Source organism: Bufo gargarizans, unplaced genomic scaffold (assembly GCF_014858855.1).
Source record: "Bufo gargarizans isolate SCDJY-AF-19 unplaced genomic scaffold, ASM1485885v1 fragScaff_scaffold_293_pilon:::fragment_2:::debris, whole genome shotgun sequence".
NCBI classification, from domain to species: domain Eukaryota; kingdom Metazoa; phylum Chordata; class Amphibia; order Anura; family Bufonidae; genus Bufo; species Bufo gargarizans.
In genome coordinates this window covers 31,814-175,992 of record NW_025334084.1, presented here as the reverse complement: position 1 = coordinate 175,992, position 144,179 = coordinate 31,814, and the positions used below count along the sequence as shown (strand labels likewise).

General features: G+C 43.3%; 1 protein-coding gene across 3 annotated transcripts; it reads right to left on the bottom strand.

Moving 5' to 3' along the window:
* Nucleotides 1–106,131: 106,131 nt before the first annotated feature.
* Nucleotides 106,132–142,980, bottom strand: LOC122922376. Of its 3 annotated transcripts, none has more exons than XM_044272968.1 (10): nt 142,866–142,980; nt 137,039–137,143; nt 136,168–136,233; nt 132,797–132,892; nt 127,014–127,046; nt 125,836–125,931; nt 124,562–124,594; nt 114,768–114,853; nt 109,903–109,962; nt 106,132–107,222 (listed from the first exon to the last, which is right to left on the bottom strand). In XM_044272968.1, the coding sequence occupies exons 1-9, from the start codon at nt 142,918–142,920 to the stop codon at nt 109,906–109,908; spliced, it is 627 nt and encodes a 208-aa protein (XP_044128903.1). In that variant the 5' UTR covers nt 142,921–142,980; the 3' UTR covers nt 106,132–107,222; nt 109,903–109,905. The 3 variants fall into 3 exon arrangements, with proteins under 3 accessions (XP_044128903.1, XP_044128905.1, XP_044128904.1); XM_044272970.1 differs by having other exon boundaries at nt 125,836–125,928; XM_044272969.1 differs by having other exon boundaries at nt 132,797–132,889.
* Nucleotides 142,981–144,179: the final 1,199 nt, after the last annotated feature.

Here is a 144,179-nt window from a genome sequence, read left to right as displayed (position 1 = left end):
GTATACCTTAGGGTGTCTACTTTCCGAAATGGGGTCATTTGTGGGGTGTTTCTTCTGTCTGGGCATTGTAGAACCTCAGGAAACATGACAGGTGCTCAGAAAGTCAAAGTGCGTAAATTAATTTTTTTGCACCATAGTTTGTAAACGCTATAACTTTTACCCAAACCAATAAATATACACTTAATGCATTTTTTTTAAATCAAAGACACGTAGAACAATACATTTTGAGAAAATTTTATATACAAATGTAGTTTTATTTGAAAAATTTGACAACAGAAAGTGAAAAATGTCTTTTTTTTTTTGCAAAAATGTTGGTCATTTTCGATTAATATAAAAAAAAGTTAAAATATCAGCAGCAATGAAATACCACCAAATGAAAGCTCTATTAGTGAGAAGAAAAGGAGGTAAAATTCATTTGGGTGGTAAGTTGTATGACCGAGCAATAAACCGTGAGAGTAGTGTAAAGCAGAATTGTAAAATAGGGTCTGGTCATTAAGGGTGTTTAAGCGAGGGGGGGCTGAGGTGGTTAAAGCTGCATCAGCAGCAGCATGGTGATAAAAATGAGTGGCAAGGTGACATGGTGTGGAGATGGCAGCATGAGGAGGCCACATAGTGGCACAATGACTGAGTCTGGATAAAAGACCACAGATTGTTTAGAAAGATGCAGATGGAAACAATCTATTGAGCTGTATCACGGTCAGCTGCAGATTAATGCAGACCAGGGCCATAGCTATACGGGAAGCAGAGGAAGCTGCAGCTTTGGGGCCCTAAACCAGAAGGAGCCCACCCAGGAGGAGGAGGACTAAAGGATTTGGTCAGGGACCCCTCAACAGTATTACACAATGAAATTATATACAGTGACAGTATAGACAGTGTATAAAACGGATGAAACAGCTGCCGGCCCTGGTCTGAGAGAGCTATATTTACTAGCCACAGGAATGGGGGTGGCATGAAAGGAAGGGGTCGCAAAAAAATTACTGTGGGATTGAGCCTCATTCAAAAAATTGCTGTGGGGCCCAGTCAATTCTAACTGATGCAGCCCACAAAAGCAAGTTGGGTTTATCAATTACAAAACCTTAATTAAATTGTGGGCCTGGTGATTAGTTTAAGGCCTTTTAAGCAGCATCAGCAGCAGAATATTGATAAAAATGAGTGGCAAGGTGTCATGGTGTGGAGATGGCAGCATGAGGAGGCCACATAGTGGCACAATGACTGAGTCTGGATAATAGACTAAGGCCACAGATTGCTTAGAAAGATGCAGATTGAAACAATCTGTGGAGCTGTATCACGGTCAACTGCAGATTAATGCAGCCATCAAATTCAAGTTGGGTTTGTCGGTTCCACTCAACGGAAATAAGCAAATAACGCCATATCAGCATGGCTTTGTAAGGGATCGGTCATGTCAAACTAATTTAATCAGTTTCTATGAGGAGGTAAGTTCTAGACTTGACAGCGGCGAATCAATGGATGTCGTATATCTGGACTTCTCCAAAGCATTTGACACTGTACCACATAAAAGGTTAGTATATAAAATGAGAATGCTAGGACTGGGAGAAAACGTCTGTATGTGGGTAAGTAACTGGCTCAGTGATAGAAAACAGAGGGTGGTTATTAACGGTACACACTCAGATTGGGTCACTGTCACTAGTGGGGTACCTCAGGGGTCAGTATTGGGCCCTATTCATTTCAATATATTTATTAATGATCTTGTAGAAAGCTTGCATAGTAAAGTATCCATTTTCACAGATGACACTAAACTGTGTAAAGTAATTTACACTGATGAGGACAGTATACTACTACAGAGGGATCTGGATAGATTGGAGGCTTGGGCAGATAAGTGGCAGATGAGCTTTAACACTGATAAATGTAAAGTTATGCACATGGGAAGGAAAAATGCAAGTCACCCGTACATACTAAATGGTAAAACACTCGGTAACACTGACATGAAAAGGGATCTAGGAATTTTAATAAACAGCAAACTAAGCTGCAAAAACCAGTGTCAGGCAGCTGCTGCCAAGGCCAATAAGATAATGGGTTGCATCAGAAGGGGCATAGATTCCCGTGATAAGAACATAGTCCTACCACTTTATAAATCGCTAGTCAGACCACACATGGAGTCCTGTGTACAGTTCTGGGCTCCTGTAAACAAGGCAGACATAGCAGAGCTGGAGAAGGTCCAGAGGAGGGCATCTAAAGTAATAACTGGAATGGGGCAACTACAGTACCCTGAAAGATTATTAAAATTAGGGCTATTCACTTTAGAAAAAAGACGACTGAGGGGAGATCTAATTAATATGTATAAATATATCAGGGGTCAGTACAGAGATCTATCCCATCATCTATTTATCCCCAGGACTGTGACTGTGACGAGGGGACATCCTCTGCGTCTGGAGGAAAGAAGGTGTTAAGGAAGGGTTGAGACGTATGCATATATATCCATGCATGCCTGCAAACACGTGCAGGCATGTATGGTGTATATGAGAATGTATAAAAAACAGTGGCTCACCCTCTTCCTATATGGGTAAGGTGCACACCCCCTGGTCCCACCCTTAGGACCAAATATCAAAATTCGTCTAGAAAAACAGGTGTGGGGGGGCACACTTCAAAAGACAACACTCAATGGGATAGTGGTAATACACTTTAATATAACATTTAAATTAAGAACATACCCCTAAAACATACATAAAATGTGGTACATCAGTAAGTTTGAACCAATCCAATTCAATGCACACTCAGTTTCAGGATGTAATATAATATACCCGCCGAATGGCTATATATAGCAATGTAAACTATTGTTCACAATCAGCGATGCTGTCCTAATGGATTCCAGCAAAAGTCCAGCAACTACAAACTTAAAAAATAATGTCCCGCAAGTAGGTAAAGCAGATAAGGTCCCGCAAGTAGGTAAAGCAGATGTATGTGTTTGCGTCCACTAACTGCCGAGCTAATAATCGGCCTATTCACTCCAGTGCACTTCCAGTATACTGCCCGCAGTCAAGAGCTTGAAAATGCTTTAATACAACAAAATTTGTGCTCCAAACCGAGCCCGGTCTTACCCGTCACCGCTGCTGTAGCGTTGGTCCAGGAGGCCGCACACCCGCAGCGTCCCACATGGTGTGCTACTGCCTGTACGCGGCGTCCCACGTGACCTGGTATCCAAGGGGACCGGATGCAAGCTCGTATGACGTCTATCTTGTGCGTCAGCTTCCACTCAATGCTCTTAATTCCGTGTCTCTTTCTTTTCCTTGCCGGCTTTCTTGCTTTTCTTTACTACTGTGTAGATCAACGCTCACTCTAGACACCGCCAGACGCGTTTCGGAGTCTCAAGCCCCTTCCTCAGTGGCCTACTGAGTGAACGGATCCTCACTCTTTATAGGTGGTCAGCTCCACCCTCCTTACTCCATATTGCTTATGCTCTTTCTACTTTATGGGGTGGATTCGCTTTCAATGAACCGGATTCACATCCTTATATGTGCCCTTTTAATCATACATTTCATTTAAAATACTTTAAAACAATAAATACATATACCCCATACATCTACAATTTGGTACCGGAGAAGGCTACAAGGTCTCACACCAAAACGCATAGAAAAATCATCAGAACCGCAATGGTATATCCCGCGTTTTCCATGCGTTTTTTCTTAACATGCGTTTTATTCTCTTATAGTTTACTTCAATTTTGTCATCATATATTGGGGTTACCAGCGGATACGTAACTGGGAAGATTCATCAACCTTTCCTTCAAAGGTTGAAAAATTCCTTAACTTTATATAGTAGGGCGGAAATTGCTTAACTCTCTGTGGTTAAGAGAGGCCGTCCTGCGAGGAGGGGAGATCACAGTGTCGGTAAACGGCCAGACTACGATCTCCCATCCCTACAGGACAACCCTCACAAGAACCCAAAGACCTCCATCTCAGCATTGAGGCCTCTAGGGATGATGGTGTCATATTCGAAGATCCTTCTGGATTCTTGACGTGACATGTGTGCAATATGGTTTCCCCCTCTCCAGGCTTTTTTAACTTTTTCAATCGCCACAAATTTTAAACTTGTGGGATCACAGTTATGTGTTATTTTAAATGTTTGGATAGAGAGTGCGTATCTAGGCCTTTTTTCATATTCGCCACATGCTCTGCTACTCTCTTTTTCTATGTTCTTTTGGTTCTGCCTATATACTGCTTCCTGCATCCACATTGTAGCAGATATATAACATCTGTGGAATCGCAGGTTAGGCATTCCTGTATCTCCAAACTGAACGCATTAACTGTGGACACCACTTTCGTGGTCTTTTTTGGGAAACTGGTAATTTTACAATTGGAACACCTGCCACATTTAAAGAATCCATTTACTGCTAACCAATTATCTTTTACTTTTTTATGGCTTTCTTTCCTCAATTTCACTGTCGGGGCTATCTTCCCGGCCAGGTTATTTGCCCTAGTGTACGTAATTTTGGGAACTTCACTTAAAAGGGGACCAACCCACTTGTCATTTAATAGGTGTCCCCAATGTTTGCGGATGCTCCTCTCAATTATTTTGTATTGAGAATTAAAAGGTAAAATAATTCTCAATACCTCATCACAAAGTTGGGGATCCCTTGCCCGAAAGAAATCTTTTCTTTCCATTTTCTTCACCTTTTCAAGTGACCTCTCGATCACCTGCACCGGATAATCTCTCTCTAACAGTTGTTCTTTCAAAACAGTCGCTTCCTCCTCAAATCTGCTATCCTCAGTACAGTTCCGCCGCAGCCTGCGGAACTGACTGGTTGGCACATTGATCAGCCAGCGGGGTAGGTGGCAGCTCGCGTATCTAATAAAACTGTTTTTAGCGACTGGTTTGAAAAAAGTGTTGCATTGTAGCTGGTCCCCCTTCACCCATATCTCAAGATCTAAAAATTCTACTTTCGATTTACTAACACTAGGGGTGAACACCAAATTCTTATCATTCTTATTGATATCCTGAAGGAATAAATCCAAAGATTCTGCTGTATCCTGCCATATGAACAGGACGTCATCTATGTAGCGCCGCCATAGCACCAGATCCGTCCCCAGCCTCGGCATGATGACCTCTTTCTCCCATTGAGCCAAAAACAAGTTGGCATAGCTGGGGGCGAATCTGGTGCCCATGGCGGTGCCAGTCCGCTGTACATAGAACTCCTTATCAAAGGAAAAATAGTTGTGGGCCAATATGTATCTAACCCCACCCAATAGGAACTCCAACTGCTCACTAGGGATACCAACATCTCCCGACATTTGTTCCTGTAACGCTTGTATACCCTGGGTATGGTCAATAATGGTATACAAGGATCCCACATCCAAGGTCCCTAAGATCCAGCCATCCAACCACCTGATCGTCTCCAGGGTTCCGACTATGTCAGTGGTATCGCGTATGTATGACGGTACTCGTTTAACGTAGGGTTGAAGCCATTGATCAATGTATTTAGATAAATTACATGATATGGATTCAATCCCTGACACTATCGGACGCCCTGGAGGTGATTGCAGATTTTTATGGATCTTGGGGATACAGTAGAACATTAGTATCCTTTTCTCAGTGTTCAATATAAACCTGGCCTCCTGCTCAGAAAGAAAGTCCATCTCCACTCCCTTTTCACAGTATATTTTTAACGTTTTATAATACTCCTCTGTGGGATCTCCTTTTAATTTTTGATAAGTATTTCCTGAACTTAGTTGTCTATGGCACTCTTTCATATAATCTTCCATATTTTGTACCACTACCACCCCACCTTTGTCAGCTGGCCTAATTATAATGTCATTCATCTCCTGTAATGATTTAATCGCCTTCATCTCTTCTCTATTTAAATTAGCATTCATCCTACGGCTTTTTATTCCTCTCAAGTCTCGTTCAACATTGTTTTTAAAAGTCGCCATTTCACTGCTGATCTCTTGCCTGGGAAATTTCTTTGATTTAACTTTTAGATCAGTGTGTGAATATCTACTAGTGCTTCCTTCAGTATCCATTTCTCTGTTGATCGGATTTTTCAAAAAATACTTTTTGAGGCATAGCCGTCTGATGAATTTTTCAACCCCAATATATGTGGCAAATTTATCCAGAGGATTTGACGGGGCAAATTTGAGGCCTTTATTTAGTAGCTGTACCTGAGTGTCTGTAAGTACAGTGTCACTTATGTTAATTATGTTGGTCGTCGGTTGTGTGGATTTCTGTGTGCCCTTCTTCCGTGCATGTCGTCCTCTCCTAATTGTCCTTTGTGTTCTTGCCACTTTGATCTGGTCAATATTGGCGTGTGATAATGTTCTGTGTTCTGGTGATACCTGTGTTCTTGTCGTGGTAACGGATAATTGTCCGGACGCTCCCTCAAATTGTAATCGTGTGCATACCCCTGTCTGTAATTGTGTTTCCTCACATTCTGCCGTGGTGGCGTGGGAGTACGTGTGGTCCTTATTTGTGCTTTGTGGTGTGGTGGAGTGTAATCTAAAAAATGAGGTGTAGCAAGTGCTTCAAATCTATTTGAAATTTTTACATTTCCATAATCTGTGTTATGTTCCTGAGTGTCAGTGTCCTCGATCTCCCTCTGTAAATTAACTTCAGTGACTTCCTTCCTTTCTAGATAGTGTAACTTTCTAGATTTCTTCCCTATTATTTCCTCGCAGGACGGCCTCTATTAACCACAGAGAGTTAAGCAATTTCCGCCCTACTATATAAAGTTAAGGAATTTTTCAACCTTTGAAGGAAAGGTTGATGAATCTTCCCAGTTACGTATCCGCTGGTAACCCCAATATATGATGACAAAATTGAAGTAAACTATAAGAGAATAAAAAGCATGTTAAGAAAAAACGCATGGAAAACGCGGGATATACCATTGCGGTTCTGATGCTTTTTCTATGCGTTTTGGTGTGAGACCTTGTAGCCTTCTCCGGTACCAAATTGTAGATGTATGGGGTATATGTATTTATTGTTTTAAAGTATTTTAAATGAAATGTATGATTAAAAGGGCACATATAAGGATGTGAATCCGGTTCATTGAAAGCGAATCCACCCCATAAAGTAGAAAGAGCATAAGCAATATGGAGTAAGGAGGGTGGAGCTGACCACCTATAAAGAGTGAGGATCCGTTCACTCAGTAGGCCACTGAGGAAGGGGCTTGAGACCCAGAAACGCGTCTGGCGGTGTCTAGAGTGAGCGTTGATCTACACAGTAGTAAAGAAAAGCAAGAAAGCCGGCAAGGAAAAGAAAGAGACACGGAATTAAGAGCATTGAGTGGAAGCTGACGCACAAGATAGACGTCATACAAGCTTGCATCCGGTCCCCTTGGATACCAGGTCACGTGGGACGCCGCGTACAGGCAGTAGCACACCACGTGGGACGCTGCGGGTGTGCGGCCTCCTGGACCAACGCTACAGCAGCGGTGACGGGTAAGACCGGGCTCGGTTTGGAGCACAAATTTCGTTGTATTAAAGCATGTATGGTGTATATGCATACATTAACCACCGCATCATGGGATGATGTGTGCAGATGTGCCCAGCATCTGCGCACGTCTGCCCATGGTGATCCCCAGGGGCTCCTGGTGGGCCCTGTGGGATATATGTGATATGTAGGGGCTTGTGCCCCCTTATAATGTAGGGGCTGGTGCCCCCTTATATGGTCATCTGTGCCCCCTTGTCATCTGTGGCCCCTTATATATCTATAGGCCCCCTTAGTATATGAATATATGCCCCCTGAACGTATATGTTGCCCCCTGAACATACATCCCCCTTATCATATAAATCCCCCCCCTCCTCCTGTTCTATGGACCCAGATGCATCAATGTGAATGTGCCCCAAGCATTCACATTGTTCAAATTATCTGCAGCCTTGCTGGAGATAATTAAGCATAATAGAGAGAGAGGAGATACCTCCCCTCCCTCTATTATGCGCATTCTGGCAGCGCCATTACCATTGCGCTGTCCGGAATGCAGAAAGCTACAGGCGGGAGATCAAAGGATCTCCCGCCTGTCAGCAAGCACGCACGGCCCTGCGGCGCGCGTGCAGGGATGCGCGGGCTGGCGCGGTGATGTCATCTCGGCGCGCCGGCCCACGTGTCCTTCACAGTGGTGCGCGCTCGCGCGCCACTGTGTGGGCGGGACGGGAGTGCGGGCAGCCGGACATATAAGTCCGGCAGGCCCTGCACTTAGGAGTTGAGGTCAGGGCCCCCACCTTGGGAGAAGGTTCGGGACCCCCCACCTAAAGGGAAAGAGCGCATCCTGCGCTCAAGAAGAACCGAGCCACGCCCCCCCCCTCAGAAAAGATAGAGACCCCCGACCGGACCCCCCTCCTGCAGGAGAGCGCAACCGGCGCTCAGGAGGGAATAGCCGAGCTGCCCCCTATCTGAAGGGGAGCAGAGCGCATCCTGCGCTCAGGAGGAGACCCCCTGGACGAACGAGCAGACCCCTGGACGCGAGCATGAGTATCACCCCCTTATTCCCTGACCCCCCGCTACAATATCCCCTATCCCACCAATGATCCCTACCACTATCCCACCATTAACCCTACCCTATCTCCCTATCCCACCACCTTACATGCCTTAACCCCTTCCCTGCCAGAACCCCCAGCTCCCCTGCTGGTATTCTGGTTACCATACCCCTGAGTCAACCCCTATCCCACCAACGCACCACCTCCAGGCCTTACCATACCCCTTAACCCCTACCAGGCCTGGCATATAACCCTGGTTCCCTGCCTTGGTTGCGTCTGATTACCCTTAACCCTTCCTGATTCCCCTGAGTTCCCCCTGCATCCCCTGGTTAACCCCTGATCCCCTGGATAACCCCTGGTTGCTACATTTGCAGGGTATTAACCCTTGCATTACTGGGTAGCCCTGCAATACTGTATTTGTGTCGGTGGCCTGCATACACCCCTGCAGTGCCACCGTTAACCCCCGTCGTACCTTAGGGATAGAATTAGTCAGGTGGGGTGGGTTGTTAATATACTTGTATGTGTGAATTGTATAGTTAGTTTATGTGTGGAATTTGGGAACGTGTAGTGTAGTTGAGTACTGTATATTTAGTGCTGTATTGTTAGTGTATTGCATGCTTAGTGTATTAGGTTTTAATAAATACTGTTATATTTGTACCCTTTGTGTAGCGTGTACTAGCGCAGTGATTAGTGTAAAGTATAGCGAAAGTATTGTGTTATTAAAATATAACGGCATAAATAGGCGGAGTCATCACTAGACAGCTCCTCCTATTTATGAATATTAATTATCGATATTCGCAAAATATTGGTGATTAATATTCCCCCTTTACATTGGCGAGCCAGGCCCACTGCATGGATTTTGTGTTTATTTTTGGTCTTGAGGCTGAGGGTCGCTGGGACTGTGAATTAGCGGGCAGGAGAGACGCGGTCAGCGGAGTGTCTGAGCGTCTAGGACCCGATAATTCGGAGAGGAGAAGCGATACTTCCCTTAGAGTACCAGAAATAAAACAAAATCTTTTGCAGAGAATCTATAATCTATCTGTGTATTAATATTTTTGCATTTGCTTTACACGGTCACCGTCGCTGGGGTAAGAGAAGAAGGCACGGAAAGAGATCCATCTTCGTTGGAGGTACATACAAGTCCGGCTGGTCGGGAAGAAGCGATCCGGAAGAAAAGGACTTCTTTCAAGCAGCTGCAAGGGACGGAAAAGTACAGCACCAACAAGAAGATGGAGGCTCAGAAAAATGTCACTGCATCGCTCAAGTGATTGCAAGGGAGAAGAGGACACGTCACTGAAGGAGATCCATCTTCGTGGGAGCAGCGTACAAGTCCGGCTGGAAACGGGAAGAAGCGATCCGGGAAAATGGACTTCTTCCAAGCAGCTGCTAGGACGAAGAGGTACGGCCCCAAGGACAAGATGGACGCTCATCAAACGGTGAGTATGGACTTCCCCACACTGCAACGCTTGAGCAGACACAGCACATTTAACCCCATCCTCCCCACCACATACAAGTCAGCAGAAATGCTGTGGTCCGATTTGTTAGCACAGGCTTGTAGTTATGACAAGCTTTGTGTTAACAAACGGATGGTGTTGAACAAAGCCACTAAATGGCTTCAGATGCTAGCCAAACTCGTTCATACGTTTGAGGCTAGCATCTGTAAGCCAAAGGAAGTGGCGCTGGTGTCTCAGTCAACGGAGACAATTCCTCCGGCCGTTCACTGCCAGTGCTGTGCTAGTAATTCGGACCAGGTTTTGGCATTACGGGCACAGCTGGCGGAGAATGTGCAGTCTACTGTTGACCGAGATGCACAGGTGGCTAGGATACAGTCACAGTTAGTAGAGCTGCAGAGGCAGAAGGAGGAAATTGAGGCTAAGTTGACTCAGTCTTATACTGAGGTCAAGGCCTTCAAGGAGCAGACTGCCTCTACTAATGTGACGGTAGCCAAATTGAAGGCTCAGGTTGCTGTATGCTCCCAGATAATGACTGGCATGCAACAGGTCATCACCAAGTTGGTGCCGGCCCTTTCTTTTCCCGTAAAGTCAGGGTCGGAATGTCCCAAAACTTTGCCCTATGCAGGGCAAAAAAGGGGGAGAGTAGTCTGTGACAGGCCAAATCACCAGACCAAGCCTGTCCAGACTAACAGAGATTTTTCCCTGACTTTGGGGAAAAGAAACATCGTGAAAAGTGCCTCCCTGAGGATGGAACAATTCAGGGAGCGCGGTTGCAGTGTGGACGGACCTAAGCCATGCCGGGCAAACTTCAAATGTTTTGTGTGTGGTGGCTTGGGTCATATAGCAAAGCACTGCAAAACACACAAGACAGAAAGCCCATTCAGGTGCTTCAGGTGTGGGAACAAAGGACACATTGCAAGGAATTGCCCTTGTGCAAGTAATTGCAATGTGTCCAGTGATAGGATTCGGGTAACAAATCGTGCAGCGGGGTCTAGTCAGCTTGGCCATAAAGGTGTTACCTCTCAGCGACACATGCCTCATCAGGCGCTGAGGGGTCAGAATGGCCAAGCTAGGCCAGGCAACATTTGACACCCCTGTACTATTTGTTACACAGTGTGTTCCCTGTGTATGTCCATGTTGTGTGTTTTTGTTATGTTTGTACGTTCTTCTTGATGTTGATGGTGGTAGTCCTTGTCTATGAATGTTTTCCACCATGCTGATTTATGTAGTGTTCCCGTCTGCTGTTTTTGTTTCATTCTGTGTCCCCTTGGAGTGGAGCAGTGTTATACTGTGGATCGAGAACGTATAGGTTCGCAAGCAGATAATATCACACGGGAAATCCTGCTGGTCGGGAGAAGGCATAAGGACCTTCTCCATGCAGCACACAAAGGATGATGTGATATTATTCTGGGCAACCAGGGTCTCAGATCGATACAGATAACACTGTTGTGCTCAAGGTTTTCGGTAGGGCTGTGTTGCGCTGGGGACTGGGGCGGACAGACAACATTGGTGTGATGTTGTGCTGCGCACTTAATTCTAGTCCGAGCAGGTAGCACAGCTCTGATAGGGATTGGACGCAGAGTGTTTGGCAGCAGAGTGTGGACTGTGTTCTTGTGTTGTGGGGTCCTGGGGAGCCAGGGCATGCCTATGCCATTGGTTCTGCGGGCCTCCGCAAGATGGGATCACAGGGGGAAATCAGCCTGGGTACACATGAGTGGACAGGGATGCGGTGCCATCAATAACAAGATGGTGCTTTGTCCACAGAACTCCAGTTATCCTAACCTAGTAGGGTGGCCATCCTTATCTGTTGGTGCAGAGGGATGTGTAGCAGAGGACGCGATCCTCTGAAGGTAGGGTGTTCAGACACCAGTGTTGGGATAACGAGGGGTCCTGTGAGATAAAGGGCAGCCCAATGCCTTTCTCTACCCATGGGTCAAAGGTATTGGTGCTGGGAATTTTGTACATTTAAATGCACTGATAGGGGAGAAATTCCCCCAGGAGCGCCTGGTATTTTCTTCTGCCATAGGTGTGATTTTATATGGAGCGGAAGAAAAACCCAGGATATGCCACAGAAGAGGCCAGCTATTCCCCCTGACACTCTTGTGAAGCTCCAGAGGATCCCACTGGATTTTGGCAACCAAGTGACCTCTGTCTAGAGGTGTTCTAGGGAAGACTGTGCCACAATCCAGCGGGAGCGTTATCTCAGACTCTGGAGGAAGACTTGGAGACGTTCGGGTGGAAGAGCATATTATCACTTGTTGCGATCACAGTGAAACTTCTTCTGGTTCTGGTCATCGTCATCTACATTCGGAGGGTCAAGGGACTTATTGACCAAATTCACCAGAACCAGACAGAACTTTACAGAACTATCCGGAGGAGGAGGCTCAGGACATAACTAAACATTGTTCCTGTAGCCAAATATTGTATGGACACACTTTGTTTTCTATGAGGGTTCGGGACGTATAACTTGTACTACCCTGAAACCCCATAGCACATTGTATTTATTGATTTTGTTTGTCGGTCGATTGTGTACCCATGGACACTCTAGGTGCAAATGTGTGACAGCCTATATTTGACTGTACACATTTGCATCCTATGGTCGTTTCCCATTAACACTGGGGTCTACGACCTACCTGTGTCTTTGGAGGTAGAGAGGAATGCCAGGTTGCGTGAGTCTCTATGGGTACACACATAATAAAATTTGGTGGTGTTGGGAGGGATGTGACATGTATTTTGTGTGAATGGGGATAAGGTTAGGTCACGATAGGGACAGGCATCCTTTGTTTGCCATTTGCCACCTTGAACCCTGGAACGGTGAAGTTCTTAAGGGAAGGGCTGGATGTGTAGTGTGGCGTAAGTGTTCTCCGCAGTAGAATTTAGGTACTATGACATCACTACTTAAGTCTGGCCTGCCTTGTAAAGACCTATTAATCTGTTCACGGGAGAACCACACCCATCAAGATGGAAACAGACGTTGGATAGAAGAAAGTTGGGACTGAGGTTGTGAGGGTGAACCTGCTCCAGATTCCTTGGAGGCGGGCCATACCAGAAGATCGGCAGAACTACCGAGAGACTGTGGGGGTGTGGTCACTCCAAAGTGGGGGTGGCCGACACCAAAAGACTGTTGAAGGGCTTCTGTCAGCTTTTTTGTTTACTAATAATCCCTATACTGCGAGCTCCCTATACATAAGTTAAATAATCATTTTGGTTCAGTAGAATTTTATAAAAAGCTATTTTTAAAATATGTAAATTACCTTGCTACCAGCAAGTAGGGCGGCTACTTGCTGGTAGCAGCCGCATCCTCCGATCCCCTAATGACGCCCCCTCCGTATTGTGATTGACAGGGCCAGGGAACGGAATCGTTCTCTGCTGGCCCTGCCTGTTTTCAATCAAAATCCGGCTCCTGCGCCGCGGCCGTACCTATCTTCAATGTGCGCAGGCGCACTGAGAGGCGGCCGCTCGCTCGGCCGCTCCATCCTCAATGCGCCTGCGCCGGGTGTAGATGTGACGTCATCGGCGCAGGCGCATTGAGGATGGAGGGGCCGAGCGAGCGGCCGCCTCTCAGTGCGCCTGCGCACATTGAAGATAGGTACGGCCGCAGCGTAGGCGCCGGATTTTGAATGCAAACAGGCAGGGCCAGCAGAGAACGATTCCGTTCCCTGGCCCTGTCAATCACAATGCGGAATAGCCGAGCCGCCCCTATCTGAAGAGGAGCAGAGCGCATCCTGCGCTCAGGAGGGGACCCCATGGACGAACGAGCAGACCCCTGGACGCGAGCATGAGTATCACCCCCTTATTCCCTGACCCCCCGCTACAATATCCCCTATCCCACCAACGATCCCTCCCCTTTCAGAAAAGTGGCAATGGTGGTGTAAAAAATGCCACTTGCGACTTTTTAACCTCTTGATTACACAGGGCGTACCTGTACGCCTTGATGTCCCGGTACTTAAGGACACAGGACATACAGGTACGCCCTGTGTATTTCCAATTGGAACAGAGTGCCTGCTGAAATCATTCAGCAGGCACTCTGCAACAATGCCGAGGGGGGTCCTGTGACCCCCCATATCGGTGATCGCTGCAAAGATGAACACCGTAAAAAAATCTAAATAAAAGTACAATAGCAAGCGATCAAAAAGGCCCACCAAAATAGTACCAATTTAACCATCACCTCATAACGCAAAAAATGAGCCCCTACTTAAGACAATCGCCCAAAAAATTAAGAAACTATGGCTCAGAATATGGAGACACTAAAACATGATACATTTTTTTTTTGTTCTAAAAAAGCTGTTATTGTGTAAAACTTAAGTAAATTACAAAAAAGTATGCATATTAGGTATCTCTACGTCCGTAAGAACCTGCTTTATAAAAATATCACATGACCTAACCCCTCAAGTGAACACCGTAAAAAAATAAATATACAAACGGTGTAAAAAAAAACTATTTTTTGTCACCTTACATCACAAAAAGTGTAATAGCAAGCGATCAAAAAGTCATACGCACCCCAAAATAGTGCAAATCAAACCATCATCTCATCCTGAAAAAAATTAGCCCCTACACAAGTTGCCAAAAAAATAAATAAAACTATCGCTTTCAGAATGTGGAGACACTAAAGAATCTTTTTTTTTTTTAAATGCTTTGTTATGTAAAACTGAAACAAACAACAAAAATTTTTCATATTTGGTATTGTCGCGTCCGTGACAACCTGCTCTATAAAAATACCACATGATCTAACCTGTCAGATGAATGTTGTAAATAACAAACAAAAAAAAACTTTGCCAAAACAATTTCTTGTTACCTTGCATCACAAAAAGTGTAATATAGAGCAATCAAAAATCATATGTACCCTAAAATAGTACCAACAAAACTGCCACCTTATCCCATAGTTTCTAAAATGGGGTCACTTTTACTCCAGGGGTGCATCAGGGGGGCTTCAAATGGGACATGGTGTCAAAAAAACAGTTCAGCAAAATCTACCTTCCAAAAACCATATGGCATTCCTTTCCTTCTGAGCCCTGCCATGTGCCTGTACAGCAGTTTACGACCACATATGGGGTGTTTCTGTCAACTACAGAATCAGGACCATAAATATTTTTTTGTTTGTCTGTTAATCCTTTGTAACTGAAAAAAAAAATGGAAAATCTGCCCAAAAAGTTAAATTTTGAAATGTTATCTCTATTTTCCATTAATTCTTGTGAAACACCTAAAGGGTTAACAAAGTTTGTAAAATCAGTTTTGAATACCTTGAGGGGTCTAGATTGAAATTGGGTCATTTTTGGGTGGTTTCTATTATGTAAGCCTCACAAAGTGACTTCAGACCTGAACTGGTCCTGAAAAAGTAGGTTTTAGAAATCTTCAGAAAAATTGCAAGATTTGCTTCTAAACTTCTAGGCCTTCTAACGTCCCCAAAAAAGAAAATGGCATTCTCAAAATACTTGGAGGTATTACTATGTAGTATTAAAGTAGAGAAATAGAAATTTGGAAATTAGCAAATTTTTCAAATTTTTAGTAAATTTTGAATTTTTTTATAAATAAAAATTTATTTTACCACTGTCATGAAGTACAATATGTGACGAGTAAACAATCTCAGAATGGCCTGGATAAGTAAAAGAGTTTTAAAGTGCAAAAATGGCCTGGTCCTTAAGGTGAAAATGAGCCTCAAGGGGTTAAAAAAGTTGCATTTAAAAAGTCACAAACACACCTTTCTGGTGTGAGCTACATGATAAATCTCCCCCATAACGCATGCTCTGTGATAACATGAAATTTTGTGCACACATACAATACTAACAGTCAGAGAAGTTTAGTTTCCTTTCTCAAAACTGTATAATAGGTAAATCTAGCAAAATTAATCATTATCTATATAAAGATTATCATGAATATCAGTGACCATTACCATGAGCGAAACATCCAAAGTCGATTTGCATAAAACTTTGTTTCAATACTGTACGGAGCAAGCGTAAAAAAAAAAAACATTTCCCGAACTCGGGTTTGTTTCCAAGGTACAACTTGGAAAGGAACCCAAGTTCGGGAAATGTTTTTTTACAGTATAAATCAATTTCTGAAGTTACGATGAGAAGTCTCGCAAAACTTCGCGAAGGAATAACTGTGGCTCATTGGAGCCGATACATTCTAATACAGTACTGAGCGCTCACTCTGTACAGTATAGAAACAAAGTTTTATGCGAATCGACTTCGGATGTTTCATCCGAAGTCGATTCGCTCATCCCTAATTACCACCATGGGGACCAACAAACATCTCACACCTGGTGAGGAATCCCACTGCAGCACACACTGCTTGATACTATTTAAAGGGAGACAGTAACCAGAAAATTCACTTTCAAACCAGGCACAATGACTTGTAGGGCTAGCTCAGCTGAATGTGATGATAGCTTTCACAGTGATCTATTGGGAAAAAAAGGACTTTTAATTCATATGCAAATGTGCAGTTAAGTGCACTGAAGGCAAATACAAGCCATTCTGTGCACTCTTGCTCTTCCTGCAGGCTCAGGTGAGGTGACTATGCAGGAACCAAGAAGGAATCAAGAAGAAGGAAGTCGAATTATAAATAAAAAAAATTGATGTATTAATGTCACTATAAAATGAATAAAATATAACAAAGTGTAATTAAGTCCTTTTATGATTTCTAACATTATAATAGCTTGTTTTTACATATTAGCTTGTAGCTTCAAGTAATAGGACAAGCTGTTAGGCTACTTTCACACTAGCGTTTTTGCTGGATCCATTACTGATAATACAACCATCTATATCCGTTATGAATGGATCTGGTTGTATTATCTTTAACATATCTTTAACATTGCCAAGACGTTATTAACTCCATTGAAAGTCAATGGGGGACGGCTCAGTTTTCTATTCTGGCAGATAGTGGCAGAGAAAACGCATCCGTCCCCGTTGACTTGCATTGAGGCAGGGGTGTGGAATTCCTATCGCCCGACGCCCGGGACATGCAGTTCCGGGCGCCGGGCAGGTAGTTTGTGCAGGCAGCTTAGCCCTGCGGGCAAGTAGCAGGGCTGGGGTTGCGCCGTGTTTTCCTCTAATACACAGCCCCGTGCAGCAGGTCCGGGCTGCTTACCGCAGTGTTCACAGACAATGCAGACAGAGACGCTCACCTCACGCTGGCAGCAGGGAGCCTGAGGGAGGGACGGGGAGGAGCGTAATATGATCTTAGAGTGGAAGCTGGCTTCTGCCAGCCCCACCCCTCCCCGCCCACCAACCAATCACCGACCAGAGCTGAGGGGGCGGGGCAAGCACACTGGCAGCTCTCTGAATCGAGTCGTCTGAGTCACACAAGTGCAGGGAGTCTAAGAATAGAAAGGAATCGAATGAGTCACAAGTTAAAAGAATCTAAAGATCCGACTTGGTTTGTGACTCATTCGATTCATTGAGTTAAAAGAGCCGTGAGTCACAGTGTAGAACAATTTACACTGAGGCTGCTTTTGTTGCAGCAGTGATAAGATTAAGGGACAGGAGCAGAGAGATAAGAGAAGGGACAGATGACACAGAGTTTAGATTACAGGTTGAATTAAATTAACCCTTTAGCATCAAATTGGTTTCTCAGGAGATATATGTTAAAGGCATCTCATTCAGTAGCTATATAACCAAGGGTGGGTTCACATCACCTTTATGGATTCCGTTATAAAGGGGTTATAACTTATAACAGAAAATAACGTAATCCATAAAATGGAATGCAGAACAAAACCTTTAAGAGGCATTCCGTTTTGCTTTCCGTCATCGTAAAAGTCTATGAAAATCATAACAGATTCGTCTGGGTCCTGTCGTGTCGACAGGACTTAGTTTTCCGTCTTGCATAACTGGACCCAGACGGATCCATTTTGATTTGCATAGACTTCTATTAGGACGGAAAGTAAATGGAATGCCTTTTGAAGCCTTCCATTTTGCTTTACGCCTTAAGTCTATTGTCCTCCTGTCCGGCGTCAGCCTCAGCTTCCCTTTACTATAATAAATCACTCTTCCTGACTCACTCAATACTAATCAGAGTTCAGAGAGCTGAAGAGCCGACTGCACTGAGTCAGCAGCAGCAAGTGAATCGAATGTGTATAGCATCTGCGCATGCGCACCGGCACCTAGAGTCTTCGGTTCACTTGCGAGTCAGCTCAGCAGTCTGACTCACCAAGTGAACCGAAGATCCGATTCATGAATCGGTTCATTTGAATGAGCTGACTCAAATGAACCGATTCACCTAAAAGATCCGAACTTCCCATCACTAGTTATCAGCGCTCCTGTGCAGGCCGGAAGTCGGGCGCCACGGGCTGGAAGTCAGCTCCCAGCGGAGGCACACGTTAGTCAGCGGCTGTAGTAGGAGCTCCTGACATGGTGGCAGCCCGTGCCGTGATAGATAGCCCAGCAGGTAGTGTGTGTGGTGACTGCTCTGGGTCAGCTATGCTCTGCTGTCAGGCTGCCGCTCTGCTTCTTCTCCCTGGCATTGAGGTGTCAATAGGAGTGCTGTCAGGTTCCAACTTCCAGCCACTCACCCTCCATGAATAGGGGGGGGGGGGACTTCCCCATACTGGCATGTACATCAAGGGGATTCACTGCCCCAGTATGGCATGAACATTAAAGGGATTCACTTAAATATGGTTTTGATTTAAAATTACTTTTTGTATCAGGACAAGTAGATTGTCATGAGGGACAAGCAGATTGAGACCCCGCTTTAGTCCTTCGACAAGTAGTTTTTTAAAAAATGTCCACACCCCTGATTGAGGGTAATGCCGGATCTCTCTTGCTCCGCATCCTAGGACGGAAAGTAAAATACAACATTTTGCGGTTTGCTCTCCAGTCTGGGAATGCAACTAAACGGAACAGAATTCATTTTGGAGCGTTCCGTTCTGTTCAGTTCAGTTTTGTTCCCATTGACAATCAATGTGGACAAATTGGAAGCGTTTTTTTCCAGTATTGAGCCATATGACAGAACTCAATAACGGAAAACTTAAACGCTAGTATGAAAGTACCCTTAGTAACATATTCCCTTTATAATTAGTGCTGTGTACCTTGTAGACATTTTGTACTGTGCACTACAATTGTATGTAGTTTGAAATAAAGATGCACTTTAGGTGGTTGCATTTTTAAATACTCAATCACAATTCTAAATACTGTTATAAAAATGAAAAAATCCTATTTGCAAAACTAAGATCTTAAATATTATAAATATGTACTGTAAACCATATCTTTTACACCACTGACCTCTAGTGGTAGATTTTTAAATTAATGTTGGAACATGGTATAAACACCTGGTCTCCTTGGACTTTTGGTAAAGGCTTGTTAACTTCCTTTTGCTACTTCTATTTATTTAAGCATAGACAAAGGTTATATAGTGGTTTGTGATGGGAATTATTATTTGACTGCACGTCAATTTTTTTATAGAAAAGATATAAAAAATATTTAATGATTTAAAAAATTACTCCTGCCTGGAGCTGGGTGTCATTAGGAACTGTCTTCATGTAACCTATAGATGATAACCTTATCATAAGGGCTCATGCACGTGACTGTATGTACTTTGCGTCCGTAAAACACGTATCCGCAAAAAATACAGATGATGTCCGCGTGCATTCCGTATTTTGCCGAACGGAACAGCTGGCCCCTAATAGAACAGTCCTATCCTTGTCCGTAATGCGAACAATAATAGTACATGTGCTATTTTTTGGTGGAATGGACATATGGTAACGAAATGCACATGGAGTAACTTCCTTTTGTTTTGCGGACCTATTGAAATCAATGGTTCCGCACATGGTCAGCAAAAAAAACAAAAACGGAACAGACATGGAAAGAAAATACGTTTGTGTGCATGAGCCCTTACTGGAGATGTCAGCCCCATAGCTCTGATGCTAAGTATTTACAGAATTACGTCACAGATGACTGAATTGACCTTGAGATTCCAGGAGTCAACCATGGCCAGTGCAAGTCCACCCGAGATGCAGCAGAGATGCAGGTGAAAAGTCCAGAAGAACCGAAGCTGAGTGTAAGTCAAAGTAAATAAGGCAAGTTTCCTAAAACATTGCAGTGTGTTGAAAAAGGGACTGGTTAGAGCAATTTCTTCCCAATTCAGTTCTCATTACGTTAAAGAGACTGATCGTTAAAGAGACTGCCAAGAAGTGGTTCCAGCCCAGTTCGGTCATATGCCTCTATAAAGAGAGGAAGTGGCCATTACTAGTGCTGTATATTAGTTTTTTAACCACCTGCTGAAACTTAAAGAACCACTATCCCTTTTTTTCCGTCTAATCCTATTTAGACAGGTTACAGCAATTATATAACATTCTTACGATTACAATTAGTTCTTACAATTTAGTCCTTTTTACCATTTTTATCATTCTTCCATTTCCACACTCCACTCCAGGCAGGAGACAAACAGAAGGTATTAGAAAAATTGGCAGAATCAACACATCCAGACCACAACATTTTGTAGATTGATAAAAAGAAAAAAATCTAAAAAATAAATAAATTGGTAGTTCTTCTTTAATGGATCTAACTTGCTGATGGAAGACTATTAAGAGAAAATAAAAGGGGAAGGCTGAATTTGAGATGTGGCCCAACACTAGCAGAAGAGCTCAATCTTCTTCTACAGCCAGACACAGACCAGCAGACATTTGAGTAGATTACATGTACAGAAGCACAAGAATAATGCAAAATTGTTTTTTTTTGCCCGACATCAGAAGGAAGGCAAAACGCTTCCCCATTTTTCTAATGAACTCCAAGAGCTAATGATGATGCTGAGACATAAAGAAGATCTGGGCCCAGGGCTTCCATGAACATGATTTGGTGCTTTGTGATGAGCTTTTACTAGGCCTGAGGAGTCACTCTGGAGACCAAAACAAACAAGCTAAAGCGGTAACTAATCTGACAGACAACAGGTGCTGAAGGAAGCAGTTATAAAGACATGCAGTAATAAGAAAAACAATCTGGGATGGTCCAAGCAACACAGTAGGTAGTGTTGGTGTCTAAAAAAGATAAGATGCTTGAAGCTGAAACATAGGGGTATGGCCACAACTATCCACATCAGCCAATGGCAGCACAATTTTACAGCAAAATGGCTTGTGGTTCGCGACACTTATCTGTCATACCCTAATCCCTGGATGTGATGGTGAGAAATCTGACACAGGTACTGGTTGTTTAAAGAAAAAGTACAAAAAAAACTGATCCTGGAAGGTGACAGTTTAGTGGGAAGTGTGCCAGCAGAATGAAGGAAGGTACTTCTGGCCAAAGGAATTCAAATTGAGCAGCTTGCAGTTTTGGGGCTGAACTGTCCTTTGTAGTGAACACTGGGTTCAAGGTGATGACCATGACCAAGACAGTCTTGTCCTCCCTGTTGTGTGAGGGTAGTGCAGCATGAGAGTGCCTCAGAGTCTTCAAAAAGCCTACCATCCATATTGCTGGGATGATGCAAGTGGAAGTTTTTAGCTGGGGCCAAGAACTAAGTCCGATCGACTCTAATGTTCTTGGGATTCAGGATAAACATTCTATGAGAACTAGATGGAATAATAGCAAGCGAGTTGGAGGTCAAAGTGCTGTAAATATGTTCCAAGTCAGCAACCACCCCATTTGGGCTTACAGAGAACACCTAGGCAGTGCTGGTTCTAGAAGGTACTCTTGGATTTATCCAAGAAAGTAGATTGTGTAAATGTACCCTCCTCAAAGCTGCTAGAGGTACCTATGGGCTACAAAAGTGCTGCTGTTCTTGCTAGTTGGTGCTAGTCAAGAATTGGAAAGAGTTACTGTGTTGATAAAGGCAGTGCTACAAATAAGAAATATCTGTGGCTTGAAACCTTTGTACAGTCCAGATAAGAGAAGTGCAACTGAGGATGATCAATATAACTAAGCAAAACATAATCCTGATACGGCATGAAGTAATAGCGTAATCACATAAGAAAAGAACAGTAAAAAAACATGCTGGTGGATCAAGTATTCAGATGTGGGCGTTGCTTGCTTCACAGTATGCCACATCAGCACCCATCTGTCAGAGTCTACAGGGCAGAGGTCCTACTAGAAAAAGTTAAGTTGCTTTAAGGGGAGTTAGGTGAAGGGGCCAAGGTGCCCCCCTCACCATAAATATGTATTGACATGTTTAATCTAATCCTTCATTGAGCTGGTCAGTCTTACTTGGCATCAAAAGAATTTTCAAAGAGAAAAGCATTTAGCAGTGGTGGTGGTGGGGGACATAAACAGCTAATAACAGAAGAACTACACATTTCTATCTGATAAGATATATTACTTTTCTTAGGGTCTCTTGTACTCTTGATTTATGCAAAGTTGTGTGAAAAGGTAATGCCTATTTAAGGGATTCTATTGCCAGCATCAGCTGCAGAAAGTGAAGTATGAGGTCTGCAGAAGCTGCAGGAAATTCAATCTGAAGTTAGAAGTAAAGCAACAGGCTCCTCTGGACCTTCTATTCCTTAGTTGGGGCAAATGGGCTATCTTACCATAGACAAATCTCTGCATAGCTACAAGAACCTGCTAGACATTGTGATTCTCTTCATCCAATTTGCAGTAGTGGTCCCCAACTGAGACAAGACAGATTGAATATTGGTGTACAAAAGATTCTCGAGAGGGTCCAGTAAGATGCAATATATATGGTGAAGAAATACAATGCTGCAATGGCGCAAATCCCCTGATGGAAACGGACATGAAGTTTGAACCTGACCTGAAACTATTAGTCCCCGAAAAACGTTGTTTACATGGCTGTGCATTTATTTTGAATAATAATAAAAAAAAGAAATACCCAGATCGAAGCTTCATGTCCGTTTCCATCAGTGGATTTGCGCCATTGCAGCATTCTTCTTCTTGACAAGCAGTCTCTGGAGGATTGGACTTCCTTTCCAGGACAGATATTACCTGCGGCTGCAGCCCTGTGGAATTGCATTTACTCCATTCATATGTACAATAGAGTTGGGCCTATCATTAGCACAACTCAAAAAGGTGAGCCTCGCTCTTTCTTTTTATTAGCTGAAATTACTCGAACGTACTATCCAATTGTGCGCCGCTTTTTTTTTCTCTCCCATCACGCCGCTTGCGGTTTGAGTGGAGGTTAGAGACGTCCCCCTCTATAGCAATATATATGGTGGGCCACATCATATGAGATTGTTTGACAGCCCAATCCTCATATGCCAGTTTTTGAAATAAAACCTAAAGGGATCCCAGTAGTGGTGAGCGAGCATGCTTGGCCAAATACCAGTTCGGTTAGAGCATCACTGTGCTCGGCACATTGCGGTACTTGGCTGAGTGCCGCATGTGCTCAAACGCAATTTTCAAGTCTCCTCCCCGCACTTTTCGCGGCTGCTAAGCGGCCAATAAACATGCAGGTAAGTACTGGCCTCACTGTAATGCCAGTAGCCATGTTGGCTCCTGGAATTACAGTGATTGGATGGCCGGAACGAGTCATCGGGTGCTATATAGCACACGATGATGCATGTTCGGCTCATTCGTAGTCAGGGAGAGATAAGCATAGGAAGGGACAAATAGTGTAGGGAGTGTAGTTGAATATTTTTTTGTACAAAAACCTTGACCTTGTAAGGACTATTGTGTGTCACAGCAGCAATATATGTTTGTAGCGCAACCTGCACTAAATTGCTCAGTGTTAGGCTGGGTTCACACGGGCGTGTCCGGATTAGGTCCGGATGCGTCCCGGTGTATTGCGGCAAACCCGCGCGATTGGGTACGCAATTGCAGTCAGTTTTGACTGCGATTGCGTTCCGATGTTCAGTGTTTATCACGCGGGTGCAATGTGTTTTGCACTCGCGTGATAAAAAACCGACTGTGGTACCCAGACCCGAACTTCTTCACAGAAGTTCAGGTTTGGGTTAGTTGTAGTGTAGATTGTATTATTTTCCCTTATAACATGGTTATAAGGGAAAATAATAGCATTCTGAATACAGAATGCTTAGTACAAGGGCAATTGAGGGTTAAAAAAATAAAAAATAAATTAACTCACCTTGTCCTCTTCATCGCGCAGTTCCCGGTCTCTTCTGATGAGCTGTCGGCTAAAGGACCTTTGGTGACGTCAGATCACATGCTCCAATCACATGGTACATCACCGTGGTGATGTACCATGTGATTGGAGCATGTGATCTGACGTCACCAAAGGTCCTTTAGCCGACAGCTCATCAGAAGAGACCGGGAACTGCGCGATGAAGAGGACAAGGTGAGTTAATTTATTTTTTATTTTTTTAACCCTCAATTGCCCTTGTACTAAGCATTCTGTATTCAGAATGCTATTATTTTCCCTTATAACCATGTTATAAGAGAAAATAATACAGTGAATAGACTGTCACCTAGCAACCATGAGTGAAAATCGCACCGCATCCGCACTTGCTTGCGGATGCTTGCGATTTTCACTCAGCCCCATTCATTTCTATGGGGCCTGTCCTGCGTTACAAACGCAGAATATAGAGCATGCTGCGATTTTAAAGCATTGCAGAAGTGATGCGTGAAAAAAATCGCTCATGTGCACAGCCCCATAGAAATGAATGGTGCCGGATTCAGTGCGGGTGCAATACGTTCACCTACCGCATTGCACCCGCGCGGAAATCTCGCCCGTGTGAACTCAGCCTTACAGACAGCAGTGCATAGGAAGGGACAGACAATGTAGGGAAAGTAATAGGAAGATTTTCATACAAAAAACTTTTCAAAGACCCAAAAGTCCTTTTTAGGACTATTGTGTGTGCCAACGGCAATATATCTTTTTAGCGCATCCTGCGCTAAATACCGTGTAATAGGCCTCTGCGGACAGTTAAATTATTCGCACCACATCTCCTGTTTAAAGTGTGCGCATCCCTAAAATATCAGTGACATCCAGTGTACTTTTTCCGTAGACGGTGTCCCCTGCGGACAGTAAATTTATCCGCGCTACATCTCCTTTTTAAAGTGAAAGCATCCCTAAAATATCAGTGACATCTAGGGCACTTTTTCCGTAGACGGGTCCCCTGCAGACAGTTAAATTATCCGCATCACATCTCCTGTTTAAAGTGTGCGCATCCCTAAAATATAAGTGAAATCCAGTGCAGTTTTTCTGTAGACGGCGTCCCCTGCAGACAGTTAAATTATCCACGCCACATCTCCTATTTAAAGTGTGCGCATCCCTAAGGCCCCTTTCACACGGGCGAGTATTCCGCGCGGATGTGATGTGTGAATTGAACGCATTGCATCCGCACTGAATCCCGACCCATTCATTTCTATGGGGCTGTTCACATGAGCGGTGATTTTCACGCATCACTTATGCGTTGCGTGAAAATCGCAGCATGCTCTATTTTGTGCGTTTTTCACGTAACGCAGGCCCCATAGAAATTATGCGGATGCGGTGCAATTTGGATGCAATGCAATTTTCACGCACGGTTGCTAGGAGACGATTGACATGGAGACCCGATCATTATTATTTTCCCTTATAACATGGTTATAAGGGAAAATAATAGCATTCCGAATACAGAAGGCATAGTACAATAGGGCTGGAGGGGTTAAAAAATATTTTAAAAAATCATTTAACTCACCTTAATCCACTTGATCACGCAGCCCGGCATCTCTTCTGTCTGTCTTCTGTGCTGTGTGGAGGAACAGGACCTGTGGTGACGTCACTCCAGTCATCACATGATCCATCACCATGGTAAAAGATCATGTGATGACCGGAGTGATGTCACCACAGGTCCTGTTACTGCACACAGCTAAGATGAAGCTTCGCGATCAAGTAGACTAAGGTGAGTTAAATTATTTTATTTTATTTTTTAACCCCTCCAGCGCTATTTTACTATGCATTCTGTATTCAGAATGCTATTATTTTCCCTTATAACCATGTTATAAGGGAAAATAATACAATCTACAGGACACCGATCCCAAGCCCGAACTTCTGTGAAGAAGTTCGGGTTTGGGTACCAAAATGCGCGATTTTTCTCACGCGCGTGCAAAACGCATTACAATGTTTTGCACTAGCGCTAAAAAATCGTGCGTGTTTCTGCAACGCACCCGCACATTTTCCCGCAACGCCCGTATGAAAGAGGCCTAAAATATCAGTGACATCCAGTACACTTTTTCAATAGACGGTGTCCGCTGCTGACAGTTAAATTATCCGCGCCACATCTCCTGTTTAAGATGTCTGCATCCCTAAAATATCAGTGACATGCAGTGCACTTTTTCCGTAGACAGTGTCCGCTGCAGACAGTTAAATTATCCGCGCCACATCTCCTGTTTAAAGTGTGTGCATCCATAAAATATCAGTGACATCCAGTGTACTTTTTCCGTAGACGGAGTCCGCTGCGGACAGTTAAATTGTCCGCGCCACATCTCCAGTTTAAAGTGTGTGCATCCTTAAAATATCAGTGACATCCAGTGTGCTTTTTCCGTAGACGGAGTCCACTGCAGACAGTAAATTTATCCGAGCTACATCTCCTTTTTGAAGTGTGTGCAACCCTAAAATATCAGTGACATCTAGGGCACTTTTTCCGTAGAAGTGTCCCCTGCAGACAGTTAAATTATCTGCATCACATCTCCTGTTTATAGTGTGTGCATCCCTAAAATATCAGGGACATCCTGTGTACTTTTTCCGTAGATGGTGTCCCCTGCGGACAGTTAAATTATCTGCGCCACATCTCCTGTTTAAAGTGTGCGCATCCCTAAAATATCAGTGACATCCAGTGCAATTTTTCTGTAGACGGAGTCCACTGCGGACAGTAAAATTAACCACGCCACATCTCCTGTTTAAAGTGTGCGCATCCCTAAAATATCAGTGACATTCAGTGCACTTTTTTCATAGACGGTGTCCGCTGCGGACAGTTAAATTATCTGCACCACATCTCCTGTTTAAGATGTGTGCATCCCTAAAATATCATTGACATCCAGTGCACTCTTTCTGTAGACGGTGTCCCCTATGGACAATAAAATTATCCGCGCCACATCTCCTGTTTAAAGTGTGCGCATCCCTAAAATATCAGTGACATACAGTGCACTTTTTCCGTAGACCGTGTCCCCTGCGGACTGTAAAGTTATCCACTCCACATCTCCTTTTTAAAGTGTGCGCATCCCTTAAATATCAGTGACATACAGTGCACTTTTTCTGTAGACAGTTTTCGCTGCGGACAGTTAAATTATCTGCGCCACATCTCCTGTTTAAAGTGTGCACATCCCTAAAATATTAGTAACATCCAGTGCACTTTTTCCGTAGACGGTGTCCCCTATGTACAGTAAAATTATCCATGCCGCATCTCCTGTTTAAAGTGTCTGCAACCCTAAAATATCAGTGACATCTAGGGCACTTTTTCTGTAGACGGTGTCACCTGCAGACAGTTAAATTATCCGCACCACATCTCCTGTTGGAAGTGTGCGCATTCATAAAACATCAGTGACATCCAGTTCTCTTTTTCCGTAGATGTTGTCCGCTGCGGACAGTTAAATTATCTGGGCCAAATCTCCTGTTTAAACTGTGCGCATCTCTAAAATATCAGTGACATCCAGTGCACTTTTTCCGTAGATGGTGTCGCCTGCGGACAATAAAGTTATCTGCGCCACATCTCCTTTTTAAAGTGTGCGCCTCCCTAAAATATCAGTGACATCCAGTGCACTTTTTCCGTAGACGGTGTCCCCTGCGGACAGTTAAATTATCCGCTCCACATCTCCCGTTTAAAGTTTGCGCATCCCTAAAATATCAGTGACATCCAGTGTGCTTTTTCTGTAGACGGTGTCCCTTATGGACAGTAAAATTTTCTGCGCCACATCTCCTGTTTAAAGTGTGCGCATCCCTAAAATATCAGTGACATCCAGTAAACTTTTTCCGTAGACGGTGTCCACTGCAGACAGTTAAATTATCCGCACCACATCTCCTGTTTAAAGTGTACACAACTCTAAAATATCAGTGACATCCAGTGTACTTTTTCCATAGACATTGTCCCCTGCTGACAGTAAAGTTATCCGCGCCACATCTCCTTTTTAAAGTGTGGGCATCCCTAAAATATCAGTGACATCCAGTGCACTTTTTCCGTAGACGGTGTCCCCTGCAGAGTTATCTTATCCGCGCCTCATCTCCTGTTTAAAGTGTGCGCAACACTAAAATATCAGTGACATCAATTGCACTTTTTTCGTAGACGGTGTCCCCTGCGAACAGTTAAATTATCTGCGCCACATTTCCTGTTTAAAGTGTGCGATTCCCTAAAATATCCGTGACATCCAGTACACTTTTTCCATAGACACTGCGAACTTTAACATTACCTGTGGTACCTGTCCTGTATATCGTTTCCTCATAACAAATACAGTACCTTTTGTAAAAAATTTTGCACATACACTTCAAAATCCTACACTACTGTACGTGTGACATACTTTCAATCATATATCACATTTAAAATGAACAAGGCGAGCAGTAAGGGACAGGGAAGTGGCCGTGATGCTGATGTTGCACGCAGAGGCCGTGGACCTGTGTGCAGAGAAACTGTGCCTGCTGCCAGAGCACAAAAAAAAAAACTATCATCAAAGATACTGAGCTTCATGTCCCAGTTTGCAGGGTGGCACAGGACAACGCTCTTGAAGCCAGACCAGTACGACCAGGTGGTCGATTGGATTGCAGCAGATAATGCTTCCAGTCAGTTAAGCACCACCCTGTCTTCTACCAAGTCCAGTCTCAGTAGCCAAGAGTCTCGTCAACACAATCCTCACCCTGATCCTCCTTCCTCCCACCATGTACAGTCTGGCCAAACAAGTGATTCCACACTTGGATATTCAGAGGACCTCTTTTCATTGCCATTACTTGATTTACCCTCTCGCCAAGCACGCTTGAAGAGGGACATGAGATCTTGTGCCCTGATTCCAAACCTCTTAAATATCCACAGTCACAAGAACATGACACTGGGGAACGGCAATTAGTGTTTAATGAGGTGAATGATGAGGATGAGACAGTCAATCACTGAGGTTGTGGTTAGGTCAACAAATCAGGAGGATGATTGTAGTGTACGGGAGAGTAATACCCCGTCACTACAGAAGAGTCACTTGGGTATTGTCGTTCCCCCTGTATTTAAGGGGAGGTTGGTATAAAACATCTTATAATGTCATGCTATGTATTTTCCTGTTACTGTGAAACGTGCATTTGCAGGCCGGCTAGGGTGTCATTCCAGCTCTGAGTCACTAGAGGGAGCTAGGGAGCCCTAGTTTATATAAGGCCCAGTCAGGAAGGAATAGCAGGAGTCAGACAGTGGGAGCAGAGGTCAGAAATGATCCTGTGTCTGAGAGAAGGCCAGGCTATGGGCCTGTGAGAGCATAGCAGGCCTGAAGCCTGTCGGCTAGGAGAGGGTAGTAAAGGCCCTGTAACCGGGTTCCGGATCCAAGGAAAAGGTTCCCCTCCTGAGTCATCATCCGTTTAGCTGAAGCAGCATAAGCAAGCCACCAGCCAAGACACAGATTACCACAGAGGCCGATCAGATAAAGCAAGAGGTACTCAAGATAACAGAGGAGGTACTAGATAAGGACAGCTTCAAGGGTACGCCAGATAAAGGGCATTAGACCTTGGAGAGAAAGTCACATGTGTCAGGACCAGTCAGGAATAGTGTGCAAGCCGCCTGTACTGCATCTCCTGCAATCAACACTCTGTATTATACATTGCTAAGACCGGCCATTCTGTAATTCCCAAGAACCACCTGTATCTGTATGGAAAACCAACCGTCTTTCATGGAACTGTGCTCTACCTGTGTCCATGTATTATCCTGACTGATATTCAGTAAAAGTTCCAGTTTTTGTTGGCTATCCTGTGCTTGCTTCATTCTTTTACCATACCCTACACGGCGTGTCACCGTTTAATTGACACTGGCGTCACGAACTGTTAAATACCTGCCTGTTCCCGTATTTGCCCCAATTGAAGACGACAGTGGATCCCAGGTTAGTGGTCAATCTGCACTACAAAGCCCAGCATACACTACTGACCCCCTGGGACACTGCATCGCTCTTTTTGGCGTCACGAACAGGATCCGCATACTTCTACAGTGCAGAGAAGTGTGAACTGAGTGCTTTAACTATTCCACCACCGTTTTACAAAGACTGTAACCTTTATTTCTAAACCTGTGGATTACAATTGTGCCTGGGAGGAATCAGAGACGCTGTACTGTGTTGCGCTACCCCCAGAGAGAAAATCGCATTTGTGGACTGTGTTTTATTGGACTTTCATCCTGCTTGCTGTCAGTGAATTGCGGCATCAGGACACTTAAAATGGCCGCCGACGCCATGAGGCTTTTTACTGCGCCATCAGGATGTGCAGAGGCGCGAATATTTGGCGCCGAAACCTTCCAAGAAGAAGGAGGAGACGATTGCCCTGGAGCGCCACCCACCTTGAGGAGTGACGACATGGCTGATTGCTTTGAAGAGTTACGCCTGGGAGGCGGGGCTCAGAGGGAGATAGACTGGCCCAGTGCGTGGGAGGAGTCAGTGTCGACGCTGCAACCAGGAAGAGGAGAGATGGCGTGTGCTGCAGAGCTAGAAGTGGAGACCACGTGCGAGTGGGGCGCCACTCCACCGGACTTTCCTGAGTTGGGGCCGTGGGACCCTCTAGCCTGGACGGCCACCCCCTGGGCCCAGGCCATGGACTTAAGTATCACCCGACCTGAGTCCCCACCGATCCGTCGCCGGCACGCCGAATGGCCGGCTATTATGGAGGAGTTGAGAGCCGCGGTGGCGAAAAAGAACACCAGCCGGAAAAAGCGGTTTGAAGAGATGGCTAAGTCCATACAAGGAGACTCCTTTCCGGGTAAGCCCCAGCTAGAAAGGCGCCGCGGGATCGTGGTGTCCTTTGATAAGGAAAAAGGCTACGGGTTTATCCAGGAGTTGGGGACTGGCCGGGACTTCTATGTAAACCGGCGATCGGTAAAGCGGCACTACCTCCCGGAGCACCTCCATAATCTGACTATGGGAGAGATCGTGGAGTACACCCCCGCCGAAAGTCTAAGGGGCCCCTACGCCACCGCAGTGACTCGCCCGAAGGCGCCGGCTGAGAACTGGGACTCTGGGAAAGAGAGGTCAGAACCAGTTGAGACAGAGAGAGCGCACGTGGAACAGGCCCGAACCACCCATCTGCATAGCCAGGCGTACCTCAGTCCCGACGTTTTCTGGGAGCCCATCGTGCTGGAGGGGCTGGAGGAGCGATATCCCCCTCCGGATGCGGTGAGACGTGAGGAAGAGAAGGAGCGGCAGGACAGCTGCCGGCGAGCAGAGGAATGTGCTGAGGCCTGGCGCCAAGGAGCAGCTGCCATCGTTACCCCAGCGGTCACAGCCCCTGAACCTCCGGTAGCCCCGCTCACCTGCACGAAAGCTGAACTAGAGGCCCTGCGCAAGAGGGTGTATTGGGTGGCGGACCTCGGCTGCGCAGGAGGCGTGCGGTGGTTTCCGTTTCCGAGGACGGAGGCCGAAATGGAGGCCGTGAAAGACAAGCCTCCCCCTCTAAAAATTGTCAGGGGAGACGGGTTCCAAATGTGGCCGGCCTTGCCAGAAGAATTGCTGCAGGTTCCCTACATTGACTCGTCATCCGAGGAAGAACATGATACTCGTCTGTGAGTACTCCTGCCCTCATGTCCATCTCCTTAATGGCCGTTTTTGTCCCTCCAGTTGGCAGAGCTGGTGAAGCTCGCTGCCAGTTACACACGGCCGGTGGCATCCTAGTTGAATAATGTGCCACTGTATACCACTGCTTCCAGCTGCCTTTGTTTTGTTTGGGACATCCGGTCTGCTGCTATTATCCCAGTTGTGCCTTAAAGTGTTGCACCATTTTACCCCTTTTTACCCCCATTTCAGGTTAATAAGACATTTTTATGTCAGCACTATTTTAAAGGGTAAGCAGGACTTGCCAGGATAACAAGGCCCTGGTATTGTCAGAGTCCTGTATTGTCATTTTATATATGTGCTGCTGACAGTATTTAATAACCGGTTTTCTTATTCAAGTATATGTGCCCAGAGATGGACTTCCTATGTGCAAGCCTCTGAGAGGTTAATTTTATTATGGACTTATTTATTGTCATGGACTATCCTGGTTCTTTCAACATCCGCTGTGCCAGGTCAGCGCCCCCGTTCCACTCACTATCCTGTGAAAAAGAGAACGACGCCCCTTGTCACCAGACTTCACCTTTGCCAATTGGGTCTGATAAGAGTGTAAATGACATATATGTATGCATGCATGTGTCTTCCTCTATTTCAGGTCATGATTCCAGTTGGGCGGGCCCTGATGGAGTACGAGGTCGTACTCAGCTTAAAGCAGCGGGGTATGTAGTGTACGGGAGAGTAATACCCCGTCACTACAGAAGGGTCACTTGGGTATTGTCGTTCCCCCTGTATTTAAGGGGAGGTTGGTATAAAACATCTTATAATGTCATGCTATGTATCAGATAAAGCAAGAGGTACTCAAGATAACAGAGGAGGTACTAGATAAGGACAGCTTCAAGGGTACGCCAGATAAAGGGCATTAGACCTTGGAGAGAAAGTCACATGTGTCAGGACCAGTCAGGAATAGTGTGCAAGCCGCCTGTACTGCATCTCCTGCAATCAACACTCTGTATTATACATTGCTAAGACCGGCCATTCTGTAATTCCCAAGAACCACCTGTATCTGTATGGAAAACCAACCGTCTTTCATGGAACTGTGCTCTACCTGTGTCCATGTATTATCCTGACTGATATTCAGTAAAAGTTCCAGTTTTTGTTGGCTATCCTGTGCTTGCTTCATTCTTTTACCATACCCTACACGGCGTGTCACCGTTTAATTGACACTGGCGTCACGAACTGTTAAATACCAGCCTGTTCCCGTATTTGCCCCAATTGAAGACGACAGTGGATCCCAGGTTAGTGGTCAATCTGCACTACAAAGCCCAGCATACACTACTGACCCCCTGGGACACTGCATGATTATTACAAATTGGTTACACAAAACATACATACACATAAATGGTAAATAGATGTACTATGTTAACTAGACCCAGAAAGAGTAAGTAAAAACCCACTCAGTGTACATAGATACACCAAACACCGAAAATAAACGAGTATGTCGTCAAAAAATAAATCCTTTATTGAATAAATAAATATATGAACGAGAACGCGATACAACAGATAAAAAATGACTACATCTGAGGAGGCATATCAGCACAGGTGAAACACTAAAAGGGAAGGAATGGAGTACAGAAAGAGGCAAAAAAGGAGAGTACAATGCCTGGCTGAATATTGCATGTAAGTCCTTGACCACAGTTACTATGTATATATAGGGGCATAAAACTACCAAAAGATACTAAAGTGCATCTGCATATAATGACATACCACATCAATAAATTGTCACAGACTACACAGCAATATACGGATGTGTAATGGTTCCAGTAAATATGTATATATGGGAACATACAACAACCAAAAGAAGTTAAAGTCCTAATGCATAAGAGGTCACCACATCAATGGTCAAATACCACAGAGAAATATAGATATATAGTGACAGCTTAAAACTCCATATACATAATAATATGGCTAAGGTACACAAGCAACATTCGCTTATGGATAACCCAAGTGGGTATAGCTAAGTACCAAAGCCAGTAAACACATCCCCAAAGATTCACCAGAGCATAAAATGTTTACATACCCATGATATGGGGATATACACCTCAGGACAGCCACGTAACCCCGACGCGCGTTTCGGCAGATCCCTTCCTCTGGGGGTGCGGCTCTCCTTGTGAGTGCTCTTCTTATAAGGTACGCCTCACACCTGTATCTAATGTCTTAATTAATCTAAAAAGCCCACAATTGAAAACAGAGGGAAGGGAGGAGGGGGAGGTTGGGGGTGGGTGAAGTAATGCAGCCGCCCAATGGCCAGTTAGTCGACCGCACACTTCGCCACACCCACATGACGCGTCAGAGCCGCGACGGCCAATCACGCATCCGGCAGCGCCCAATAAGAGGCAGGGAAGTGATTACAGCGGGGTTACATAATAAAGTAGAAACGAAAAATAACTAAAAATTATAAATAATTATAAAACATAAAAAATCTAATCAAAAATAAAATGTGACAGTAAAAAACGTGATAAAAAATGTGTTGAGCGTATAAAATTATATCCAATTTTTCTAATGTCAAGTTGCCAGCCGGCCACGTCCAGTCGCGGACAGTGCCCCCCACCACACACACACATAGTGAGGTGGCGCTGGCCGCAGTCAGGCACAGCAAAAACTGACAAAAAAATATATAAATATATATTTCTACTAATAAAGTGCAATATAAGACAAAAATGAGTTATGTGTATTAGGAATAATGTGACAATTATTAGGTGAAAAACTACTATGCATAAATCCGTGATGGCATATATAGTGTAAAGAATAGGTCATGAATCCTTGAAGGGGTCTTATCCCCCCGATATCGCCTAAGATCTCCATATAAGAAGGGGCGAATAAATGTAGAGGAAACCAGGTGGGCAAACTTTTTTGTCAACTGAGCCAAATATCGCCAAAACCACGACTGAAATTTTCTTTCGAGAGACATATTTTTAAAACCTAAAATATTGCGTCAACAGTACCAGTAAGGACTATTAGGGCTCATGCACACGACCGTGTGCCCGCCGTTGCCATATTGCAGGCCGCATACGGCGGGTCCGCAATACACGGGCACTGGCCGTGTGCAGCCCGCATCAAGGACCCATTCACTTCAATGGGTCCAGGATCCGGAATATGAGTGCTACAGAGTGCTTCCGTGGTGCTTCTGGCTGTGCCTCCGCACCGCAAAAAAGTAGCGCATGCACTACTTTTTTGCGGTGCGGAGGCACAGCCAGAAGCACCACGGAAGCACTCTGTAGCACTCATATTCCGGATCCTGGACCCATTGAAGTGAATGGGTCCATGATGCGGGCTGCACACGGCCGTGTGCAGCCCGCATCATGGACCCATTCACTTCAGCATGCGCTACTTTTTTGCGGTGCGAGCAGTCGGATGCGGATCGCAAACCCCATTCAAGTAAATGTTATCCGCAATCCTCATGCAGCTGCCCCATGGTCTGTGTCCGTGCATTGCGGACTGCTATTTGCGGTCCGCAGCACAGGCACGGTGCCCTTACATCCGTGGGCATGAGCCCACAGTGTGTTTTTACATACCGTATTTATCGGCGTATAACACGCACAGGCGTATAACACGCACCTTCATTTTAAGAGGGAAATTTCAGGAAAAAAAGGGTAGCTCAGGACTTTTTTTTATTAATATTATTACCACTTATAAGGTAAATAATGTAAAAGGATGACACTTATGGGGCTCTGTGGATGACACTTATGTCATCCACAGATCCCCATAAGTGTCATCTACAGATCCCCCATCAGATGGATCAGTGTGGAGAGAGGAGGCGGGGACACTCATGGCGGGGCCTGGTGCAGTGACTCTACTCTAATACACCGGGCCCCGCAACTGTTAAACATTCAATCTGATCTCTATATCTAATTGTAGACGCGCTGTACGGTACTTACTGTAGTACCGGAGGTATAACATTAAGATGGCGCAGACCGGCATCTCCCTCGGTCAGGCGCCGCCTGTCTCAGCTCCCTCCTGATGCGCTGCCTGCCCCAGCTCCCTCCTCATGCGCCGCCTGCCCCAGCTCCCTCCTCATGCGCCGCCTGCCTGCTTATCTCACTTTTTATGAATGAACAGGCAGGCGGCGCATGACAGAGTGAGCTGGGGCAGGCGCCGCATGACAGAGGGAGCTGGGACAGGCGGCGCATGAGGAGGGAGCTGCGGCAGGCGCTGCGCCGTCTTAATGTTATACATCCGGTATGTAAAAACATGGCTTCTTAACATTATATCGGCGTATAACACGCATACATCATTTGCCCCCTATTTTCAGGGGGAAAAAGTGCGTGTTATACGCCGATAAATACGGTACTTTTATATGTACTTTAAATTATTTGAATCTTGATTATTATTTCATTTTATCTTTATCATTTTTTACTTTTATTAAACTTGTCTGCAGATGTGGATGTAATGTGGATGACGCACTTATGGGGGATGTAATGTAGATGACGCACTTATGGGGGATATCTGTGGATGACGCACTTATGGGGGATAGCAAAAAGAGACCGGCACTCACTGTTTCTTGAAGAAAGAAAATCTTTATTGTCACATATGATCGTGACGCGTTTCGACTCTCGTCTGGAGCCTTTCTCAAACGTGAAGGATATAATACAAACATCAGTGAATACACGGCATTTAAATAGCCCACCTAGGCGGAAGTGACATCACGTTACCATAGTTACAACAATCAACAAAGGACAGCTGTTCAATTAGAATGCAAAATAATGGAGTTGAGATGAAAAAAGGAAGGAAAGAAAGAAAAGATAGAAAAGATCCCAGCCGCAATCAATTAACAATTCCTCTAATAGAGGTTACATAGCAATAGTAGGGTTAATTGTAGAGAAGAATTAATGACGTAATGATGCTGCTGGGATGTCTTCAAGTTTTCTAAAAGACAAAAGAAAGCGGAATAAATAATATGTTGGTTTGCAATTATGGTAGAAACAACTTATTATATATATTAACGAATAACTCACTAACAACAAAGTAGAGAATTTGGAGATTTACAGGAAACTGTGGAGATCATACTCGCGGTTCAGGCCTTTGGGCTCTAATGTCTGCAAAGTGTGAATCCAATAGGACTCACGCTTCTTCAACATCTTAACCCTATCACCACCTCTACGCGGTTGTGGCACATGTTCTATGATCTGAAACCGCAATTGCGAAATGTTATGGTTATGATGCTCAAAATGATGCGGTATTGGTAAAAGTAAATTATTTTTGCGTATAGTAGACTTATGTTTAGAAAAGCGATCTTTCATTCGCATAGAAGTTTCGCCTATGTAAAGTAAGCCACAGGGACACTTAAGTAAATAAACAATAAAATTACTATTGCAAGTGTAGAAACCCCGAATGGGGAATTGTTTCCCTGTATGTGGGTGTGAGAAAAACTCACCTTTAATCACGCTAGAGCAGTGTATGCAGCCTAGGCAGGGAAAAGTGCCCTTTTTAGGTGTAGATAAAGTAGTTTGACGTTGTGCCATATGGGCACTACCAATATCAGCCCGCACCACCATATCACGTATATTTTTGTTACGTTTATAACAAATAAGTGGACGGTTTTGGAATTCTTCAACAGAGGGATAAGCCCTAGATAATATATTCCAATGGCGGTTAATGATAAGTCTGCATTTTTGGATCCAGGGATGAAATTTTGAAATAAAGGGGATACGGGATCTTTTTATATTTTTAACTGGAGGAGTGGCTTTGTCTCTCTCCTGATTCAGTAAAGAGGTAGGATAACCGCGACGTCTGAACCTATCACTCATTTCTTCAAGGCGAGTTTCCTTGATAGCAGTTTCAGAGACGATTCGACGAACCCTCTGAAACTGAGAATGAGGTAGTGCTTTTTTGAGAGCAGGGGGATGGTTGCTTGAATAATGTAGAAGTGAATTTCTATCAGTATGTTTGATATGTAAATCTGTAATCAACGATCCATCCAATCCTTTCATAATCACAGTATCAAGGAAACTGATCCTATGATCATCATGATGTAACGTGAACTGTAGTTCACTCCATACTGAGTTAAGATGGTCAGCAAACTCAAGAAGGGTTCCAACGCCGCCACGCCACACGCAAAACACATCATCAACGAATCTTCGCCAGAAAATACAGTGTAAATTAAATAGACTATTAGAATAAATGTACTGATCTTCAAACCACGCCATATATGTGTTTGCGTACGGCGGTGCGGCGTTGGAACCCATCGCGGTCCCACAGCATTGTTTGTAAAATGTGTCTTGAAAAAGAAAATAATTCTCATGTAGAATAATATCCAGTAGATCCAAAAAGAACTTTTTTTCACGTAAAGTATAGGAAAAGAGAGACAATAACCAATCAACCGCTCGTATGCCTTTAGAGTGAACAATGGAAGTATATAATGAACATACGTCAAAGGTTACCAGTAGATCATCATCCTGTAATGCCAATGTCATAATCTGTTGTAGAAAATCATTAGTGTCAAGGATAAAGGAGGGCATGGTTTTAGTCAATGGTGTCAACACTTTATCTAATAAGATAGCTGGGGGGGACAAAATGGAATCCGTTAAAGCAACAATAGGTCGACCAGGGGGCTGATTCAAAGATTTATGTATCTTTGGAAGTGTGTAAAACACCGGCGTGACAGGATGATGATTAATCAGAAAACGGCTCAATTTTGGGTCTATCGTTTTATCTTGTAAATACATATCAACCATGGCACAAAGCTTATTTTTAATGGAAAAAACAGGATCCCCTAGTAATGGTTGGTAAACTGCAGTATTAGCTAACTGGCCCAGAATCTCAGAAGTATAGTAATTTTTGTCCATAAGGACAAGAGCCCCTCCTTTATCAGCAGGTTTAAGAATCAAAGTGTTGTCATGAATAAGGTCATCAATAGCTTGTTTCTCAACCAGTTAGAGATTATGGGTTAAATGGCAACCACTTTGTCTTAAATCCTGCAAGGCACATGCGATATCACGCTGGACAAGAGAGACAAAAGTCTCAACTGGATGATAAGACTTAGGCGGTTGAAAAGTACTTTTCAATCTTAAACCAAAATCATGTAAATTAAGTGAATATTCATCGACATTAACATCTACATTAGCAGTTTTTTCAGGATCCGCAAAATGTGCCTTCAGCCTGATATTTCGAAAGAAGCGTTGGCAGTCCATGTCTAATGTGAAACTATCAAGTGAGGCTGTAGGACAAAAAGACAGACCCTTTTCAAGTACATTAAGTTGCACTACACTCAGGTTTTTAGATGAAATGTTAAAAACTAAAGTTTGATGTGAGTCTGTACCTGAGAGCACGTTATCCTGGGAGCATCGAGACAGCCGATAATGACGTCCTGCTCGTCTGGTATTCTTCTTGGTGGGGGTCGCTGTCGGCGCCTTCCTAAAAAAGAAGGTCGTTGGGTTCCAGTAATGGAGTCGCTGCTTTTTGGATCTACTGGATATTATTCTACATGAGAATTATTTTCTTTTTCAAGACACATTTTACAAACAATGCTGTGGGACCGCGATGGGTTCCAACGCCGCACCGCCGTACGCAAACACATATATGGCGTGGTTTGAAGATCAGTACATTTATTCTAATAGTCTATTTAATTTACACTGTATTTTCTGGCGAAGATTCGTTGATGATGTGTTTTGCGTGTGGCGTGGCGGCGTTGGAACCCTTCTTGAGTTTGCTGACCATCTTAACTCAGTATGGAGTGAACTACAGTTCACGTTACATCATGATGATCATAGGATCAGTTTCCTTGATACTGTGATTATGAAAGGATTGGATGGATCGTTGATTACAGATTTACATATCAAACATACTGATAGAAATTCACTTCTACATTATTCAAGCAACCATCCCCCTGCTCTCAAAAAAAGCACTACCTCATTCTCAGTTTCAGAGGGTTCGTCGAATCGTCTCTGAAACTGCTATCAAGGAAACTCGCCTTGAAGAAATGAGTGATAGGTTCAGACGTCGCGGTTATCCTACCTCTTTACTGAATCAGGAGAGAGACAAAGCCACTCCTCCAGTTAAAAATATAAAAAGATCCCGTATCCCCTTTATTTCAAAATTTCATCCCTGGATCCAAAAATGCAGACTTATCATTAACCGCCATTGGAATATATTATCTAGGGCTTATCCCTCTGTTGAAGAATTCCAAAACCGTCCACTTATTTGTTATAAACGTAACAAAAATATACGTGATATGGTGGTGCGGGCTGATATTGGTAGTGCCCATATGGCACAACGTCAAACTACTTTATCTACACCTAAAAAGGGCACTTTTCCCTGCCTAGGCTGCATACACTGCTCTAGCGTGATTAAAGGTGAGTTTTTCTCACACCCACATACAGGGAAACAATTCCCCATTCGGGGTTTCTACACTTGCAATAGTAATTTTATTGTTTATTTACTTAAGTGTCCCTGTGGCTTACTTTACATAGGCGAAACTTCTATGCGAATGAAAGATCGCTTTTCTAAACATAAGTCTACTATACGCAAAAATAATTTACTTTTACCAATACCGCATCATTTTGAGCATCATAACCATAACATTTCGCAATTGCGGTTTCAGATCATAGAACATGTGCCACAACCGCGTAGAGGTGGTGATAGGGTTAAGATGTTGAAGAAGCGTGAGTCCTATTGGATTCACACTTTGCAGACATTAGAGCCCAAAGGCCTGAACCGCGAGTATGATCTCCACAGTTTCCTGTAAATCTCCAAATTCTCTACTTTGTTGTTAGTGAGTTATTCGTTAATATATATAATAAGTTGTTTCTACCATAATTGCAAACCAACATATTATTTATTCCGCTTTCTTTTGTCTTTTAGAAAACTTGAAGACATCCCAGCAGCATCATTACGTCATTAATTCTTCTCTACAATTAACCCTACTATTGCTATGTAACCTCTATTAGAGGAATTGTTAATTGATTGCGGCTGGGATCTTTTCTATCTTTTCTTTCTTTCCTTCCTTTTTTCATCTCAACTCCATTATTTTGCATTCTAATTGGACAGCTGTCCTTTGTTGATTGTTGTAACTATGGTAACGTGATGTCACTTCCGCCTAGGTGGGCTATTTAAATGCCGTGTATTCACTGATGTTTGTATTATATCCTTCACGTTTGAGAAAGGCTCCAGACGAGAGTCGAAATGCGTCACGATCATATGTGACAATAAAGATTTTCTTTCTTCAAGAAACAGTGAGTGCCGGTCTCTTTTTGCTATTATCCTGGGATCGTTATCTCAGACGCGAGCACCACGCCATTCATTACGGAGTGCCGGCTGATCATTACCTGTTTGCACTTATGGGGGATATCTGTGGATGACGCACTTATGGGGGATTTCTGTGGAGGGCATTTATGGGGGATATCTGTGGATGACGCACTTATGGGGGATATCTGTAGATGACGCACTTATGGGGGATATCTGTGGATGACGCACTTATGGGGGATATCTGTGGATGACGCACTTATGGGGGATATCTGTGGATGACGCACTTATGGGGGATATCTGTGGATGACGCACTTATGGGGGATATCTGTGGATGACGCACTTATGGGGGATATCTATGGATGGCGCACTTATGGGGGATATCTGTGGAGGGCACCTATGGGGGATATCTGTGGAGATGCTATATAAGTGCCCTCCACAGATATCCCCCATAAGTGCCCTCCACAGATATCCCCCATAAGTGCCCTCCACAGATATCCCTTATAAGTGCCCTCCACAGATATCCCCCATAAGTGCCCTCCACAGATATCCCCCATAAATGCCCTCCACAGATATTCCCCATAAGTGCCCTCCTCAGATATCCCCCATAAGTGCCCTCCACAGATATCCCCCATAAGTGCCCTCCACAGATATCCCCCATAAGTGCCCTCCACAGATATCCCCCATAAGTGCCCTCCACAGATATCCCCCATAAGTGCCCTCCACAGATATCCCCCATAACCGCCCTCCAGTAAATAAAGTAATGTATTAGTGGGGGGAAGGGAGGAGGCAGGGACACTTGCGGCGGGGCCGATGCAGTGCCTGGCGCTGTGCAGACACCGGGGGCAGCTCCTACCTTTCTGCTGCAGGACATTTCGCTCCTCCTGGACCTGAGCGGCGGCCTCTTCACCACTCCTCACATGGCCGGTGTTCTGCTGAAAGTCCGCGGCTGCCCGCCCTTCTGCTGCTGTGCGCAGCGTGACATCTCACCCTCCGTCATACGCCTCCTGCCCCGCCTGCCTGCTTCATTCATAAAGTGGAAGGAGCAGACAGACAGAGCAGGAGGCGCATGACGGACATTTTGCAAGCTTGAGCGGCGCGATATGGCTGCGCGGCCACCCACCCGCCAGCCCGCACCAAAGAGCCGCATTCAAGGATAAAAAGAGCCGCTTGTGGCTCGCGAGCCGCACTTTGCCGACCACTGAACTAGGAAATATAAAAACACATATAAAACAACATTAAACGCAAAAGACAAGGATGCCAACGCTTAAAAAATATATTAAAAACAAGACTATGTGGCACACCTCATTGAGGCCTTTGGGTTGCATGGTATCAAGGGTCCAGATCCACCTGGTCTCACGTTGAGCCAGGATTTTCGCTGTATTTCCACCCCGCATCTACAAATCAACGCGATCGATGCCACGTACCCTCAATAGGGATGGATTGCCTTCATGGTGGTTCGTAAAATGTTTGGGGATCGGTTTTAAATTGACCAGATCTTACTTCTTTTGGTTGTTGTATGTTCCCATATATACATATTTACTGGAACCATTACACATCCGTATATTGCTGTGTAGTCTGTGACCATTTATTGATGTGGTATCTCATTATATGCACTTGCACTTTAGTATCTTTTGGTGGTTTTATGCCCCTATATATACATAGTAACTGTGGTCACGGACTTACACGCAATATATTTAGCCAGGCATTGTACTCTCCTGTTTTTCCTCTATTCCTTTACTCCATTCCTTCCCTTTTAGTTTTTCACCTGTGCTGATATGCCTCCTCAGATGTAGTAATTTTTGTATCTGTTGTATCACGTTCTCGTTCATATATGTTATTTATTCAATAAAGGATTTATTTTTTTAATGACATACCTGTTTAATGGTGGTGGTGGACGATGAGGTCACTGACCCAAACTGGGAAGGTGGAAAGCCGAGCGAGGACAGCAGTATAGAGGGGGAGGGATCTGCAGCACCACAACAGGCTGGAAGAGGCAGAAGGGTGGCAAAAGGGAGAAGGCGGGCCACCCCCCACAGGCCCGCAACAGTTTTTTACGGAGCAATTCCTTGCAGAAATCTCCCTTGTCAAGGGATAGATGTTCCGCAGTATGGCACTTTTTTGAGGAAAGTGTGGACGACACAAGAATAATAGTTTGCAACCTGTGCCATACGAAAATTAGCCGGGGCGTTAACACTAGCACCCTCGCTACCAACAGCATGATCTGCCACATGGCATCCAAGCACAGTAATTTGTGTGACGAACGCCTGGGTCAACAATCTGTGTCTGCGGGTCACACCACTGCCTCTTCTTCCCATCTGTTACGTGCTGGTCAATCCCCTATCGAAGGCGCAGGGCCTGCACCTGGACCTTCGCAAGCATCATCAGCGACCACATCCACTTCCGTGTTCCAGCGCAGCATACAAATGTCCTGACCCCACGCATTTGAACTCAAGCGCAAATACCCAGCCACCCACCTACAGGCCATAGCACTAAATGCGCAACTTTCCAAATTACTGGCCCTGGAAATGTTGCCATTTAGGCTTGTGGACACTGAGGCCTTCCGCAGCCTGATGTCGGCGGCCGTCCCTAATTTCGCAGTACCCAGCCTCTACTATTTTTCACGGTGTGCCGTGCCCGCCTTACACCAACATGTGTCCCTTAACATCACACATGCCCTGACCCACGCAGTTACTGGGAAGGTCCACTTAACCACGGACACATGGACAAGTACATTTGGCCAGGGACGCAACATTCCCCTGACAGCACCCTGGGTGAACGTTGTGGAGGCCGGTATCAAGTCGAACACTGGAATGGCACAGGTGCTACCGACGACAGGGATTGCGGGCCCTACATCAATCAGGGTTTTCACCAGCACCTATGTTAGTGGCTCCAACCCCCACTTCTCCTTCTTCACCTCCTCCTCCTCCACTTCCACCTCTGAATTATCCACGTTCAGCACCAGTCAGTTATCAGATGGTAGCTGGAAGCAGTGTAGCACTGCAGTGGGGAAGCGGCAACAGGCCGTGCTGAAGCTGATATGCTTACGGGACAAACAGGACACCGCCGCAGAGCTGTGGCAGAAGAAAAGAGACCAGAATGAGCTGTGGCTCTTGCCACTCAACCTAGAACCAGGCATGGTTGTTTTTGATAATGGCCGTAACTTGGTGGCGGCTTTGGAGTTCGACAAGCTCAGACACATCCTATGCCTAGCCCACATGTTCAACCTTGTGGTTCAGTGGTTTCTCATAACCTACCCCAATTTTCCTGAGCTACTGGTGAATGTGCGCCGCGTGTGTGCACATTTCCACAAGTCACAACAGCTTCAGCCGGTCTGTCAATGCTGCAGAAGCGCTTGAAATTGCCAGCTCACCAGCTGTTGCGCGACGTAAGCACACGCTGGAACTCCACATTACACATGTTGGCCAGGCTTTGTGAGCAGCAGAGAGCAGTAGTTCCTCTGGTGGAGAAGACAAGCAAAACAGTGCAATACCAGAAGATCCATGTTGAAAAATTGCTAGAAAAATTTCCATCTGACAACGCTGGTGGCAGAGTCCATAGTTCCTTGGCCAACCAAGGAGGGGAGACAAGGGGAAAACACAGCAGTTCCAACAGAGGCAGGGCAACACTCTCCAAAGCCCCGCCAGCACTCTCACCCTGATGCACGGCCTAGTGTCAAAGAAACATTTTGGAAGATTTTGAAGGAGTACATAGCAAATCGTGTCAGCGTCCTCAATGATCCCTCAGTGCCTTACAACTACTGGGTGTCCATGCTGGACACGTGGCACGAACTGGCGCTCTACGCCTTGGAAGTGCTGGCCTGCCCTGCCGCCAGTGTTTTATCTGAGCGGTTATTTAGTGTCAACTGAAAATGCTGACAGGTTGACTCTTATAAAAATTAACAAGGCCTGGATTGCCCCAGACTTCTCGACTCCACCAGAGGAAAGCGGCTGAACATAAAGGCACTTTAAATGTGTTGTTTATAATGTACTGAATATGATGTATTCCCATGCACCCCTTCCACCACAAGCAAGGGTACAGTTGCAAGAAAAAGTATGTGAACCCTTTGGAATGATATGGATTTCTGCACAAATTGGTCATAAAATATGATCTGATCTTCATCTAAGTCACAACAATAGACAATCACAGTCTGCTTAAACTAATAACACACAAAGAATTAAATGTTACCATGTTTTTATTGAACACACCATGTAAACATTCACAGTGCAGGTGGAAAAAGTATGTGAACCCTTGGATTTAATAACTGGTTTAACCTCCTTTGGCAGCAATAACTTCAACCAAACGTTTCCTTTAGTTGCAGATCAGACGTGCACAACGGTCAGGGGTAATTCTTGACCATTCCTCTTTACAGAACTGCTTTGATGTTGGTGTGCTGTGCCTCTTTTTCTCCACACATAGTGTTGTGTATTTCTTCCAAACAACGCAACTTTGCTTTCATCTGTCCATAGAATATTTTGACAGTACTGCTGTGGAACATCCAGGTGCTCTTGTGCAAACTGTAAACATGCAGCAATGTTTTTTTTGGACAGCAGTGGCTTCCTCTGTGGTATCCTCCCATGAAATACATTCTTGTTTATTGTTTTACGTATCGTAAATTTGCTAATAGAGATGTTAGCATATGCCAGAGACTTTTATAAGTCTTTAGCTGACACTCTAGGATTCTTCTTCACCTCATTGAGCAGTCTGCGCTGTGCTCTTGCAGTCATCTTTACAGGACGACCACTCCTAGGGAGAGTAGCAGCAGTGCTGAACTTTCTCCATTTATAGACAATTTGTCTTACCGTAGACTGATGAACAGCAAGGCTTTTGGAGATACTTTTATAACCCTTTCCAGCTTTATGCAAGTCAACAATTTTTAATCGTAGATCTTCTGAGAGCTCTTTTGTGTGAGGCATCATTCACATCAGGCAATGCTTCTTGTGAAAAGCAAACCCAGAACTGGTGTGTGTTTTTTATGGGGCAGGGCAGCTGTAACCAACGCCTCCAATCTCATCTCATTGCTTGGACTCCAGTTGGCTGACAGATCACTCCAATTAGCTCTTGGAGATGTCATTAATCTAGGGGTTCACATACCTTTTCCACCTGCACTGTGAATGTTTACATGGTGTGTTCAATAAAAACATGGTAACATTTAATTATTTGTGTGTTATTAGTTTAAGCAGACTGTGATTGTCTATTGTTCTGACTTAGATGAAAATCAGATCACATTTTAAGACCAATTTGTGCAGAAATCCATATCATTCCAAAGGGTTCACATACTTTTTCTTGCAACTTGTAATTGGAGGGTCAGCTCAGCTGCAGGCCCTCGCATATAATTTATTAGAGGGTCAGCTCACCAGCAGGCCCTCACCTACAATCTATTACAGGGTCAGCTCACCCTTAGGCCCTCGCATATACTTTTTTAGAGGGTCAGCTCACCAGCAGGCCCGCACATAAAATCTTTTACAGTGTCAGTTCACCAGCAGGCCTGCACTTCAAATCTTTTACAGGGTCAGCTCACCTAAAGGTCCTTAATTAAATTTTTTAGGTCAGCTCACCTGCAGACCCGCACATAAAATCTTTTACAGGGTCAGCTCACCAGCAGGCCCGCAACTCAAATCTTTTACAGGGTCAGCTCACCAGCAGACCCCCCCCCCTCAAATCTTTTACAGGGTCAGCTCACCTGAAGGCCCTTGCATGTAATTTTTCAGAGGGTCAGCTCACCAGCAGGCCTTCATCTACAATCTTTTACTGGATGAGCTCACCAGCAGGCCCGCACATAAAATCTTTTACAGGGTCAGTACACCAGCAGGCCTGCACCTCAAATGTTTTACAGGGTCAGCTCACCTAAAAGCCCCTACATTACATTTTTTAGAGGGTCAGCTCACCTGCAGGCCTGCACATAAAATCTTTTACAGGGTCAGATCACCTGAAGGCACTTGCATTGAATTTTTTAGAGAATCAGCTCACCTGCATGCCCTTGCATATAATGTTTTACAGGGTCAGCTCACCTGAAGGCCCTCGCATATAATGTTTTAGAGGGTCAGCTTACCAACAGGCCCGCACCTAAAATCTTTTACAGGGTCAGCTCACCAGCAAGCCCTTACATATAATTTTTTACAGGGTCAGCTCACCAGCAGGCCTTCACCTACAATCTTTTACATGGTCAGCTCACGAGCAGGCCCGCACCTTCAATCTTCACCGCGTCTCAGGGAGAGAACCAAGCCTCGATTTAGGATGGCACTCCTTTTAAAAGACCAGTGGCCTCAATGGGTAAGTCAGGCTTTTCATCACCTGCAGTTACTAGGCCCCTAGTCAGGGTGGATTGTGGCTAGTACCATATATCACCTGCAGTTACTAGGCCCCTAGTCAGGGTGGATTGTGGCTAGTACCATATGCCACAATACTGCCCCCATCTTGTTTTTTTGAGCTTACCCTATATCCAGTTTCAGCTCTAATATTACTTGGAAACCGACGGTTTGAGGGCCAGCTTATCACGGCCCATTCCACGGATTCCAACTACACTTGTGCGCAGCTCCCCATGTTTCCCCTGATGAGTCCTTCTTCTCAAGGTGAAACATGCATGTAGTGATAGATAGGAGCAGGGCGTACTAGGGCTGTTTATTTCAGGGCAAGGTTCCTGACAGGGTCGTCCTTATCAGGGTGGGTGCTCTGCTGTTAGGCTGCTACATACATTTAGTTATCAGGGCCAGAGCAATACCCCCCAATTAGGGCGCAATTATGGATATCTCCTTCTTCTTGTCATTTCCACATCATTGTACCCAGGGATAGCTTTTATTTTCTATTCAGCTTCCTTCCTGGGATTGTGGAGCCTTGGAACCTTCCAGGTTGTGGTAGGACAATTGGTTATCCATAGGTGCCGCCATGCACCAACTTTTTCCTACTACATTTTTCTATGTAATGTGTCATATCATATATTCTTAGGGATATCTTATATTAGTAATATGTATTAAAAGTTACCTTTAGGCTTTACATACTCCATATGATCGCCTCCTTAGGTTGTTTTGTTAAATAATAGGTGATCCAACACGATTTCTATTAATATTCCTTAATTTTTTTCTAACAGGGTCAGATCACCTGAAGGCCCTTGCATTGAATTTTTGAGAGAATCAGCTCACCTACATGCCCTTGCATATAATGTTTTACAGGGTCAGCTCACCTGAAGGCCCTCACATATAATGTTTTAGAGGGTCAGCTTACCAACAGGCCCGCACCTAAAATCTTTTACAGGGTCAACTAACCAGCAAGCCCGCACCTAAAATCTTTTACAGGGTCAGCTCACCTGCAGGCCCGCACCTAAAATAATTTACAGGGTCAGCTCACCTGCAGGCCCTCACCTAATTATACCTAATAAGTAATTTGCTTGCATGCTGCCTTGCTTGGATGTAGCAGCCGTAGCTGTTTCTCAGGCTCCCTCTCCGGAATCGTACCATAATTCCCCTGTTACCCATGGTCTACATGGTTTGGGCTAAAAATAACATCGAAAGTTGATAGGGCAGACATCCAAATGGACCGTCGCCGTCATGGGGACGCGCAATCGACCCCAGGTTATCTAGAGTCACCAAAGTGGCAGCAGGCCCTCGCCCATAATGTTTTAGATGATCAGATGAGCAGGCCCTTGCTCCAAATGTTTTTGAGGGTCACCAGCAGGCAATCAATCATAATTTTTCAAGGCTGTGTATGATGCCCTCCTTTATGTGTAACAAAGGGTTTATTGGAGTGCCAGTTCCTTGTAATTTTTGGCAGCCCTTTCACTTAGTGTATAGGCTTTATAAGTGTAGAAGTCCCACTACATGAACAATTGTACCACAATGTGAATGATGCCCTCCTTTATTTGATATACTGGTTGGATTGCAGTGCCTCTTCCTTGTAATTTATGGCAGCACTTGCACTTTATATAAAAGTAAATACAAAGGAAAGAATGTTTCCTATCACTTTTTCCTCTAAAATCGTTTTTTTTTCTCCTTCGGTTTTGTGCATATTATTGTCAGCCTGTAAAAGTGGCATACTATTAGGACAACATCGTTCCCAGCAGCGACCTGCAAGTACAAGATGCATCCAGACATCCTCCCCATGCAGAACCATCCTCCCCATGCAGAACCATTTCGGTGGTGTTTCCATCCATTTCTGCCATTTTCCTATGAACCAGGCACCCTCTTCAGAGCAGGGGGAACGTGGTTTAATGCTCGGGTTCTCCCATTGACTTCTATTATACTCGGGTGTTCGGTTGAGCACTCGAACATCCCAATGTGTTTGGCCCGAGCACCCGAGCACTACGGAGCTCGATCAACACTAGATCCCAGGGCTTAGGAAGAATTTTATACTTTTATATAAAGGGAATGAAAAATGGTGATTTGTATTTAAAACGTAACTTTTATTTGATTATTATATAGAATATGGTCCCTAGATGTTCTCTTGAGAAAAAGAAAGTGTGTGATGACACCAGGGATACAAAAAAGTACACAGCGGCACTTTTGATACAATAAAGTATGTGCGCGGTGGTACTTTATAAAAACCGATGGTCCTACCGTACAGGCCAGGATCCTCCGGTCACCTTGAATGTTCAGTGAATCCGATATAACTGAAAAGAAGAGCAGTTATGGCTGGACGGGGGATATTATTTGATTGGTGGCCCCTAGACAGCCCTAATGTATCGGTACTGACTCGGCCCTAGCATCCTAACACGGAGCACCCGTTCTGATAAGAACGACCCCGTCCGGAACCTTGCCCTTTTTGCTACTTGGCCCTATTGTGCCCTAGTGTAGCTAATCCCTACACGCATGTTTCGTTTATAACACTCATCAGGGGAATTTAGGCACATACAATCGGGCAATACAATAAAAACTGTAGTGTTGACTTTTTTACTGTTTGTCAACACATATAGTTATACATGTACTTTTACACAGTTACATTGAACAGTGTATGACACAAATGATACCTTCCCAGTGGTAGCCTTTTGTCCAAGCTCCACTGACGTACCAGGGCGCAAAACTTGCCTGACGATGTTCGGGCAGTGTATAGAGATAGACCTGGATAGCGGTCCGATTCAACTCTTGGAGCACAGCATTGTGTCCGGAGGCCGTGATGTAGCCTCTAAAATAGTTTTTTTTTCCTTCGGTTTTGTGCATATTATTGTCAGCCTGTAAAAGTGGCATACTATTCGGACAACATCGTTCCCAGCAGTGACCTGCAAGTACAAGATGCATCCAGACATCATCCCCATGCAGAACCATCCTCCCCATGCAGAACCATTTCGGTGGTGTTTCCATCAATTTCTGCCATTTTCCTATGAACCAGGCACCCTCTTCTCTTCAGAGCAGGGGGAATGTGGTTTAATGCTCGGGTTCTCCCATTGACTTCTATTATACTCGGGTGTTCGGTCGAGCACTCGAACATCCCAATGTGTTCGGCCCGAGCACCCGAGCACTACGGTGCTCGATAAACACTAGATCCCAGGGCTTAGGAAGAATTTTATACAAAAAACTTTTCAGAGACCCAAAAGTCCTTTTAAGGACTATTGTGTGTGACAGCAGCAATATATATTTTAAGAGCATCCTGCTCTAAATACCATGTAATAGGCCGCTGCGGACAGTTAAATTATTCGCGCCACATCTCCTGTTTAAAGTGTGTGCATCCCTAAAATATCAGTGACATCCGGTGCACTTTTCTCGTAGACGGTGTCCGCTGTGGACAGTTAAATTATCCGCGTCACATCTTCTGTTTAAAGTGTGTGCATCCCTAAAATATCAGTGACATCCAGTACACTTTTTCCGTAGACGGTGTCCCCTGCGAACAGTTAAATTATCTGCGTCAAATCTCCTTTTTAAAGTGTGCGCATCCCTAAAATATCAGTGACATCCAGTGCACTTTTTCTGTAGACTGTGTCCGCTGCGGACAGTTAAATTATCCGCACCACATCTCCTGTTTAAAGTGTGTGCATCCCTAAAATATCAGTGATATCCAGTACACTTTTTCCGTAGACGGTGTCCACTGCGGCCAGTTAAATTATCCGCGCCACATCTCCTGTTTAATGTATACACATCCCTAAAATATCAGTGATATCCAATGCACTTTTTCCGTAGATGGTATCCCCTGCGGACAGTTAAATGATTCTTTACTGGGAAGGTCCACTTAACCATGGACACATAGACAAGTACATTCGGCCAGGTACGCAACATTTCCCTGACATCACACTGGGTGAACGTTGTGGAGGCCGGGAGTAAGTCACACTGGGATGGCACAGGTGCTACCGACGACAAGGATTGCGGGCCCTACATTGATTTGGGTTTCCGCCAGCACCTACGTTAGTGGCTCCAACCCCCTACTTCTCATCCTTCGCCTCCTCCTCCACTTCCACCTCTGAATTATCCGCGTGCAGCACCAGTCAGTCATCAGTCAGTAGCTGGAAGCAGTTTAGCACTGCAGTGGGGAAGCGGCAACAGGCTGTGCTGAAGCTGATATGCTTAGGGGACAAACAGGACACCGCCGCAGTGCTGTGGCAGGGGAAAAGAGACCAGACTGAGCTGTGGCTCTCGCCATTTAAAGGGGTTGTCCGAGTTATTTTTTTTTGTTCTTTTTATGTTCCTAACTAAGTAAATGTAACAGCTTTTCAATTGATTCACTTTATTTCCAGTGTCCAGTTTCTCATATTTCACTGAGGGTCACATGACCTGTGATGTAAGCTTCTCTCCCTGCTCTGATAAAGGTCTTTTACGAGCCTGTAAACAAGATGTCACTTTGCTGGCCACGCCCCCCCTTCCTTCACTGCCATCTGCTCTCTCTCCTAAGATTCTTAACTCATTCAGCTGCACAAACTGGCTAGCTGCAGCAGTGACAATTCTGGGCACAGGATCTGACAGACTAGAGAGAGCATTGCACAAGAAGGTAGGGGGAAGATCCTGTGTGTATTAGCAGTGTCATTATACAAGTGGGACTTGTAGTTCTAAACTTACAAGTTGCTGTTGATTCCCCCAGCACTCAGGGCAGCTCTTGTATCCACTCGCGGATCCGCAAAACACGGACACAGCAATGTGCGTTCTGCATTTTGTGGTCCGCACATCGCCGGCACTAATAGAATATGCCTATTAGGACATGTTCTATTTTTTTCGGGAACGGAAATGCGGACCCGTAAGTGCGGGTCCGCATTTCCAGAGACGGGCCACACATCGTGCTGCCCCATAGAAATTAATGGGTCCGCAATTCTGTTCCGTAAAATGCGGAACGAAATTGCGGATGTGTGAATGGGGCTTTAAAGAGATCTTGAGGCATAACTTTGATAACTAAGGCTACTTTCACACTTGCATTCGGTCCAGATCCGTCTGGTATCTGCACAGACAGATCCGCACCTATAATGCAAACGCTTGCATCCGTTCAGAATGGATCCATCTGCATAACAGCTTTTTCAGATCTTGAAAACTCTGATCCGACAGTATATTCTAACATAGAGGCGTTCCCATGGTGATGGGGACGCTTCAAGTTAGAATATACTAAGAACTGTGTACATGACTGCCCCCTGCTGCCTGGCAGCACCCGATCTCTTAAAAGGGGCTGTGATCCGCACAATTAACCCCTCAGGTGCCGCACCTGAGGGGTTAATTGTGCGTATCATTACCCCCCTGTAAGAGGTCAGGTGCTGCCAGGCAGCAGGGGCCAGACCCCCCCTCCCTCCCCAGTATTAAATTCATTGGTGGCCAGTGCGGCCCCTCCCTCCCCAGTATTAAATTCATTGGTGGCCAGTGCGCCCCCCCCTCCCTCCCTCCCCTGTATTAAATTCATTGGTGGCCAGTGCAGCCTCCCCTCTCCCTCCCCCTAATTAAAATCACCCCCCTCCCCCATCATTGGTGGCAGCGGAGAGTTCCGATCGGAGTCCCAGTTTAATCGCTGGGGCTCCGATCAGTTACCATGGCAGTCAGGACGCTACTGCAGTTCTGGCTACCATGGTTACTTACCAATTTTAGAAGCATTATATTTACCTGCGCTGTCTGTGGCCGGCCGGTCGCTCCTCTTACTGGTAAGTGAAAGGTCTGTGCAGCGCATTGCTTATAGCACAGACATGTCACTTACCAGTAGGAGGAGCGCCCGGCCGGCCGCTCTGGCCACCAATGAATTTAATACAGGGGAGGGAGGGGGGCCGCACTGGCCACCAATGAATTTAATACTGGGGAGGGAGGAGGGGGGGCTGCACTGGCCACCAATGAATTTAATACAGGGGAGGGAGGGAGGGAGGGAGGGGGGCCGCACTGGTCACCAATGAATTTAATACTGGGGAGGGAGGGGGGTCTGGCCCCTGCTGCCTGGCAGCACCTGATCTCTTACAGGGGGATATTATACACACAATTAACCCCTCAGGTGCAGCACCTGAGGGGTTATTTGTGCTGATCACAGCCCCCTGTAAGAGATCGGGTGCTGCCAGGCAGCAGGGGGCAGTCATGTACACAGTTCTTAGTATAATCTAACTTAAAGCGTCTCCGTCACCATGGGAACGCCTCTGTGTTAGAATATACTGTCGGATTTGAGTTTTCACGATCTAACTCAAATCCGATGGTATATTCTAACATAGAGGCGTTCCCATGGTGATTGGGAACTCCGATCCGATGGTATATTAATTGGGACTCCTGACTTTACATTGAAAGTCAATGGGGGACGGATCCGTTTGCAATTGCACCATATTGTGTCAACGTTAAACGGATCCGTCCCCATTGACTTCCATTGTAAGTCAGGGTGGATCCGTTTGGCTCCGCACGGCCAGGTGGACACCAAAACGCTGCAAGCTGCGTTCGGGTGTCCGCCTGCTGAGCGGAACGGAGGCAAAACTGAGCCATACTGATGCATTCTGAGCAGATCCGCATCCACTCAGAATGCATTGGGGCTGTACGGATCTGTTCAGGGCCGCTTGTAAGAGCCTTCAAACGGAACTCACAAGCGGAACCCCGAACGCAAGTGTGAAAGTAGCCTAAGCCAGCGAGAACTGGCTTAACTGGGTGAGGGATCTTTGTCAAGATTCATGGGATCCTTTTTCTCTTTTAAAGGCCAAACATTAGCTTACAGGATAGCTAACTTACATCTGGTGACATCAGAGGATCAGCTTTCATTTCTTTTTGGAAAGAGAGCTAATTTGAATATCTTTTTCTCCAGAAACCCAGAGGAGCATTGTCTGGCCAAAAGACTGTACACTTACAAGGCACTCTCCATGAGGAGAAATAGTACCTTTCCTGAATATTAACAACGGATTGTCACTAGAGTTGAGCAGACACCTGGATGTTCGGGTTCGACGGGTTCGGCCAAACTTCGGAAAAAAGTTCGAGTTCAGGACCCGAACTTGACCCGAACTTGACCTCGAACCCGAACCCTATTGAAGTCAATAGGGACCCGAACTTTTGAGAACTAAAATGGCTGTAAAAATGTCATGGAAAGGTTCTAGAGGGCTGCAAATGGCGTCAAAATGTGTTTAAGAGCATGGCAAGTGCTCTACAAACAAATGTGGATAGGAAAATGACTTTAAATAACATAAAATACGTAAAAGTAAAAAATTATAATCTTGATCTAGGAGGACCAGGTCCATATGAAGTAGGAGGTTGAGGAGGCAGTGGATGTGGCGGTGTAAGTAGAAGCGGCGGAGGAGGAGGTAGCCTACACTGGTTTTTGGTTTTAAATTTTATTTTTAAAATTAGGGTACACCCCAAAACATTGGGAAATATAACCTGTGATAACCCCCTCCAGTCATGCTAAACACACGTTCAGACAATACATGTCACGGATGGTGTACAGGAAACAAGACAATACAACATGAATATATGACTCACTGGATCCAAAGCTAAGGAACCAAAAGGGAGACCCCTGCATAAGACCTGGCACTTTCCCTGGCTGCTCAGCCTATGCAAAAATCCCAAAGGTGGATGGTTGCATATCCACGTACCTCGACTATAAAACACCTGAACACCCTACAATAGTGAGGGGACACGACCACCGGCTCCCTACACCAGACACGGAGGGAGTCAGGGTCACCTGGGATCCAACAAACAGAAAATAACAGATAAATGTACAGCACTTAACTTAGTAGCAGACTGGGAAATAGGATCAGCATGCACACACACTCCAGGAAGAAGAATAAGCCGCCCAGTAATGCATTATTATTTAAAGGGATACAATCAGTCCAACTACATGACAGCTGAGAGAGGCTAACGAGATGAGGAACTGAACACCACAACAAAGAAAACTCAAGGAGGAGGTTCTGAAAGGCTTCTGTCAGAGCTTCTCAGCTGTCTTGTTGTGACAGTACCCCTCCCTCTACGAGTGGACTCCGGACCTATGAAAAGCCCTGATGAGACGAGAGGCCTTAATGTCCGTCACTGGGACCCACATCCTCTCCTCAGGACCATAACCCTCCCAATGAACAAGGTACTGGAGAGAACCACGGACAAGACGAGAATCCACAATCCTAGAGACCTGAAATTCAAGATTCCCATCAACCATAATCGGAGGAGGAGGCAAAGGCGAGGGTACAATGGGTTGAACATAAGGTTTCAATAAGGACTTATGAAAAACATTATGGATCTTACAAGTCTGAGAAAGATCAAGACGGTAGGCAACAGGATTGATGACAGACAGGATTTTGTAAGGCCCAATAAACCTAGGACCCAACTTCCAGGAGGGAACCTTCAATTTGATATTCTTGGTAGACAACCACACCAGATCACCAACATTCAGGTCCGGACCAAGCACACGTCTCTTATCTGCCACACGCTTATATCTCTCACTCATGCTCTTTAGATTATCCTGAATCTTTTGCCAAATAGATGACAAAGACGAGGAGAATCTGTCCTCATCAGGTAAACCAGAAGACCCCTCTCCCGAGAAAGTCCCAAACTGCGGATGAAACCCATATGCACCAAAAAATGGTGACTTATCAGAGGACTCCTGACGACGGTTATTTAAAGCAAACTCAGCAAGGGACAAAAAAGAACACCAATCCTCCTGATTCTCTGCTACAAAACAGCGCAGATATGTCTCCAGATTCTGATTGACGCGCTCTGTCTGGCCATTCGACTGCGGGTGGAAAGCAGAAGAGAATGACAACCGAACCCCCAAGCGAGAACAGAAAGCCTTCCAGAATCTGGAAACAAACTGCGTGCCCCTATCAGAGACTATGTCTGAAGGAAGGAAAAGGGATGAAATGCACCATTTTGCTAAAGCGGTCCACCACCACCAGAATCACAGTTTTCCCGAGGAACGAGGCAGGTCCGTTATGAAGTCCATGGACAGATGTGTCCAAGGACGGGAAGGAATGGGTAAGGGAAGGAGAGGACCTGATGGCCGTGAATGAGGGACTTTGGCACGAGCGCAAGTCTCGCAGGCTGCCACAAAACCCTCAACCGACTTACGAAGCGCAGGCCACCAGAATCTCCGAGCGATGAGATCCAGTGTGGCTCTTGCCCCCCGGGTGCCCAGCAAGGACCGCATCGTGGTGTTCCTTAAAAATCTTGTGTCTTAAAGCGAGAGGCACAAACAACCTCCCAGGAGGACAAAGATCAGGAGCCTCTGACTGGGCTGCCTGCACCTCTGCCTCCAATTCAGAAAAAAGAGCAGAGACCACCACACCTTCAGCCAAAATGGGACCCGGGTCTTCAAAATTCCCGCCTCCCGGAAAACAATGTGACAGGGCATCTGCCTTCACATTCTTAACCCCAGGGCGGAACAAAATTAAACCTAGAAAAGAACAAAGACCATCTGGCCTGTCTCGGGTTCAGACGCTTGGCTGACTCCAAGTAGGCCAGATTTTTATGGTCAGTAAATACGGTAATAGGGTGTCTGGCTCCCTCTAGCCAATGGCGCTATTCCTCAAAAGCCAACTTGATGGCCAACAATTCCCTATCTCCCACATCGTAATTTCTCTCTGCGGAGGAGAGTTTTTTCGAGAAAAAGGCACACGGTCGCAATTTGGCAGGAGAGGAACCCTGAGACAAGACCGCCCCCACACCCACCTCAGAAGCATCAACCTCAACTATGAAGGGTAAAGAAATATCAGGTTGCATCAAGATGGGAGCGGAAGCAAAACTCTCCTTGATATTAGAAAAAGCCTTACGCGCCTCTACTGACCAAGAAGAAAAATCTTCCCCCTTTCTGGTCATATCAGTGAGTGGTTTAACAATAGAGGAATAATTCAAAATAAACTTCCTGTAATAATTTGCAAAGCCCAAAAAACGCATCAGCGCCTTCTGATTCTCAGGAAGCTCCCACTCAAGCACAGCGCGGACCTTCTTGGGGTCCATGCGAAAACCAGAAGCGGAGAGAAGGAACCCCAGAAATTGAATTTCTGGAACCGCAAACACACATTTTTCCAGTTTCGCATATAATTTATTCTCCCGCAGGATGAGCAAGACCTGACGTAAATGTTCCTTATGAGTTTTGAAATCAGGAGAAAAAAATCAAAATGTCATCCAAATACACTAATACAAATTTTCCCATCAAATGATAAAAAATGCTGTTCACGAAATGCTGAAAAACGGCTGGGGTATTCATCAAACCAAAAGGCATAACCAAATTCTCAAAATGGCCCTCAGGGGTATTGAAGGCCGTCTTCCATTCGTCTCCTTCTCTGACCCTGACCAGGTTGTATGCCCCTCTTAGATCTAATTTGGAAAAGACTTTAGCCCCAACGACATGGTTAAACAGGTCCGGGATCAGAGGAAGCGGATAAGGGTCACGAATAGTGATACTGTTCAGCTCCCTGAAATCCAGACAAGGTCTTAAAGAACCATCTTTTTTCTTAACAAAGAAAAAAACAGCGGCAACAGGTGACTTCGAGGGTCGTATGTGTCCTTTTCTCAGACTCTCAGAGATATAAGCACGCATAGCGATCCTTTCAGGTTGGGAAAGATTGTTTAAACGAGATTTAGGCAGCTTGGCGCCTGGGATGAGATTAATAGGGCAATCGTACTCCCTGTGCGGGGGCAAATCCTGAACTCCACTCTCAGAGAAGACATCCGAAAATTCTGAGAGAAAAGATGGTACAGTCTTAGTAGAAACCTCAGAAACAGATGTCGTAAGGCAATTCTCTCTGCAAAAGTCACTCCAACCATTTATTTGCCCCACTTGCCAATCAATGGTGGGGTTATGTTTAGTGAGCCAGGGTAGCCCCAACACTAGAGGAGTAGGCAAACCGCTAAGGACGAAACATGACACATCCTCAACATGAGCATCACTCACAATTAAACGGATATTGTGACCTATGCCCTTTAATGATTTCTGAGAAAGTGGAGCGGAATCAATAGCAAAAACAGGAATATCCTTTCCCAAAGTGCACACCTGGATACCATGAGTTATTGCAAATTGATTATCAATGAGATTGACAGCTGCTCCACTATCCACAAAAATCTCACAAAAAATTATCTTGCTCTCTAGCGCCACCCTAGCAGGCAGGACAAAACGGGAACTACAAGCAAACGGAAAACCTTCAATTTCCGCCTCAACCCTGCCAATAGTAACAGACGGAACATTTTTAAAAGATTTTTTCCTCTTTGTTTCTTTATTACTCCCAGAAAACTGCCTGAAACTCCTAGAGGGACAATCATTTGCCAAATGATTTATACCTCCACAACAAAAACAAACCCTCCCATGCGAGCTGAATCTTCTATTGTCAGAAGCAATCAACCCCAGCTGCATGGGCTCCTGCTCAGAAGGGGCTGACAGCGACCGAGACCCCTGCGCACAGAATGAGACCACTGCACTGTCCTGGGACTGAGTATGACAGGAAGGAGTGATCTCTCCTCTCTCTCTAAGACGCCTGTCAATACGAACGTCCTGAGACATAGCACAGTCCAAGGAGATAGGCCTCTCATGAAAGGCAAATGCATCTTTCAATCCCTCTGAAAGACCATGGCAAAATTGACTTCGGAGTGCAGCATCATTTCAACCAGTATCAGCTGCCCATCTCCGAAATTCTGAGCAGTATATCTCTGCGGATTGTTTACCCTGGCATAATAGACGTAGTCTAGACTCAGCCAGAGCAATACGATCCGGATCATCATATATCTGACCCAGGGGTAAAAAGAATTCATCCACTGAACGGAGAGGCCGTGCCCCCTCCGGCAGCGAAAAGGCCCAGGACTGAGCGTTACCCCTGAGCAGCGATATAATGATCCCCACCCTCCGTTCCTTATCACCAGAGGAATGGGGAAGAAGGCGAAAATGGAGTTTGCAAGCCTCTCTAAAACGCACAAAATTCTCACTACCCCCGGAGAACGTATCCGGGAGCGAGATCTTAGGCTCAGAACAAACTCCATGAACGCAAGCTGAACCGGTCACTTGAAGCTGAGAAAAAGTCTTACGGAGATCAGCTACCTCCAATGAAAGACCCTGGAAGCGTTCAGCCAAAAGTGAAACCGGATCCATGCTTGAGACGGTTTTGGCGGCTTATAATGTCACGGATGGTGTACAGGAAACAAGACAATACAACATGAATATATGACTCACTGGATCCAAAGCTAAGGAACCAAAAGGGAAACCCCTGCATAAGACTTGGCACTTTCCCTGGCTGCTCAGCCTATGCAAAAATCCCAAAGGTGGATGGTTGCATATCCACGTACCTCGACTATAAAACACCTGAACACCCTACAATAGTGAGGGGACACGACCACCGGCTCCCTACACCAGACACGGAGGGAGTCAGGGTCACCTGGGATCCAGCAAACAGAAAATAACAGATAAGTGTACAGCACTTAACTTAGTAGCAGACTGGGAAATAGGATCAGCATGCACACACACTCCAGGAAGAAGTATAAGCCGCCCAGTAATTTATTATGGGGAGGAATTTAAAGGGATGCAATCAGTCCAACTACATGACAGCTGAGAGAGGCTAACGAGATGAGGAACTGAACACCACAACAAAGAAAACTCAAGGAGGAGGTTCTGAAAGGCTTCTGTCAGAGCTTCTCAGCTGTCTGGTTGTGACAATACACTGTCTGCAGAGCAGGCCAGCACCTCTAAGGGGTAAACGGCAAGCTTAGGCCATGTGCCCAATTTGGAGACCCAGAAGTTGCAGGGGCTGACCCCTGTCAGTCAGTTCGTGTAGGCGTGTGCACACTTACTGCCCCACCATGTCGCACGTCCCTGTGATGTTCACGATCCAATTTGATATCTGCTCTATCAACTTTTGATGTTCTCTTATGCGCCTACTATGGTGATTACGGGTGGCGGGGATTCAGGGTTCCAGGCCGGAGAGGGAGCGTGAGAAAAATAGACCAAATTTAAGGGAGGATCAATTTTTTCAAATTTAAAATTAGAGTTGAAATATGGGAGAAATTATTAAAGCATAAACTAGTTAGAGGAGGGTACATTACACCCGAAATTTGGTGAATTTCACCAGAATATATAACTGGCAATTATTATTTTTTTGTTTAACCTGTCTACTAGGTATAGCAGTGGTACTATACACACCAAAATTGGTGAATTTCACCCTAAAATGTAAATTACAATTTTTTTTTTTTAACCGGCCTACTAGGTATAGCAGTGGTACTATACACCCAAAAATTTGTTAATTTCACCCGAAAAACTAAATGGCAATTTTTTTTTTGTTTAACCTGTCTACTAGGTATAGCAGCGGAACTATACACCCAAAAATTGGTTAATTTAACCCAAAAAAGTAAGTGACAATTTTTTTTTCTTTGTCTAACCTGTCTACTAGGTATAGCAGTGGCACTATACACCCAAAAATGTGTTAATTTCACCATAAAATGTAACTCACAATGTAGTGAAATGATATAAAATAGAACACGTACAAAAAAAAGAATGGATTTATGAGGTGGAGTTCCATATAGAGTAGGAGTTTGAGGAGGCAGTGGACGCAGCGGAGTAGGTGGAAGTGACGGTGGAGGAGGATGAGATAGCCAACACAGTTTTTTGGTTTTAATTTAATTTAGTAAAATTAAGGTACACTCCAAAAGAGTGTGAAATATCCAAAATACAAAAATGAGCAATTGTGCTGCAGTATAACAATGGCTGCTTAGTGCCGTATACATGTCTATTCTGCACAAGGTACGGACAAGTCTTGAGGGATCCATGCCTGGTTCATTTTAATGAACGTGAGTGTGGCGGAACCCTCGCCACTGGGCATTGGAGAGGACTGGCTACCTGCCTCCTACCTGCTGACTATGGCCCCTGGTAAATTTGTACGTTTGAATGCAATTTGGGCATGTGGTATTTTATATTGCTGCTACTGGCCCTTTAAGGACCATCCGTGGACATATTATGACTTTTAGGAACAATGCCCCTTAAGACGAAGAGAGGAAGCAGGAGAAGCCAGAGACCTTTCTTGGTTTTTGAGGTGTCTACTCCACTGCAGCTCGTGCTTTGCACTTAAATGCCTGGTCATTCAGGTTGTGCTCAGGTTGAGAACGTTTATGCCTCGTTTCAGGATCTGATTGCACAGCGTGCAAACCACTCATGACTTGTCGTCAGCACATTGTCTGAAGAACTGCCACGCCAGGGAACTCCTTGGAGCTGGCTTTGGTGTGCTCGGTCCCTTGCTGCGGTGGGCAGTAGGAGGCGTACTGTCTAGAGGACGGCCGCTCTGCTTTCGCACCCTGCTCCCTCTTCTGCTGTCCTGGTGGCTCTGTGCGACCACCGCATCTTTCTCCGAACTACATTGGTCACTCGCATGATCTTGATTCCATGTGGGGTCGAGGACTGTCTGCACACTTTCAAAAGCTCCAGCAGTTGGCACCTGTGTTTCGTCATCATTCGAGACATGCTGTGATGGTCCTCCCATGTACTCATCTTAAAAAATAAGTGGTTGGGCATCGGTGCACTCAATCTCTTCCACTTCTGGTCAGGACTAGGTGGATGGCCCTGGGAAACCCTGCTAACAGAGTCATCAAAAAGCAGAAGAGACTGCTGCATGACTTGGGGTTCAGACTGCTTGGCTGATTTGCAAGGGAGTGAGGTGAAAGACTGATGGATATCAGCTGCAGGTGCCAACTGTGGTCTTTCTGCAGGAGACTGGATGGAAGACAATGTGAAGGACCTGGATCCACTGTCAGCAACCCAATCTACTTTTGCCTGTACTTGTTCAGGCCTCACCATTCATAGAGCAGCATTAGGCCCGACCAAATACCGCTGCAAGTTTTGTTGCCTACTCGCACCTGAGGAAGGGGTTTCACTTGTGCGTGTAGCTGGCACAAATCGACCACGTCCTCTCCCTGCAACAGGAGCTCCACCAGCAGCACCACGACCTAGGCCACGTCCCTTATTTGACGTTCTCCTCATATTTTTTTAATTTAGGATCTTGCCCTAAATGGGTGTTAAATTAATAGTAGAATAAAACGACAGTATGTAAAAGTGTATCTCACGCGGTCTGAACCAGTGTAGGCCTAAATTTAATATTTATTTCCCCAAAATGGCTGTATTTCAAATGACTGTATTTCTAATGCCTGATTTAAACCCCTGTATGTAGAGGGGGTATCTTACATGGTCTGAACCACTGTAGGCCTAAAGTGAATATTTCTTTGCCCAAAATGGCTGTATTTCAAATGACTGTATTTCTAATGCCTGATTTGAACCCCTGTATATAGAGGGGGTATCTCACAGGGCCTGAACCACTGTGGGCCCGAAGTAAATATATCTTTGCAGAAAATGGTTGTATTTCAAATGGCTGTATTTCAAATGCCTGATTCAAACCCTTGTATGTAGAGGGGGTATCTCACACTGTCTGAACCACTGTAGGCCTGAAGTAAATATATCTTTGCACAAACTGGCTGTATTTCAAATGCCTGATTCAAACCCCTGTATGTAGGGGGGTATCTCACAGGGTCTGAACCACTGTAGGCCTGAAGTAAGTATATCTTTGCACAAAATGGCTGTATTTTAAATGGCTGTATTTCTAATGCCTGATTCAAACCCCTGTATGTAGAGGGTTATCTCACACGGTCTGAACCAGTGTAGGCCTGAAGTAAATATATCTTTGCACAAAATTGCTGTATTTCAAATGGCTGTATTTCAAATGCCTGATTCAAACCTCTGTATGTAGGGGGGTAACTCACACGGTCTGACCCACTGAAGGCCTGAAGTACATTTTTATTTGCCTAAAATAGCTGTATTTTAAATGGCTGTATTTCAAATGCCTGATTCAAACCCCTGTATGTAGAGGGGGTATCTTACACGGTCTGAACCACTGTAGGCCTGAAGTGAATATTTATTTCCCCAAAATGGCTGTATTTCAAATGACTGTATTTCTAATGCCTGATTTAAACCCCTGTATGTAGAGGGGGTATCTCACAGGGCCTGAACCACTGTAGGCCTGAAGTGAATATTTCTTTGCCCAAAATGGCTGTATTTCAAATGACTGTATTTCTAATGCCTGATTTGAACCCCTGTATGTAGAGGGGGTATCTCACAGGGCCTGAACCACTGTGGGCCTGAAGTAAATATATCTTTGCACAAAATGGTTGTATTTCAAATGGCTGTATTTCAAATGCCTGATTCAAACCCCTGTATGTAGAGGGGGTATCTCACACTGTCTGAACCACTGTAGGCCTGAAGTAAATATATATTTGCACAAACTGGCTGTATTTCAAATGCCTGATTTAAACCCCTGTATGTAGGGGGGGTATCTCACAGGGCCTGAACCACTGTAGGCCTGAAGTAAGTATATCTTTGAACAAAATGGCTGTATTTCAAATGGCTGTATTTCTAATGCCTGATTCAAACCCCTGTATGTAGAGGGTTATCTCACACGGTCTGAACCAGTGTAGGCCTGAAGTAAATATATCTTTGCTCAAAATTGCTGTATTTCAAATGGCTGTATTTCAAATGCCTGATTCAAACCTCTGTATGTAGAGGGGTAACTCACACGGTCTGACCCACTGTAGGCCTGAAGTAAATTTTTATTTGCCTAAAATAGCTGTATTTTAAATGGCTGTATTTCAAATGCCTGATTCAAACCCCTGTATGTAGAGGGGGTATCTCACACTGTCTGAACCACTGTAGGCCTGAAGTAAATATATCTTTGCACAAACTGGCTGTATTTCAAAAGCCTGATTCAAACCCCTGTATGTAGGGGAGTATCTCACAGGGCCTGAACCACTGTAGGCCTGAAGTAAGTATATCTTTGCACAAAATTGCTGTATTTCAAATGGCTGTATTTCTAATGCCTGATTCAAACCCTTGTATGTAGAGGGTTATCTCACACGGTCTGAACCAGTGTAGGCCTGAAGTAAATATATCTTTGCACAAAATTGCTGTATTTCAAATGGCTGTATTTCAAATGCCTGATTCAAACCTCTGTATGTAGGGAGGTATCTCACACGGCTGAACCACTGTAGGCCTGAAGTAAATATTTATTTGCCTAAAATAGCTGTATTTAAAATGGCTGTATTTCAAATGCCTGATTCAAACCCCTTTATGTAGGGGGGTATCTCACACGGTCTGAACCAGTGTAGGCCTGAAGTAAATATATCTTCGCACAAAATGGCTGTATTTCAAATGGCTGTATTTCAAATGCCTGATTCAAACCCCTGTATGTAGGGGGGTATCTCACACGGTCTGAACCAGTGTAGGCCTGAAGTAAATATATCTTTGCACAAAATTGCTGTATTTCAAATGGCTGTATTTCTAATGCCTGATTCAAACCCCTGTATGTAGGGGGGTATCTCACACGGTCTGAACCAGTGTAGGCCTGAAGTAAATATATCTTTGCACAAAATTGCTGTATTTCAAATGGCTGTATTTCAAATCCCTGATTCAAACCCCTGTATGTAGAGGGTGTATCTCACAGGGCCTGAACCAGTGTAGGCCTGAATTCAATATTGGTGCACCAAATGGCGGTATTTAACCGCTTGCCGCACACCTAACGCTGAAAGGCTTCATTGCTGCGGCGCTCTCAGGCTACACTAACGCCGATTAGCGTCATCTCGCGTGAGCCGAGATTTCCTGTGAACCCCTAACAGGTATATTAGACGCTGTTTTGATAACAGCGTCTAATATACCTGCTACCTGGTCCTCTAGTGGCCCCTTTTGCTTGGATCGACCACCAGAGGACACAGGCAGCTCTGTAAAGTAGCACCAAGCACCACACTACACTACACCCACCCCCCTTTCACTTATTAACCCCTGATCACCCCATATAGACTCCCTGATCACCCCTCTGTCATTGATCACCCCCCTGTCATTGATCACCCCCCTGTAAGGCTCCATTCAGACGGCCATATGTTTTTTACGGATCCACGGATACATGGATTGGATCCGCAAAACACATACGGACGTCTGAATGGAGCCTTACAGGGGGGTGATTAATGACAGGGGGGTGATCACCCCATATAGACTCCCTGATCACCCCCTGTCATTGATCACCCCCCTGTCATTGATCACCCCCCTGTAAGGCTCCATTCAGACGGCCATATGTTTTTTACGTATCCACGGATACATGGATCGGATCTGCAAAACACATACGGACGTCTGAATGGAGCCTTACAGGGGGGTGATCAATGACAGGGGGGTGATCACCCCATATAGACTCCCTGATCAGCCCCCTGTCATTGATCACCCCCCTGTAAGGCTCCATTCAGACGGCCATATGTTTTTTACGTATCCACAGATACATGGATCGGATCCGCAAAACACATACGGACGTCTAAATGGAGCCTTACAGGGGGGTGATCAATGACAGGGGGGTGATCACTCCATATAGACTCCCTGATCACCCCCTGTCATTGATCACCCCCCTGTCATTGATAACCCCCATGTAAGGCTCCATTCAGACGGCCATATGTTTTTTACGTATCCACGGATACATGGATCGGATCCGCAAAACACATACGGACGTCTGAATGGAGCCTTACAGGGGGGTGATCAATGACAGGGGGGTGATCACCCCATATAGACTCCCTGATCACCCCCCTGTCATTGATCACCCCCCTGTAAGGCTCCATTCAGACGGCCATATGTTTTTTACGTATCCACAGATACATGGATCGGATCCGCACAACACATACGGACGTCTTAATGGAGCCTTACAGGGGGGTGATCACCCCATATAGACTCCCTGATCACCCCCCTGTCATTGATCACCCCCCTGTAAGGCTCTATTCAGACGTCCGTATGTGTTTTGCGGATCCGATCCATGTATCCGTGGATCCGTAAAAAACACATGGACGTCTGAATGGAGCCTTTCAGGGGGGGGTGATCAATGACAGGGGGGTGATCAATGACAGGGGGGTGATCACCCCATATACACTCCCTGATCACCCCCCTGTCATTGATCACCCCCCTGTAAGGCTCCATTCAGACATTTTTTTAGCGGGAAATATATATATATATTTTTCTTACAAAGTCTCATATTCCACTAACTTGTGTCAAAAAATAAAATCTCACATGAACTCACATACCCCTCACGGAATCCAAATGCGTAAACATTTTTAGACATTTATATTCCAGACTTCTTCTCACGCTTTTGGGCCCCTAAAATGCCAGGGCAGTATAAATACCCCACATGTGACCCCATTTCGGAAAGAAGACACCCCAAGGTATTCGCTGAGGGGCATATTGAGTCCATGAAAGATTGAAATTTTTGTCCCAAGTTAGCGGAAACGGAGACTTTGTGAGAAAAAACAAAAAAAATAAATTTCCGCTAACTTGTGCCAAAAAAAAAAATTCAATGAACTCGCCATGCCCCTCATTGTACACCTTGGGGTGTCTTCTTTCCAAAATTGGGTCACATGTGGGGTATTTATACTGCCCTGACATTTTAGGGGTCATTCAGAAGTCTGGGATCCAAATGTCTAAAAATGCCCTCCTAAAAGGAATTTGAGCCCCTTTGCCCATCTAGGCTGCAAAAAAGTGTCACACATCTGGTATCGCCGTACTCAGGAGAAGTTGGGCAATGTGTTTTGGGGTGTCATTTTACATATACCCATGCTGGGTGAGATAAATATCTTGGTCAAATGCCAACTTTGTATAAAAAAATGGGAAAAGTTGTCTTTTGCCGAGATATTTCTCTCACCCAGCATGGGTATATTTAAAATGACACCCTAAAACACATTACCCAACTTCTCCTGAGTAAGGCGATACCAGATGTGTGACACTTTTTTGCAGCCTAGGTGGGCAAAGGGGCCCACATTCCAAAGAGCACCTTTAGGATTTCACAGGTCATTTTTTACACATTTTGATTTCAAACTACTTTGCCCACATTAGGGCCCCTAAATTGCCAGGGCAGTATAAATACCCCATAAGTGACCCCATTTTGGAAAGAAGACACCCCAAGGTATTCCTTGAGGGGCATGGCGAGTTCCTAGAATTTTTTATTTTTTGTCACAAGTTAGCAGAAAATTATGATTTTTTTATTTTTTTATTACAGTCTCATATTCCACTAACTTGTGACAAAAAATAAAAACTTCAATGAACTCACTATGCCCATCACAAAATACCTTAGGGTGTCTTCTTTCCAAAATGGGGTCACTTGTGGGGTAGTTATACTGCCCTGGCAATTTAGGGGCCCTAATGTGTGCGAAGTAGTTGCTCTTTGGAATGTGGGCCCATTTGCCCACCTAGGCTGCAAAAAAGTGTCACACATGTGGTATCACTGTACTCAGGAGAAGTTGGGGAATGTGTTTTAGGGTGTAATTTTACATATACCCATGCTGGGTGAGATAAATATCTCGGCAAAAGACAACTTTTCCCATTTTTTTTATACAAAGTTGGCATTTGACCGAGATATTTATCTCACCCAGCATGGGTATATGTAAAATGACACCCCAAAACAAATTGCCCAACTTCTCCTGAGTACGGCAATACCAGATGTGTGACACTTTTTTGAATCCTAGGTGGGCAAAGGGGCCCACATTCCAAAGAGCACCTTTAGGATTTCACAGGTCATTTTTTACACATTTTGATTTCAAACTACTTCCCACACTTTAGGGCCCCTAAATTGCCAGGGCAGTATAAATACCCCACAAGTGACCCCATTTTGGAAAGAAGACACCCCAAGGTGTTTCGTGATGGGCATAGTGAGTTCATGGAAGTTTTTATTTTTTGTCACAAGTTAGTGGAATATGAGACTTTGTAAGGAAAAAAAATTTTTTTTTTAAATCAGCATTTTCCGCTAACTTGTGACAAAAAATAAAAAGTTCTATGAACTCACTATGCCCATCAGCGAATACCTTAGGGTGTCTACTTTCCGAAATGGGGTCATTTGTGGGGGTTTTCTACTGTCTGGGCATTGTAGAGCCTCATGAAACATGACAGGTGCTCAGAAAGTCAGAGCTGCTTCAAAAAGCGGAAATTCACATTTTTGTACCATAGTTTGTAAACGCTATAGCTTTTACCCAAACATTTTTTTTTTATCAAAGACATGTAGAACAATAAATTTAGAGAAAAATTTATATATGGATGTAGTTTTGTAGTTTTCTGAAATTGAAAAATGTCATTTTGTTGCAAAAATTTTGTTAAATTTCGATTAATAATAAAAAAAATAAAAATGTCAGCAGCAATGAAATACCACCAAATGAAAGCTCTATTAGTGAGAAGAAAAGGAGGTAAAATTCATTTGGGTGGTAAGTTGCATGACCGAGCAATAAACCGTTAAAGTTGTGGAGAGCCGATTTGTAAAAAAGGGCCTGGTCACTAGGGGGTATAAACATGTGGTCCTTAAGTGGTTAAAATCTCTGAATGTAACCGAAATGTATTAAGGGTGTATCTCGCAATGACATCTGCATCAAAGGCTGACAACTTAATTTTTTGTGCCCAAACGAGTGGTTGTTAAACAACTGGATTTGATAGCAGTATATAAGCCTGTGCTGATGCTGCAAGGCTTGAAAATAGTGTTTTTTGTCTAAAAAGTGTGTTTTTCAAATCCCAGAAAATGATGGGTGTATTTCTACCTTAAATTGCACACTGACTAATACAGATGTTGTAGATTGCAAAATACAGTATTTTTTTGGTACAGAATATGAAAGCTGTATATATTAAACTTGAATTTAACACTTGCAGATCTGGAAAATACAGTTTTTTGGGGGGAAAAAGTGTGTTTTTCAAACCCCAAAAAATGATGGGTGTATTTCTACCTTAAATTGCACACTGACTAATACAGACGTTGTAGATTGCCCAAAAAGTATTTTTTGGGTAACCGCATATGAAAGCTGTATATATTGAACTTGAATTTAACACTTGCAGATCTGGAAAATACTGTTTGTTTGTTTTTTAAAGTGTGTTTTTCAAACCCCAGAAAATTATGGGTGTGTTTCTACCTTAAATTGCACACTGACTAATACAGATGTTGTAGATTGCCCAAAAAGTCTTTTTTTGCTAACAGAATATGAAAGCTGTATATATTAAACTTGAATTTAACACTTGCAGATCTGGAAAATACTGTTTTTTTGGGGGGAAAAAAGTGTGTTTTTCAAACCCCAGAAAATGATGGGTGTATTTCTACCTTAAATTGCACACTGACTAATACAGATGTTGTAGATTGCCAAAAAAGTCTTTTTTTGCTAACAGAATATGAAAGCTGTATATATTAAACCGAAAATTTAACACTTGCAGATCTGGAAAATACTGTTCTTTGATGAAAAAAAGTGTGTTTTTCAAACCCCAGAAAATGATGGGTGTATTTCTACCTTAAATTGCACACTGACTAATACAGATGTTGTAGATTGTCTAAAAAGTCTTTTTTTGCTAACAGAATATGAAAGCTTTATATATTAAACTTGAATTTAACACTTGCAGATCTGGAAAATACAGTTTTTTGGCGGAAAAAAGTGTGTTTTTCAAACCCCAGAAAATGATGGGTGTATTTCTACCTTAAATTGCACACTGACTAATCCAGATGTTGTAGTTTTCCCCAAAAAAATGGTGATTTGCAATGTCTCAAAAACTCAGATGCAGTGCTAGTGCACTGAGCATGCAAAAATGGCCGCCGCTGCCACCCTCCTAACTAACAGAATTATAAAAGTAATTTTCTTTTTTGTCAATGGCCTCAGGGCAGGGTAAAACGATTGTGTCCTGCACCCACAGAACTATTTCTCTGTAGATCGCTGAGTTAGATTCTCTCCTATTCTCTCCCTGAAACCACAAGTCCAGCAGCATCCTCACCCTACACTTATAACAGCAGAGTGACATGCAGCGCTACGTGACTCAAGCTGATATAGAGCCTGGGTCACATGCTGCTCTGGCCAATCACAGCCATGCCATTAGTAGGTGAGATGGCCTCTTGGGGCAAGTAGTATGACGCTTGTTGATTGGCTGCTGTGCAGCCTTTCAAAAAGCGCCAAGAAAGCGCGGAACACCGAACCCGAACTTTTACGGAAATGTTCGGGTCCGGGGTCCAAAAATCCTAAAGTTCTGTACGAACCCGAACTTTACAGTTCGGGTACGCTCAACCCTACTTGTCACCCCATTAAGCCAGTTCTCTCTGCTCTGCACTTTTGAGGGGCAGTCACCCTAAAACAGGTGTTTAGTTATTATCTTTAAAAGTATTGATAGGATAGCTAACTTACAATTTGTGGCATCAGAGGCTTTGCTTTCTTTTCCTTTTGGAAAGGGAGCTCATTTGCATATCTTTTTCCCAGAACCCCAGAGGATCTTACCTATAAAACTCCTAACGTCTACTAGAGTACTAACTTGCATATTATATACGCATGCATACTTGGACATGTTTATATGTTTTTGTTTTTTCTGAATTGCCCTTTATTAAACACAATGTGAAGCATATATTTATCTGAATTTTAGTTTAAATATGGCTATTATGTTTTCATTTTTGATATTGATATTAATAACACATACACTCAATTTTGTGACCTTCTGGCAAGCTACACACATGAGTTACCTAGCAAGCATACAGTGGATGGTAAGTAGAAGAATGCAGCTGTTCACAGGAAATTGGACTTTACTGCACACCTCTGTAATGGATTAGTTCAAATGATTCTCATTAAAACTATTCCCAAAGCTGAACATTTTGTAGAAACAGGTGCCTAATTTCTGTGTGCAGCTCAAAAAACATTGAAATAACTTTGTAATCCTCCTAAGGATTTGAAGACCGTAAATAACATAGTCCCAGAAAAAAATAAAATGTTTTAGCAATGTTAATATAATCTTCCGTTATTATACACATGACATGAGCAATTATAATAATAAATGCAGTATTGTATGGTACATTAGAGGGCATCAGACAGGTACATAAAAACTGCATTTTAAACATAATCATATACCATGATTCCCAAAGACACATTAGATTTGTGTATTTACTAATTATGACACTTTAAGTCTTCACAGAAGGTGCATTCTGGATCTAGACTTCCATTCATATGGCTTACTAAAACTAGGGGATCTCACCTTAAAGGGCATTTCCACACCTTGTGTGCTATTTTCGCTGATATTGTCAGTAGTTTTGGACTTTTTGGGCAGGATCTACACCACATTCAATTACTTAGTAATACTGCACTGGTCTGGTAACCGGTGGTTTGTTGACTTCCTTCCACTGCATTGCAGTGTTTGTCTTGCCCATTCTATTCTTGGACTCTAGTTTATGTTGGCCACAAAATAAAATTAAAGTATAGAGTAAGTTTGTCAAAACTTGGAGGCTTGTAGAATATCTTAGTAACTATTTGATCTTGATCATTGATCAATTCCAAAATAGCAAAATAAAACTTCTTAAGGCCTCATGCACACGACCATACTTTTCTTCAGTATACTATCCGTATTGCTTCACGGATAGCATACTGAGCTACTCATTTCTAGGAGCCATTCGCACATATGTTTTTTACCTATTACGTGTGCCCAATCTACAGATCTCAGCACAGGTGCTATTCCTGTCTGTATTTTCACATGATAATATCCCTTTTTTTATAGGAATGAAAAAAAAATGTAATACTTTTCTTGCACAGGGGGCATTTGTAGTCTATGAGTGTACATCCTCAGGATAATTTCTTCTGGTTGACCCAAGGAACTTTAGTCTGGCACAGGTAAATGGGTACCTTTTAGACCTGGTCAAAATTTGGGACTGTCGCTGCCCCCACCACCAATGTCATGGTTACCACCACTATTAACACAAATAGGCATGGGGTCACAGCCTCCTACCCAACCTCCTCCTCAAGACAGCCCAAATGAAAAGGGCTCTCATACAATTCGTCAACAGGGAGACTCTCTTGACTATCTGCAGTAGGGCATTGTGGGGTTTTCTTGCCACTTATTAGAAATAATGAAGGCGCCGCTCTAGGAAAGGGCAATAAAGACTGGGAGGACTCCACTGAAAAAACTCTTTTAAACTCTTTTAATGAGAACGTGTGTCCAAACTTTTGGTCTGTACTGTACATAATTACAACACCATTACACAGGATAGTGCATAACATTATCTGAGAGGGCAAAAAATATTCGCGCTACTGAAGGGAACCAAATGAAAGACCAACTATCTGGCCAGAAGTATTAGTAGTAGGCCTCAGTACTCCCTGCTTGCCTTGGAAAGGCACAACTTTATAGCTGATGAGAAAGTTGATGAGATTGTGATGGCTCACTCCTCCTTTAAGTCACAGCAGGATGAAGTGGAGGTGATTTTAGAGTAGGACATTATGCAGTAGAGCCACGGGTCACAGTATTCCTTCTGCTCCTTCTCCTTGCAGTCCCAAATGACCCCAAACACACCTCCAGGGCTGTGTAAGGGCTATTTGACCATGAAGGAGAGTGATGGGGTGCTGCGCCAGATGACCTGGCCTCCACAGTCACCGGACCTGAACCCAATCGAGATGGTTTGGGGTGAGCTGGACCGCAGAGTGAAGGCAAAAGGGCCAACAAGTGCTAAGCATCTCTGGGAACTCCTTCAAGACTGTTGGAAGACCATTTGAGGTGACTACCTCTTGAAGCTCATCAAGAGAATGCCAAGAGTGTGTAAAGCAGTAATCAAAGCAAAAGGAGGCTACTTTGAAGAACCTAGAATATGACATATTTTCAGTTGTTTCACACTTTTTTGTTATGTATATAATTCCACATGTGTTAATTCATAGTTTTGATGCCTTCAGTGTGAATCTACAATTTTCATAGTCATGAAAATAAAGAAAACTCTTTGAATAAGAAGGTGTGTCCAAACGTTTGGTCTGTACTGTATATATGCAACTACCCAAAAATAAAAAGATTAAAAACATGTCATTATAGAGAAACGAATTATCTCTTACAGATACTTTTGTGTGCTGGCCTATGAATTGGTGGTGATCAGTAGAGATGGCCTTGCGGTTCGCCCGACTGTAGTTTCGCAGTAAACTTTGCACGTTTGCGATTTGACGAACATGCGAACATATGGCGATGTCTGCCGGCGCCATATTCTTTTGCATTGCGCCAAACTTTGATCCATGACACACATGTCAGATGGGACAGAAAAGCCAATTGAGACATTTCAGCGCATGGACACACCCCCACCCTATAACAGAACACGATCTGGCAGCCATTTTACATTCTGTATTTTGCCAGTGTAGGGAGAGGTTGCTTTGTGGAGCAGTGACAGACTGTTAGGGACACCAAACGCTAGCAAATAGGGCCACAAAAGTCTTTTTAAGGACTGGTATAGGGTGTGCTATCAATAGGTGTGATATACTGAGGGGTGTGATACTGTGATATACTTCTAATATACTTTATAACATAGAAAGTATATTATAGTGAATTTGAATTGTGCAGCAGTTGTTTGCGGTTATACTACGATACCGCAGCTATACAGATGGACAAGTGCTATTGGAACAACTATTTTCAAAGGGGTGTGATATACCTGTTGCCCCCCAAAAAACTGATTTGAGGGGTGTGACATACCTGCTTCCACAAAATACTGATTGACAGCTGTGATATACCTATAACCTGTTGCCCCAAATAAACATATTAGTGCTGATCGAGCACAAAAGTGCTCCTGTGCTCGAGTAACATACTTTGCGATGCTCGGGTGTTCTACCGAGCACCCAAGCACAATGGAAGTCAAGGGGAGAACCCAAGGCACCGCCTGCTCTGAAGAGGGGAGGGTGCTCTGATTCCATATATAGCTATATGTCCATATATGGAGCCAGACGAAGCATTATGGCGAAACCCGGGTTGGGCAGCATACATTGTTTTTAACACGATTTTATTCCTGTGTTTTTTGTAAGTACAATAAACCCTTTTCAATTGCAACCACTGGTACGTACGTCACCATCTTTGCGCCTTCCTTCCTTTTTTGAGCCTTATGGAAGTGTGAGACGGGTGATATCTTGGAGTGACGCTCTCTTTGTAGGATCCTAGTTCAGACAAAGATCTTCTGAATAGATGGCTTCTGGGCCTGCCCTGCCCCACAACCTGAGCTCCTTGACTGAAGACACACGATCTCTTTCTATGCCCATTACAAGTGATCCTTGTGAGTATATCGCATACATCTGATGCGACTGGTGTCTGAACATACTACACCATAGTGCGTTTTTTTTCACTGCATTTTAGGTTTCCATGCATCTGTTGAATTGCTATGATTGAATGTGGTCCATCTAAGTGAAGATTTTCCGAATGTAAGAAAGAGAAAATAATAGGAACTTTTAAAAAAATCCTCTCTTGCAGCGCAATCCTATCTCCTATCACTTTATCTAACAGACTTTTACCCACATTGTCTTGGGATCTGCAGTGCTTGAGTGGACCGATTTCTTATACAGAGACTTTGTGTTTTTATTCCATAATAGCTGCATAGCTACTCAAATAAAATAAAAATAAATAAAAATTATGAGACATCTACTTCTATGCAGCTATATAGTGTAGTGGTTACAGTTCTGGGCTGTGATGCAGAACCTGTGAGTTCAAATCCTGTCACAAACTTTTTCAGAAATAGAGGCTAAACTTAATTTAAACATATAGATTGTAGGAAGGCGCAAGGGGCCGTCATTGAAGGAAGGTATGTGTCACCGAGATTCCTAGCCTCGGTGAGGTAAGAGCCGGAAGTTTTAAGTGTCAGCGGCAGATAGTGCTGGTTGACACTGTTTGTTGTGGCTCTAAAGCCAATCCGGGCCGGCTCTTACTGGGAGTAGCCAAAGTGCTGGGTGGCCGGCTTCTCCCCACGCTCCAGGCCGGGTCTTTATTGGCCTATATAAAACCTAGCCAGCAGTCTCAGCGGGGTGTGGTTTATCCTCCATCTGACAGTGGAGCACTGTCAGTCTCTGTGTGTTTTGGAACTGAGAACTTGTGCCGTGCTAAAGGGCTGAGAGAAGCATGTTAGGAAACAAGCCCTAAAGCCTGCTGTGGACTGCGGGTGGAAAAACTGCTCAACAGGTGAAGGCTTTGGTTCTGTGGACTAAAACACTGAATAAAACACTGAAATGTTTAAGTTAAAGTCTTTGTGGTTGCCTCTGTACTGCGTCTGCTAGCCTGTCTACCAGAGAAAATCCCCACAATATATATATAAGTTTTTATCTATAATATATTTACACATATTTTTAGAATAAATAATATATTATAATATATGTAAATATATTATGGCTAAAACATCAGTAGTTCCCCACATATTATTCATTCATACATATCAGAAGTATGATTTTATACATACAGTACAGACCAAAAGTTTGGACACATCTTCTCATTCAAAGAGTTTTCTTTATTTTCATGACTATAAAAATTGTAGATTCACACTGAAGGCATCAAAACTATGAATTAACACATGTGGAATTATATTTAAAAAAGTGTGAAACAACTGAAAATATGTCATATTCTAGGTTCTTCAAAGTAGCCACCTTTTGCTTTGATTACTGCTTTGCACACTCTTGGCATTCTCTTGATGAGCTTCAAGAGGTAGTCACCTGAAATGGTTTTCACTTCACAGGTGTGCCCTGTCAGGTTTAATAAGTGGGATTTCTTGCCCTATAAATGGGGTTGGGACCATCAGTTGCGTTGTGGAGAAGTCAGGTGGATACACAGCTGATAGTCCTACTGAATAGACTGTTAGAATTTGTATTATGGCAAGAAAAAAGCTAAGTAAAGAAAAACGAGTGGCCATCATTACTTTAAGAAATGAAGGTCAGTCAGTCCGAAAAATTGGGAAAACTTTGAAAGTATCCCCAAGTGCAGTCACAAAAACCATCAAGTGCTACACAGAAACTGGCTCACATGCGGACCGCACCAGGAAAGGAAGACCAAGAGTCACCTCTGCTGCAGAGGATAAGTTCATCCGAGTCACCAGCCTCAGAAATCGCAGGTTAACAGCAGCTCAGATTAGAGACCAGGTCAATGCCACACAGAGTTCTAGCAGCAGACACATCTCTAGAACAACTGTTAAGAGAAGACTGTGTGAATCAGGCCTTCATGGTAGAATATCTGCTAGGAAACCACTGCTAAGGACAGGCAACAAGCAGAAGAGACTTGTTTGGACTAAAGAACACAAGGAATGGACATTAGACCAATGGAAATCTGTGCTTTGGTTTGATGAGTCCAAATTTGAGATCTTTGGTTCCAACCACCGTGTCTTTGTGCGATGCAGAAAAGGTGAAAGGATGGACTCTACATGCTTGGTTCCCACCGTGAAGCATGGAGGAGGAGGTGTGATGGTGTGGGGGTGCTTTGCTGGTGACACTGTTGGGGATTTATTCAAAATTGAAGGCACACTGAATCAGCATGTCTACCACAGCATTTTGCAGCGGCATGCTATTCCATCCGGTTTGCGTTTAGTTGGACCATCATTTATTTTGCCACAGGACAATGACCCCAAACACACCTCCAGGCTGTGTAAGGGCTATTTGACCATGAAGGAGACTGATGGGGTGCTGCGCCAGATGACCTGGCCTCCACAGTCACCGGACCTGAACCCAATCGAGATGGTTTGGGGTGAGCTGGACCGCAGAGTGAAGGCAAAAGGGCCAACAAGTGCTAAGCATCTCTGGGAACTCCTTCAAGACTGTTGGAAGACCATTTCAGGTGACTACCTCTTGAAGCTCATCAAGAGAATGCCAAGAGTGTGCAAAGCAGTAATCAAAGCAAAAGGTGGCTACTTTGAAGATCCTAGAATATGACATATTTTCTGTTGTTTCACACTTTTTTGTTATGTATATAATTCCACATGTGTTAATTCATAGTTTTGATGCCTTCAGTGTGAATCTACAATTTTTATAGTCATGAAAATAAAGAAAACTCTTTTAATGAGAAGGTGTGTCCAAACTTTTGGTCTGTACTGTATATATATATATATATATATATATAACCAAAGAGTTCATCGGGGAGGGATTAGGTGTTACTACATGTTCTAAAGCCCGTATCCCTTTTGTGTCTGAGCTCAGTACTAATAGTGATAATATTTCAGCTATTTTAAAAAAGCATTGGAGAATATTGACTAGTAATTTTGAGAATGTTGAAGAATTTAAATCTTTGCCTTTATGCTCATACCAGAGAAGTCGCAATCTGGGTGACAGATTGGTTAAGTCCGATATATGTTCATCTAGGGAAACTTGTGAGACATTTTGGATCCACCCGCAAGGGGTGTTTTCCATGTTATAACTGTAAATTGCAACTTGATGTTACGGGGTGATTCATTTGTTCACCCGGTTTCCAGCCAAATGATTAAAATTAAACAATATCTAACATGTGACTTGTTCCATGGTATTTATCTGTTGACCTGCCCCTGCCACCTTCTATACATAGGTGAAACTACCTGGGATGTCAAAACTCGACTCAATCAACATCGTTATTTCAATAGAAAACAATAAATTGATCTTCCCGTATCAAAACATTTTACTGAGGCGAAACATTCTGAAAGGGATTTACGGTTTAGAATTTTGGAACAAATACCTCTTTTGAGACGAGGTGGTGATAGAACCAAATTATTGAAAAGAAAAGAGCTTTATTGGATCTACACGTTAGGTACTTTGAAGCCACAGGGCTTAAATGTAGAATTTAGGGTCATCTAGTCACCAGTTAAGTATGTGCTCTCGACTTGTATTCTATGTAGGGAAAACAACATGTGCTATATGCAGGGCCGTCTTTACCAAGGGGCAAAAGGGGCAGCTGCCCCGGGCCCAGTTGCTCCTGGGGGGCCCAAGGCAGCTGCCTCTTGAGCCCTGCTAGCTACTGCCCCGGGTGTCAAGTTATCAGCTACACAGGGGGTGCTGCCATGCCATGCCTGCCGGCACTGAGACCAGGCATCATGATCGTACTGTGTTAAATTTGTAATCTTGGACCTTAATGATATCATCACCATGTGACCAGTAACCTAGCAATTACTGGTCATATGGCTATGAGGTCATCACAGGTCCTACCAGGAGTGTTTCAGAAGTTAACTGTGGAGCTTTTTTGTTTGAAGATTACATCAGAAAAAGGTGACAGGTGCTGTTATGTTAATATACTGTAAACTACTGTATAGTGGGGTGCTGTATACTGTGTGGGGGGCTGTATACTGTGTGGGACTGTATACTGTGTGGGGTCTGTATACTGTGTGGTGGGCTGTATACTGTGTGGTGGGCTGTATGATGTGTGGGGGCCTGTATACTGTGGGGGTCTGTATACTGCATGGGGGGCTGTATACTGTGTGGGGGCCTGTATACTGTGTGAGGGCCTGTATACTGTGGGGGGCCCTGTATACTGTGGGGGCCTGTATACTGTGGGGGGGGCTGTATAGTGTGGGGGGCTGTATACTGTGGGGGCTGTATACTGTGTGGGGCCCTGTATACTGTGTGGGGGCCTGTATACTGTGTGGGGGCCTATATACTGTGTGGGGCCCTGTATACTGTGTGGGGCTGTATATTGTGGGGGGGGGGGCTGTATAGTGTGGGGGGCCTGTATAGTGTGGGGGGGGCCTGTATAGTGTGGGGGGCTATACTGCTGTACTGTATACTTTGGGGGTCTGTATACTGTATACTGTGGGTGCGGTATAGTGTGGAGGGCTATACTGCTGTACTGTATAGTGTGGGGGCTGTATCGTGTATAGTTTGGGGTGCTGTATACAGTGAGGTGGTGTTGTATACTGTGAGGTGTTGTATACTGTGGGCTGCTATACTGCTCTACTTAATACTGTGGGGTACTGTATAGTGTGGGGTGCTAAACTGCATACTGTGTGGTGCTGTATACTATAGGGTGCTATACTGCATACTGTGGGGTGCTGGGGTGCACTGTAACACTAGGGTGAGCCGAGCCCTGGTCTCCTTCCTGCAGAGCGGTGCCCACTTCCAGCCCAGAACACTGATCCTGAGCCGCTGGAGTCTTCAGAACTGGAAGTATTTACAGTAATTCACTGTACTCTACCAGATGTGTGGATTTTTTGTGTGTGTGTTGTGGTGGAGGGCGTGATTGCCTGCTATGGTGTGGGAAGGCGGGATCCAGGGGGCCAAAGTAAATTTTTGCCCAGGGTCCAATCAATATTAAAGACGGCCCTGGCTATATGTCTAACTGTGTTCTCTTTTTTTGTAGGACAATATCTTTGACTTTATTGTAATGATTGGTCACGTTTGGTGAAGACTGGAGGAACTATGCAGGTGATCCACTTATATGTTATTAAACAATTAATTATGTTGGGATACCACCTTTGGAATTTTTTAGAATAGTGACAATCCCTGTCTGTGATTTGATGCCACTCTAGCCCCAATTGGGATTTGAGCGACACTGACTCCTGACGGCAGGATTTGTCTATTTGCCATTTATTATAATATAGTACATTGTGTAATGCTCTGATGCAGTTTTTCCGTGACTCCCCCCGCTGAGACAGAGAATAGGGATCACATCATTGTGATTCCCTGACCCCTATTCTCAGTGTGGTGGGTTCTTGTCATGGAGCGGACATGCCGATATGTCTGGACAGAGGAGTGTATGCGGTTTGATATGCCATGATGCCCCCCTGTTACAGACATTCCGCTACGGAGACTGGTGCCCACCCGCCGATCTTCCGTTTGTGGATCGGTTTTATCTGCTTTAAACTTTAAGTGTGTCTTGTAATTCTGTACAGGGAACTTGCCGGCCTGCATAGGCATGAGCATGCGTCCTGGGGTAAAATTGGACAGTGGTCTTTTTTAATGTGGTACCCGTACTCTCTGTCATTATCACGTGTCTCGCGAGAGCACATGGAGCGGCGCAAGCGCCGATTGCCTTTCTGGACGCCAGCAGATTCCACCAGGTCTCTATGATTCAACGTGACTCATTCAAGGTTTTTTAATGTTTTAATTGATTTGTCATTGCCACACACTGTGTACACTTTACTATATTGGATTGGCAATCATGTATGTTTATAGATTTTTTTCACTCTACTGATCACGATATGTATTTCATATGATCATGTTCACAACTAGTTGGGATATAATCATGGCGATAGATGAATTGTATTTTTAACACTGTTATACTCTTGACGCACTTGCACTTTATTGTTTAATCATCGATTTGTAATTATGAAATTGTTTGCACTATTTATGTATGCCACTATGCACATGGTATTCAGCTGGACAAAGGCTCCAATGAGAGAGCTGAAACGTTGCTGCTAGATGGGTGAATAAACCATCCACTTTTTTTCATCACAATTTGGAGTGCTGCCTTTTTTCTTCTATATCCATTTGGGACCTTGGTCTCAGGTTCCCAGGAGGACTTGGACCCGTGTTTAATGTGTGCTGCTTTTTTTTCTTCTCTCTCTCTCTCTCTCTCTCTCTCTCTCTCTATATATATATATATATATATATATAATCTATATACAATTTTTTTTGTAATTACACTTTTATTTTGTGCCATACATTTTTTACAATTACAAAAAAATATCTAAAATATATAAATCAAATTTAACCTCTATTTCTGAAAAAGTTTGTGATGGAATTTTATCTCATAGGTTCTGCATCACAGCCTAGAACTTGAACCTCTACACTTATATATATATATATATATATATATATATAGTCCAGAAAAATGGGCGGCACTCCGGAGAAAAGTACAAGTGAACCTTTATTCACCCAGGTGGTGCAACGTTTCGGCTCTGCACTAGAACCTTGAAAAAGGTTCTAGTGCAGAGCCGAAACGTTGCACCACCTGGGTGAATAAAGGTTCACTTGTACTTTTCTCCGGAGTGCCGCCCATTTTTCTGGACTATACATTGGGGTAAGAAGCCTATTCCCCTGGAGACGTGCACCCTAGTCTCATTGGATTGTGTACCAGTGCCGCCATTTTTTCTTGGTATATATATATATATATATATATATATTGATATATATATCATTATTATTATTATTATTTTTATATTTTTATTTTTTTTATTTTAAAGTAACTTTCTATGCAGCTATTATAGCTAAGTGGTTAAGTGCCTTGCCTCTAATGCAGAAGGCGGTGAGTTCGAATCCTGGCAGAAACTTTTCTGAAATACAGGCTAAATTAGATTTAAATACACTGGGATGTCCCCAAGCATTGACTCCATATATGGACATAGCTATATATGGAGTCAGAGCAGGCACTCCTAAGCCGCAGACTCACACAGAGGGATTCCCTCACTGTACAGCGATCTTCTGCATAGAAATAGAGGCTAAATTTAATTTAAATACACTGACTCGAGCATCGTACTCGAGCACACGCGGTGTTCGGCCGAGCATGCTCGCTCAACACTATGTGATATAACTGTTGTAGCAAAAAAAAAAATTGAGGGGTGTGATATTCCTGCTTCCACCAAATACTGATTAAGGGGATTGATATTCCTGCCTCCACCAAATACTGATTAAGGGTTTTGATATACCTGCTTCCACCAAATACTGATTAAGGGCTTTGATATACCTGCTTCCACCAAATATTGATTGAGGCCTGCGAGATACCCGCTTTCACAAAATACTGAGTAAGGGGCTTGCCATACCTGCTTCCACCAAATATTGATTGACGCCTACGATATACCTGCTTCCACAAAATAATGATTACGGGGTTTGAAATACCTGCTTCCACAAAATATTCATTGAGGCCTGCGATACACCTGCTACCACAAAATACTGATCAAGGGGATTTATATACCTGCTTCCACCAAATATTGATTGAGTCCTGCGAGATACCTGCTTTCAATATTGAGTGTAAAAAGGTAATGATGCTGGATAACCCTCTTGCCCAACGACTGACCGCTGGCTTGTCAGAACTGCTAGCCTGACAACTACTGCCATATAAACTAGTGGACTCAGAGGCCTTTAGAAATGTTTTGGCCATTGGCACACCACAATGGAAGGTCCCTGGCCTGACCACAGACATGATGTAATGACCGGAGTCACGCACAGGGAGGGAAAAGGGAAAGCCCTGCCCAAGGGAGAGGGAAAGGTGGTGACCCCTGACTCACCTTGCGGCTGGCACCTGACTGCCCTGACGTCCCTAGACGGGTTTCTCACCCGTGCACCGATCACGTGCCTAAACCCTGGCTTTCCCTAAAATAAGCCCTAGGTAGTGAACGGGCCGGTGGGATCGCTAGTCCGCACCACTGACACTAAGAGGAAAATACCAAGGAGAGAACAGACAATACAGACAAACATATAAACCCAGGTGGGCAACAACAGCAGACCACAAAGGCCCAACAGGGATCCGGAGGGTAACGTTCTGGAACAACAACCAGAAAACGCAGCAACACAGCTCCAGTGGGTCAGTATAGAAGTCCAGGCAGGAATCTCTATATCTGGCAACCAGAGAAGTGGGAGAGGGGAATATAAGGAGGTTGGGAGTGCTGGACAATGAACAGCTGAGGAGAAGGAGCTACGGATACCTGAATGAGCCAAAAAGGTTTGCAAAGCAAACCCAGAAAGCTACCATAAAGAAACAGCCCTATCTTTCTACATAGAGCGCGCAGCCAACCGCTGCGACTGCCTGACCCCGGGTATAACGGAGTCAGGCGTGGTTCTTGACACCCTCGTGACACATGAGGTCTATCAAACACGGGCAGGGAAGGTACATAACTGATACTGCCCATTGGGTGAACCTTCTGACGGTCGTCAAGCATGTAACCCATAGCTCCCGTGTGGATTTGGTGTTACCGCCATGGATTGCACGCAGTCCTGCCTCTTCTTCTCCTCCTCCTACTCCATTCTCCGTCTCCTCCTCGGCTGACTCCTCCTTTTCCACTGCTACCACATCTTCCGCTGCACCCCTCAAGCTCACCAGAACCTATTCGATGTCCCAGGTGAGACGTTGCCATGCTGTGCTGCGGCTGTTGCGCCTGGAAGCCAAGAGCCATACCGGTTCTGCACTGCTTTCAGGTCTGCGGTCACAGGCTGATCAGTGGCTAACTTCGCTCAATTTGACCGTTGTTAAAGTGGTTTGCGACAACAGTGCCAATCTGCTGAGCGTGCTGAAACAGGGCAAAATGACACATATGCCGTGCATGGCACACATCCTGAACTTAGTCGTGCAGCGATTCATTGCCAAATACCCCAAGGTCCAGGACGTCTTGCGGCAGGCCAGGAAAATCTCTGGCCATTTCAGAAGATCTTACACGGCCATGGCTTGCCTTGCTGACGTTCAGCGGCGACACCACCTGCCCGTCAGACGTGTGATTTGTGACAGCCCGACGCTCTGGAACTCCACCTTTTATATGCTTGATAGGCTGCTCCAGCAGCAACGTGCCTTTAGCTAGTGATGAGCGACAGGGCAATATTCTAATTTGCGATATTTCGCGAATATTCAGTAGAATATTAGTCATTTTCGAGAATTCAAGATGATTTTCTTGATCTCGAAAATCGGGCATGTAATATGCATGTATTTGCATATGCGTAATACTGGCTTGGCCTAGTTTTGCTACCTATTTCAAACTGCGGGAAGCTTGCAGAGACTGGAAAAGATGGTGGGCAGCAATTTTCGCAATGGTGAGGAAGAACTTCTGATCACTGTAAGTAATGTTAGATTACAGCACTGTATTTGATTACATTTCGCATGCATTGCAGAACAATGGCTTTATATGCAGATAGAGTGTTCCAAAATATTTGTGATTGTGAAAAGCTGCGCTATTGATGTGAATTTGTATTTGCAATACATACAACTTCACATTTTATCAGGTCTGACTACATATTACTGCTTGGTGCACTAAGTATTGTTCTGACATCACAGCACTATGTCAGTAGCATGTACAGTCAGGTCCATAAATATTGGGACATCTACACAATTCTAACATTTTTGGCTCTATACACCACCACAATGGATTTGAAATGAAATGAACAAGATGTGCTTTAACTGCAGACTGACAGCTTTAATTTGAGCGTATTTACATCCAAATCAGGTGAACGGTGTAGGATTGAAAACAGTTTGCATATGTGACTCCCACTTGTTAAGGGACCAAAAGAAATGGGACAATTGGCTTCTCAGCTGTTTCATGGCCAGGTGTGTGTTATTTTCTCATTATCCCAATTACAATAAGCAGATAAAATGTCCAGAGTTCATTTCGAGTGTGCTATTTGCATTTGGAATCTGTTGCTGTCAACTCTCAAGATGAGATCCAAAGAGCTGTCACTATCAGTGAAGCAAGCCATCATTATGCTGAAAAAACACAACAAACCCATCAGAGAGATAGCAAAAACATTTGGGATATTCTTAAAAAGAAGGACACATCGGTGAGCTCAGCAACACCAAAGGACCTGGAAAGACCACGGAAAACAACTGTGGTGGATGACTGAAGAATTCTTTCCCTGGTGAAGAAAGCACCCTTCACAACAGTTGGCCAGATCAAGAACACTCTCCAGGAGGTAGGTGTATGTGTGTCAAAGTCAACAATCAAGAGAAGACTTCACCAGAGTGAATACAAAGGGTTCACCACAAGATGTGAACCATTGGTTAGCCTCAAAAACATTAGAGTTTGTCAAACGACATCTAAAAAAGCCAGTTCTGGAACAACATCCTATGGACAAATAAGACCAAGATCAACTTGTACCAGAGTGATGGGAAGAGAAGAGTATGTAGAAGGAAAGGAACTGTTCATGATCCTAAGCATACCACCTCATCAATGAAGCGTGTGGTGGTAGTGTCATGGCGTGGGCATGTATGGCTGCCAATGGAACTGGTTCACTTGTATTTATTGATAATGTGACTGCTGACAAAAGCAGCAGGATGAATTCTAAAGTGTTTCGGGCAATATTATCTGCTCAGATTCAACTAAATGCTTCAGAACTCATTGGATGGCGCTTCACAGTGCAGATGGACAATGACCCAAAGCATACTGCAAAAGCAACTAAAGAGTTTTTTTAAGGGAAAGAAGTGGAATGTTATGCAATGGCCAAGTCAATCACCTGACCTGAATCCGATTGAGCATGCATTTCACTTGCTGAAGACAAAACTGAAGAGAAAATGCCCCAAGAACAAGCAGGAACTGAAGACAGTTGCAATAGAGGCCTGGCAGAGCATCACCAGGGATGAAACCCAGCGTCTGGTGATGTCTATGTGTTCCAGACTTAAGGCTGTAAGTGACTTCAAAGGATTTGAAACCAAGTATTAAAAAGTGAAAGTTTGATTTATGATTATTATTCTGTCCCATTACTTTTGGTTCCTTAACAAGAGGGAGGCACATATGCAAACTGTTGTAATTCCTACACCGTTCACCTGATTTGGATGTAAATACCCTCAAATTAAAGCTGACAGTCTGCAGTTAAAGCACATCTTGTTTGTTTCATTTCAAATCCATTGTGGTGGTGTAGAGAGCTAAAAATTTTAGAATTGTGTCCATGTCCCAATATTTATGGACCTGACTGTATGTATGGACAGCAGAGAAATATCTCTCAAATTCACATTTCACATCCATTTTCCTGCCACACACTATATACCACACACTATATACCACACACACACAGTTTATAGATTAGAGTTTGTGTCATGTTGGTCAGGAGAAGCTTTCTTTATCTGATCGCCAATATTTTCTGGTTCATTTAGCGTTACCCAGGGTGCACCACGGGGAGGGCGAAAACAGATGTACACCCTATACCGTACCGTCCCTTCACTAAACAGGTACATCTCTGCTCAGCTGGCCAATATCCGATTGCTCAGACCCAACACACATACAATTGCAGTACAATCTGATCTTATAATGGTAACATTAAATCTAATATTTCAGCTTTCAAACACTTAAATTGTTTTGGCTGTGTTGTTGATGACATTATTTTCAATACTTGTATTTAAAAAAATTGGGATTATATGCTTTCATCTTTATCCTGCAGCGCATGTTGTAGGGGGGGTACGACAGGACCCGGGTCCAGGATAAAAACCAGCAGGTTGTGAGGGATCTAAGGAAGGAGCTTAGGAGGGAGTATAAGGGAAATCATAGTGCAATGGCCATCATGAAAAATTGGTCAGATTTGAAAGGGAGGCACATTGGCTGGATTACAGAGATCCGTGACAGAAAATGCCCAGGTACAATGCCTATATTACTTTTGTATCTCTCATCTACACTCTGTAATGTATATATACAGTTATGCAAATAAGTATTTCATCCCTTTACAAATGATTACTTAGTACCTGGAGTGACATGTAGCAAATCAGCTGTTTACATCATACATCTCTACCTTGCTGTGAGTGTGTGTGTATATATATATATATATATATATATATATATGCACACAACGAGGTAGACATGTATGATGTAACCGGCTGATTTCGTAAGTTTCACACACACATAAATATATATATATATATTGTCGTAATGTCAACAGTGCTGGAAGGTGTGTTGTCCCACTTTAGGTAACTCAGATGGGTGAGACAGATAAAATCCAAAGAGTGGCAGTAGTCTCAGCAAAGCATAGTTTGCTGAGACATTTCTGTATACATTTTCTGGGCTGGATTTTACTTGGACTGGTGGCTAGGCTTGGTAGAGGGAGTTCCCAGTCCACACCCTTCCAGTACGGGTTTTCCTTTCTACCTGAGGTGATCGCAGGTGAGGCCTGCTGTAATCAGGCTGGCATAAAGCGCCTCAGAGTAGGTCAGTCTGAGAAGGGAAAGTGAGACAGTTTTGTGAAGCAGAGGCTCTGTGTGTGGTCTCAGTCAGGAGGACTGAGGGGCCACAAGGCTTTGAATAGCCTGAGGTTTGGCGGACCTAGCGACACCTAGAGAACGAGGGTTACACGTCCAGCATCTGGAGGACTACTGGGCCACACTCCCCCAAAAGGTACTGGAGTTGCCACAGCCTGGGGGCTGCAGTATTGATGTTGGCTGAGGAAAGCCGCATATGTTTTCCATGTGTGAACTGAGCTCTATGAGTGAGGTAGGGACGTATTTTGTTTAGGTAGCGCCTAGACGGGCAGGAGTTTATTTGTGTTTTAAGTGTTGGCGGTGCGGGAACCTCACCCCACCCAGTGATGTATAACTGGACTATCCTTTATAAGAAGACTGTCAAAATAAATGCACAGTTTGGACATGAAAATCCATTGTCTGGTGAGATATATGCGAGTGTGACCCCCTGAAAAGAAACGATCCCTTACAATATATAGTACAGACCAAAAGTTTGGACACACCTTCTCATTCAAAGAGTTTTCTTTATTTTTATGACTATGAAAATTGTAGATTCACACTGAAGGCATCAAAACTATGAATTAACACATGTGGAATTATATACATAACAAAAAAGTGAGAAACAACTGAAAATATGTAATATTCTAGGTTCTTCAAAGTAGCCACCTTTTTCTTTGATTACTGCTTTTCACACTCTTCGCATTCTATTGATGAGCTTCAAGAGGTAGTTGCCTGAAATGGTTTTCACTTCACAGGTGTGCCCTGTCAGGTTTAATAAGTGGGATTTCTTGCCTTATAAATGGGGTTGGGACCATCAGTTGCATTGTGGAGAAGTCAGGTGGATACACAGCTGATAGTCCTACTGAATAGACTGTTAGAATTTGTATTATGGCAAGAAAAAAGCAGCTAAGTAAAGAAAAACGAGTGGCCATCATTACTTTAAGAAATGAAGGTCAGTCAGTCCGAAAAATTGGGAAAACTTTGAAAGTGTCCCCAAGTGCAGTCACAAAAACCATCAAGCACTACAAAGAAACTGGCTCACATGCGGACCGCCCCAGGAAAGGAAGACCAAGAGTCACCTCTGCTGCGGAGGATAAGTTCATCCGAGTCGCAAGCCTCAGAAATCACAGGTTAACAGCAGCTCAGATTAGAGACCAGGTCAATGCCACACAGAGTTCTAGCAGCAGACACATCTCTAGAACAACTGTTAAGAGGAGACTGTGTGAATCAGATCTTCATGGTAGAATATCTGCTAGGAAACCACTGCTAAGGACAGGCAACAAGCAGAAGAGACTTGTTTGGGTTAAAGAACACAAGGAATGGACATTAGACTAGTGGAAATCTGTGCTTTGGTCTGATGAGTCCAAATTTGAGATCTTTGGTTCCAACCACCGTGTCTTTGTGCGACACAGAAAAGGTGAACAGATGGACTCTACATGCCTGGTTCCCACCGTGAAGCATGGAGGAGGAGGTGTGATGGTGTGGGGGTGCTTTGCTGGTGACACTGTTGGGGATTTATTCAAAATTGAAAGCATACTGAACCAGCATGGCTACCACAGCATCTTGCAGCGGCATGCTATTCCATCCGGTTTGCGTTTAGTTGGACCATCATTTATTTTTCAACAGGACAATGACTCCAAACACACCTCCAGGCTGTGTAAGGGCTATTTGACCATGAAGGAGACTGATGGGGTGATGCGCCAGATAACCTGGCCTCCACAGTCACCAGACCTGAACCCAATCAAGATGGTTTGGGGTGAGCTGGACCGCAGAGTGAAGGCAAAAGGGCCAACAAGTGCTAAGCATCTCTGGGAACTCCTTCAAGACTGTTGGAAGACCATTTCAGGTGACTACCTCTTGAAGCTCATCAAGAGAATGCCAAGAGTGTGCAAAGCAGTAATCAAAGCAAAATGTGGCTACTTTGAAGAACCTAGAATATGACATATTTTCAGTTGTTTCACACTTTTTTGTTATGTATATAATTCCACATGTGTTAATTCATAGTTTTGATGCCTTCAGTGTGAATCTACAATTTTCATAGTCATGAAAATAAAGAAAACTCTTTGAATAAGAAGGTGTGTCCAAACTTTTGGTCTGTACTGTATATATATTTATACACGTGTGTGTGTGTGTGTAAATATACATAAACTACAATCATCATTCTGTATTCCAGTAAAAGGCCCCATCCATCATTACATTAGATACATCCCTCACTTAATTTGCATTTGTTATAAGTTCTGAGTTGTTTGTCAAAATTATGAATATTGTGTGATTACAGGGTTCCCGTTCCCTCAGTCCGCCGCAGGCGTTCCATGGAGGATTTGGAGGTGGTGGAGATCTCCGAAGAGGAGAAAGAGGAGGGAGAGCAGGCGGGACTCTCCCAGAATGTGAATGCCCCTCCCCCAACTGATGTTGGCAAAGTGGTGGAGGTTGCGGCGGAAGAGGCCGGACCCTCCCATCAGCCGGATTCCCCCCCAGCTCATGATGAGGAGGATGTCACCATCCCCCGCCAGGAGGGTAATTATGTGCACACAGCAATATAATTCTGTACACATAATGTATTCAGAAGAATTTACCCTTTCTACCCCAGGCCAGTTTTCAACTTCCTGCTCAGGCCATTTTTTTTGCAAATCTGACGTGTCACTTTATGTGGTAATAACTTTATAAAGCTTTTACTTATCCAGGCCATTGTGAGATTTTCTAGTCCAATATTGTACTTCATGATAGTGGTAAAATTGATAAAAAACTAAAATAATTATTCATAAATAAATACCTAATTTACCAAAAATTAGCACATTTCCAAATTTCTATTTCTCTTCTTCTATAATAGATAGTAATACCTCCAAAAATAGTTATTACTTTACATATACCTACACCATGTTTGGATCGTTTTGAAAAAGAGTTTGTTTTTTTGGACGTTAGAAGGCTTAGAAGTTTAGAATCAAATCTTAAAACTTTTAAGAACTGTTCCAAACCCCAATTTTTTCAGGACCAGTTCAGTTATGAAGTCACTTTCTGGGGATTACATTGTGGAAACCACACGAGAATGAAATGAAAATGGGAATGAAATTTCCAAAAATCACTTATTTTAGCAGATTTCAAATTGTAATTGATTTTTCTGAAACACATCAAGGGTTAACAGCCAAACAAAACTCAAAATCTATTACCCTGAATATGGAGTTTAAAAAAACACCCCATGTGTGCTCAAAAACCGATGTATGGCCACACAGCAGGCTTCAGAGTGGAAGAATTACCATATGGCATTAGGAGAGAGGATTTAGCTTGAATGGTAATTGGGAGCTATGTCGCATGTTTGCCTACAGTGGCAAACCCCAAAAAGTGACTCCATTCCGGAAACTACACCCCTCAAGGAAAATACTGAGCACTTTGACCCATCAGGCATTTCACAGAATTAGGAAACGTCTGGCTGTGAAAAAAATTTATTAAAATTTTTTCAAAAAAAAGTTGCTTTACACCCACACAAAGGGTTACCAGACAAAATGCAGACCACATTTAGTTCCCCATTTTCCCACAAATATGCCAACTCTCCATATGTGCTAAAAAAAAAAAGATATATGGGTGCATGGCAGGGCTCTAGAGTAAAACTGCCAAATAAGAATTTTGATGACAGGCCTTAATTGGCAGACATGTATTTTAGGTGCCATGTCGCATTAAATAAATTCCTGAGGTCCCCAGAAATGAAAAACCCCAACAAGTGACCCCATTTTGGGTCATTCCCTTTCTTGCTGTCTGTGGGACTTCAGCTGGGAATGATCTGGAACAGCTGCAAATGGAAAAAAAAATAAACGTGCAGCAATTCCGGATGTTCTGCTTCTTTCTTTTTATTTTCTTCTTTTTTCTTTTCAGCATGAAGGGGGTTTAATTGCAGTGGTGTGCACCACAAGTCCCAGCAAGCCACAAGCAGCACAGAATGGTGCATAACCTTTCTGCATGCAGTCACCAGCTAGAATGGCTGCATGCAGGGAAGTTCTGCCTCTTCCTGTAAAGCTACAGCCCTGCCATTGCCTGGAGCATTGTTCCAGCCAATAGCAGTGCTGGCAGGCGACCCAAAACACTGATGTCATCCTACCTCACCTCGGAGTAGACAGGTGATTACTTTTTCATCCTTGATCACTACCACATGACACCCACCGCCTCCCACCCCCTGCAGCTCCGGAGATGTGATGCGCATGTGCAAGGAATCCGGCCAATTGCAGCGATCAGAGCTCGGCAGAGCAGCCTTTGCACCCCGGTTCCCGAACGATTATGCCTAGTGGCCGGGTGTTCGTTGTGCCATAATAGTACGGTGCTGGGTGGCAAGTCACGTCCCACTGCGCTGTACAATTAGGGGTTAAAATGGCCAACAATGAGGGAACAACACAAAGTACACTGGACACTAACTCTGTAATCTGCATAAAAACCATTAACTAACCAAATAAATAATATTATACTCTACTTAACTATCACTAACTAACCAACTGTATAATTAGCATAAATATAATTAACTAACAAATTGAGATGTAAATCGGCAGTGCTTAAACAAATACTACACACAATGCGCAATGCAGCAGCAGGAACATGGTAATGGTGGTGTATAAGACCTACACATAACTCAGCAGGATCAGGACAGGCAGCAGCAGGAAAAGGTTATGGTGTAGTATAAGGCCTACACATAACTCAGCATGATCAGGACAGACAACAGCAGGTTCTTTGCAGCAGGTATGTGTTCCCAGGAATGGGCCCCCACCAGACCGGGGCAACACCACAAATAAACTTAGACACCTCTGACAGCAGCAGGTTCTTTGTCTAGAGCAGGAATGTGTTCCCATGCATACAAAATGCTATATTTTCCATAGAATTTTTTTTTCAAAGGTATTTTACCTTTGTAAAGCCCACAATAAATTAGTACAAATTTAACTCCACACTCCACCCCCACCAGTCTGCTCTCAGTTTCCATATCGGACACATCGAATCTGGAGCAGAAAACTGCGGAAACCCACCATGTGCTGATTCCTCCAAGCCAGAGGGTATCAGATCTAGCGGGGTTTAGCAGCGGCTCTCTCATCCTCATTTTTTCTGTGGTTTTCGGGGATCCCTGGTGTTGTCTGTGGCTGGGGGGAGGAGACCGAGGTCTACATTCTCCTGGGGGATGAGCAGGAGCCAGAGCGCTCTACCATCTCCAATTTAGTGCAAATGGGGGCCTTCATGCTCCAGTGTTTGAAGAGGGACCCAATATAAAAAGCACAAAGGGCAAGGACCCGTACTGGGTGGCAACGTACTTAGACCCCCGGTACAAACACAAAATGGCGCACATGTTACCAGCATCACAGAGGGCTGGCAGAATTCAGCATTTCCAGGCCTTGCTGCGAGAGATGCTGCATTCTGCTGTTGCGGGCACTGGCAGAGGAGTTTCCACCCACAGCAAAACAGTTGCGAGTACCAATCCTACCGCGCCTGCAAGAAGAGGGCGGTTTGAAGATGTGTTGGTCCCTTCTGATATGACAACAAAAATAGACAAAAACAATTTTCTGAGTAGTGGGGTGATACTACTCGACTGTGGGCACCCCGGTTGGTGATCACACAAACTTGTGCGTCTGACTACCTTTGACCCCTTCTGATATGAGATCATTCTTGCATCCAACCCATCGACAGCCACCCTCCAGCCGGATCCAGCCTCAGGGAACGCCTAGATCGGCAGGTGTCCGACTACATCGGGTTAACGGCTGATGTGGACGCTCTAAGACGCGAGGAACCCCTGGACTACTAGACGTGCAGGCTTGACCTGTGGCCAGAGATGGCACAATTTTCCATGGAACTCTTCTCCTCTTTCCCCTCGTCCAGTGTCCTGTCTGAAAGGACGTTCAGCGCAGCAGGGGGAATGGTGACCGATAAGCGTGGACTACCTCACATTTCTAAAAATTAATGAGGCATGGATCTTGGAGGAATTCAACACTGTGACAACCAGATGTAATTGAATTTCCTCATGCCAGCCCACACATATTCGCCACCACACAGACTAAAGAATGGTCCTTGTCTTATGTATATACAGGCCTTTTCTGTCAGGCGAATGGCTAATTTTTGGATCCTCTACTCCAGTGGCCTACAGTAAATTTTTTATCCAGTGACCGCCTAACGTACCTCCAGACACAATCACTAGTTCTTTTCTGTCAGGTGAGTGCCTCATTTTTGGGGCCTGTACTGGCCTATAGTAAAATATTTAGCTGGTGACCGCCTATTGTATCTCCAGCCACATCATCACAAGTTCTTTTCTGTCAGGTGAATGCCTATTTTTGGAGGCCTGTACTCCCGTGGCCTAAGATAATAAATTTCTAGGCTCCAGCAGGGCACATTTTTGAGAGTTTCCCTTTAAGACGCATAAAACTGGCCCCTGATTACAATATTCATATTTTTTGTGGGAATTATTTTTGCTAATGATCCCCCTCTGGTATGTGACTGTCCATGTTGTGGGACTATTTGTGAACTTCTAGTAAGTTTTTGGTGGCTGCATATATGACCTGAAGGTTATTCAAGTTCGCCTGACATTAGCGAAACGTCCCTGCCAATGTTCGTCCTTCACTATTGATCACCTATATGCTGGTTTATTTAAATTGATTAATTAAACCAAAGATACTGATGCATAATTTGTATTTATTATTTAATTATTATTCATATAACATAACATAATTGTAACTTTAAAATATATTACAAACCAATATAAATTTAATGTTGAAAAACGAAAAATACATTGATTCATTAAATTGATTTCTCATTAATACACACAGGTAAATTGTTGCTATACCTTTTTTCTTGTAGTAATCACACCTATAAATACAGTATATGCTGGTTTAATTACATTTAACAATCCCCCAAAAATTATTGCTGGAGTAATCACGTATATACCGTATTTTTCGCCCCTGTGTCTTATGGGGCAAATACTAATGAGCACTTCCATTATGGAAGCCCTCATTAGTACCGGAGGACCAGGAAGCAGTGAAGGCTCTGTTCTCACCGCTTCCTGGTCCTCAGCTGTCAGCTGTGCTGTGGCTGCGCACACAGCCTGAGGGCGCTCTGTAACTTCAATCTGTGTGCGTCAGATCACAGCAGAGCGCTGGAGCGGAGGAGCAGCAGAGTCCGGAGCAGGAAAGGTAATACAGGGAAAGTCTGTCCCTGTTAATGCCCTACTTGGCCTATTATGCCCTGAAGTGCCTCCTAACACGTGGTCCTATCCCCGCAAGGATCCGGAACCTAGCCCTAAAATAGATAACCCTAGGTGACCCTGTGGGGACATCGAAATGGCCGGGCAGGTAAACATGCCGACCTCCTGCCGGCGTCAGACGGTCGGCACGTTTACCTGCCCTGCCGCACCCCATGATGAAGGCCATACGCTTTTCATGATAAACAGATTCTGGGTCGTTTTGGACTACCAAGTCCTGCTAAGTCTGCGCCACCTCAATACATACCCCCTCCCTGCATCTGTTGTAACCACACGGATGGTCTGAGAGCGGGGGTTTGCATTCTACCTTAGACCCTTGTCCCCTGACGAGTCAAGGGGTCTGCCATAGGTAGAAGTCCTTATTTCCCTCATAGTAGGATATATATAGTAGGATATATTCTCCAACGAAACACGTAGGGACTTTGAGCATATTTCCATACTAGTTCTTCACCCTCATATAAGTAGTTAACCTGGGTCTGCAAGCCCCAATAGGGCCATTTCCCTGTCCCCACAGGGTCACCTAGGGTTATCTATTTTAGGGCTAGGTTCCGGACGGGGCCACCCCTTGTGGGGATAGGACCCCCGTGTTAGGAGGCACTTCAGGGCATAATAGGCCAAGTAGGGCATTAACAGGGACAGACTTTCCCTGTGGCCCTCTTGCACAAAGTAACCACCAACTGGAGGACATATCCAGATGTGAGAACACCTCCCCTTGGTTATTGGACTTGAAGGTCCTGTTCGTCCACACCGGTAAGACCCACCCTTATCTGGCCTTATGGCATGTTTATTGATCTTGGCACACGGCCACGGTCTCCATTTTTGTTTATGTCTACAGGTCATATAGTCCACCTTCCGCCCCACCTAGAGGCGTGAACGCGGACCTGACCACAGGCGACCTGCCACCCTAGGTTCCCGGTTGTTGCGTGTTTTGTTTGTTTGTTTTTTTGTTAGGGGTTTCCTTCCCATCTTTGGGATCTTAAATTATCCTAATAAAAGTTAGGTTTTAAAACGTTACTACCCCTTTTTTTCTCAAACTGTCTCTAACTTTATCCAGGGAACACTTTACTCCTGGTTTCTGAAGCTGCATGCTTTGGCCTCCTTATCCAGCTGAGCTGAAGGTGCTCAAGCTGGCCCAGACAGGGCTCGCCCAGCATGGACATGCTCCTGCTTCACACCCTCCTTTCGCAGGGGGTAAACTGAGCTAACACCTCCCTAACTAGTCCCTCCCTCTCTTAGAGAGAGCTAGAATGGAAACAAGGGTTCTATTCTAGGTAAAATAGCTCTACCGTTTATACTTTATACACAAACAGTTGCAATAAAATAGACACAGTGTGACTGTCCTGCAATAAATATATCTAATGACAAGAGGTTAACCATAGGACACAGTAGCAAGGTGCAAAGGTGGTAACGACACTCTGGGGCGTTACATATGCAGCTTACTTTTTACAAATGCTCGCAGTCTAGGGAATAAAATCAATGAACTTGAGGCTATAATAACATCTGAGAATATAGATGTAGTGGCTGTTACTGAGACGTGGTTCAAGGGGAGTAATAAATGGGATATATCGATACCAGGGTTCTCTCTATACAGGAAAGACAGAGAAGGCAAGAAGGGGGGAGGGGTGCCCTGTATATGAAAGATAGCATAAAATCTAATTTGATACAAGTGAGAACAATTTAGAGTCAGTTTGGGTTACCTTGCAGCTTGATAATCATAAGGTAACGCGTGTAGGTGTGATATATAGACCACCTAGCCAAGTCAAAGAATTAGATGATCTACTAGTTGAGGAAATAGCTAAAATGACATTGAAGGGGGAAGTTATCATTAAGGGAGACTTCAATCTTCCAGATGTAAACTGGAAAACCAAAATAGCTAGTTCTGCCAGGAGTATAGATATTCTAAATTCCCTACTGGGATTATCTCTACAGCAAGTAGTGGAGGAGCCAACCTGGAAGGAGGCCATTTTAGATTTAGTATTCACAAATGGGAATTTGGTATCTGATATTACTGTAGGGGAAAGCTTGGGATCTAGTGATCACCAGTCAGTGTGGTTTACTATAAGTACAGTAACTGAGTCACACCACACAAAAACAAAAGTTTTAGATTTTAGAAAAACTGACTTTTCTAAAATTAGATTAGTGGTATATGAGTCCCTATCAGACTGGAACAGTTTCATTGGAGTCCAGGAGAAATGGGACTACTTAAAAGTGGCGCTATTGAAGGCAACAGAAAATTGCATTAGGCTTGTCAGTAAAAGCAAAAAAAGGAAGAGACCACTGTGGTACTCATCAGAAGTGGCCAAATCATTAAAAACAAAAAGATAGCATTTAGGAATTATAAAAAAAAAAAATAAACGAGGATGACAGACAAATTTATAAGATTAGGCAGAGAGAGGCCAAGCAAGTTATAAGAGCTTCTAAAGCACAGGCAGAAGAGAAATTAGCTCAGTCAGGGAAAAGGCGATAAGGCATTCTTCAGACACATAAATGAAAAAAGGAAACTAAAGCAAGGAATTACCAAATTAAAAACAAAAGAAGGAAGGTATATGGAAGAAGATAAAGAACTAGCTGACTGCCTCAATGAATACTGCTGTTCAGTTTTTACAAAGGAAAATGAAGGAGAAGGACCTCAGTTAGGAAAGAAGACTAATGAATCTTTTGATGCATGTGTCTTTACAGAGGAAGAGGTTCTAAGTAAACTGTCTAAAATTAATACAAATAAGTCACAGGGGCCTAATGGGATACACCCAAAGCTATTTAAAGAGCTCAGCGGCGAACTAGCAAAACCATTAACAGATTTATTTAACCAATCACTGGCAACAGGAGTCGTCCCAGGAGATTGGAAATTAGCAAATGTTGTGCCCATTCACAAGAAAGGTAGTAGGGAGGAATCAGGCAACTATAGGCCAGTAAGCCTGACATCAATAGTGGGGAAATTAATGGAAACCATACTTAAGGAGAGGATTGTGGAACATCTAAAATCCCATGGATTGAAAGATGAAAAATAGCATGGGTTTACTTCAGGGAGATCATGTCAAACTAATCTTATTGATTTTTTGATTGGGTGACTAAAATAATAGATGGAGGAGGTGCAGTAGACATCGCTTATCTAGACTTTAGTAAGGCTTTTGATACTGTCCCACATAGAAGGCTTATCAATAAAGTGCAGTCTTTGGGCTTGGACTCCCATATTGTTGAATGGATTAGGCAGTGGCTGAGGGACAGGCAACAGAGGGTTGTAGTCAATGGAGTATATTCAGACCAAGGTCTTGTTACCAGTGGGATACCTCAGGGATCTGTTCTGGGACCCATATTGTTTAATATCTTTATCAGCGAAATTGCAAAAGGCCTCGATGGTAAGGTGTGTCTTTTTGCTGATGACACAAAAATTTGTAACAGGGTTGATGTTCCTGGAGGGATACACCAAATGGAAAAGGACTTAGGAAAACTAGAGGAATGGTCAAAAATCTGGCAACTAAAATGTAATGTTGATAAGTGCAAGATAATACACCTGTGACGTAAAAACCCAAGAGCAGAATATAAAATTAGTGATACAGTCCTAACCTCAGTATCTGAGGAAAGGGATTTAGGGATCATTATTTCAGAAGACTTAAAGGTAGGCAGACAATGTCATAGACAGCGGGAAATGCTAGCAGAATGCTTGGGTGTATAGGGAGAGGAATTACGAGTAGAAAGAGGGAGGTGCTCAGGCCGCTCTACAGAGAACTAGTGAGACCTCATTTGGAGTATTGTGCTCAGTACTGGAGACCATATCTCCAGAAGGATATTGATACTTTGGAGAGAGTTCAGAGAAGAGCTACTAAACTGGTACATGGATTGCAGGATAAAACTTACCAGGAAAGATTAAAGGACTAACATGTATAGCTTGGAAGAAAGACGAGACAGAGGGGATACGATAGAAACTTTTAAATAAATAAAGGGAATCAACAAGGTAAAAGAGGAGAGAATATTTAAAAGAAGAAAAACTGCTACAAGAGGACATAGTTTTAAATTAGAGGGGCAAAGGTTTAAAAGTAATATCAGGAAGTATTACTTTACTGAGAGAGTAGTGAATTCATGGAATAGCCTTCCTGCAGAAGTGGTAGCTGCAAATACAGTGGAGGAGTTTAAGCATGCATGGGATAGGCATAAGGCCATCCTTCATATAAGATAGGGCCAGGGGCTACCCATAGTATTTAGTATATTGGGCAGACTAGATGGGCCAAATGGTTCTTATCTGCCAACACATTCTATGTTTCTATTTTTTTTTTTTATTTTTTTTTTGGGGGGGGGGGGGGGGTTCAATTTAATTCAGTGGTAACCTTGTGGAAACTGAAAATACAGATAACTGAGACTTGATGCCCAATTTCACAAATACAATTTAACAAACACAGGTAGATAGCTGCCATACTATTGGTTTTGCTGCAGCAATCACGTGTATATATGCTGCTCAATCAAAGTGAATGACCCCATAAAAAAATAATAATAATTGTGAACATGTGGAAACTTGTCATGGAACCATGAACCAGACGTACAACAAGAGATGGGTGGAAATAAGAAGGCTTTATTGAAAATCAAGCCGTAGCTAAAGTCCAAACGGATGGCTAAACCGAAGCAGGGTCTTGCGTAGACGGAGGTCAGGAACCAGGAGGGTAGTCAGACGAAGCCAGGATCAGGAACCAACGGGGTAGTCAGACAAAGCCAGGATCAGGAACCAACGGGGTAGTCAGACGAGGCCAGGATCAGGAACCAACGGGGTAGTCAGACGAGGCCAGGATCAGGAACCAGAAGCAGCAGCAGTCTTTGAAGCATGTGCACACAGGAGGACCAAGCAAGGAACTGAAGCCACAGACCTTCTATATATATGAGCTGGGCATCCAGCTCCTCCCAGTGGGAAGGAGGAGCCGCAGGGTGGGAGGCTACAAGAAACCCAGAAACCAAGATGGCCGCCAGCACATGTCAAACGAAGGAGAACAGTGAGAAGGTAAGACCATGACAGTACCTCCCCCTCAAGGGCCCCTCCTCCGCGGAGTAAGGAACGGTTTCAGAGGGAAGCGTGCGTGGAAGGCTCGGAGCAACGCAGGAGCATGGACATCTGCGGAGGGAACCCAGGAACGCTCCTCTGGACCATAACCACGCCAATGAACCAAAAACTGCAACCGACCGCGGACCAGGCGTGAGTCCAGGATATTGCTCACCTCATATTCCTCACGATTGCCCACTTGGACCGGACGGGGCCGAGGAACCGAGGAAGTGAAACGATTACACACCAGTGGCTTCAACAGGGAGACATGAAACACGTTGGAGATCCGCATGCCAGGAGGAAGCGCAAGGGCATAGGCTACCGGGTTTACCCTGTGAAGCACTCGGAAGGGACCAACAAAGCGAGGCGCCAGCTTGGGAGTGGGCACTCGAAGGTTGAGGTTGCGGGTGGACAACCATACACGGTCTCCGACCTGGTAGGAAGGAGCGGGCGCTCGTCTGCGATTAGCCTGGAGTCTCTGGCGTTGCGCAGAGACCTCAAGGGACCTCTGGATCTGTACCCAAGAAGTACGTAGGACGGAAAGGTGATCCTCCACAGCCGGAGTATCCTGGGGAGAGAATACCTCCGGTAACACGGCAGGTTGGAACCCATAATTGGCCATGAAGGGAGACGTCCCAGAGGAAGAGTTCACCGCCGTGTTCCTGGCAAACTCAGCCCAAGGCAGGAGGTCAACCCAATTGTCTTGGTGATCGGAGACATAGCAACGAAGGAATTGCTCCAAGGCCTGATTGGATCGTTCTGCGGCCCCATTGGACTGAGGGTGGTAGGCCGAGGAGAAAGAGAGATGAATCCCCAACTGGGAGCAAAAGGCGCGCCAGAACCTGGACACAAACTGACTCCCCCGATCCGACACAATCTCCTTGGGCAAACCGTGCAACCGGAAGACCTCCCTGGCAAAAATCGAGGCCAACTCTTGTGCAGAGGGTAACTTCTTGAGAGGAACACAGTGGCACATTTTGGAAAACCGATCCACAATCATGAGAATGACCGTATGGCCTCGGGATGCAGGGAGGTCCACAATGAAATCCATCCCCAGGTGTGACCATGGACGCTCCCCGGTGGCTATGGGTTGCAAAAGGCCCAACGGAAGGTGCCGAGGGGACTTACTCTGGGCACAAACGGAGCATGCCGCTACATATGCGGCGATGTCGGAACGTAGAGAAGGCCACCAGAACAGACGTGAAACCGCCCAGGACAGCTGATTCTTTCCAGGGTGCCCCGCGGCCTTGGAGTTATGGTAGGTTCGCAACAACCGAGTGCGCAACTCCTCAGGCACAAAACATCTGCCGTTGGGTCTCCCAGAGGGAGCACCAGATTGAGCCGCCAAAATCTGCTCACCCAGAGGAGAGGTCAGGCTGGTGCGAATAGCGGCCAGGATCTGATTCGGGGGTATGACCGTAGTCGGAATCGACTCCTCCCCGGACAGCTCGGAGTACTGCCGTGATAAGGCATCCGCTCTGATGTTCTTGGAGCCGGGTAGGTAGGAGACCACGTAATTAAAACGTGACAAGAACAGAGCCCATCTGGCCTGACGTGGTGTCAATCTCTTGGCCTCAGAGAGGTAGGTCAGATTCTTGTGGTCCGTCAGGATGAGAACCGGAACCACCGAGCCCTCGAGCAAGTGCCTCCATTCTTTAAGGGCCTGCACGATGGCCAATAACTCCCTGTCACCAATCTGATAGTTGCACTCCGCGGAAGACAGTTTCCGGGAGTAAAACCCACAAGGAAGCAGAGGACCCTCTGGTGTTCTACGCTGAGACAGGAGGGCGCCTACTCCCGTCTCAGACGCGTCCACCTCGAGGACAAAAGGCAACCCAGGGTTGGGATGCGACAGAATCGGAGCCGACACAAAGGCGGACTTTAGAGCCTCAAAAGCTCGGATGGCCTCGAGCGGCCAGACCTGAGGATTACTGCCCTTCCTGGTTAGATCCGTGAGAGGCTTGGCTAGCATGGAAAAGTCCCTGATGAACTTCCGATAATAATTGGCGAAGCCCAAAAAGCGCTGCAGGGCACGAAGCCCACTGGGCTGGGGCCACTGTAAGACAGCCGAAACCTTCTCAGGATCCATGGAGAACCCCTCAGTGGAAATGATGTAACCTAAGAAGGTTACCTGGGATCGGTGAAATTCGCATTTCTCAAGCTTACCGAACAGCTTGTTCTCTCGTAAGCGTTGCAACACTCGTCTGACATCCAGAATGTGGGCCTCCATGGATGCAGAATATACCAAGATGTCATCCAAATAGACCACCACACACTGCTGCAACAGGTCACGGAAAACATCGTTGATGAATTCCTGGAAGACTGCGGGCGCATTGCACAACCCAAAGGGCATAACCAAGGATTCATAATGACCGGTCCTGGTGTTAAACGCGGTCTTCCACTCATCGCCCGCCTTGATCCTTACCAGGTTATATGCCGCCCTCAGGTCGAGTTTGGTAAAGACCGTGGCCCCTTTGAGGCGATCGAACAGCTCGGAAATCAAGGGTATCGGGTAAGCGTTCTTGATCGTGATGCGATTGAGACCCCTGTAGTCGATGCAAGGCCTCAACTCACCGCCCTTCTTTTTCACAAAGAAAAATCCAGCCCCTGCCGGGGACGAGGATTTGCGAATGTGTCCGCGTGAAAGCGCCTCCCTCACGTACTCCTCCATGGCCTCATTCTCCGCTACCGACAGTGGATAGACCTTGCCACGAGGAGGAACGGCACCAGATTGTAACTCTATGGCACAATCGTATGGGCGGTGCGGAGGTAGGGCAACCGCACGCACCTTATCGAATACATCCCGGTACTCCTCGTATTCAGGAGGCAACAGAGAGTCCGAGGAAGTACACAGCAACTTGACAGGCCCATGGATGCAACTAGCCCCACACTGCGGTGACCACGAGAGGATCTCGGCCGATCTCCAATCGAAAGTCGGATTATGCTTCTGGAGCCAGGGGTACCCCAAGACCACCGAGTAGTGTGGAGACGAAATAACCTGGAGACAGACCGACTCTCTGTGAACGGCACCAATGGCCATCCCCACTGGAAGGGTCTCCTGAGTCACGTGTGGCGGCAGAAGGGGTCTGCCGTCTATCGCCTCAAGAGCCAGTGGGGAACCTCGAGGCTGCAGAGGAATGGAATTGGCGGCAGCGAACACACTATCAATGAACAAACCACCAGCACCAGAGTCCACCAACGCCTGGGTCGTCACCGAGCCCCCGACCCAGGAGAGGACAACAGTAATCAGTGGTTTGTCAACACGGGAAACCGGGGACGAGGAGACTCCACCCAAGATCTGCCCCCGACAGGATCTCAGGTGCGAGCGTTTCCCGGACGGTTCGGGCATGCCAACCGAAAATGCCCACCGAGACCACAGTACATGCATCGGCCCTCGCGTCTCGGACAGGCGAGCAAACCCCAGCTGCATGGGTTCACCCCCAGACCAGTCATCCCCAGGAGGCGTGGGAGGAGAGGGAGGCACGGGTGGGACAGCAAACGTAGGCGCCAATCTGTTAGAAGGCCTCCGCAGGCTCTCCTTAAAGGAAGGTCTCTCCCTGAGTCTGGTGTCAATCAAAATCAGGAAAGAAATAAGGGACTCGAGCTCCACTGGTAGGTCCTTGGCTGCAACCTCATCCTTCAAGGCATCCGAGAGACCATGAGAGAAAGCAGCGACCAGAGCCTCATTATTCCAGCCCACCTCTGCTGCCAGGGTACGAAACTCAATGGCGTATTCAGCTACGGATCGTGAACCCTGTCTGATGGACATAAGGAGCTTCGCAGCAGAGGCAGCACGAGCCGGCACATCGAATACCTTCCGAAGAGAAGCAACAAAACCGGAAAACTCGGCAACCACCGGATTGTTGTTCTCCCATAAAGGGCTGGCCCAGGCCAAGGCCTTGTCCGAGAGCAGCGAGATCAAGAAGCCCACCTTTGATCTCTCAGTAGGAAAGGCATGTGGCAGCAACTCGAAATAAATGGCCACCTGGTTAAGGAAACCTCGGCACTGAGTTGGCTCTCCCCCAAAGTGCTGTGGAAGGGGGGCAGAACCGGTCATACCCCGAAACACCGCAGTCGCAGCAACAGGTGTCGGGGTAGACTCTGGCGCAACAACCGGAGCGGCAGTAGGAGCGGGCCCAGGAGCGACAACCGACCCATCGGCAACGGAAGCTAAATGAGCCGTGCGTTCAAGCAGGGTTTGTAACGCCACAGCGAACCGACCCAACAGGTGATCCTGCTGATCAAGTCTGGCAACCAGCGTAGGTAGCGAGGATGGCCCTGTACCGTCAGAATTCATGGCTTGGTCCTAATGTCATGGAACCATGAACCAGACGTACAACAAGAGATGGGTGGAAATAAGAAGGCTTTATTGAAAATCAAGCCGTAGCTAAAGTCCAAACGGATGGCTAAACCGAAGCAGGGTCTTGCGTAGACGGAGGTCAGGAACCAGGAGGGTAGTCAGACGAAGCCAGGATCAGGAACCAACGGGGTAGTCAGACAAAGCCAGGATCAGGAACCAACGGGGTAGTCAGACGAGGCCAGGATCAGGAACCAACGGGGTAGTCAGACGAGGCCAGGATCAGGAACCAGAAGCAGCAGCAGTCTTTGAAGCATGTGCACACAGGAGGACCAAGCAAGGAACTGAAGCCACAGACCTTCTATATATATGAGCTGGGCATCCAGCTCCTCCCAGTGGGAAGGAGGAGCCGCAGGGTGGGAGGCTACAAGAAACCCAGAAACCAAGATGGCCGCCAGCACATGTCAAACGAAGGAGAACAGTGAGAAGGTAAGACCATGACAAAACTGAAAAATACATAAACGGACGACTCAAGCTTGACCCTCAATTTCAAGGTAGAGTGCTGCCACACCACCATGGGTATTACTGCAATTATCATGTATATATATATATATATATATATATAGATACAGTACAGACCAAAAGTTTGGACACACCTTCTCATTCAAAGAGTTTTCTTTATTTTCATGACTATGAAGGCATCAAAACTATAATTTAACACATGTGGAAATATATACATAACAAACAAGTGTGAAACAACTGAGAATATGTCATATTATAGGTTCTTCAAAGTAGCCACCTTTTGCTTTGATTACTGCTTTCAACACTCTTGGCATTCTCTTGATGAGCTTCAAGAGGTAGTCCCCTGAAATGGTCTTCCAACAGTCTTGAAGGAGTTTCCAGAGATGCTTAGCACTTGTCGGCCCTTTTGCCTTCACTCTGCGGTCCAGCTCACCCCAAACCATCTCGATTGGGCTCAGGTCCAGTGACTGTGGAGGCCAGGTCATCTGGCGCAGCACCCCATCACTCTCCTTCATGGTCAAATAGCCCTTACTTTCAAAGTTTTCCCAATTTTTCGGCTGACTGACTGACCTTCATTTCTTAAAGTAATGATTGCCACTCGTTTTTCTTTACTTAGCTGCTTTTTTCTTGCCATAATACAAATTCTAACTGTCTATTCAGTAGGACTATCAGCTGTGTATCCACCTGACTTCTCCTCAACCCCATTGATGGTCCCAACCCCATCTATAAGGCAAGAAATCCCACTTATTAAACCTGACAGGGCACACCTGTGAAGTGAAAACCATTTCAGGGGACTACCTCTTGAAGCTCATCAAGAGAATGCCAAGAGTGTGGAAAGCAGTAATCAAAGCAAAAGGTGGCTACTTTGAAGAACCTAGAATATGACATATTTTTAGTTGTTTCACACTTGTTTGTTATGTATATAATTCCACATGTGTTAATTCATAGTTTTGATGCCTTCAGTGTGAATCTACTATTTTCATAGTCATGAAAATAAAGAAAACTCTTTGAATGAGAAGGTGTGTCCAAACTTTTGGTCTGTACTGTATATATATATATATATATATAAATAAATATATAATATACTATATACTTCTGATAGCAGGCACAACCAGCGACAGGTCCTGTCTCCTCTTTTTCTGTCTGTTAGCTGCCCTGCATCTCTCTATTATACACAACACACACAATTCTTCTTTGGATTCCTAGCCTCCCTTCACTCTTCCTGGCAATACGCTTGATTGATTGACTCTTGACTGTCCCTGATTGATTTTCCACTGTCCCTGACTCCTTATGATCTGGGTTGTCTGTCACCCATAAAAATTGGGACTTGGTTCAGTCCAAACTGGTTCACTGATCCTTAATATAGTCCTGTGTAAATGACATCACTTCTGTCCCTTATGCCCCTCTAACATAGAGTCACATGTAAATAACATCACTACCTTCCCTTCTACCCGTCCAACATACAGTCTCATGTAAATAACCTCTATTCCCTCTCTCCAGCCACCTTAAAAATGAGTCACAAGTAAAAAAGAAATTATAGCTTCAATCTACCTAACAACCTGCAGCAACATGGTCCAATCTCCACCAACAAAAGTTGCTCTTCTAATCTGGAGACAGCCCATTAGACAATGAGACCCCACCTACTCATGTGAAATCATGCCTAGCAAATCCATTCTAGTCATGATCATGACTTATGCCTGTTCCAAGTGTGTATTGCAGTGGTGGGAGCACTGGTGGCCCCAGAATTTGGAACAGGCACATTCAGTATCATGCAGAGGGAATATTAAAGCTGCACAGCCGAGCAGAAGAGGAACAGAGTATGCAAAAGGTGAACAGTGATGGGCATGTTTGAGACCCCAGGTTTAACCCCTTAGTGACCACCCATACGCCTTTTTACGGTGGTCACTAAGGGGCCTTAGGCTGGGTGCAGCGGGGACCCAGCTCTCACATAAGAGCCACGGCCCTGCTCTAACAGCCCTGACTGGCAGAAGTGCCGATCCTGGCTGTTTAACACTTCACATGCTGGGGACGATGGCGCCCGCTGCAAGTAAACTGCTGACAGAGGGAGCGGACTTTTTTTTAAAAGGCAGATTTGCTAATTTATTCTTAGTTGCCACCGAAAAAACATTATAACAAGCGATCAAAAAGCGCCATTTACTCCAAAATGATACCAATGAAAAATACAAGTCGTCCTCCAAAAATCAAGCCCTCACACAACTCCATATAAAGAAAAATAAAAAAAAAGTTCTGGGTCTTGGGAAGTGGCAATGCAAAAACATTTTTTTCTTTAAAAAAAAAGGGCTTTTATTGCAAAAAAGTAGTAAAATGTAAAAGAACTATATGCATTTGGTATAACTGTAATCGTACTGACCCAGAGAATAAATATATGATGTTATTTATACCAAAAAATGAATGCCATAAATTTTATAACGTAAAAACGCAGTGACAGTATTGCTGTTTTTCCCATCTCCCTCCCAGTAAGAGTTAATAAAAGTTAATCAGAAAGATATGTGTACCCCAAAATGGCGGCGTTAAAAACAAGCCCTTATAAAGCTATTTGGACTGAAAAATAAAAAAGTTATAGCTCTTGGAAAGCGAAAATAGGAAAAGGAGGAAAAACGCTTGGTCAGTAAGGCCCAAAACAGGCTGGTCACTAAGGGGTTAATAAATGCTGTATTTTTCCACACATTTTCAACTAAATTTATTTCTAGAAATTGTTCCCAAAATATAATTTTGAAAATTTAGAAACATTGCCAGCAAATAATAGCCGCTGGACTCTCTGTGTGGTAAATTTAGTAAAATAACATGTAGGTTAGTAGACATACTAAAGTGAAGCAAATAAAATGAAAAATAATCAGAAATGCTGCATTACATTACAAATCATAAAATCAATAATTTTCTATTTAATAAATTCAATAATAATTTGTATTACACATTGGGTTTGTAAAATACAGCAATGGTATATGCTTATAATATTATGATTCCTACAGAAGCCGCATTTGTCCCTGTCAGTGTAGGACTGTTCCCATTACACACAGTCTATATCCACAGCATAGGTAGATGGCACTACAGACATTTACTGTCCAGTGTTACCATTAGAGCACTTTATAGTGAATAAGCAATTATAACAATTGTTTTATGTGCCGTGTTGCTTTCTTGTTATGATACAAATTGGGGGGAATTTATAATGCCCTGCACTCCAGAATTCTGGCTTCAAAAAGTTGCAAAACAGGGCTTAATTGCACACAAATTTGTGACCTTTTGCATTTTTATAGCACTTACTACAGTTTGAAAAACGGGTGGCAAAGTGGGCTTGGTTGCCTATGTTAATTTTATTCCAGATTTATTACTGTAACTATTTAAACTCGCTCCAGTAGTAGGTGGTGTGAAAAAACAGTAGTAGCAATTCTAGAAGTTTTAGGTTAAAAGATATTCCAAATTTAACAAAAACACACACTATTTGTTAATATTGGCAGAATCTACGCCAAACGAAACTGGCTTCAAATATTACCCTCATGATAAATTTCCCCAAATAAGCCTTGCAGTGAAATGCTGCATATTTGTTAAAGTATTATATACAATGGTCATCCTCTTATCAGACTGCTCATATACTTTATGTTGTTCCTTTTTAGTATGTATTATCAGTCCATATGTTTCAATACATTGCCCTAAGGAAAAACAAAAGCAGGTGTTAGTGATATTCAATTGACAAAGCTTTTAAATATTAAACAACTAGTAGTTATTCTCAGCCACTCTCTATAACATCAGAAATGTGTTCAACCTGCATATTTTGGGTCCTTTTTGCCCTTTTTCTATAGCTTACTATTGTGTCTATATAACTGTGCTGAGTGCACAGGCTCTTCTTCATATGGACCAGGAGAGCTGTGTTGTGTGCTCAGAGCCCATCAGATATCCCTCCCTTCTTTTTCCTTTTCTTCTATCACAGTTTGAATCTCACATAAAGGCTGAATCAGACAGATGGCAGTATCCCTTCCTCCCTTCTATCTACCTTTTTCTGTTTCTTTAGTTAGGCTGGTTTATTAAATATCTTTTTTGGAAAAAGCCATCATAGTTCTTGATGTGTTTTTTTGGAGTCAAAGACAAGTATGGATCCAGCAGAAATGAGAACTGTAACTTCTTCCTTTAGAATTCCCCTTCAACTAGAATCAATTTCTGACTTTGACTGAAAAGGTTTTATAAAAAACCCGCCACAAAAACACCAAATCTGGTAAATAGGCAGAGGTCTAGCACAGAAAGTCAAGATGGATTAGATTTACAGCACACCTTTGTGCAGGGACTAGCAATCTAGGGAACCTATTGCTTCCTCATAGGGGAAGGTGCCTTATAGCAGCCAGGAACAAATGTCATTGGCTGGAAATAGATTGGACAAATTCTAGCCCTTTAATAGTCAGAGAGAACACATGCCCTAAAAGCGGAGAGCACATTAGTTAGGGGCAGAGATGCTGCAAAGAGGCAGTATAGAGTGGGCAAAGCCACCAGCACTCCAGTGGGTGTGAATGAGATATCAGTGAGCCTGGACCATGAAAGCAGGAAGACTGCAGAACATGTGTCCAGTGTCTGTGGCTAGCAGGCGGGGGAAGACATCGGCAGTCATGGAACATCGGTGCTACAGTATCTAAACAGGGGGTTCCTTTCTATTTACTCAGAATTCCCTAAACGTGTATATAAAATGTGATCTCAAAACTAGAAAACCACTTTAAAGGACAATTGTGCAAGATTCTACAAACTATCAGCTGATAGTTTGGTATTTATATGCATTTTAGGTAAGAAACATGTTTTTTTAACAAAAAAAACAAGTCACATCTCTTTTGAACAGATATATTTGCTGCACTTTTCTAAACAGGGTTTATGCACGGAAAAGCTTTAGGTTCTGTACAGATTGTTGGACCATGTGATACTTAGAAAGTAAGGTAGCATAATGAAAAACATTCATCTCATATGACTTTAGAGCTGGCTACCAACGGGAACTACAGTACATATTTAGCGTTCAGAAATGACTAATCTGCTGGGTCAGACCCAGATTAGCTCTGCCAGGGACTGATGGAAGGACAGGGGGATGTTTTCATGTGCAACAGTGGCTCCTATGGGTACCCCAGTTACAATGATAAAGTGCAAAACTGCAGTGGTCTTTTATGGCCTACTGGGGGGGGGGGGGGGGCATACAATATTATGTTAAAAAAATATACAGCATTTTATTAGAATATAGGGGGTGAAAATGGCAGTGTGTCTTATCGTTTGAATGCTAATAACCGCTTCCATTATGGAAGCAATCATTAGCATGCAGGAGGCACTGGAAGCGGTGAGGGAAGCACTGCACTGACTGTACTCACCCGCTCAGCACTGTGTCCTGACTGCTACAGCTTCAGGAGTTGGTGAATGTTCACACACTATGACCTGATACTGTACGGCATCAGGTCACAGTGCAGCACCTGATGGAAGAAAACCAGGGAGCATTGAGTGCCTGATCTGCGGGGTGGTAGCACCATCTGCAGCAAGCCAGGTAAGTGTTTTTTTAAATGTCTGATCTGAGGTCTGATCTGAGGTCTGATGGAGGTCCAATCTGAGGTCTGATGGAGGTCCGATCTGAGGCTCATGGTGGTCTGATCTGAGGCTCATGGTGGTCTGATCTGAGGCTCATGGGGGTCTGATCTGAGGCTGATGGAGGCTGGGGGGTTTGATGGGTGTCTGATCTGAGGCTGATTGAGGTTGCTGGGGTCTGATCTGAAGCTGATGGAACTTGGGGGACTAATGAGGGTGTGATGAAGAATTGGAGTCTGATTTGGAGTTCTGATAAGGATTGAGGGTCTGATCTGAGGTCTGATGAAAAATATGTTTTATCTTATTTTCCTCCTCTAAATCCTGGGTGCATCTTATAGTCCAAAAATATGGTATATAAAATTAGTTCAAATAATATAAAAAATGCAAATAAAAAAATGCAACACCCATGCCAATTATCGCTATAACTGCCTCCTAATTCGAGACTATACATATTATATATCAGATTAACTAAAACAAAAAAAAAAAAACATTCTAATACTTTACTGCTAATTTTCAAATATAAAAAAATTAAGAACTATAAAAATGTATTTTAACTTTTTGTACACGTTACTGCTAATAAAGCTAAAGAGAGCAAAAAATAAATTTTGGTCATTAAGGGGTTTAAAATTTTATTTTTAAACCAAATAAATTTTGTTCTTGTTCTTTTTGAAGTATCATGAATAAAGGCACTATTAAAATTACTTTTACTTCTGTACTTTGAATTATTTTATGTATTAACTAGGAAAGATACGATAAAAATATCAATATTAAAAATGCTGTCTTACTTACCCATTAATAATTGTTCAGTGGAATTTCTGATTCTTGAGATGTGACTAGGAGTTCAAAACTCTGAAAAGATAAAAATACTTCAATAACATTTTATATCATTCATAATGGATTCACTAACTTCATTCACCTTCCCAGAATTACTACCTCTGACACTTGTTCAGTATCCCGTCTAACCTCAAAGAATAGGTTTAAGGTGGACCTAATTGTATTGTCTTTGATTTCTGGAAATGGATTGTTGATCCAGGGAATGATTTTGATTGCCATATTTGGAGTCCGTAAAAATAAGGGTTTCTGCCTTCCTTTGGATCAAAGCAGTAGGATTATACATTGACCTCAATCAGCTTCTTTTTTAACCTTATCAAATATTTAAAACGTGATATACTGTATTTGGAAGGTATATTAATGGGGTTGTGTCACTTCAGCAAGTGGCATTCATCAGAAAGTTAATAAAAGCAACTTTTTAATGTATCTGATTATTTATTATCCTCATTGCTTTCTTTGCTAGCTTTATTCATTTTTCCATTGCATTATACATTGCTTGTTTCCATGGTTACGGCCACCCTGCAATCCATCAGCAGTGGCCGGGACCATGGGAGCTCACATAGGTTGGTGCTTTTTTCTATAGTGTGCCAGCATTGCTGCCACTGAAGGATTGCAGGGTGGTCATAACCATATAAACAAGCTGTGTATGATGTGATTGAAAAATGAATCCAGCCAGCAAAGAAAGCAATATGGATAATAGCAATACATTTGTAAGTGTCTTGCATTAACTTTCTCTACATAATAAATGCTATTTGCTGAAGTGACACATCCCCTTCAGTTCAGTTTTCAGAACAAGGGATTCTACACTAATTTTCACTAAACCATCTCAGTAGCAGAAGGACCTGGTGCTTGTTTGTAATTCTTGCATACTACTTGCAAAAATCCCCCTGGACCCATAGCTGTGTTCTCACTCCATTGATTGGTAACATGGAGGTTACTGTGGTACCTGCAATGTTTTACAAAGATTTAAACTACATGGGCCTCATCATCTGTGAAGTCCTGCAAAGTGTCACAGATCACGGGTCCCATCACAGCGGCACAGGTTTTCTCTACAGAATGTACAGTATCTCACAAAAGTGAGTATACCCCTCACATTTTTGTAAATATTTTATTATATCTTTTCTTGGGACAACACTGAAGATATGACACTTTGATACAATGTGAAGTAGTCAGTGAACAGCTTGTAAATGTGGTGTGGCCTCCAAATAACTCAACACCCAGCCATTAATGTCTAAACTGCTGGCAACAAAAGTGAGTACACCCCTAAGTGAAAATGGCCAAATTGTGCCCAAAGTGTCAATATTTTATGTGGCCACTATTATTTTACAGCACTGCCTTGACTCTCTTGGGCATGGAGTTCACTAGAGCTTTGCAAGTGGCCAGTGGAATCCTCTTCCACTCCTCCATGATGAAACCTTGGAGCTGGTGTATGTTAGACACCTTGTGCTCCCCCACATTCCATTTGAGGATGCCTAACAGATGCTCAATAGGGTTTAGATCTGGAGAAATGCTTGGCCAGTCCAGCACCTTTACCCTAAGTTTCTTTAGCAAGACAGCGGTCGGCTTGGTGTTGTGTTTGGGGTCGATATCATGTGGAATACTGCTCTGTGGCCCAGTTTCTGAAGGGAGGGGATCATGCTCGGCTTCTGTATGTCACAGTATATGTTGGCATTCACGGTTCACTCAATGAACTGTAGCTCCCCACAGCCGGCAGCACTCATGCAGCCCCAAACCATAACACTCCCATCACCATGCTTAACTATAGACAAGACACATTGTCTTTGTACTTCTCACCTGGTTACCGCCAAACATGCTTGACACAATCTGAACCAAATAGGTTTATCTTGGTCTCATCAGACCACACAACATAGTTACAGTAATCTATGTCTGCTTGTCTTAAGCAAACTGTTCGCGGGCTTTCTTGTGCTTTATCTCTAAAAATTTTAATAATAATCTTTATTTATATAGTTCCAACATATTCCGCAGCACTTTACAGTTCATGGGTTGATGTACAAACATTCATAAAAAACATAAAAGACAAGCCAATAAATGTAAGAGGAATGAGTTTACAATCTATGTGGAGATAGGGAAAAAGGGAAAAAGGGGAGTAGATATAAAGCTGCATGAGCCAGTCACCATCCGATTTATGAAGTGCTTGTGGGTGTATGTGTGTGGTGGAGCGTTCGGTGGAGGATAAGGTTCAGGAACAGATGATAAATGGGCTATACATGGAGAGGAGTTAGTTAGATCAAGGAATGTGATAGGCCAGTACAAATCAAAGAGATTTCCAGCTCACCTGAAGCAGGGATATGCACCGTGCACAGAAGACCTGAGTTTAAGGCCAAATTCAAACTTCATGAAAAAGGATCCAGCACTAGTTTTAAAAGTCTATCTTTATTTGAGTTAACTGGAACCTAGGAGATTCTGTTTCCATACCTGTATGTATTGAATACTCAAAAAAAGCAACATGAACTTTTAAAACCAGTGCTGGATCCTTTTTCATGAAACGTGATAGGCTACCCTAAAAGATGTGTTTTTAGGGAGCGCCTAAAATTGTGTATATTGTGATTTAACCTACTTTTAAGGGGTAAGGCATTTCAGAGAACTGGTGCAGCTCAGGAGAAGTCTCGAAGCTGGTAGTGAGAGGTTCGGATTATGTCGGATGTCAATCTTAAATCATTTACAGAGCAAAGATCATGGAAAGGGTGGTAGACAGAGACGAGTGAAGATATGTAGAGGGGTGCAGCACTGTGGAGATATTTGTGGGGGTAGGACAAGCAGTTTAAATTAGATTCTATATTGTATGGGCAACCAGTGCAATGACTGGCACAGGGCGGCTGCATTGGAGTAGTGGTTGGACAGATAGGTGACCCTGGCTGCTGCAATAAGTATAGATTGGAGAAGGGAGAGCCTGGAGAGGGGGAAGTCAATTAGTAGTGAGTTACAGTAATCGAGGCAGGAACGGATTAGGGTGACAATGAGAGTATTTGTTGTTTTCATAGTGAGAAAGGGGTGGATTCTAGAGATGTTTTTAAGGTGCAGGGACATGAGCAGGCGAGAGACTCAATATGGGTGGTGAAGGAAATATCAGTGTCAAGCATAACACCAAGACAGCAGGTGTGCTGCCTAGGAGTAATGATGGTGTCGCACACTGAGAGGGAGATGTCAAGTTTGGGTAGGTTAGTAGATGGAGAAAACATAAGAAGTTATGTTTTTTAAAGGTTCAGTTTCAGATAGAGAGAGGACATGATGTTAAAGATGTCTGAGAGACAGTCACTGATGTTCTGTAGAAAAAGAATCTCTAGAAGAGGCTTCCTTCTGGGACAGCAGCCATGCATACCAATTTGATGCAGTATGCACCGTATTGTCTGAGTAATGACAAGCTGACCCCCCACCCCTTTACCTATGCAGCAACGCTGGCAGCACTGATACGTCTATTTTGAAAATACAACTGCTGGATATTACACAGTGAGCTTGTGCACTCAACTTATCAACTCAACTTGGTCGACTATGCCAGGGTCTGTTCTGAGTGGAACCTGTCTTGTTAAACCGCTGTAAGGTCTTGGACACTGTGCGGCAGCTCAGTTTCAGCGTATTGGCAATCTTCTTATAGCCTAGGCCATCTTTATGTAGAGCAACAATTCTTTTTTCTGATCCTCAGAGAGTTCTTTGACATGAGGTCCCATGTTGAACTTCCAGTGACCAGTATGAGAGAGTGTCAGAGCAATAACACCAAATTTAATACACCTGCTCCCCATTCACACCTGACACCTTGTAACACTAACAAGTCACATGACACCGGGGAGGAAAAATTGCTAATTGGGCACAATTGGCCATTTTCACTTAGGGGTGTACTCGCCTTTGTTGCCAACAGTTTAGACATTAATGGCTGTGTGTTGAGTTATTTTGAGGGCAAACCAAATGTATACTGTTATATAAGCTGTACACTGACTACTTTACATTGTATCAAAGTGTCATACCTTCGGTGTTGTCCCAAGAAAATATATAATTAAATATTTACAAAAATGTTAGGGGTGTACTCACTTTTGTGAGATACTGTATATCTTTGATTATAGACCCTGTCACAGCAAATGCATAAAGTCAAGTCTCACATGATCTAGAATATGTTGTTAGATGTTACGGACAGTGGTTGTGCAACCACTGTGCCAACTAACCAGTTTGACTTTGGGCTATTACAGAGGGCGTTCTCTTGGCGTTCCCCTAGTTTTCACATTTATTATGATATTCGTTTGCACCAAAAACATCCTTGACATTTCCTGATTTTAAACTAGAATATGGGCAAGCTGAAATCCACAATTCTGGCGCACAAAATTGGCATAGACTACAACAACTTAGACCTGGTCCAAAGTTTTTGGTCCACTGGGACCCATTTTTAGCTGAGAGACAGTATTTTGGTACATTTGGACAATTTGTTTTAGCTTGGAGACAACATTTTTAAACATTGGGGCACATTTTTGGCTCAATGAGACAGAATCTTAGTGAACTTGGACACATTTTCAAGTCATCAGGACAATGTTTTGCAGAAAACTAAACCAACAAATATGTGGTATAATTTTTACAGTACAGTCTAAAGATACACCAGATTTAGAGTTGTGTATGGGCTCATGAAAAGTCTAGAGCCCCCATATCAGTAACCTCAGTAACCTTACCTCTCTGGAACAACTGAACAAAACCAAAGAGCCCTGGGGCTCAGTTGAGCATTTATGATTTTGCTTTCCAGTGATCAGTAGGGCCAGTTAATAACTGGACCTAAAACTTGTGAATTACTATTCCTATTTTATGCTCTGACTTATGTAACTTACAGTACGTTTTCTCTTTCTCAGTATGATTATCAAGACAAGGATGATAATGAAGATGATGAGTCCCACAAAGCATCCGATTATAATACCTAGGAAGTAAAATGACATGTGGTATGTGTAAATTAGCAAACTCTATTCATTTATATATTACTGATATAAGAATAATATGTTTCCTGTGGTTTTTTGTTATTGTATTTAGGAGTATTACTGGTACTTATTTATGATGAAAATCTATTCTACAGTCATTTTAACTTTATTTTGTGTTTTCTTTCCCACCCAGATTGAAAGCCAGGTCACTACTATGTTATTGCTAGATTTACTGACCTTGATTTGTATTCTCTGGTTTATAAAGATCAGAATGCTTTCTGTTATGTTTTCAAAAGCTTTTAAAAAAAGCTATTATTTTAGGGCTCAATTTGACCCAAAAATATTTTATTTTAGGGCTCAATTTGAAAAAAAAATTTTTTATTCATATACTGATATTTGATTAGAATTGACCTTATGCTTGATAGTTGATGTGTTTTTATTTTGATAATTATTGTTAATTGAATTTCACCTATATATACCTCAGTATGTACCACATTTGTATGCTTGAAAATGGCTGCCGTGAGCAGCTGAAACATTGCTGACATTGGGTGAATAAAACTTTGAATCTTTTTTGGAGTGCTGCCTTCTCTGTGTTTATCTACTATTTATACACTGGATACTGTATATTTTTGTGGTGGGTACATAGGATGGGAAACATAAAATCACATATTGCTGTTAATCCATTCAGAACCAGGCAAATTTTTATTTATTTCATTTTAATTTTTTCCTCCCTACCTTCCAACAGCCATAATGTTTAGATTTTTATGTGAACATAGCGATATGAGGGCTTGTAATTTGTGTGACAAGTTTAATTTTTTAACACCTTAAGGACCTTGCCATTTTTCACCTTAAGGACCAGACTGTTTTTTGGAAACTTGACATGTGTCACTTTATGTGGTAATAACTTCAGAATGCTTTTACTTATCCAAGCGATTCTGAGACACATTGTACTTCATGATAGTGAAAAATTTTAGTTGATATAATTTACCTTTACTTATTAAAAAAATCTAACATTTACCGAGAATTTAGAAAAATTTACAATTTTCTAAAATAGAATTTATCTGCTAGTTATTATTTTACATTTCCCATATGTCCTCTTTTATGTTTGCATCATTTTGTAAATGTCATTTTATTTTTTGGGTCTTATAAGGCTTAAAATTTTTGAAGCAAATCTTGATATGTTTTACAAAATTTCCCCCAAAAACTTTTTTAAGGACCAGTTCAGTTATGAAGTCACTGTGGGGCTTACATAATAGAAACCACCTAAATGGCCCCATTTTAGAAACTACACCTCTCAAGGTATTCAAAACTGATTTTACAAACGTTGTTAACCCTTTAGGTGTTCCACAAGAATTAAAGGAAAAAGGAGATTACATTTTAAAATTTAACTTTTTGGGCAGATTTTCCATTTTAAATTCATTTTTCTTGTAACACATCAAGGGATAACAGCCAAATAAAACTCAATATTTATTACCCCGGTTCTGCAATTTACAGAAACACCCCAAATGTGGTCATAAACTGCTGTACGGGCACACGGCAAGGCACAAAAGGAAAGGAGTGCCATATAGATTTTGAAGGGCAGATTTTACTGGGATAATTTTTAAGCTGCCATATGACATTTAAAGCACCTCTAGAGTAGAAAATCAAAAAAGTGACCCCATTTTGGAAATTATAGGATAAGGTGACACTTTTATTGGTAATATTTTGTGGTATATATGACTTTTGATTGCTCTATATTACGCTTTTTTCAGGCAAAGTAACCAAATAAATGGCCCCGTTTTTATTTTTATTTTTTTACGGTGTTTACCTGACAGGTTATATCATATGCTATTTTTATAGAGCATGCTGTTGTGGAGGCAATTATATCAAATACTGTATGTCTACTTTTATTTTTATTCAGTTTTACATAATAAAGCATTTTTGAAATAAATCATGTTTTTGTGTCTCCTTTTTCTGAAAGTCATATTATTTTTATTTTTCGGGCAATTATCTTATGTAGGGGCTCCGTTATTGCAGCATAAGGTGACGGTTCGATTCATACTTGTCACCACCAGACATCTGAGAAGCTCTGACAGATGCCTTTCAGAACCTCCTCCTTGAGCTTCCTTTGTTTTGGTTTTCAGTTCCTCATCTCGTTAGCCTCTCTCAGCTGTCATGTAGTTGGACTGATTGCATCCCTTTAAATTCCTCCCCATAATGCATTAGTGTGCGGTTTATACAACTTCCTGGAGTGTGTGTGCATGCTGATCCTATTTCCCAGTCTTCTACAGGATAAGTGTTGTACATTCCTTTGTGATTTTCTGTTTGCTGGATCCCAGGTGACCCTGACTCCCTCCGTGTCTAGTGTAGGGAGCCGGTGGTCGTGTCCCCTCACTATTATAGGGTGTTCAGGTGTTATACAGTCGAGGTACGAGGATATGCGATCATCTATCATTGGGATTTTTGCATAGGCTGAGCAGTCAGGGAGAGTGCCAGGTCTGATGCAGTAGTCTCCCTTTTTGTTCCTTAGTTTTGGATCCAGTGAGTCATATATTCATTTGGTGTTGTCTTGTTTCCTGTACACCTTCCGTGACAATACTATTTTGGGTTACATACTACTTTTTAATTGTTTGATATTACACTTTTTGTGATGTATGGTGACCCAAAAATTAAATCATGTGATATTTATAGAGAAGGTTGTTACGGATGCAGCGATACCTAATTTGTCAATTTTTTATATTTATTTTGGTTTTACACAATAAAAGCACTTTTGAAAGAAAAACAAATCATGTTTTTATGTCTCCATTTTCTATCTTTTTTTATTTTTGAGCGATTGTCTTAGGTAGGGTCTCATTTTTTGTGGTATGAGATGATGGTTTGATTGGTACTATTTTGGGGTACATAATACTTTTTGATCATTTGGTATTACACTTTTTGCGATGTATAGTGACAAAAAATTGATTTTTTGGCACGGTTTTTATTTTAATTTTTTATGGTTTTCACCAGACAGGTTAGCTCATATGAGCAGGTTGTTATGGACACGGTGATACCTAATATGTCTGTTTTTTATATATATTTTGGTTTTAAACAATAAAAGCATTTTTGAAACAAAAAGATTATGTTTTTATGTCTCTATTCTCTGAAAGCCATATCTTTTTTATTTTTGGGGAAATCGTTTTAGTTAGGATCTAATTTTTTGCGGGATGAGATGATGGTTTGATTGGTATTATTTTTGAGTACATATGAATTTTTTATCACTTGATATTACACTTTTTGTGATGTGACAAAAAATGGCTTTTATAGCACACTTTTATAAAAAAAATGAAAAATTTACAGTGTTCACCAGACGGGGTAGATCATGTGATATTTTTATAGAGCAGGTTGTTACACATACGATACCAAAGATGACTGTATTTTATTTTTTTTCTATTTTTTTACAATTTTATATGTCTTTATATGAGAAAAGGGGCTTTTTTTTAATTGAAACACTTTTATTATTTTTTATTTTTGTCCCACTATGGGACTTCAACATTACAGGGTCTGATCACTGTTTAAATGCAGCACAATACATCTGTATTGTACTGCATTTACTATCAGTGTATTACACAGTGTAATACACTGATAGTTTTCCTATGAGACCCAGCCTGGGGGCTGTCAGTAACAGCCAGATCCCTGGCGCTGATCGCGGCACCAACCATGGGGCAGGGGAAGGACCACTGGATGAGAATGCTCATCCTGGGGCACAAGGTACCAGCCATTTAGGGCAAGCATTCTTGTCCTGGGTCCTTAAGGGGTTAATGACCCTATTTAATTTACCATATCTTGAATTTAAAAATGGGAAAAATTCTTTGTAGGGTGAAATTGAAAAGTAAACGCTCTGCCATTTTGGGTTTTGTTTTTACTGTGCAATTAAAAATGACTGTGGATCAGTATTTCCAAATCTATATTATTTTTATTTTGTTTTACACTTCTGGAAAAATATATATTGTTCTGAATTTTTTTTTCTTTGCACCTTCATATTCTGATACCGATAACTTTTATATTTACATTTACAGCGCTGTGTGAGGGCCTCCTTTTTGCAGGCTGAGCTGTAGTTTTTCTTTACCTTTTTTGTACTATTTATGGATATACAGTATGTATACTACTATATATTTATATTTTAACAGTTTGTACATTTTCAGATATGGTGATGCCAATTATGCTAATTTATTATTGTTTATTTATCTAATATTGTTTATGTAAAATTGGAACAACATCTGAACGCTTATACCAAAGACTGCAATAGTTTACTATTGTAGTCTATGGGGATTCTGTGGTCTTCATATTGAGCCTTCCCATGGACCCCAGGTTGCTATAGCAACCAATCGCAAACTCCACCAGTTGCTGCAGGCTCTTGTCAGCTGTTTAACATAATTGAAATCCACTACATATGGAACAGGCAAAATTTGCAAGCCTGCTCCATACACTCATCGTGCACCTTGAATGAACAGTAACTCCAGGGTGTACAAAAGGGTTAATCTTAGAATTCTGGTGAACATATTATGGCTACAATCAAGAAAAAGTGCAGAATATGAATAAAGGCCCATTTACACTGGCCTCGGAACCAATTAATAGGCAAAAATAGTTGGCCAGTGAAAAAGAGGACATTATTATTAGTGGCACAATCAGTCTGTATAATCAATCAGGGTACTCCCATGTGCTGACTTAGGCCTCTTTCACACAGGCGAGTTTTCCGCGCGGGTGCAAAGCCTGACGTGAATGCATTGCACCTGGACTGAATCCTGACCCATTAATTTCAATGTGTCTGTGTAGATGAGCGTTGTTTTTCACGCATTACTTCTGCATTGCGGTAAAATCGCAGCATGTTCTATATTCTGCGTTTTTCAAGCAGCCCTGGCCCCATAGAAGTGAATAGGGCTGCGTGAAAAGTGCATTGCATCCGCAAGCAAGTGCAGGTGCGATGCGTTTTTCACTGATGGTTGCTAGGAGATGTTTGTAAACCTTCAGTTCTTTTATTTTGAAAAATAAAGTAAAGAAAGTACCATGAGGTCTTCTGAAGCGTGAGTAGTATTCTTCTCATTTAACAACAAATATTCAAAATGTTATATGGCTGAATTGTATATGAAGTCATAATCAGTCTGTAACTATGATGCTCATGTTCCTATGTAGTATTTGGGGTTTTTAACTGTATTTATCAATTGGAAAGTCCACAATTCTTTTTTTCAACTTCTCTCTACTCTGACCTGCCGAAGCTGTGGCAGGTGAAAGTAGGTCAGAATATGATAGATTGCCTGTTCTAAATTTAACAAGTGCTGTCCGCCACTTTCATACATTCATAATCACATTTACACAAATAAACAAAGATGAAAACACACTTCGGTTTCCCCTATTGATAAATGAAATGCTATGTACACCTATGGGGATAATTTTTTTTTTATTAGACTATTGTACTCATTATGAGCTAAAAAAAACTTTTTTTCAATTAGTCTTTATTAAAAATATGGAGTCCTTTCCTCTGTGCTGAGATGCTCTACTAGCAGAATTATAAATTTCTCTCTGCTCTGTCAGACAGGGAGCTGACAGGCTCTTTATCTTTGCTCTTAGACCATATAAACACTCATCAAGGCTCAATCCTTATCTTACTGATAATAATGTGAATTAAATAGGTGTTTATGACTAGAGATGGCCTTGCGGTTTGCCCGGTGGTTGTTTCGCGGCGAACTTTGCGTGTTCGCAATTCGCTGAACATGCGAACATATGGAGATATACGCGCCCGCAATATTCTTTTACATTGTGAGAACTTTGACCCATGACACATATCCATCAGGTGGAACAGGAAAGCCAATTGAGACGTTTCAGCACACGGACATAGCACCTACCTTATAAATAAACCTGATCAGGCTGCATTTTACATTCAGTGTTTTGCCAGTGTAGGGAGAGGTTGCTTTGTGGAGCAGGGACAGACTGTTAGGGACACTAAACGCTAGCTAATAGGCTAACAAAAGTCATTTTAAGCACTAGTATAGGTGTGCTATCGATATGTGTGATACACAGAGGGGTGCGATATACTTATAATATACTTTTATAATGAGTCAAAAACACATAGATCTATATAGTGATCACCTGGAAGTCAGGGGCCTAGGAGCTAGGGGTTTACTAGGGCCCTTTTGTATTTAGGGTAAGGTTACGGACGGGGTCGCTCTTATCAGGGTGGGTGGTCTGTGGTTAGGCTATCAGGGCCAGAATAGCACCCCCCTGTAGGGCAATATCAGGGACAGTTCTTTGCCCACCCTGTCCTTCACTACCACATCATCATCTAGCCCAGGGATAGATGTTTTTTGCTTTCCCTCCTGGATTCATGGATGTGCACTGGAAGCCCCCGGATTGTGGTAGGACATATGGTTTCTGATTTTGTGCCGCCGAGCACCTGATTTAGTGCCACCACCACTTTTTATTGCCTACCACATCTATGCTTTTTGCTTAACTTTAATCATTAAATTTATTTTCATTTTGAGGGATATCTTTTCCATTCACACGTCCACAAAATGGGTCCGCATCCGTTTCACAATTTTGCGGAACGGGTGCAGACCCATTCATTTTCAATAGGGCCGGAATGTGCTGTACGCATCCGCATTTGCGGATCCGCACTTCCGCATCCGTGCTTCAGTTTCTACAAAAAAATAGAACATGTCCTATTCTTGTCCGCAATTGCACACAAGATTAGGCATTTTCTATTATAGTGGCGGCGATGTGCGGTTCGCAAATTGCCGGTGTCCGTGTTTTGCGGATCTGCAAAACACTTACGGACGTGTGAATGGACCCTCATAGTAACATTTTTAAAGGTTACGTTTTATCTTTATGTATATTCTAATGGATTGCTTTCCTTGTGCAATGTTATAATATACTTTCTATGTTAGATAGTATATTACAGTGCATTTGTATTGTGCGGCAGTTGTGTGCGGTTCTGCTGCGATACTGCATGTATATAGAGGGACAAGCGTTATTGGAACAAATAATTTCTACTGGTGTGATACCAGTCGTTCCCAAAAAAAACTGATTGAAGTGGGGTGTTATATACCAATATACTTTCTTTATAGTGCATTTGGGTACTGTATAGTGCATTTGCGCATGCGCATACGCGAAAATTATATTGCCGATATATCAAATTGAAAAAAATTATGAATGGAGATCGCTAGTTTGAATAATACATCTGGTATGTCACTGTCCATGTTGTGGGACTATTTGTGCACTTCTAGTAATTATTTCTTGGCTGCAAATATGAGCTGAAGGTTTTTCAGGTTCGCCTGCCATTAAAATGAATGGGACCCACCGCGAACTTACCGGTTCGCGAACATTTGATCGTGTTCACGCAACCGCCAACTGTCCCGGCAGATGTTCGTCCATCACTATTTATGACCTCTTTATAATTTAGAGCTAAGAGTTATTAGATGACTGGCATAAAGTGAAAGTGAAAGCACACACAGTGCTAAGTCAGTTTCAGAAAACCAGCTGTTTTTGGGTGTTTCCATGCAGCACGTTGGTTTTTGGCCTGATTTATCATAGGAAAGCCCCAAAGATGGCCTCAACCGCACTCCACTCCCAAACTGTCATAGCTGTGGAGGGTGAAATTAAGTCAGACTGTGAGAGTTTTCCTGTACAAAACTTAAATAAGGACCTTTCATGGGTCCAGACATTATGAAATAACTAGCAGGCTATGTAGGTCACTGTGCACGGATGTAATATTGCTTACTAGTTTGTCTGGACGCTTTTTTCCCTCACCTTCTCATAGCCAGGGAGAATGTGAGTTTTTTTTTCTCCCTGGCTGTGACGCTCTCTGCTGCAATTGGACCGCGCTACAGCCAGGGAGAAGGAGATGCCCATTGAGAAACAGGGCAGTCTCCTCCTCCCTGTACCGATGATATTCATTAGCATACCAGCTGGGAAAACTGCAGGTGGTCACAGCGGGTAAAAAAGTGACCCGGAACCAGAAAAGCCAAAAGAGAGACTCACCTAAGGCAGGTAGTGTGTAAAGACAACCAGGATGGCGCTACCCCGACCCGTGTTTCGGCATGCCTTCGTCCAGGGGTAACGACATCACTGTGAACCAAATATTTAAATACTGTTACCACGCCGGCCAGGAGGAGAGCGGTGCGTGGTTTGACCAGAACTCTGTTGGCCATATACACGCAGGTGATGAAAATTATTATTATGTGTAAACTTGTATCTGATTGGTGGTATCAGTATTTAAATATTTGGTTCACAGTGATGGCGTTACCCCCGGATGAAGGCACGCCGAAACGTGCATCGGGGTAGCGCCATGCTGGTTATTTTTGCACACTACCTGCCTTAGGTGAGTCTCTCTTCTGGCTTTGCTGGTTCCGGGTCACTTTTTTACCCGGTTCTTATTTATTTAATACTTACCCCAGCATTTGTATATTCATCTGCCAGCATCCTCAACATTGAGGTATTGTGGTTATTATCGCAGAGGCTCATTCCTCATATGAATAACTTATTTATTACTGTTTATACGTGCTGTAATTATACTTTATCGAGCTACGTCTATTACTCTTTTTGGTATGAGTGCAGCGCCAGGATGGTTTCTTTCTGTCACTTTCCGTCTCCTTTTTAATGGCATAAATATTTTTTTATCATGGCATAATAAAAATGTATATATTTTTAAAATGGTACTGTGTGAGCTACATTTTTCTTTAGTTACTGGATATACTCGGGAGCTTGTACCGAGTCATTTGATTAGTTGGCCCGTTACTTTGTCACAAATTTTTGTGTGGGTACTTACCTTCTTCCGTAATAGGGTCACTTATGGTCTATTTTTCTATTTAATGGCTCATTTGCATACCAAATAAACTGGATTTTCAGAGGATAAAAGCATCTATTGCTGGAACAAAGGCACATCTTGAAATAAGGTACTAATTGCTATTAGGCCATGGAGTTACTTCAGTAGCAATTGACCTTGTGACAGATTTCCTTTAAAGCTCTCCTACAGCAGTGAAAAAAAATGGCTGGATTGTTATAGAAACCTGGAGTAAAACTGTGTATGTGGAGGCTGGAGGACCTACGAGCTTCTATTGGCTAATGCATTTAAAAAAATATATATCTCAGGAGCGGTACATCCCAGAGAGCTGAGACCTGGCCTAAAACATTCCCGGACACCTGATGTACCTGTCTGACAAATTTCGTGATTGTAAATGTGATGGTACGGATTTCTTTAGTGGACATACACACACACATACACTCAGCTTTATATACTCAGCTTTATATATTAGATGACTCGCTCAAAATGTCATCTGCCATTTTACAATGGTGTTTGTTACCACCAGCTACCATTCATTGACCAATAATTATATATTTTGCTGTCACTTTGACATTACTAAAGCTATCTTGGTGTTAAAGGTCTTGAAAGGGGTTGGATAAAGTCTCAGAGGACCCCCCTTCCCTTCTCCAAAGTGTTATACATGAATTTTCAGGGCAATTGGGTCCATTTTGATTTGGGTTTCATTTATTCTAAGGTGAACTGAATCTGACAGCTGCTTCGCTCAAGTCAGTCCTAAAAGCTAACTCATAACTAAAATGCAAATTGATACTATCTTAGTTTCCAGTAGCCAACAGTAGATATTATTGTTTAATAAGCCCTGCGGATAAAATTACTACAGTAGACCTCAGTCTATTGCATTATATTTTGTAGACAATTATTCGTTGCAGGTAAGACTTACCAGTGGTGTTTGAAGAAGAAGGTCCACTATGTTCTACAAATAATAGAAATAAACAAGGAACTGGTTACACAATATAGTGTCATTTTACAGGTAAATATACATTTTTCAATAAAGACTTATTCACACTCAAGTGAACACTTCCCAGTTTAAATGCCCAATCTCCTTAATGCCATGTGCGGTGGCAAAGGTATAGAGTGTGTAGCAGTAAAGTTTCTCCTGGGACCTGTGTTGGACCAAAAGCCCCTCTGCCGTAAAAGTCACCAGTATAATAAACAGTACATGGTAGGTGGGTGGGTGCTTTGCAACAGATTTTGCACTGGAAGCTTCAAGCTACCCCTCTGTCCTTGTGAGGTTCCATAGCACTACATAGCCAATATGTACGATTCTCCCCATCTTTCTATGCAGACTGCGTAAAATAATATCTTTGAACCACTATTACTTTTAAGCATGGCTCCATTGAAATACAGTGTTAGCATCTGTGTCATGCAAATTTTAAATGCACTTTTTTTTAATAATATGTAGCGTCTGTAGGAAAATGGATTGTTTTTGAGAATACAGAAAGATAACTTTTATGCCTTCTCTTATTAAAAGGAATGCAATGCAATCTGTGGGCAGCGTGTTATAGAGCAGGAGGAGCTAAGCAGATTGATATATAGTTTTATGGGACCCAAGGAGCCCAGTGGGTGTTCCAACTCAGTGACTGCTTTAACTTTAGGCACAGTCCTCCAGAGATTACTCTCAATCACAGAGTAGGAACAACTTCTGGACTCCTAAGCTTAGAATGAGCAGGGTTTATATTAAACATGCAGAGAGGTTATACTAACTCTTTGCAGCAAAGTTTTGTATTAGACTGTTCAGTTCCTTACATCATAAAATGCTGCACATAGATCTAAGATATCTATCATTCAGGAGCCAGGAGGAAATGAAGGCTAGTTGCATTATTCTTGTGACTCCAGCTGATTCATAAGCATGAATTTGATATATTGCGTCATGCCTGTTTTATTACCATTTATCACAGAACAGACCTGTATGCAGTCCTGATAGCATTGTAAAGTCATAGAAAAGTATAGGAAAGTTTTGTATGTTCTTTACTCTCGACCAATTTGGACTGCCACATGAAACAGAGCATTACAACCTCTGAGCAGAGCAGCTCAGATCCACTTTAATCTTGCATTTCTCCACTTTGATGCTGGTTCAGTAATCTATTGTTGAGTTTCTCTTATATAATGAGTTATTGTAGCTGTTGAATATAGTTTCATTTGCTATAAATTTACCATTAGTAGGTGAATTCTCTGAGAGTTTATTTCCATTAGTATTTTTGACAGTGGCTAAATGTTGGTTGGTAGTTCCTGTCAGACCTTCCAAACCTGCTAAATGAAATGAAAATATAGATTTGCTGTTAGAAAAATAAAAGCATCAAAAGGCATCACATATCTTATTAGGCAGACTTCTGATTTAAAGAGGAGTTCTTATAGGGGTTGTGCAGGGGTTTTATATTGATGATGAATCCTCACGATAGGTAGGGTGCTGGGTGAGTATCCTGATGATTTGTCATCAATATAAAACCCCTTTAATCCGTTGCTCCATATCATAGACATAGAAGACGTTTTCTCACTTCAGCACATCATTTATCATGTAGATAAAGTTAATACAAGGCACTTAATGTATTGTGATTGTCCATATTGCCGCCTTTGCTGGCTTGATTCATGTTTCTATCACATTATGCACTGCTCGTATCCAAGCGCTATGACCACCCTGCAATCCAGCCTGTGTTTTTCCCTCGAAAACATGGCGTAAACAAGTCTGGGTTTTTCCCTCCAAAACATGGTCTTCTTTAAACCCTATGGCAGCTGTGGAAAAATACCAGCTTCTCAATCAAAGCCCTAACATTCTCTCAGTATTAATTAACCCTTTCCACAGAGCCATGTAAATACAGTGATAATGAACAGGATATATATCACAACATATAAAATGCAGGTACACAGTATTAAACAGTTAAACTGTTTTTTTTTTTACAATTGGCAGATGACAATGGTGTTTGTTACCACCAGCTACCATTCATTGACCAATAACTATATATTTTGTTGTCACTTTGACATTACTAAAGCTATTTTGGTGTTAAAGGTCTTGAAAGGGGTTGGATAAAGTCTCAGGAGACCCCCCCTCCCCCCTCCTCCACCTCCAAGTGTTATACATACATTTTCAGGGCAATTGGGTCCATTTTGATTTGGGTTTAATTTATTCTAAGGTGAACTAACTCTGACAGCTGCTTCGCTCAAGTCAGTCCTAAAAGCTAACTCATAACTGAAATGCAAATTGATACTATTTTAGTTTCCAGTAGCCAACAGTAGATAATATTGTTTAATAAGCCCTGCAGATGAAATGGCTACAGTAGTCCTCAGTCTATTGCATTATATTTTGTAGACAATTATTCGTTGCAGATAAGACTTACCAGTTGTGTTTGAAGAAGAAGGTCCACTATGTTCTACAAATAATAGAAATAAACAAGGAACTGGTTACACAAGATAGTGTCATTTTACAGGTGAATATAAATTTTTCATTAAAGCCTTGTACACACTCAAGTGAACACTTCCCAGTTTAAATGCCCAATCTCCTTAATGCCATGTGCGGTGGCAAAGGTATAGAGTGTGTAGCAGTAAAGTTTCTCCTAGGACCTGAGGTGGACCAAAAGCCCCTCTGCCGTAAAAGTCACCAGTATAATAAACAGTACATGGTAGGTGGGTGGGTGCTTTGCTACAGATTTTGCACTGGGAGCTCCAAGCTACCCCTCTGTCCTTGTGAGGTTCCATAGCACTACTTAGGCCAATATGTACGATTCTCCCCATCTTTCTATGCAGACTGCATAAAATAATATCTTTGAACCACTATCACTTTTAAGCATGGCTCCATTGGAATACAGTGTTAGCATCTGTGTCATGCAAATTTTAAATACACTTTTTTTAATAATATGTAGCCTCTGTAGGAAAATGGATTGTTTTTGAGAATACAGAAAGATAACTTTTATGCCTTCTCTTATTAAAAGGAATGCAATGCAATCTGTGGGCAGCGTGTTATAGAGCAGGAGGAGCTAAGCAGATTGATATATAGTTTTATGGGACCCAAGGAGCCCAGTGGGTGTTCCAACTCAGTGACAGCTTTAACTTTAGGCACAGTCCTCCAGAGATTACTCTCAAACACAGAGTAGGAACAACTTCTGGACTCCTAAGCTTAGAATGAGCAGGGTTTATATTAAGCATGTAGAGAGGTTATACTAACTCTTTGCAGCGAAGTTTTGTATTAGACTGTTCAGTTCCTTACATTATAAAATGCTGCACATAGATCTAAGATATCTATCATCCAGGAGCCAGGAGGAAATGAAGGCTAGTTGCATTATTCTTGTGACTCCAGCTGATTCATAAGCATGAATTTGATATATTGCGTCATGCCTGTTTTATTACCATTTATCACAGAACAGACCTGTATGCAGTCCTGATAGCATTGTAAAGTCATAGAAAAGTATAGGAAAGTTTTATATGTTCCTTACTCTCTACCAATTTGGACTGCCACATGAAACGGAGCATTACAACCTCTGAGCAGAGCAGCAGTGGAAAAGATCTCCACATGAGATCCACTTTAATCTTGCATTTCTCTGCTTTGATGCTGGTTCAGTAATCTATTGTTGAGTTTCTCTTATACAGTGGGATGCGAAAGTTTGGGCAACCGTGTTAATCGTCATGATTTTCCTGTATAAATCGTTGGTTGTCACGATAAAAAATGTCAGTTAAGTATATCATATAGGAGACACGTACAGTGATATTTGAGAAGTGAAATGAAGTTTATTGGGTTTACAGAAAGTGTGCTATAATTGTTTAAACAAAATTAGGCAGGTGCATAAATTTGGGCACTGTTGTCCTTTTATTGATTCCAAAACCTTTAGAACTAATTATTGGAACTCAAATTGGCTTGGTAAGCTCAGTGACATAAATCACAGAAAAAATGCACCACACGGATATGCCACTGACTATACTGGCTAGTCATAAATGCAGATATTAAAAGCTGAGACTTTTGCCAATATATTCCTGTCAGGAAGATATCGGAGCCCCAAGCACCACGTCACGGTTCTCAGCATGGCAAGGGGTCCTACCACTACGCTACCTATGGTGTGAACAAGGTCTGAAGGGTGATGTAATCCAGCTCACAGCCAGGCTTCCACACAACCGCCTAGCAGGACAACTAGTGCAATGTGAACAAAGCCAGACTGTAAGCCACACCCATATCAGACCATGTGATGGAGGCTACCAGGTGCAAAGGAGAGTGTTTGAATGCCAGGTAAGGCACATACACTACATATAAAACAAGACAAAAACACAGAAATATAGTGGCAAATCTGGGGGAGCTGCTCAACCCCTAACACTGTAGCGTGTTTTTCATTGGGGGAGCAGCCCCACCGCATGTGGACCGCAGCAAACGACTATCCCCAGCAAAAAATATTTTGCATACGGTGGAGGATGTCGGCGCGGTCCACATGCACCACAAAGGCATCCTACACAAAACGGAGCATTGTGCGGATGAAAATATAATCATAAATCACAGAAAAAATGCACCACACGGATATGCCACTGACTATACTGGCTAGTCATAAATGCAGATATTAAAAGCTGAGACTTTTGCCAATATATTCCTGTCAGGAAGATATCGGAGCCCCAAGCACCACGTCACGGTTCTCAGCATGGCAAGGGGTCCTACCACTACGCTACCTATGGTGTGAACAAGGTCTGAAGGTGATGTAATCCAGCTCACAGCCAAGCTTCCACACAACCGCCTAGCAGGACAACTAGTGCAATGTGAACAAAGCCAGACTGTAAGCCACACCCATATCAGACCATGTAATGGAGGCTACCAGGTGCAAAGAGTGTTTGAATGCCAGGTGAAGGCACATACACTACATATAAAACAAGACAAAAACACAGAAATATAGTGGCAAATCTGGGGGAGCTGCTCAACCCCTAACACTGTAGCGTGTTTTTCATTGGGGGAGCAGCCCCACCGCATGTGGACCGCAGCAAACGACTATCCCCAGCAAAAAATATTTTGCATACGGTGGAGGATGTCGGCGCGGTCCACATGCACCACAAAGGCATCCTACACAAAACGGAGCATTGTGCGGATGAAAATATAATCATAAATCACAGACCTTGTTCACACCTTGTTCACACCATAGGTAGCGTAGTGGTAGGACCCCTTGCCATGCTGAGAACCGTGACGTGGTGCTTGGGGCTCCGATATCTTCCTGACAGGAATATATTGGCAAAAGTCTCAGCTTTTAATATCTGCATTTATGACTAGCCAGTATAGTCAGTGGCATATCCGTGTGGTGCATTTTTTCTGTGATTTATGATTATATTTTCATCCGCACAATGCTCCGTTTTGTGTAGGATGCCTTTGTGGTGCATGTGGACCGCGCCGACATCCTCCACCGTATGCAAAATATTTTTTGCTGGGGATAGTCGTTTGCTGCGGTCCACATGCGGTGGGGCTGCTCCCCCAATGAAAAACACGCTACAGTGTTAGGGGTTGAGCAGCTCCCCCAGATTTGCCACTATATTTCTGTGTTTTTGTCTTGTTTTATATGTAGTGTATGTGCCTTCACCTGGCATTCAAACACTCTTTGCACCTGGTAGCCTCCATTACATGGTCTGATATGGGTGTGGCTTACAGTCTGGCTTTGTTCACATTGCACTAGTTGTCCTGCTAGGCGGTTGTGTGGAAGCCTGGCTGTGAGCTGGATTACATCACCTTCAGACCTTGTTCACACCATAGGTAGCGTAGTGGTAGGACCCCTTGCCATGCTGAGAACCGTGACGTGGTGCTTGGGGCTCCGATATCTTCCTGACAGGAATATATTGGCAAAAGTCTCAGCTTTTAATATCTGCATTTATGACTAGCCAGTATAGTCAGTGGCATATCCGTGTGGTGCATTTTTTCTGTGATTTATGATTATATTTTCATCCGCACAATGCTCCGTTTTGTGTAGGATGCCTTTGTGGTGCATGTGGACCGCGCCGACATCCTCCACCGTATGCAAAATATTTTTTGCTGGGGATAGTCGTTTGCTGCGGTCCACATGCGGTGGGGCTGCTCCCCCAATGAAAAACACGCTACAGTGTTAGGGGTTGAGCAGCTCCCCCAGATTTGCCACTATATTTCTGTGTTTTTGTCTTGTTTTATATGTAGTGTATGTGCCTTCACCTGGCATTCAAACACTCTTTGCACCTGGTAGCCTCCATTACATGGTCTGATATGGGTGTGGCTTACAGTCTGGCTTTGTTCACATTGCACTAGTTGTCCTGCTAGGCGGTTGTGTGGAAGCCTGGCTGTGAGCTGGATTACATCACCTTCAGACCTTGTTCACACCATAGGTAGCGTAGTGGTAGGACCCCTTGCCATGCTGAGAACCGTGACGTGGTGCTTGGGGCTCCGATATCTTCCTGACAGGAATATATTGGCAAAAGTCTCAGCTTTTAATATCTGCATTTATGACTAGCCAGTATAGTCAGTGGCATATCCGTGTGGTGCATTTTTTCTGTGATTTATGATTATATTTTCATCCGCACAATGCTCCGTTTTGTGTAGGATGCCTTTGTGGTGCATGTGGACCGCGCCGACATCCTCCACCGTATGCAAAATATTTTTTGCTGGGGATAGTCGTTTGCTGCGGTCCACATGCGGTGGGGCTGCTCCCCCAATGAAAAACACGCTACAGTGTTAGGGGTTGAGCAGCTCCCCCAGATTTGCCACTATATTTCTGTGTTTTTGTAAGCTCAGTGACCCCTGACCTAGATACACAGGTGAATCCAATTATGAGAAAGAGTATTTAAGGGGGTCAATTGTAAGTTTCCCTCCTCTTTTAATTTTCTCTGAAGAGTAGCAACATGGGGGTCTCAAAACAACTCTCAAATGACCTGAAGACAAAGATTGTTCACCATCATGGTTTAGGGGAAGGATACAGAAAGCTGTCTCAGAGATTGCAGCTGTCTGTTTCCACAGTTAGGAACATATTGAGGAAATGGAAGACCACAGGCTCAGTTCAAGTTAAGTCTCAAAGTGGCAGACCAAGAAAAATCTCGGATAGACAGAAGCGATGAATGGTGAGAACAGTCAGAGTCATTCCACAGACCAGCACCAAAGACCTACAACATCATCTTGCTCCAAATGGAGTCACTGTGCATCGTTCAACCATTCGGCGCACTTTACACAAGGACATGCTGTATGCGAGAGTGATGCAGAGGAAGCCTTTTCTCCGCCCACAGCACAAAAAGTGCAGCTTGATGTGGGCTAAAGCTCATTTGGACAATCCAGCTTTATTTTGGAATAAGGTGCTGTGGACTGATGAAACTAAAATTGAGTAATTTGGCCATAACAAGGGGCGTTATGCATGGAGGAAAAAGAACACAGCATTCCAAGAAAAACACCTGCTACCTACAGTAAAATATGGTGGTGGTCCCATCATGCTGTGGGGCTGTGTGGCCAGTGCAGGGACTGGGAATCTTGTCAAAGTTGAGGAACGCATGGATTCCACTCAGTATCAGCAGATGCTGGAGACCAATGTCCAGGAATGAGTGACAAAGCTGAAGCTGTGCAGGGGCTGGATCTTTCAACAAGACAACGACCCTAAACACTGCTCAAAATCCACTAAGGCATTTATGCAGAGGAACAAGTACAACATTCTGGAATGGACATCTCAGTCCCCAGACCTAAATATAATTGAAAATCTGTGGTGTGACTTAAAGAGAGCTGTCCATGCTCAGAAGCCATCAAACCTGAATGAACTAAAGATGTTTTGTAAAGAGGAATGGTCCAAAATACCTTCAACCAGAATCCAGACTCTCATTGGAACTGACAGGAAGCGTTTAGAGACTGTAATTTCTGCAAAAGGAGGATCTACTAAATATTGATTTCATTAGTTTTTTGTGGTGCCCAAATGTATGCACCTGCCTAATTTTGTTTAAACAATTATAGTACACTTTCAGTAAATCCAATAAACTTAATTTCACTTCTCAAATATCACTGTGTGTGTCTCCTATATAATATATTTAACTGACATTTTTTATTGTAACAACCAACAATTTATACAGGAAAATCATGATGATTAACAAGGTTGCCCAAACTTTCGCATCCCACTGTATAATGAGTTATTGTAGCTGTTAAATATAGTTTCATTTGCTATAAATTTACCATTAGTAGGTGAATTCTCTGAGAGTTTATTTCCATTTCTATTTTTGACAGTGGCTAAATGTTGGTTGGTACTTCCTGTCGGTCCTTCTAAACCTGCTAAATGAAATGAAAATATAGATTTGCTGTTAGAAAAATAAAAGCATCAAAAGGCATCACATATCTTATTAGGCAGACTTCTGATTTAAAGAGGAGTTCTTATAGGGGTTGTGCAGGGGTTTTATATTGATGATGAATCCTCAGGATAGGTAGGGTGCTGGGTGAGTATCCTGAAGATTTGTCATCAATATAAAACCCCCTTAATCCGTTGCTCCATATCATAGACATAGAAGACGTTTTATCACTTCAGCACATCATTTATCATGTAGATAAAGTTAGAGTTAATACAAGGCACTTAATGTATTGTGATTGTCCATATTGCCGCCTTTGCTGGCTTGATTCATGTTTCTATCACATTATGCACTGCTCGCATCCAAGCGCTATGACCACCCTGCAATCCAGCCTGTGTTTTTCCCTCGAAAACATGGCGTAAACAAGTCTGGGTTTTTCCCTCCAAAACATGGTCCTCTTTAAACCCTATGGCAGCTGTGGAAAATATCAGCTTCTCAATCAAAGACCTAACAGTCTCTCAGTATTCATTAACTCTTTCCACGTAGAGCCATGTAAATTCAGTGATAATGAACAGGATATATATCACAACATATAAAATGCAGGTACACAATATTAAACAGTCAACCCTTTCAAGAGAAATAAAAATAAGAAGTTTTAACTTTGCATAGGGGATATAGGCAAATGTCCACAAATTTCCAAATGTCAAATTACTCCCTGCTCTAGGGCAGTACACTAGGTTTTTACATTACCTGCCATGTTTCAGGAAACATCTTTAAAGTGAAGCAGAGCATGTGAAAACTGTATAGTGGCTCATGTTTTTGCTCTTGGATATATACCTGTATGCTGAACTTTGATATTAAACTTCCACAGTTTTAATACATAATGTCCTGTTGTTCCTTCTGCCTATTAAATGCAATGTCTTTCAGTCTTCAAAGTCATCAAAGCTTTGATATTTTTTCCCAAAATCACTGCAACTTCCATGAGTAAAGACTTTTCCAACAAGAAGCCCCTAGCAACCAATCATATTCCAGCATCCACTTTTCCAACCAATCCTAACATATATATATATATATATATATATATATAGTGGGGTTTCGCTCTGGTAGATAGGGTAAGCGGACACAGTACAGAGGCAAAATACAAATGGAAAGTTCATATTGCATAAGTAACCTTGTTGGCAGTTCTGCCTCCAGTAGTCCTAATCAGGCTTCAAGGGGCTGTTTCCCCAGCGTGCAGCTCTCAGCCCTCTAGTCCGGCACAAAAATTCAGATCCCAACACAGAGACTTAGCTGCGGAGCCCAGCTGCCTATTTAAGGACAGCCAGGTGCTGCCAAAATCCGGACCGGCACTTAAACTCTGGTCCGGTATTTGATCTCATCTGGTTGGAAACCAGCCCAGCCGCACATGTTGGGAGGAAAATACCTGCCTTCCCAGAAAAAAACCCTCGCTGTGTCACAATATATATATTTTCTAGCAGAGTATAGGCTATCAATTACCATGCTCAGAGAATGGAACATTAACACAATAAAAGAGCATAGCAGGAGGCAAGGAAGTGTCCCAGAGTGCTCTATACCATTGATTGAAACCATGGCACCTATGTTGTTTTATGGAGGGAGGGGTGTCCTCAAGCTCACTGGCATTACACCCTTGCTGCCTATTAAACATCCTCAGACCTGCTATATTTGGTAACATATTAAGCCCAGTCTAAGGCAAAGCCTAACAGGCTGCCTGTCTTTGCCACACTGACAGGCATAATACTTTGCTGTGTCAGAAGGCCCAAAATAGGCCATGTTCTTTCTAGGATTTTTATAATGAGGAATCATCATCAATATCAGATCTGTGAGAGTCAGACTTCCAGTAACCCATTCATCAGCCATCTAGGGGTAGCTCCAGCATGAACTACACAGCTTCATCCATTGTGTAGTGTATGGAACTGGTTACTGCAACACTGCATCCACTTACTTCAGTGGGAGTGCAACTGCAGTAATCAGCTCCGCTACGTAATAGACAGTAGTGATGAGCGACAGGGGCTATATTCGAATTTGCAATATTTTACAAATATTTTGTAGAATATTCATCATATATTCGCGAATTCAAGATTATTTTATTGAATGCAAAAAATCAGTGATGTAAAAATCGCGTAATGTGAATTCATAACGTGAAATACAGGCGTGGGTTTCTCCTGAGACTGGAGAAAATGGTTGGCAGGGCAGAACATTACAATAGCTTTATATGTAGATACAGTCAAGTGCTCCAATATATTAGTGATTGCGCTAATCGGCAGTGATTAGAATATTTTCTTCACATTTTAGCAGGTCTGACTACAGATTACTGATTGGTGCACTAAGTATTGTTGTGAACTTGACATTGCTTCCTTCTCATTGGCCCACAAGCAAGAACCAGAGAGGAATCATGTGTTCAGATGGAAAAAAAATGCTGAATATTCAATATAACGAACATATAGCACTATATTCTAAATATTCGCAAGTGGCGATATTCGCAATAAAAATTAGCTATTCGAATATTCACACTCAACACTAATAGACAGAGCTATGTAGTTCCAGAACCTTTTTCTGGCACCAGAACTACTACTGAACAGTTGATCAGTGTTGGTGCAGGTTGTTAGATCCCCACAGATCTGAAACTTATGGTCAATCCTGAGGATAAGCCAACAATATAAAAATTCCAGAAAGTTCCTTCTAGGGGTTGAGAAGAACTGCCCAAAGAGCCAAAAAGTAGACCTTTTGGTGCATAAGGGGTGTGAGTAGTCGGCTACCATTTTGCAGTATACTGTACATCGCCTCTTTGTCCAGGTCCCACCTCAGTATGTCATTAAGCTTTCAAAAAGCGCTGAAAAAATGCATTGTAAAAATACAACCAGTGCCATGCCGCTATTATGCTTTTTGGTGCATTTTGCTATTATTGAGGTCTGTTGCTAGAAAGATGCCATCAAAATTGCAGCAAGTTACCTTTTTGAGAAAAACATTGTGGAAAAATACAACACAAAAACTTCATGTGTGAACCTGCCCTTAATGCAAGGTTTTTAAAAGGTCGCACAGTTCTCCAAACACTATGGAGGTATTTATCAAAACTGATGCAAAGGAAAACTGGCTTAGTTGCCCATAGCAATCAATTAGATTCCACCTTTCACATTTCAAAGCTTCTTTGGAAAATGAATGTTTTCCTTTGCCCCACTTTTGATAAATCTCTCCCTATGTGTTATGCACTTTAACAGATAATGAAATTCTAAAGAATTTACTTACTGGTATCAGAAGATTGGTCGCTAAGCGTTGTCACAGGCTGTGTTATAGTAGTGGCTACTTTGTGACCTAACATGTATAAAAAAACAAAACATAAAAAGTCTTAAAGTCCAGTCAAAATTAGAGGAGCACTGACTCTCCCACACAGGTTGAAATCTGAAAAAAAAAATTATCAGCAGTTTATTTAAATACTATGGTGGTAGGTACTATTATATGTGTGCCAAGACGTTTATTATTATATGAGAATTATTGGAAACTGTTTCTAGAACTTATATATTATCACTAACATCACTTTTATATGGACATTATGGCTGGCAGTATTACCTGTGCATTGTGGTTTGAAATATTCCATGGGCACTGATCGATAAGCAGGTTTATTAACTGGTTGGTGCAATTATATGGACATTAACATAGCGTGTACTGTTATATGGGCATTATGTAACATTATTTAGGCAATGTACAACAGCATTTAGTGGGGTTTTACATTGTTCTATTTGGGGACTATGATATGCGGTCAATATATAGCACTATTATTTGGGATATGCTTTGTGAATATTTGTGTACTAAGGGAAATGGTTTGATCTTGGCAGTAAAAGTTATGTACAGTACATTTAGCAGTGTTATCCTATGTGTGAGCCACATTCCAACTCAACTGACATTAAAAGTCTTGATCTGCTCTTAAGTGCATGAGCCATAAGCACTTTTCATTTTTCTATAAGGAAGGAGAAGCATACATTTAGTTATTGTACAGATGTTGGAAATCATGGAACAGTTTATTCACTGTAACTGCATTGTGCAGTATCTAGAAATTCTTAACTCATAGTAGTAATTGAACAACGTGAAGTCAATTTAATTAGCTATTACTTAATCTTACTTTGCTTCATAGTTTCAGTGATGGGAGGCGACATTGTACTTGTATAAGCATCCATGGTTGTTGTTGAACCTCCTACATATGAGATTTCTAATATTCCAAGAAGACCTAAGGAAAACAAAAACAATTAACAAAATTTAAGATGCCATAATGAGTTGAAAAATCCTACACCTTTAATGTAAAAATACAATAAATTACAGCTACCGTTATAAATGATTTTAAAGGATGTTGATGCAAACCGGAAAACTTTAGTCTACATGCAACTGGGTGCCAGGGAATTAACATTCATATCTGATGATTTGCATAAGGCCCACTTTTATACAATGTCTAAAATTACTTCAAATTCACTACTTAAAGGGGTATTCCAATCTTTTTAATCGTATTTCATTAAAAAATTTATCCCCCATTGAACTTTTTTCTAAATATATATAGTAACATAGTACATAAGGCCGAAAAAAGACATTTGTCCATCCGGTTCGGCCTGTCATCCTGCAAGTTGATCCAGAGGAATGCAAAAAAAAACCTGTGAGGTAGAAGCCAAAATTCCTTCCCGACTCCAATCAGGCAATCAGAATAACTCCCTGGATCAACGACCCCTCTCTAGTAGCTATAGCCTGTAATATTATTACGCTCCAGAAATACATCTTTCAAATCAAATTGTCACTATCCATTGTTGATCTTCGCTGCCCATGGATACGGGCCGCGCTTGCGCGTTGGTTTCCCTTGCGATGCTGCGGCCGGCCTCTCACTCACACTGTAAGCGCACATGTCGCTGGCTGCGCATGCGCGGATCCATATTCTTTTGAGCCGCGTCTAAAAGAGCACAAAAGAATATAGTTCTGCACATGCGCGGCCGCCCCAACAGTTCGTGCAAGGAAGAGACGAGTCCGGACAGCGCGGGAGAGCCATCGGAGGAACGGGAGACTTCTTCATAAGGGGTGAGTATTATTTTTACATGTACCACCAATTCCACCAACTATTTGGGGGCTGATGGAGGCACTTGGGGTCTAATGGAGGCATATGGGGGGCTGTTGGAGGCACTTGGGGGGCTGATGGAGGCACTTGGGGGGCTGATGGAGGCACTTGGGGAGCTGATGGAGGCATATGGGGGCTGATGGAGGCATATGGGGCTGATGGAGGCATATGGGGCTGATGGAGGCACATTGGGCTGATGGAGGCATATGGGGGCTGATGGAGGCACTTGGGCTGATGGAGGCACATGGGGCTGATGGAGGCATATGGGGGCTGATGGAGGCACTTGGGGGCTGATGGAGGCACTTGGGGGCTGATGGAGGCACTTGGGGCTTATGGAGATACATGGGGGCTTATGGAGGCACTTGGGGGCTTATGGAGGCATATGGGGGCTGATGGAGGTATGTGGGGGCTGTTGGAGACATATGGGGGCTTATGGAGGCACTTGGGGGCTTATGGAGGCACATGGGGGCTGATGGAGGCACATGGGGGCTGATGGAGGCACATGGGGGCTGATGGAGGCATATGGAGGCTGATGGAGGCATATGGGGGCTTATGGAGGCATATGGGGGGCTGTTTGAGGCATATGGGGGGCTGATAAATGTAGCAGAGCTGAATATGCTGCTGTTCAGCCATAGTTCTAATGGGGAAGGGAATAGACAGATGTAGCAGAGCTGTATATGTGGCAGGTCAGCATCAATGCTGGTGGAAGAGTGAAACAGGTGTAGCAGAGCTGAATATGCGGCTGTTCTGACAAAGTGCTGGTGGGGGAGTAGAATAAAGATATAGCCGGGCTGTATAGGAAGACATTCAGCCAAAGTGATGTTAGGGGACTGGAGAAGACACATGTAGCTGAGCTGTATATGCATATATAAAGATACATAGTGTAAGGTTTATACACAACTGGAGTACAGCTGTAATGGAAACAAATCTGCATCAGTGCTGGTGGGTGGGGGTTGGTCAAGCTTTTGAGCTAATGTATAATGTGGAATTATAGTTTTTGATGCACAGAATGGGTTTGTAAAAGATCAGACAGAGATTTTGTGTGTAAAACTGTGCAGAACAGCCAGGTGTTACTGTACACTGAGCTCACTTCACATGGCTCTCTGAGGATTCCCCAGCAGGGGGAGGGGTCTCACAGACACTGCAGGCTGCCAGACTGATGAGTCATACTCTTCACATGAACTAGCACGCAAGGACTGAGTTCTCAGTGTGATGTCAAAAGGAGGCATGGTCGGCCTTCACTCAAACTGCCTAAGCCCGCCCAACCTTAGCTGCAGGAAACCAGGAAGTGAACAGCTAGTTGGCAGCAATTGAGGATGAAGTAGCAAGATGGGAATACCCCTTTAATAGGTGCATCTCAATAAATTAGAATATCATTAAAAATGTATTTTTATTTAAATAATTAATTTATTTCACTCATTCAAATAAAAATGTGAAACTTATAAATTATATAGATTCATTACACACATAGTGATCTATTTCAGGTGTTTATTTCTTTTATTGTTGATGATTATGGCTTACAACTAATGAAAGCCCAAAAGTCGATATCTCAGAAAATTAGGATATTGTGAAAAAGTTCACATGCTAATCAAATTGAAACACCTGCAAAGGTTTTCTAAGCCTTTACATGGTCCCTCAGTCTGGTTCAGTAGTTTACACAATCATGGGGAAGCCACAAAATGTCATTGCCAAAGAAACTGCTTGTTCACAGAGTGCTTTATCCAAGCATAATAATGGATAGTTAAGTGGAAAGAAAAGTGTGGTAGAAAAAGGTGCAAAAGGAGCAGGGATAACTGTAGCCATGAAAGGATTGTCAAGAGAAGGCCATTCAAGAATTTGGTGGAGATTCATAGAAGTGGACTGCGGCTGGCGTCAGTGCTTTGAGAGCCACCACACACAGATGTTTCCAGGACATGGGCTACAACTGTGGATTTTTTTGTGTCAAGCCACTCATGATCCAGAGACAACATCAGAAGAATCTTACCTGGGCTAAGGAGAAAAAGAACAGGACTGTTGGTCAAAAGTTCCAAAGTCCTGTTTTCAGATTGAAGTAAATTTTGCATTTTAGTGGGAAATCAAGGTCACAATGTCTGGAGGAAGAGTGGAGAGACACATAATCCAAATTGCTTGAGGCCCAGTGTAAAGTTTCTAGTCAGTGATGGTGTGGGGAGCTACAGACGTGGACAAAATTGTTGGTACCCTTTGGTCAATGAAAGAAAAAGTCACAATGGTCACAGAAATAACTTTAATCTGACAAAAGTAATAATAAATTAAAATTCTATAAATGTTAACCAATGAAAGTCAGACATTGTTTTTCAACCATGCTTCAACAGAATTATGTAAAAAAATAAACTCATGAAACAGGCATGGACAAAAATGATGGTACCCCTAACTTAATATTTTGTTGCGCAACCTTTTGAGGCAATCACTGCAATCAAACGCTTCCTGTAACTGTCAATGAGACATCTGCACCTCTCAGCAGGTATTTTGGCCCACTCCTCATGAGCAAACTGCTCCAGTTGTGTCCGGTTTGAAGGGTGCCTTTTCCAGACTGCATGTTTCAGCTCCTTCCAAAGATGCTCAATAGGATTGAGGTCAGGGCTCATAGAAGGCCACTTTAGAATAGTCCAATTTTTTCCTCTTAGCCATTCTTGGGTGTTTTTAGCGGTGTGTTTTGGGTCATTGTCCTGTTGCAAGACCCATGACCTGCGACTGAGACCAAGCTTTCTGACACTGGCTAGTACATTTCTCTCTAGAATTCCTTGATAGTCTTGAGATTTCATTGTACCCTGCACAGATTCAAGACACCCTGTGCCAGACGCAGCAAAGCAGCCCCAGAACATAACAGAGCCTCCTCCATGTTTCACAGTAGGGACAGTGTTCTTTTCTTGATATGCTTCATTTTTTCGTCTGTGAACATACAGCTGATGTGCCTTGGCAAAAACTTCGATTTTTGTCTCATCTGTCCACAGGACATTCTCCCAGAAGCTTTGTGGCTTGTCAACATGTAGTTTGGCATATTCCAGTCTTGCTTTTTTATGATTCGTTTTCAACAATGGTGTCCTCCTTGGTCGTCTCCCATGTAGTCCACTTTGGCTCAAACAACGACGGATGGTGCGATCTGACACTGATGTTCCTTGAGCATGAAGTTCACCTTGAATCTCTTTAGAAGTCTTTCTAGGCTCTTTTGTTACCATTCGGATTATCCGTCTCTTAGATTTGTCATCAATTTTCCTCCTGCGGCCACGTCCAGGGAGGTTGGCTACAGTCCCATGGATCTTAAACTTATGAATAATATGTGCAACTGTACTCACAGGAACATCTAGTTGCTTGGAGATGGTCTTATAGCCTTTACCTTTAACATGCTTGTCTATAATTTTCTTTCTGATCTCTTGAGACAGCTCTTTCCTTTGCTTCCTCTGGTCCATGTCGAGTGTGGTACACACCATATCACCAAACAACACAGTGATTACCTGGAGCCATATATATAGGCCCAATGGCTGATTACAAGGTTGTAGACACCTGTGATGCTAATTAGTGGACACACCTTGAATTAACATGTCCCTTTGGTCACATTATGTTCTGTGTTTTCTAGGGGTACCATCATTTTTGTCCATGCCTGTTTCATGAGTTTATTTTTTTACATAATTCTGTTGAAGCATGGTTGAAAAACAATGTCTGACTTTCATTGGTTAACATTTATAGAATTTTAATTTATTATTACTTTTGTCAGATTAAAGTTATTTCTGTGACCATTGTGACTTTTTCTTTCATTGACCAAAGGGTACCAACAATTTTGTCCACGTCTGTATGTCATCTGCTGGTGTTGGTCCACTATGTTATATCAAGTCCAAAGTCAGCGCAACTATCAGCCAGGAAATTTTAGAGCTCTTCCACGGTTTCTATAAAACCCGAGCAGTGCCACATGCTGATTGCCTCTATGCCACGCTGCAGTGATGCTGTAATTTATGCAAAAGGAGCTCCAACCAAGAATTGAGTGCATATACTGTACATACTGTATTTTTCAGTAGATCAGCATTTCTGTGTTAAAAATCATTTTTAATTCTATGATATAATATTCTAATTTTCGGAGATACTGACTTTTGGGTCTTCATTAGCTGTAAGCCATAATCATCAACATTAAAACAAATAAGTGTCTGAAATAGATCACTCTGTGTGTAATGAATCTATAATACGTGGGTTTCACTCTTTGAATTGAATTTCTGAAAAAAATGTACTTCTTGAAGATATTCTGATTTATTGAGATGCACCTGCATGTCCAAATGAGCCTCTAGGAGCAACAGTAGCGTTGCCATTACACCTAGAGGCTCAGCTCTCTCTCTGCAACTGCCTCGCCCTCTCCACACCTGGCCCTGTCAAAGTGCAGAAGGCATGGTACTTGCAGAGATAGCAGAGCCACTAGGTGTAATGGCAACGCCCCTGTTGCTCCTAGAGGCTCCTTTTCTATGTATTGCAACCTCATTTTTCTCTGCAATGCGGGCACATATGGACATTGGACCAACACAGATGCCTTCAGCTGCCAAGCGCACATGCAACAGGTCAGCCAGTTATACAGGTACAAATCTGCTGTCACATGCCCTTTAATGTTTTATCACAGCATATAGTAAAATATAGGGATATGTAATCAGAACGATATAACTCATTTTTACTCTAACATGATTTTAAGCATATAAAAATCTAAAACTCTATAAACTCATATCAAGGAATCAAAATAAAACTTTGCAGACAGCAACAGTAAATTACTAACACCAAAATGATAGCAATATGCTACACTTGAGAGTCACCATACACATAATTTACACTTTTATCAGAAAATGAATCTTCCAAAGCTTACCTGAATACAACAATGAAATAGAAATTATTTGCATCATCTTGAAATCATTTCTCATTTTCTAAGAACAAAAAGACAAAGCCACCGAACTTCCTTTACCAAGAGATGACAGTTGGTATCTAAATACTATAAACTGAAATTCTCTTGGTTTTTGTTTTTACTTACGTGCATCTGAAACCTGTGAACCAATCACAAGCATCTTCTTGATCAACCACAAATGTAGGTGTGAAAATGAGCAGCAGCATACATCCAGAGTAAAAGACAGAAACATGCAATGCGACAATAAACTGCAATATAAAGTACAAAATTGCATAATAATAACAAGTGCTACACTATAAGTGCGAGATACTTGGCAAATCGTTTTGTACAAAATTATTTGAGCCCGTCTGCCGAGCGTCAAGGCGATCTCTGTTAGACGGGTTCCTACGCTAAATTCTACCTGTTAGGTGCCATGACGGCTACCATACACTTCAGGGAGTGTAGGTTCCACATTCCTGCATTGAATACTACCTGTTAGGTGCCATGACGGCTACCATACACTTCAGGGAGTGTAGGTTCCACATTCCTGCATTGAATACTACCTGTTAGGTGCCATGACGGCTACCATGCACTTCAGGGAGTGCAGGTTACACAGCAGGCCCACTCCACAACACCACCGGCGTCAAACAGCTACCAAGGAGTGAGAGTCCCACTCCTGGTGCCATGGCTTCAGTGAATGAGGGGGAGCAGGCCTGACTATGCACTAACACTAATTAAAATCAGCCTGTGGAGCAGACAGGGTGGTCAGGAGTGCATGACTGAGGAGGCAGCCACACCTCCAATACAGAGTAGCCACACCTCCAGAGTAGCCATATGCAAGATTGATATTTTACCATCAAGCATGGCTACTTTGCAGGTGTGCCTATGTATTTTTTAAACTGAAGTCCTCAATAAAATGTGGCATATTCTGCGACCCACACTATTATGGGCAACCCTCAACCATCTGGTCATTGTGATTGTCTGTGTCTAATTACATGTATTTTCCAATTCAGTGAGAAGAAAAGAGGCACAAAGCATAGGGCAGGGATAGGTAAGTTCCACCATTCGTCTGTGAGACCCCCATATAACAGCAGAATGAGGGTCTCCTGACCCCTGTGTGGCATTCCAAAATGGAATAGATAAGTTGCAGAGGTGGCCATGCATGGTGGCATTATAGTTTAAGGAGATTGTTAAGCAACTGGACCCCATTCTCCCTATAGACAGGAGTCCTGGAGGTGGAACTGGGCTCAGACATGTATGACTTATAATCTGGATATGCCATCAATGTCTCAGATGTTA

What these genes read in the sequence shown, in the direction of transcription:
- LOC122922376 (XM_044272968.1), bottom strand. Translation starts at nt 142,920, where the DNA reads ATGAGAAATGATTTCAAGATGATGCAAATAATTTCTATTTCATTGTTG. An exon ending in TATTTCATTGTTGTATTCAG is followed by an intron (nt 137,144 to 142,865) that starts GTAAGCTTTGGA and finishes TGTTTTCCTTAG; the next exon opens with GTCTTCTTGGAATATTAGAA. An exon ending in TTCTTCTTCAAACACAACTG is followed by an intron (nt 125,932 to 127,013) that starts GTAAGTCTTATC and finishes CATTTCATTTAG; the next exon opens with CAGGTTTGGAAGGTCTGACA.